The sequence below is a fragment of the Salmo trutta genome, chromosome 4 (assembly GCF_901001165.1).
Source record: "Salmo trutta chromosome 4, fSalTru1.1, whole genome shotgun sequence".
Classification (NCBI taxonomy): domain Eukaryota; kingdom Metazoa; phylum Chordata; class Actinopteri; order Salmoniformes; family Salmonidae; genus Salmo; species Salmo trutta.
This window is the reverse complement of record NC_042960.1, coordinates 4,897,352-5,041,530: the sequence shown is the minus strand read 5'-3', so window position 1 is coordinate 5,041,530 and position 144,179 is coordinate 4,897,352. Positions and strand designations below refer to the sequence as shown.

At 44.0% G+C, this 144,179-nt stretch overlaps 4 protein-coding genes, 1 long non-coding RNA gene and 1 pseudogene across 8 annotated transcripts; 3 read left to right on the top strand and 3 right to left on the bottom strand.

The window, feature by feature from the left end:
- Positions 1-19,933, bottom strand: part of LOC115191583 (glutathione S-transferase C-terminal domain-containing protein-like) — a 62,608-nt pseudogene extending 42,675 nt beyond the window's left edge.
- Positions 19,934-20,128: 195 nt separating this feature from the next.
- Positions 20,129-24,400, top strand: LOC115191714 (integrator complex subunit 12). 3 transcript variants are annotated; one of them, XM_029749566.1, is made up of 7 exons: positions 20,129-20,292; positions 20,715-20,885; positions 21,382-21,540; positions 22,046-22,242; positions 22,440-22,599; positions 22,979-23,131; positions 23,455-24,400. In XM_029749566.1, the coding sequence occupies exons 2-7, from the start codon at positions 20,727-20,729 to the stop codon at positions 24,067-24,069; spliced, it is 1,443 nt and encodes a 480-aa protein (XP_029605426.1). In that variant the 5' UTR covers positions 20,129-20,292; positions 20,715-20,726; the 3' UTR covers positions 24,070-24,400. The 3 variants fall into 3 exon arrangements, with proteins under 3 accessions (XP_029605426.1, XP_029605425.1, XP_029605424.1); XM_029749565.1 differs by having other exon boundaries at positions 20,139-20,885; positions 22,979-23,125; XM_029749564.1 differs by having other exon boundaries at positions 20,140-20,885.
- A 102-nt stretch (positions 24,401-24,502) lies between these two features.
- On the bottom strand, positions 24,503-45,041 carry LOC115191713 (rho guanine nucleotide exchange factor 38). The gene is made up of 18 exons (XM_029749563.1): positions 44,943-45,041; positions 44,531-44,593; positions 44,096-44,200; positions 43,506-43,781; positions 36,872-37,062; positions 36,386-36,503; positions 35,937-36,084; positions 35,799-35,816; positions 35,092-35,291; positions 34,599-34,735; positions 34,179-34,283; positions 33,221-33,343; positions 30,726-30,926; positions 30,216-30,395; positions 29,827-29,961; positions 28,951-29,152; positions 26,809-27,128; positions 24,503-25,306 (listed from the first exon to the last, which is right to left on the bottom strand). The coding sequence occupies exons 4-18, from the start codon at positions 43,741-43,743 to the stop codon at positions 25,124-25,126; spliced, it is 2,499 nt and encodes an 832-aa protein (XP_029605423.1). The 5' UTR covers positions 43,744-43,781; positions 44,096-44,200; positions 44,531-44,593; positions 44,943-45,041; the 3' UTR covers positions 24,503-25,123.
- Positions 45,042-53,542: 8,501 nt separating this feature from the next.
- Positions 53,543-61,859, top strand: LOC115191712 (inorganic pyrophosphatase). Its single transcript, XM_029749561.1, has 12 exons — positions 53,543-53,796; positions 56,543-56,607; positions 57,295-57,339; positions 57,457-57,510; positions 58,108-58,227; positions 59,086-59,172; positions 59,704-59,830; positions 60,326-60,453; positions 60,676-60,761; positions 61,011-61,080; positions 61,221-61,260; positions 61,420-61,859. Exons 1-12 carry the CDS (start codon positions 53,622-53,624, stop codon positions 61,446-61,448), a joined length of 1,026 nt encoding a protein of 341 aa, XP_029605421.1. The 5' UTR covers positions 53,543-53,621; the 3' UTR covers positions 61,449-61,859.
- A 3,022-nt stretch (positions 61,860-64,881) lies between these two features.
- On the bottom strand, positions 64,882-124,788 carry LOC115191710 (methylcytosine dioxygenase TET2). The gene is made up of 10 exons (XM_029749560.1): positions 124,460-124,788; positions 79,599-82,751; positions 79,411-79,501; positions 76,519-76,612; positions 75,706-75,914; positions 70,000-70,150; positions 69,791-69,880; positions 69,184-69,321; positions 68,617-68,974; positions 64,882-68,105 (listed from the first exon to the last, which is right to left on the bottom strand). The coding sequence occupies exons 2-10, from the start codon at positions 82,705-82,707 to the stop codon at positions 66,691-66,693; spliced, it is 5,655 nt and encodes a 1,884-aa protein (XP_029605420.1). The 5' UTR covers positions 82,708-82,751; positions 124,460-124,788; the 3' UTR covers positions 64,882-66,690.
- LOC115191711 (uncharacterized) lies at positions 124,780-141,821 on the top strand. Of its 2 annotated transcripts, XR_003877761.1 has the most exons (3): positions 124,814-124,899; positions 126,239-126,373; positions 141,331-141,814. It is a non-coding gene; the product is annotated as an uncharacterized LOC115191711 (long non-coding RNA). The 2 variants fall into 2 exon arrangements; XR_003877762.1 differs by lacking the exon at positions 126,239-126,373 and having other exon boundaries at positions 124,780-124,899; positions 141,331-141,821.
- Positions 141,822-144,179: the final 2,358 nt, after the last annotated feature.

Genomic DNA, 144,179 nt, shown 5'->3' with positions numbered 1-144,179 from the left:
CTCAGGCTGGCTGCCTTAGACCAACTGCATAACAGCATAATGTACAGAAGAGTGTATGTCTACCCATCGCAAAGATTGGCTGAGAATTGTACATTTCTATCTTAATGTGCATTGGGCAAGATTTAATGGTGGTGGAAAATGTCTGTGAAAACAAGCGATAATACAGTATATCCAGAAGGGGTATAATCTACACATACAGTCTGTTGGTGGTTGCTGCTAACATCTCCGTCAAACTGACAGCATCTCAGCCCATTCTAAATATGGACTTTTCAAAGAAACGTATTCATTCTATATCAACTGTCAGACAGTCTTCCTTCAGAGAATTCCCATATGTGACTACCTAGACAGCACTAACTCCTACCTATTTATGCTGTATAGGTGTTATGATCAAAACAGAGACGAATATGATATTGCCTCGGAATATCCATAACAAGCATCCAACCGCAGCAGCAATCAAGAGTTCATTTCTGGATGGTCTATACCAATACACTGCCTTTGATGTGTCTTCCTGCAACACACACAACAGGAGGTCCTAATAGCCATACCGTATGACTAGCTTGGTAGCTCATATCACAAGTGTATCAGGTGTGCATCCCAGATGTGAAAACACTCATCGGGTCCTTCACATATTCTCTCAGCATGTATTGGACTAGATGGGAAAGCGTGGGCTAAGACAAGTCTACTGTTCTGGAGCTCAAATGACAAAACAGAGGATGTTTTTCTTTGCGTGGGTGGAAGGCAATTTTGCTGAGATTAAACATTTTGGTGGAAAATTGAGTCAAATACGGTCCCATCTCAGGTCCAGCTGTTAGAGACTTGGGACTGTTTATATATAACCTATGGGCTAAAAACTGTAGCGATCAGCTCAAGAGTGGTACTGTTAGGTTCGTTCCACATTGGAGTCCATTTTGGGTAGTGTGTAGAGGTCGGCCGATTATGATTTTTTTTTTTTTTTTCACCGCCGATACCGATACCGATTATTGGATGACCAAAAACCACCGATACCGATTAAAATCGGACGATTTTTATGTATATAAACTCAGCAAAAAAAGAAAAGTCCCTTTTTCAGGACCCGGTCTTTCAAAGATAATTCGTAAAAATCTAAATAACTTCAAAGATCTTCAATGTAAAGAGTTTAAACATTGTTTCCCATGCTTGTTCAATGACCCATAAACAATTAATGAACATGCACCTGTGGAACGGTCATTAAGACACTAACAGCTTACAGACAGTAGGCAATTAAGGTCACAGTTGTGAAAACTTAGGACACTAAAGAAGACTTTCTACAGACTCTGAAAAACACCAAAAGAAAGATGCCCAGGGTCCCTGCTCATCTGCGTGAACGTGCCTTAGGCATGCTGCAAGGAGGCATGAGGACTGCAGATGTAGCCAGGGCAATAAATTGCAATGTCCGTACAGTGAGACGCTTAAGACAACGCTACAGAGAGACAGGATGGACAGCTGATCGTCCTCGCAGTGGCACACCACGTGTAACAAGGACGTGTTACAGGATCGGTACATCTGAAATTCACACCTGCGGGACAGGTACAGGATGGCAACAACTGCCCGAGTTACACCAGGAACGCACAATCCCTCCATCGATGCTCAGACTGTCCGCAATAGGCTGAGAGAGGCTGGACTGAGGGCTTGTAGGCCTGTTGTAAGGCAGGTCCTCACCAGACATCACCGGCAACGTCGCTGGACCAGACAAGACTGGCAAAAAGTGCTCTTCACTGACGAGTCGTGGTTTTGTCTCACCAGGGGTGATGGTTGGATTTGCGTTTATCGTCAAAGGAATGACCGTTACTCCGAGGCCTGTACTCTGGAGCGGGATCGATTTGGAGATGGAGGGCCCGTCATGGTCTGGGGCGGTGTGTCACAGACTGAGCTTGTTGTCATTGCAGGCAATCTCAACACTGTGCGTTATAGGGAAGACATCCCCCTCCCTCATGTGGTACCCTTCCTGCAGGCTCATCCTGACATGTCAATGGCACCAGTCATACTGCTCATTCTGTGTGTGATTTCCTGCAAGACATGAACGTCAGTGCTCTGTCATGGCCAGCGAAGAGCCCGGATCTCAATCCCATTGAGCACGTCTGAGACCTAACGGATCGGAGGGTGAGGGCTAAGGCCATTCCCCCCGAAAGGTCCGGAAAATTGCAGGTGCCTTGGTGGAAGAGTGGGGTAACATCTCACAGCAAGAACTGGCAAATCTGGTGCAGCCTGCTGCTGCCTACCACCGCTCAGTCAGACTGCTCTATCAAATCATATACTTAATTATAATAAACACACAGAAATACGAGCCTTTGGTCATTAATATGGTCAAATCCGGAAACTATCATTTTGAAAACAAAACGTTTATTCTTCCAGTGAGATATGGAACCGTACCGTATTTTATCGAACGGGTGGCAACCCTAAGTCTAAATATTGCTGTTACATTGCACAACCTTCAATGTTATGTCATAATTATGTACAATTCTGGCAAATGAATTACGGTCTTGGTTAGGAAGAAATGGTCTTCACAGTTTTCAACGAGACAGCCGGCCCAAACTGCTGCATATAGCCTGATTCTGCTTGCACTGAACGCAAGAGAAGTGACACAATTTCCCTAGTTAATATTGCCTGCTAATATGCAGGTTTAAAAAACTATACTTCTGTGTATTGATTTGAAGGAAGGCATTGATGTTCATGGTTAGGTACATTTGTGCAACGAATGTGCTTTTGTTAAATCATCACCCGTTTGGCAAAGTTGAAGTGGGCTGTGATTCGATGGTAAATTAACAGGCACCGCTTTGATTATATGCAACGCAGGACAAGCTAGTTAACCTAGTAATATCATCAACCATGTGTAGTTAACTAGTGATTGTGAAGATTGATTGTTTTTTATGAGATAAGTTTAATGCTAGCTAGTAACTTACCTTGGCTCCTTGCAACCACAGGTCCTTCTGATGCTGCACTCCCGTAACATGTGGTCAGCCTGCCACGAGGTCTCCTCGTGGATTGCAATATAATCGGACGATTACCGATTGTTATGAAAACTTGAAATCGATCGACCTCTAGTAGTGTGTCACCTAATTTTAACATTCTGTCATAAAGAGCACATTTTAAACTTGTTAAAAAAAAACTTGTTTTCCCATTTCAAGAGGTTAAATTAAATAAAGTGCTTATATTAGGTGCTTATTAGGTGTCAAATAAAGTAACAGGGAATAGTTTTAATTAAAAGGGAATAGTTTCACCATATTTAAATTAGTTCAGTTCACGTAACAGAATTGACCTTTTACAGTTTTGATTTGTATTCTTTATGAATCACATGAACCAAACAAGGTAACAGTAAACATGTTGTCCCCAACGAATGATGCAGCTGTGTGGGACAATAATAATCTTCAGAAATGACTGTCAAAGCAACACAATAACTAGGGCTTTACAATGATGATGAAAACTTGGGAGACTTTTTGTGGTTAAGTGGGTTCAAACCTTCCTTCAAGACACAGTGTGCGCACAGAGGGACGTTCGTGCGGTTGTCAAAGCAACCGCACCACACTTAACATCTGTACTTACACCTTCACTAAGCCAACACCCCTGCCCTGACAACACTGTGGCCTCCACTTACACCTTCACTAAGCCTACACCCCCACAAGACTCCAGCAACAATGATCCTAACATTAATGAACAGAGTTAATCTCCTTGTACCAAAACAAGAGCTCGTAATGAGAATGTTATAGGCATGACAGCTATGTGCCTCCCTCCATCCCTCTCCCTCCCTCCTCCTCCGTTCCTCCATGCGTGGCTGCAGGGACGGCACCTCCTCCGTTCCTCCATGCGTGGCTGCAGGGACGGCACCTCCTCCGTTCCTCCATGCGTGGCTCCAGGGACGGCACCTCCTCCGTTCCTCCATGCGTGGCACCTCCTCCGTTCCTCCATGCGTAGCTGCAGGGACGGCACCTCCTCTGTTCCTCCGGCCCAGACGGCATCCCTAGCCGCGTCCTCAGAGCTTGCACAGACCAGCTGGCTGGAATGTTTACGGACATATTCAATCTCTCCCTATCCCAGTCTGCTGTTCCCACTTGCTTCAAGATGTCCACCATTGTTCCTGTACCCAGGAAAGCAAAGATAACTGAACTAAATGACTAGCACCCCGTGGCACTCACTTCTATCATCATGAAGTGCTTTGTGAGGCTAGTTAAGGATCGTATCACCTCTACCTTACCTGACACCATAGACCCACTTCAACTTGCTTAATGCCCCAATAGATCCACATCTGGATACGAGGTATTCCCATGTAAAAATGCTGTTCATTGAGTATAGCTCAGCCATCAACACCCTCATCATTAACTTCTTTGAGATCTGGGGGCAGTATTGAGTAGCTTGGATGAATAAGGTGCCCAGAGTAAACTGCCTGCTACTCAGGCCCAAAAGCTAGAATATGCATATTATTAGTAGATTTGGATAGAAAACACTGATGTCTGTGAGTATAACAGAACTCATATGGCAGGCAAAAACCTGAGAAAACATCCAACCAGGAAGTAGGAAATCTGAGGTTGGAGTTTTTTCAAGTGATCCAATATACAGTGTCTGTGGGGTCATATTTCAACAGTCTTTAGAACGTTGCTCCATGCTTCTACTGTGAATGGGGAGAGAATAAGAGCTGTTTGAACCAGGTGTCTGGCAAAATGCAATGAGCTAAGTTACGTGCGCGGCCGTGTTCGTGAGCTGCGTTCCTTTTCATTTCTAAAGACAAAGGAATTGTCCGGTTGGAATATTATTGAAGATTTATGATAAAAACATCCTAAAGATTGATTCTATACATTGTTTGACATGTTTCTACAAACTGTAATGCAACTTTTTGGACTTTTCGTCTGGACTTAGTGAATGCGCCTTGTGCATTTGGAATAGTGAACTGAACGCGCAAACAAAAAGGACGGATATGGGCATAAATATGGGCTTCATCGAAACAAAACAAACATTTATTGTGGAACTGGGAATCCCTGGGAGTGCATTCCAATGAAGATCATCAAAGGTAAGTGAATATTTATAATGCTATTTCTGACTTTTGTTGACTCCACAACATGGCGGGTATCTGTATGGCTTGTTTTGGTGGCTGTATGGCTTTTTTGAAATCTGACACAGCGGTTGCATTAAGGAGAGGTGTATCTTTAATTCTATGTAAAACACTTGTATCTTATATCAATGTTTATGATGAGTATTTCTGTAAATTGATGTGGCTCCCTGCAAAATCACTGGATGTTTTGAAGGCAAAACATTACTGAGCATAACGTGCCAATGTAAACTGAGATTTTTGGATATAAATATGAACTTTATCGAACAAAACATACATGTATTGTGTAACATGAAGTCCTATGAGTGCCATCTGATGAAGATCATGAAAAGTTAGTGATTCATTTTATCTCTATTTCTGCTTTTTGTGACTCCTCTCTTTGGCTGTAAAATGGCTGTATGTTTTTTCGTGACTATGCGCTGACCTATCATAATCATATGGTATGCTTTCGCCGTAAAGCCTTTTTGAAATCAGACACTGTGGCTGGATTAACAAGACGTTTATCTTTAAAATGGTGTATAATACTTGTAAGTTTGAGGAATTTTAATTATGAGATTTCTGTTGTTTTGAATTTGGTGCCCTGCAATTTCACTGGCTGTTGTCGAGGTGGGACGCTAGCGTCCCACATATCCCAGAGAGGTTTAAGGGGTCTGAACCCCACTCTGTGCAACTGGGTCCTGGACTTCCTGACGGGCCGCCCCCAGGTAATGAAGGTAGGAAACAACATCTCCACTTCGCTGATCCTCAACACAGGGGCCCCACAAGGGTGCGTACTCAGCCCCATCCTGTTCTCCCTGTTCACTCACGACTGTGTGGCAACACATGCCTTCAACTCAATCATCAAGTTTGCAGACGACACAACAGTAGTCGGCCTGATTACCAACATTGACGAGACAGTCTACAGGAAGGACATGAAGGCAGAGTGGTGCCAGGAAAATAACCTCTCCCTCAACAAAACAAAGGAGCTGATCGTTGACTTGAGGAAACAGCAGAGGGAGCACACCCCTATCTACATCGACGGGACCGCAGTGGAGAAGGTGAAAAGCTTCAAGTTCCTCGGCGTACACATCACTGAAAATCTGAAATGGTCCACAACAGCGCCTCTACAACCTCAGGAGGCTGAAGAAATTTGGCTTGACCCCTAAGTCCCTAAGGCACAAACTGTTACAGATGCACAATTGAGAGCATCCTGTCGCGCATAACACCGCCTGGTACGGCAACTGCACCACCCGCAACCGCAGGGCTCTCCAGAGGGTGGTGCGGTCTGCCTAATGCATCACCGGGGGCACACTGCCTGCCCTCCAGGACACCTACAGCACCCATTGTCACAGGAAAGCCAAAAAGATCATCAAGGACATCAACCACCCGAGCCACAGCCTGTTCACCCTTCTATCATCCAGAAGGTGAGGTCAGTGCAGGTGCATCAAAGCTGGGACCGAGAGACTGAAAAACAGCTTCTATCTCAAGGCCATCAGACTGTTAAATAGCCATCACTAGCCGGCAACCACCCGGTTACTCACCTTGCACCTTAGGGGAAGCTGCCCTATAGACATGGAATCTTTAATAATGTTTACATACTGTTTTACTCATTTCATATGTATATACTGTATTAGAAAATGGGTGGTTCAAGCCCTGAATGCTGATTGGCTGATAGACATGGTATATCAGACAGTATACCACAGGTACAACAAAACATTTGGTAACCAGTTTATAATAGCAATAAGGCACCTCGGGGGCTTGTGGTAAATGGCCAATATACCACAACTAAGGGCTGTGTCCAGACACTCCGCGTTGCGCCGTGCATAAGAACAGCCCTTATCTGTAGTATATTGATCATATACCACACCCCCTCGGGCCTTATTGCTTAATTCTAGTCTATGCCACTCCGACATTGTTCGTCCTAATATTTATATATTTCTTAATTCCATTATTTTACTTTTAGTTGTGTGTGTATTGTTTGATACTACTGCACTGTTGGAGCTAGGAACACAAGCATTTCACTACACCCGACATCTGCTAAATATGTTTATGTGATCAATAACATTTGATTTGATGCATGGCTGCAGTGACGGCACCTCCCTGCTCATTTGTCTGCTGTCTCCTTGTGAGGTGGTGGTAGAAGGATGGGTGTGTTTGGCGAGGCGCTGACAGACGTTAAAGGCTCAGTCACTACAGGGCCATGACAAATTGTCTGTCTGTCTCATCTCCACTCTGACTAATTACCCTGACTCAGGAACACAGAGGGAACCTACCTACCTACACTACAGCCAGCAGCAGCAGTCACACAGATCTCTTTAGAGCCTCTGTTCATCTACCAGAGTACCCAACAACATCAAGTTTCTCTATGACTCACCCACTCAGAACGGTCACACTGCCCACACTACTTATCTCTGTTTAGCAGTGTATAGGAGCAGAGAGAGAGAGCAAGACACCGAGAGAGAGAGAGAGAGAGAGACACACCAAGAGAGAGAGAGAGACACCAAGAGAGAGAGAGAGAGAGAGAGACACCAAGAGAGAGAGAGAGACAAACCAAGAGAGTGACAGAGAGAGAGACACACCAAGAGAGACACACCAAGAGAGAGAGAGACACACCAAGAGAGAGAGAGAGAGAGAGAGACACACACCAAGAGAGAGAGAGAGAGAGAGAGAGAGACACACACCAAGAGAGAGAGAGAGAGAGACACACACACACCGAGAGAGAGAGAGAGAGAGACACACACCAAGAGAGAGAGAGAGAGAGATACACACACCAGAGAGAGAGAGAGACACACACCAAGAGAGAGAGAGAGAGAGAGACACACACCAAGAGAGAGAGAGAGACACACACCAAGAGAGAGAGAGAGAGAGAGAGAGACACACACCAAGAGAGAGAGAGAGAGAGAGACACAACACACAACCACACACACACACACAAGAGAGAGAGAGAGAGAGAGACACACACACACAACACACACACCAGAGAGAGAGAGAGAGAGAGAGACACACCAAGAGAGAGAGAGAGAGAGACACACCAAGAGAGAGAGAGAGAGAGACACACCAAGAGAGAGAGAGAGAGAGACACACCAAGAGAGAGAGAGAGAGACACACACAAGAGAGAGAGAGAGAGAGACACACCAAGAGAGAGAGAGAGAGAGACACACCAAGAGAGAGAGAGACACACACACACAGAGAGCGAGAGAGAGACACACCAAGAGAGAGCGAGAGAGACACACCAAGAGAGAGCGAGAGAGAGACACACCAAGAGAGAGCGAGAGAGAGACACACCAAGAGAGCGAGAGAGACACACACCAAGAGAGAGAGAGAGACACACACCCAAGAGAGAGAGAGAGACACACACCAAGAGAGAGAGAGAGAGACACACACCAAGAGAGAGAGAGAGAGACACAACAAGAGAGAGAGAGAGAGAGACACAACAAGAGAGAGAGAGAGACACAACAAGAGAGAGAGAGAGAGAGACACACCAAGAGAGAGAGAGAGAGACACACCAAGAGAGAGAGAGAGAGACACACCAAGAGAGAGAGAGAGAGAGACACACCAAGAGAGAGAGAGAGACACACCAAGAGAGAGAGAGAGACACACCAAGAGAGAGAGAGAGAGAGACACACCAAGAGAGAGAGAGAGACACACCAAGAGAGAGAGAGAGAGACACACCAAGAGAGAGAGAGAGAGACACACCAAGAGAGAGAGAGAGACACACACCAAGAGAGAGAGAGACACACACCAAGAGAGAGAGAGACACACACCAAGAGAGAGAGAGAGACACACACCAAGAGAGAGAGAGAGACACACACCAAGAGAGAGAGAGAGACACACACCGAGAGAGAGAGAGACACACACCAAGAGAGAGAGAGAGACACACACCAAGAGAGAGAGAGAGACACACCAAGAGAGAGAGAGAGACACACCAAGAGAGAGAGACAGACACACCAAGAGAGAGAGACAGACACACCAAGAGAGAGAGACACAACAAGAGAGAGAGACACAACAAGAGAGAGAGAGAGACACACACACACACACACACACACACACACAGAGAGATAGAGAGAGACACACACACACTGAGAGAGGGAGAGAGACACACACACACACACACACGAGAGACACACACACACACCGAGAGATAGAGAGAGACACACACACCGAGAGAGAGAGCGACACACACCGAGAGAGAGAATGTGGGTATGCTTGAGTGTCAATTTAGCAAATGTCTGGACTGGAGTGTATATAAAGAGATAGCATGTCAGGGTGATAAGGAATGCATGACTGGAAAGGGAAGTACAAATGGAATATTGCCAATGTCTGGACAGTTATGTGAGAGGTTGGAGGTAACTAAAATAACTAAATCATCCAGAGCCGGTTGATTTCAGGTTCAAGTTTGTGTTAAACATGAGAACATGTTTTGTTCTCGATACTGTCTGCTGAATTCATTGGAAAGAAACCGGAGGACGGTTGTCGGAATACCTCCCGTATCCGCCCACTGGCCGGAACCACACAGACAACGAAAAAGGAAGGAAAATTCTTAGAACAGACAACACTGACCAAATCAACATGTACCTTCACACCCACACAACATCCTTGTTTGAAATCCAAGATTCAGTTAGACAGAAAGCACAGGAACAACCTGAGAGAACAATCCTGCCATTTTATCACAGACAACAGTTTGGGGCATCTCAATAGTTTGAAGTTGCTCCTTTGTCTTCTCTCCTTCACACAAGTAAAGGACATGATGCCACTGTAGTGTATTGAAATGAGTTCAGTGTAAGGTGGGATGCATTTCCTCACTCTATTACCCACTGAACTGAACATCATGTGTGTGTGTGTGTGTGTGTGTGTGTTCTTGCTATCTGTACACACACATTCCTCTATAATGACCTTGATGTACTCCAGCTGCTTTAATACACGTTAAGATGAGCCGTAAGCATGACACACGTGAATGTACACACACACACACACACACACACACACGCAATGGAACCCCTTCACACGGCTCTAGAATAACACTAGCATCTATCATCCTCATTAAGGCACACACACATCTCATTTATTAGCCTTCTCAGGGTATAATAAACACATTAATAAGGAAAGTGCTCGCTCGCCCCTTCCACCTCCAAGGAGAGACTCATTTCTCCGCTTGACTCGCAACACCTGGGACTGCAATCAACCCTGCTTCCACCGCCCGTCCGTCAGACACGGCTGCCACGGCAACAGAGCCGCCACTGTGTTCCCGACGACGGCTCTACGGGCCGAGGAGTGTGTCCCTGTCCCGGTGACAGGCCTGTTTCTCACTTAGCCCCAACCACACAGAGAATACATCACAGCAACACACCGCTTCAGAACTCATTAGGCTGGGCTCCTTGGAGAACGCATTACGTCTCGAAAGGCTCGGCCGGTCACAGACACTTCCACTGATTGTGTGTGTTTTTGTTTGAAAGGGGGCGACTCGTCGATGGAACTCACCAAGCCAAAGTAGTAGTGATGTTTTATGCAAACATTTATGCAGCATGTACCCGGGATGCTACCACACATATCAGTGGTGTTTGATATGGCTTTCTGGCTCAGTAAGGGTGATTGGATGAGGAAAGGGAAGGAGAAAAGGATGGAGATGGATGAACGAAGGGAGACAGGAAAGGAGAGAGGGAAGAGGGGAGAGGGATGGAGAGGAGAGAGGGATGAAAGTAGTACCTTCAGTGGGGTTGACGGCCTCTGGTAAGCTGTCCCAGGGGAGGGTCCAGGAGGGGCAAGGATGAGGTGAGAAGACGGCCTCAATACCACTCTACTGCGGGAACACCCACACACGGACAGACACACCATCAAGGTTACCATAGAAACTTCTCTCTCAGAGCCTACAGGGTTTTTCCGGTCTCAACCAGCAGTAATGAAGTGGTTTACAGAGAGTAGGGAGCGCTCCTCCACCCTGACCGCCGTTAACCCTGTTCCAATCTGAAGAACCACCTGAGGACAAAGACCGCTTTTTCTTTCCTCTCTCGTTCTCTCCCTGTAGAGAAACACACTGTCTGTTAAGTTGGCCTTGTTACCCGGCTCATAGGGGGGATGGAGGTGTTCTCCAGAACTGAAGAGATTGATATTACAGGTAAAGAGCTACGGATGGGGACAAACACTGCATCTTTGAACACTGGCCTTTGGATACTGGATGAAAGCGTTATGAAAGCTTAGTTCACAAAGAACATTGCTCATCAAAAGTTAGCAAGATATTAGAAGTAGTACTACACAGAATGGCCTTTTATCTTTCATTGGTACAAAACAATGCCCTCTTTCTTCAGGCATAAAAAAGGGCAGTTGTTTTCTAAACGGCATATTAAATCACCAAGGACATTCTTCATCGAAATCAAAAGCTTTGAGCTAACCTTCCTTGGCAGTTGTTTTATTGTTATTTGTTTCCATATATTTTTCCATTAAAATAATGGACTTCATGGAAATAAGTAAGTATGAAAATAAGGGCATTTGCTGTATGCCTGAGGCAGTCATTCAGAGGGAAGATCACAAACTATAAAAATGACCTTGAAAAGGCTGCCCGTTTTGTGTCATTGTTGGGTAACAAAAATAAAATGGCCTCTTGAACCAGTTCCAAGCTGGTGCACTACAGCGTAGGAGACAGTAGGTACATACTGCAGAGACACATTTGGAAACTGTCACTCTTATTTCTCAGTGCACCTGGCAAGAAGCCTTTGGAAGCATGGCACACACACAGAGAGAGCTGGGGGAAAGAGGCTCTATGACTGACAGACATCACTGGGTGTGTCAATCTTCTCCCTCACTACAGTCAGTCAGTCAGTCAGTGAGTGAGTGAGTGAAATGGGAAGACAAGGTGAAGCAGCTCTGTATACAATTAAATTCTCAGCTTCACAGTAGGAGGTGATTCAGATTGTTTGTGTGGTGGACAGATGAGATGTAGTGCTGGCTTTGGTAAGCAGCAGTGAGGGATAGCACGTCACACTGTTGGAGCCTAGCCCTCTCTCTTTCTGTCTTTCTCTCTGTCTGTGACGCCCTGGGCTGGCCTCTACACACACAGGCCCCTTGGCTCCACCAAGGCCCCAGACCGTACAACAGCTGCACTCCAGTCCTGCTGGTGACGACCACACAAACACATGCACACACAAAGCCAACCAGCACCGAAATCCATCTGGGCAGGCGAGGGACGGCAGTATATGTGTGTGGGCAGTATGTGTGTGTGTGTATGTTCCTATGTCAGTGCATGTTCTAACTGTGTGCACCTGTGTCTACTCCGTAATCGACCAGGGTTGAATATCACATTCTAAGAGGGCAACTTATCAACATTTACGATTGGCTGATGCACTTCCTGCCGTAGTTGGATATCATATCTGTGTGGCCAGCAAGAAATCTCAGATTTATACTTGGGACCAGCCGTGCCAGAAAACAGTGAGGGTGTTCAGGGTTAGGAAGGTTTGAGCCAGCTGTGGAAGCAGTTTCCTGCCTTGACAGCTGTGTCGGTTTATGTCCCACTGAAACCGCTACTCCATAACGTGTTCCAGGCAGCCATTTGGAGTCCAGCGCTAACAGTACTAGTAATTACACCCTGAGTGGCTGTAGGCTATATTGAGAGTGTGGAGTAATTATGCTAGCGGGTGTGTACTCTGAGCAGTGGTGTTTTTTTCTGCAATTACTACAAGCAGGATAGTCTGGCTGTAAAATGTTATTATTTTTGTATTGGATTCAGTGTTTTTATTCAAATCAAAGTCTGAGGGGAAAGTGAAAGATGTGCACTATAGTGTAAAGTGGTGGCAGATATAAAAGTGGCCTATGGGAGGAAAATTTCGACTTCAATTTGATTACCTGTCAAACAATTACACAGCAAATCACTATTAAAATGCGGTTTACACTTGGTCTAATGACATGTCTGTAAAGAATTAAAATGCGACAAGTGTAGCTGGTCAAAACGACATTTAATGTATACTCATGTGGAATGTCTGTAGACCATCACTGTGACTCTCAGTTCCCTTGTTGCACAGACATGAAAAAAGTTCATGTCTCTGCGACAGTCGCAACGTCCGTTGTCGTGGTTACTGGGCTGCTACAGCAACAAATCCAAATGTGACAAGACGTTGCCGGAGTTCTAAAATTCACAGACAGAATGACCTACTTTTATTTCGTCACACTCACAACCATAAGCAATTTTACCATGCAGGTAATGACGATGTGTTGGGTTTATTTTCCTCAATGAATAAAAAGTAGCCCGCGTAAGTTCCGACGTCGTCAGCTATAACGTTACTCTGTTCATTTTTGTAACTGGCTAGCCAGCTAGCTATTTAGCAAACAAGCTCGCAACGAACCAAATCATTGTTTAGAAAGTACCTTTGAGTTGCCTGGCTGTCGTTTTGTGCTTATAATTTTTCATAACGACAACGTCAAGTTTGATGTTGGACGAAAATATAATGTTTATTTTGTCACAGCGATAACAGTCCACAAACATATCGATAGACCAACTGCAAACCAGCCTTTATAGTAACAGAACGCAACAGCAAGGCCGCAATAATCTGCGAGAAAGCCTTCAATTATAGGAAGCGGGACAATTTTACAACCAATTGGAGTGCATAAATCCTTTATCGTTCTAGCTCAGGGACACAGTCAGTAGGAAGAGGGAGTACTATATTGGAGAAGTTCTGTGTGTTTGCGCGCGCGGTGTGCCTAGAGGCATTCAAGAGAGAAAGGCGCTGCTGCTAGAGAGCATGCGAGTTTTTACCACTGACAGATTTCCTGAAACCTTCAATGTGCCTCATCTAATCCTCCCAGAAAGAGATGGTGGGAAGGCATGAGGGGAGAGTTGATAGAGAGAGAGAGGGAAAGAGATAGAGGGAGTGGGAGAGAGATTAAAATATATTCAATTATTTTGCGTTTAGTCATCGTGGGCCTGGGGCCTCCAACGAAGTGCACCTCCTTCGTTGTTGTCTCAAGGCTTTCCTGTTTCACTTGGCTGGGCTGTTGTGCTTTGACTATGGTTGGGGGGCGGGGCGGTAGTGAGGGCCTTGGGGGTGGAGAGGGCCATCCCACAGGCCTGGGCCGCCCTGGGGACCCCGGGGACTTCCTGGACCTGGAGGTACCAGCGCAGCAAGAGAGGCAGCTGGGACAGCGTGCTGGCGTTGTGGCTCTGGAGAGAGCTCTGTGGAGGAGGATGAGGGGAAAGTGAAGATGGGGGTCTGAGTCAGCTAAGTGATTCATCAGAAGTGTCATCTGCACTAAACCAAGAGCCCAGGTTCCAACAGGCTGATCCCCTCCACTCATCACCCCTCTGGAGATGGAGGAGAGAGACAGGCACTAAGAAAGGCAAGGGTTGGGAGAGAGAGAGAGATGGACAGCTGTAGAGGGGTGTGTGTGTGTTAGTTAATCTATCCTTGTGGGGACCTAAAATCCCCACAAGGATAGTAAAACAAGAAAATGTCTGCCTGTTGGGGACATTTCCCACATTCCCATGAGGACAAAGGCTATTTTAAGTTTAGGGATTAGGTTTAGGGTTACAATTGGAGGTCGACCGATTAATCGGAATGGCCGATTAATTAGGGCCGATTTCAAGTTTTCATAACAATCGGAAATTGGTATTTTTGGACGCCGATTTGGCTGATTTAAAAAAAATATTTAAAAAATCCCTTTATTTAACTAGGCAAGTCAGTTAAGAACACATTCTTATTTTCAATGACGGCCTAGGAACGGTGGGTTAACTGCCTTGTTCAGGGACAGATTTTTACCTTGTCAGCTCGGGGATTCAATCTTGCAACCTTACGGTTAACTAGTCCAACGCTCTAACCACCTGCTTTACATTGCACTCCACGAGGAGCCTGCCTGTTACGCGAATGCATTAAGAAGCCAAGGTAAGTTGCTAGCTAGCATTAAACTTATCTTATAAAAAACAATCAATCATAATCACTAGTTAACTACACATGGTTGATATTACTAGTTTATCTAGCCTGTCCTGCGTTGCATATAATCGCTTAGGTACACGTTGCTCCAACCATAAACATCAATGCCTTTCTTAAAATCAATACACAAGTATATATTTTTAAACCTGCATATTTAGTTAATATTGCCTGCTAACATGAATTTCTTTTAACTAGGGAAAATATGTCACTTCTCTTGCAACAGAGTCAGGGTATATGCAGCAGTTTGGGCCGCATGGCTCGTTGCGAACTGTGTAGACTATTTCTTCCTAACAAAGACAGCCGACTTCACCAAATGGGGGATGATTTAACAAAAGCGCATTTGCGAAAAAAGCACAATCGTTGCACGACTGTACCTAACCATAAACATCAATGCCTTTCTTAAAATCAATACACAGAAGTATATATTTTTAAACCTGCATATTTAGCTAAAAGAAATCCAGGTTAGCAGGCAATATTAACCAGGTGAAATTGTGTCATTATTCTGGCGTTCATTGCACGCAGAGTCAGGGTATATGCAACAGTTTGGGCCACCTGGCTCATTGCGAACTAATTTGCCAGAATTTTACGTAATTATGACATAACATTGAAGGTTGTGCAATGTAACAGGAATATTTGGACTTAGAGATGCCACCCGTTAGATAAAATACAGAACAATTCCGTATTTCACTGAAAGGAAAAACTTTTTGTTTTCGAGATGATAGTTTCCGGATTCGACCATATTAATGACCAAAGGCTCGTATTTCTGTGTGTTATTATGTTATAATTAAGTCTATGATTTGATAGAGCAGTCTGACTGAGCGGTGGTAGGCAGCAGCAGGCTCGTAAGCATTCATTCAAACAGCACTTTTGTGCGTTTTGCCAGCAGCTCTTCGCTGTGCTTTAAGCATTGCGCTGTTTATGACTTCAAGCCTATCAACTCCCAAGATTAGGCTGGTGTAACCGATGTGAAATGGCTAGCTAGTTAGCGGGGTGCGCACTAATAGCGTTTCAAACGTCACTCGCTCTGAGACTTGGAGTAGTTGTTCCCCTTGCTCTGCATGGGTAACGCTGCTTCGAGGGTGGCTGTTGTCGATGTGTTCCTGGTTCGAGCCCAGGTAAGAGCGAGGAGAGTGACGGAAGCTATACTGTTACACTGGCAATACTAAAGTGCCTATAAGAACATCCAATAGTCAAAGGTATATGAAATACAAATCATATAGAGAGAAATAGTCCTATAATTCCTATAATAACTACAACCTAAAACCTCTTACCTGGGAATATTGAAGACTTGTTAAAAGGAACCACCAGCTTTCGTATGTTCTCATGTTCTGAGCAAGGAATTTAAACGTTAGCTTTCTTACATGGCACATATTGCACTTTTACTTTCTTCTCCAACACTTTGTTTTTGCATTATTTAAACCAAATTGAACGTTTCATTATTTATTTGAGGCTAAATAGATTTTATTGATGTATTATATTAAATTAAAATAAGTGTTCATTCAGTATTGTTGTAATTGTCATTATTACAAATAAATAATAATAAAAAAATATCAATAAAAAAATTAACTGGCCGATTAATCGGTATTGGCCTTTTTTTGTCCTCCAATAATCGGTATCGGCGTTGAAAAATCATAATCGGTCGACCTCTAGTTACAATTAAGGTTAGGGTTAGAATTAGGGTAAGGGGCTAGTGGTTAGTGTTATGGTAAGGTTTAGGGGTTGGGGAAAATAGGATTTTGAATGGAAATTAATTGAAGGTTCCCACGAGGATAGAAGAACATAATGTGTGTGTGTGTGTGTTTCCAAGAGAGCGAGAATAGAGAAAGAGAGAAACAGACATTGAGCATTGAAAGAGGTGACAGTAGATAAAGCCAAGGGTCTTTTCTCTGGCTCTCTGTCCTGTGGATCTGTGGATAGACAGCAGTGGCTGTGTGGGAGAAGAGAGGAGACATGCTAGGCTGAGTGTGAAACTGGAAACCACTGGAGCACAGCTGACCCCTAAGAGCCTCATTGTGAGAACTTCACTTCATTCCAATCCCAGGCTATACAGCTATGAGAACAGGAGGAGAGATGGAAGAGAAGAGGAGAGGAGAGAGGTGTGCAGAGGAGACCCTGTTAACCCCTGGCTCCAAGGCATAATAGATCGATAACTAACACCCCGTGATGGCATCTCATAAAAACCCAAACCACCAAAACACTAAACAAAATATGGGAAATCTATAACTAAAATGTTCCCAGGAAAATTCAGCTAGGGGCAAATTAAAATAACTTTACGATGAACTACAGTAAGTGATTGGCAGCAAATCTTATCCTTTCAACACCACTCTCGAAGCCTAATTTCTCATATCCGAAATTAGGCTCTGTCTCCATGACAATGACATCATTTTAAAATCAGCACGTCGAACCAAGCATGATCCCAAAGCCGGTTCATTGAAATGCATATCAACCAACTACATTTAAAATAGACCTATTTGTCATTGTGGTGTTATCATCCACAGCCAGGTGGACCACCTTTGAGAATAGAATCTGTGCCCACACACACACACACACACACACACACACACACACACACACACAGTCTTAGCAAGGCACTATTCTGCCTGGTTTCCACTGTATAAAGCCTCTGTGGGTGTACAGGTACCACCTGATGAGACATTCAATGTAGAAGGGTGTCATGCATCATTTCAGAGGCCTTCATAATACGGTCGACCTGGCAACAGGTGTAAGTACTCAAATGAGGTAGCAGGTGATGACAGGGGACAATAGGGTAATATGCTACTGTTAAAATAAAATGTGCCACACACTCAGAGCTACCACTTGTCTAAAACTAGCATGGAGACTAAACAGGCCTGGGAAATGCAAGTTGCATAAAGGTTGAAGAAACACAATTGCAAGAGAAATGCTGGTAGTTTACATATTTAGTGACCAGCAGAAGGGAGGCTCGGTCCGTGGAATATAAATCAAGTGCATAAAGCAAGAACTCTGTAGCCTGAGTCCCAGATCTGTTTGTGCCGTTTTGCCAGTGACAGCAATGGAGTTGGAAAGACAGCACAAACAGATCTAGGACTCAGGCTCAGAGTTCTAGACTAACTTCCCTTCAAACATATAACTAACAGATAACCTCCAAGCCTTCCTTACCAGGTATTGATGGATACAAGGCAGCAACACAACATCAGTCAGAGTGAAGTACAGACCCTCAGCAAACACATGCTCCAGCTCTGTGGTCTTCACTTTCCTGATGTCAGAGCGCTCCCTATTGGTTGTGGATGGAACTGCACCACTATCCACATACAGCTTGGCCAGGGCTGCTCGGAGTTCTAGCCCGTCCGCGGACTGCGAATCCTGGGGCTGGGTGATGTCTGTCCCTTGGTCCTCCTGGAGGTCCTGAGAGATTTTCTTCTGGTTCTTCTTCTGCTGCTGGAGCTTCTGCCGGCGGATCTTGTCATCGTTGTGCACCTTGACGGGCTCGCCTAGTGTCTTTTGGAGGTTGAGGAGGGCAGGTGCAGGGATGGGTTAGTGGGCTGCCGGAGGTGGGCCTCCACAGCCGAGGGGATACTGAGCTCACACAGCCTGGTCCACTGGCTCACCTATAAGGGAGAGGAGGAACATGCATTCATTTTGACTAATATTTGTGGCATTGGTGTAATGTGGAGTTGTATCTTTATACAGCAGTACTGTGTGTCCAAGACAACTAGTAGACAAGTTTATCCCATCTTACTCACTAGCTCATAAAAAAAACCCTTTGGGAGAATATAAGATCAATTGGTTTTCCAATGGGAAAGCTCCTACGGATGTGTGACAATTTAATTATGCCTAAAAACAAAAAAGAAACAAAAACACTAATGTCATGTATACACAAACAGAATCATTCATAGTTTTGCCAATGGCACTGCATGCATATCATAATAATTGAGTGTTGCCCCTTACCTCAGCGCAGGCCTTCAGACAGGTCTTCTTGAACCCTAGCAGTGATGCTGCATCCTTCCTTCTGGGGTCTGCCTCACAGGTCCTGTCTACAATATGCCTGAGCACCACAGCCAGCCCGGCCCTGCAGTACCTCCCAGTCTCATCCAATACGGCGGGGAGACGGCAGGCCCTCACCAACACGGGCAAGTCCTTGACATGGACCATCGAGACAGCTAAAGACTTTGGTACCTGTTGAAGCAATATTGTTGTTGACATGTATTCATTCACCTTCACTATACTGTGTACTATAGTTGACTGAAACATGCTCCCAACTTCTTTGCCTGTCATTACTGTCTACAACGCAAAGCAAATCGACAATGACAAACCTGTGACTTCCAGGGTTGTGAGCTTTGTGTGTCAGGCTTGGCAGAGACGAGGAAGACTTCTGATGTGCACTCGCAATAAGACAGGAGGAAGAGCGAGATGGAGGTGTGTAGGGGAACAGAGGGCTGCTCGTTTTGGGAGGATAATTCCAGGTAGAGACACTGGTTGCTGCTCCTGATGTGGGTCTGTCTGCGTCATTGTGACAGGAGGTACTGAATAGGTTGAATATTGGTGTCAATCAAACCTGTAAACACGACAAATGGTATTGTGGCAACAAACGCTGACCAAAGTTAGCTGACCAAAGTTAGCTGACCAAAGTTAGCTGACCAAAGTTAGCTGACCAAAGTTAGCTGACCAAAGTTAGCTGACCAAAGTTAGCTGACCAAAGTTAGCTGACTAAAGTCAACTCCATACATCTCAAGATGTATGTCTATATCGTGAAGTAGAGTTTAGTCTGCTAAGACTTGCCTATGCTTGCCTATCCAACGTTAACTTACCTACTGTTAGCTAGGTAACGTTAGTAGCTGTCTAGCTAGATATACATTTAGCTAGTGCTCTACATAGACAGTTAGCCCACGCCTCGTTTCTGTTTAGGTTCTGACTACCAAGCAAACTATGATACATTGAAATTAGCTACTTACAGTTCATGAGAAGCTCACTGTGCACGTATGCACGTCACTTCCTCAAGTAAGTTTCCACGTGTAACAGTCAATACAGACCGACCTGATCAATGATACATACATTCAAATACATACCACAATTAAATGTAAACCTTGTATTACAAAATGATTTATCCACTATATTGTTATAGTGGCGTATTTTGAATACAGTCTAGATAATCAAAATATGCTACGGGTAATGGTCGAAGTCCGTGCAACAAATTAGCTTGCTTGTTTCTTCGGATGTATTTAGTGGATGGACAAGAATGCCGCTAGGAAATAAAGGCGTTTCAGCTACAGTAGCTCAAATGCCACTTGTTAAGTTACTGTAAATATTTACGTGTCATAATAACCACATTAGTGTGAGAAATACACGTTAAATATATTTGAGAGTAAGGTAAGGTAATCAAACATGACGAATCTCAACTAACCTTTGCTAGCTTGCTAGCTACTTGAGCTAGCTAGCAGGTTTCCCAACCAAGGCTAACGTTAGCTTAGCTACTTGGTATAGCTAGATAGCCAACTGGACACCTTGCTAGACAGCTTCAGAAGCTGACAGTCACGTACAAGTCAGAATTTCTTACCTAACATTACGTACATGCAAGTTAGTGTAGAAGCAGTTGACCTTTGTGTCAATTGTAACTAATTTGTTATGTTTTCTGTCTAGCTTTGCCATCCAACAATATCACTAAAGTTACTCACTAGCTGTCAGATGATCAATTAGCCAGTACTATATTTATCAACTGGATGAGGCCAAAAACAGGTTAGGGCTTATAGTCAAAGCATATGCCATATTCTACATATCCTTTATATCTACAGCTCAGTGTGATCATGGCTGCATCAGTGAGTCTGGAGTTGGACCCTGTCTTCCTAAAGGGACTGGGATACCTGCACTCAAAGAGCAAAGACTCTGTGGATAAACTCAGAGCTCTGCTGGACGAGTCTCTATCTGGCAGAGGGAGTGATTCCTCTTACCGCTCATCACTGAAGGTATGGTACTGTGGCTTAGTTGGTAGAGCATGGTGCTTGCAATGACAGGATTGTAGGATCGATTCCCAGGACAACCAATACATACAAAAATGTATGCACACATGACTAAGTGGCTTACGATAAAAGGGTCTGCTAAATGGCATATATTATTATTATTATTATCATACTATATCGCGTTCATTCACCTCTCTTCAGAACATGATGTTGTCATCATTTTACAGGCTGGCACGATTATATTCTAATGTCATCATAGGGGGTTTTGACAGTAGTTCAAAGGGAATCCATAGACATACATGATTGAGGCGTAAAATATGAAACCTTACCTAGGCACCTGTGTCTTGCTTTACCCGTGTCACTCGTTACCATTTCAGACATCCCTTCGCTGCCGCTTCTCTCTAGTTCTTTCAGTCACTCCCAACATTTGTATCCTGGAGAAGTAGCTCTGAAGCCTTGTGTTTAAAAAACAAACAAGTGTAGACCTTGTATCTATCAACAGGAGGTGGAGGTGACAAAGGTGTCGGTGTCCAAGATGAGCATAAATAAACAGGACTCTAAGTCCTCCTCCAGCTCCTCCTCTTCATCTAGCAGCAGCAGCAGCAAGTCCAGCAGCTCAGAGAAGAGCAAGAAGGAGGTGGAGAAGAGGCCTTCAGAAAAGGTACAAAATGGAATGGATGCTGTGCCTGAGTAGGGGATAGGGATTTATTCATGATCTAGGCTAGTTTGTTCCAGAACCAAACCAGTACTGCAAATCATGGAAAACACAACCACAAAAACCATGTGTAATCGTTCGTCATACATAATGTTATTAAATAGAATTTTAAGACGTTCATCCATGTTCCAGAAATTCCATTCCTTCTAGAACCAAACATGCGTACACAATTATCCACTGGACTTACATAATGTTATACATTGGACACATAATTGGAGTAATTTGTTCAGTGTGGCATATCTTTAGTTTGTTGAGATGACACAGAACGTAAACTGTCACGTAAAGGTCATACGTCAACATTTTAGTATGAAATCCCTATTTTTTGAGGTCGAAATAGAACATACCACCTACATATCAACTTTATAAACCTTCCTAACACCTTTATATAACCTTCCTAACACCTTCATAACACCTTTATTAACCCTTATAGCACCTTCCCGTTGTCTTCCAGGTGAGGGTAGAGTCAGGTGAAGGACCTGAACCGTCTAAGAAGCCTCGTCTGGAGCCCAAGCAGCAGGAGAACCGCTCGTCCCCTGTCACAGTCCAGCCCTTCAAAGACATACCTCTGCCTGACTTCTCCAACTTCGACGCGGAGACCAACGCTGACGACTTCGCCATGGAGATGGGCCTGGCCTGTGTGGTTTGCAGGTACGTACCCGGACGTTTTTGAATGTCACCTGGGTCGCAACTGAAAACAAAAAAGTCCATGTAGTCTTTGGTGCCTAATGAACACTACGTCTATAACTCTTTCAGTGATGAATGGCTGTATGTACTGTGTGTAATGTATTTTCATTGATAAATAAAATCAATCAATTAATCAATTAGTTTCATTTTGATGACCACAGGCAGATGACGGTGACGTCGGGCAACCAGCTAGTGGAGTGCCAGGAGTGCCACAACCTCTACCACCAGGACTGCCACAAGCCCCAGGTGACGGACAAGGACGTCAACGACCCGCGCCTGGTGTGGTACTGCGCCCGCTGCACCCGGCAGATGAAACGCATGGTAAGAGATAGATAGACGACAAAGTCATCCTGGCTGAGTCTGAAATGGCACCCTGTTTCTTACATAGTGCACTACTTTTGACCAAATCCCTATGTGCGCTTGTCAGAAGTAGTGCACAATATAGGGAATAGAGTGCCATTTTGGACGCAAACCATGTGAGCAATACTTATAACAAGGGGTGTATTCAGTGAGTTGAGACCTTCTGAACGTTGCAGATAGAAATGTAATGAACAGAGCTGAAACGATTCCTTACTCTACCTAACAGACAATCATTTATTTTCTACACAATACATTTCTATTTGAACGTTCTGTAATGTTTTACACTCCCAAAAGACTCCAGTTGAATGGGTCCTTATGCTGTTGTTGGTTTTCCTGCCAGGCCCAGAAGACCCAGAAGCCTTCACAGAAGCCGACACCAGCCGTTGTGTCAGCAGCCCCCGTGGTGAAGGACCCTCTGGTGAAGAAACCGGAACTCAAGGTCAAACCCGACACATCCAGCACCTTTCAGGCCTTCAAACGAACTGAGGTGAAGGTAAGCATTACAACACCAGAGCTGCATATTTGAACTACAAGTCATATTTAGGTTAAATTTAATTTTTCAGTAAGATATACCTTGTCTAATGCAATCTGATCATGTAATACCCAGACATTATACAACATTACATGGCATACAGTGCAATAGCCTTTTCAAAGATGGCGGACATTTAGGTTGAATGTAAAGACAAAATGTATATATGTTGTCATGCAAACTGACCATGTGTGTAATACGTGGACATTATACTAGGGGGAAAGGATCAGTCATTTTGATGTGCTTAGGAGTATTGCATCTCTAACGCTTGTTTCTTTCCCTCCTAGGCGTCTGCAGCAGTATCTGCCAACCCCTCCAGTAGCAGCGGCTCATTGCAGTCGGGCAGCGGCCTCACAGGGTGGGCCGCCTTCGGGGCCAAGACCTCCTCTGGCCCTGGCGCCAGCACCAAACCTGGCTCCTCAGGGCCAAGTGGAAGTAGCAAGACATCCTCTACCCCGCCTGGCCAGAAACCTGCCGGACTCTCTGGGCTGGCCAGCTCTAAGACGGGCGGAGGATTGGGCGGCAGTGGCTCCAAGATGGCGATCGGAGGAGGAAATGGAAATAATGGTGATGGTGGAAACGGCTCCAGCTCTGTGCCTCTGAAGCCTCCTCCACCTCTGACCCTGGGGAAGCAGACCCTAAACCGGTCCTCCAGTGGGGAGAACCAGGGGAGGGGGACAAGTCCTGGGTCCTCCCCCAGCGGGTCTCAGCCCAGCCTGGGAGGGAACGGCGGAGGGTCTGGGGGCAATGGAGCAGGGAATGGGAACGGTAACGGGTCGAAGGCGGCGGCTGAAGCGCCAGGGGGTGGCAAGGCGCCCACGTCCCAGGAGTCTCAGCTCAACGCCATGAAACGCCTGCAGATGGTGAAGAAGAAAGCGGCTCAGAAGAAGCTGAAGAAATGAATGGAATGAGAGGAGTAGTGAGGGAAGGAAAGAAAGAAAGAAAGAAAGAAAGAAAGAAAGAAAGAAAGAAAGAAAGAAAGAAAGAAAGAAAGAAAGAAAGAGAGAAAGAGAGAAGTGTGTAAGTAAGATGTTAGAGGTGGAAGTTATGAATGGGAGTGCCAGAGCATTGAATTAACTGTAACATGGATGTAACCTAATCCATTTGAATACTTGAATTTCATTGATGTATGAAATGCTGCTGGAGATACTGTTAGTGGCTATAATGTGCCTCTTCGTTCTGTCCAAACTCAGCCACGGCAAAATTTAATAAAATGTAGTATTTTTATGACAGTAGAATTGTCTTTTTTTTGTGAGGATAAATCTCAAAAGTCTGAAAAGGATATGAGATCATCAGCAAGCAGTCATCTAATGAACAAGCCGTTAATTGAACAGGTTCGTGCACCACTGATAAAGACTCTTTATTCATCACTGATGAGGGATCTAAAATATACACATTACATGGAGGAACTGTATAACTCTAAAATGCATTATCTCTTTCAAAATACATTTGCTTGACATATATTAGATAGAATAAATCACTATTTTCATTGGGACAACACACATTCACAATATAACTTCATCAACACTGCAGGTGGCAATACTAAGTGCTCAGCACAATGAGAGCTTCATTCTTTGTGCAAAATGCATATATGCAATAATCTTAACAGTCATGATCTTTTGATAATTACATTTTCTGGTCAATAATTAAAAAAAATTATAGACAGACAGATTACAGTAAAACCCTATCCCAAATCGACCCTACGTCTGGAGATTTGAGAGGATATGGTAATAAATCTACCTTGTCCTGATATGCTAGTTGGAATTTTCACCATGTTGCTACCATACAACTATCAAATGCTCTCAAATCTCCACAAGGCCATAGGGCCAGTCCTTGGGAGTCTCTATTAAAATTGCATTTTAGTCCAAGACTAGGCTTAATCTATGTCTGGGAAACCTGCCTGTAGGGGCTAGGAGTCCATTTGGGATTGGGCCTTATTAATCCCAATCTATTCCTTTATGCGTATGACATTTTGCCGAGGTAGTTGGCTGGGACGTAGCCCTTCTGTCCGTTGGCCTCGGCCAACCACCAGTCCTTGTTGCCTCCCAGGTCGCTGAACTTGAGGATCCTCACATGCTGGTTCTCCTGCATGGTCAGCTCCTGGTCACAGCGTGCCTGGAACCCGTACACAGCATAAAACTGGAGAAACAGACAGAACATTCACCATACAGCAGTTATTGTACCATGCATACAGTACACAGGAGGCTGATGAAGGTAGAACGGCTCATAATAACATCTGGAACAGAGCAGATGGAATGGAATCAAACGCCTGGAAACCATGTGTTTCATTTATTTGTTACCATTCCACTGATCCCGCTCCAGTCATTAGAATGAGCCAGTTCTCCCCAATTAAGGTACCACCAGTCTGTGTGATGTAGTGGAGAAATTTTGGGGTTTATGCCCCAACATACAGTTATTTGCAAAATTAATTTGCAATACAATCTGATGAAACTTTTAAATCCAAAACGTGTCAAGGTATTGGTTAATTGCGATAGCACAGCGTATTCCATTGGCACAATTTGCTGTACAGTCTCTACTGAATTCAGTGTGGTATTCACTGACACACTGACACCAGTCTGTGTCACTGTTAGTCCATACAAAAGAAGATACAGACCCCATCACAACTGTAGTCCCCAACCCAAACCCACCATCACCAATATCCATTTACAATCTATATTAACCGCCTCATATTCTGATGGAGGTCAAAAGCTTCCTCCCAGGTCGCAGCAAACCAAGACATAGTAAGAACAGAGCCAGCCCAGCGGCTGCTAAAGGGACTAATGTTGAGTGACAGCGCTGGTGTCGTATAAATGTTATTCACTCCATTGAATCTCTATGTGAGATGGGAGTGTGACCCTAAACCTATCAGAGCCAGACCTAACAGGCATAAACACACACCGCCCCAAGGCTTCCACCAGGCCTGACCGAGTGGGTTTTCAAATCATCTGCATTATAAACCAGCACACTTAACATTTAACTGCTCCATGCCATAACCACCCTCATATTTCATACCACGGCTCTGAGGAGGCCTTTACAGGCATCTCTATAAGCTAGTAAAGGTACATTGCTTGCTTAGTTAATTCCTTTTTGTATATTGTTATATTAGCTTGTGATCTATGTATTTCCTGTGCTTTGCTTTCAATGTAATCTTTATTGTTTGTAAATTACAATGTAGCCTGTATATCAAATAGTCAATTTTGATGTGTTGTTCAGCGAATGGAGTTTGCCATTCATTCTGTTGAGATAGTTGACATAACAATGTAAAGCCTACTGAAAGGCACACCTAAGCCCTCTGTTTACTCTGAGTCCTGACAACTGAACCAGGATCGGTGCTCCCATTTCATAATGCACCTGTCACGTGGACACATGTTATAGAAGTTTATAAATTGCCTGGCTGTGCTGATGACACAGTGGATTGCTCAGTCAGATGGAACAGAGTAAATAGGTATTTTAACGTCATAGCTTGTGAAATAGACACTGGCTGGAATGCGGATTTAACCAATCAGCATTCAGAATTAGAACCACCCATTGTATAAAGATATTTTATGCTACATAGTGCACCACTTTTGACCAGAGCCTGTATAAAGAGTAGGGTCCATAAGGGTTCAGAACGACCCTTCTTTAACCTAGTGTTACCCCACCTGCTGATTGTCTGGCTCTGTGTCCACATCCTGGCGGATGTCTGGCTCTGTGTCGCCCTGTAGGCTGGACGGGGTGGAGCATCTGTCAAGCGAGGTGCTGGAGGTGTTGTAGTGGCTGAAGTTAGGTATGCTGCTCCGGCTCCGTATGCTGTTGTTCCTCCCGCTGCCCGACACAAACAGGCTGAGGTTGTCAAAGTCCTCGTCCAGCACCACGATGGGCTGCTGGGGCTCTGTGATCCCCGTTCCCTGACCTGGTCGACCCTGATCCCTGTTGGGGTTGTACTGCTTCAGGAAGGATGAGTACACGTAGCCCTGGGTACCTGGGGGAGAAGGAGAACAGAGGGATGTTTGTGTCTGTCAGACATATCTGGGTTCAAATAGTACTTGAAATCTTCCAGGTGCGGTGATGAATGTGGGCTTGAGCCTGCCTGGAGTGCAAGATGGGCAGGGTTTTCACTTTAGGAACTATTCTATTGATTCACATAAAGTATTTGGAAGAAAAGGATATAGGCTGCTATTCAAATCAAATGTTATTTGTCACATGCTTCGTAAACAACAGGTGTAGACCAACAGTGAAATGCTTACTTACGGGTCAACAATGCAGAGTTAAAGATAAGGGAAAAAAGAAGTCTGTGAGAGAGCTAGGTGCAGGGAGGCTCAACAAATGCACAGGTGGTTGGGTTGCATGTGAATAGGGTTCTTTGTGAGACTGGATGTACTGTCGGTAAGTCACAGGGAGATCGGTGTCCTTGTCAACGAATGAAGGATGAAAGAAAGAATTGTGTGATTGCGCAGTCTATAAACTGCCTATAAAACGAAGGTTTCCTTAAACCGGGCGTATTGTTGCAATGGGAAATAGTAGTTTTGTTTACTGCATTGGTAGCATTAATATCGACCATATAATAAACAGCTTCTTATGAAGACTAGTAGTCCCAGTGGATAAAACAAATCTGTGAAGTAGTTTCAGAATGCAGTGGGTACCGAGAAAACAACACACACACACACACACACACACACACACACACACACACACACACACACACACACACACACACACACACACACACACACACACACACAAACCTTTCTACAACTCCTTGCAAAAACTTGGCTGATTTGAGCCTTGTTATTCTGGAGTACAGAGAAGCGCGGCAGGCTTCTCCTTTCTCCTCCTCAGCCTGTGTTTCTCAATGCCCCCAGGGAGAGGCTTTGTACTCTAAGTAACTCTGCTTACAGCGAAAGGCGGCTCGCCGCAAACAACTGGCAGGCGCTCAGTGCTAGATGACGTGCGGTGCGGAAAATACATGGTAACAAACTCTTTGAGTTGGCCTTGTTGTGAGGCAGCAACTCTCTAGAGAGTAAGAGAGATAGAGAGAGTCGGTGAGGTTAGTTTGTTCCAAGTATCACCGTGACATCACAGTCAGGGGCCTCTGGGAATTTCCCCAGCAGGCTAGCTGACTTGTCAGCTGTGGTAGGTTAGTAATCAGGAAGTGAGATGTGTATCTATCTACAAAACACGCCACAGGACAGAAGAGTTAGGAGTTTAGTTCCACAGTAGTGAGGGGGGATGTTTGTCTAGAGTTAGGTCATGTAGATCAGACCTGTAGGATGATGTACTACAGTACCCATAATGCAAAAGACACACCTGTACAACAGACATAAACTGAGAGCATTATGTCTACATTACATAGACCTTAACGGTTGAAGTAGTGAATGAAACATCCTCTATTTGGGAGGTCTATCACCGCTAGTTTAGATAAAAATGCTATTACAATTTTCTCATACAGAACAAACATTAGGGCTGTGACGATATCTGTAATATATTTGTTCCATGGCAAAAATGAAAACACTTAGTGCATCAAACTCTTTGGTTCTTTTAAAAACCCGCTGTATGTCAAATAAATAAATGTGACTGGATGACAGCATAATGTTTGTTTCCAACATTAGAGCTGATTTCTAAAGAAGTTCAATTCGCTTTGTGTTTTGTTTCCTTGCCACAATAGTAACGACTATCACCATACTGGTATCGTCCGGCCCTAACAAAAATGGCACACATCCAATAACTAAGCCACTGTAGCAACATGAGACAGGATGATCCACCAGCATCACATCACATAATCCAACCTATGATAATGAACTTACTGCCAGTGTCAACCAGCCAGCGGCCCCGGCTCCCCAGGGGGTCTGTGTCCTCCAGCAGGCCCACCAGCTCCCCCTCCAGCAGGCTGACATCCTGCTCCTGACACCCGTTACAGTTCCTCTTCAGCTGGTACAGCCTGTCAGCTGGATACTCGTCCAGCAGCCTGGCCCTGTTGCCCTCTGTCTGACGCTGGATCTCTGGGACCTGTGGAGGGGGAGAAGGGAGTTAGGGTGATATGAGCCGAGTCATCAGTGTCCCAATGGGGGAGTGGGGGAATGATCACTAACGAGCCCCCTTGGGTTGGTGGGGGTGGGTGGGGATGGGTCTCAGGAGGGGAAGGTGATTCGAAACCGATCCATGGGAGTCTTGCGCTGTTCAGATACAAGCACATGTAAGCGTACGCACGTACGCACACACACGTACACACAAACACACAGATTGTCTTGGGGGAGTAATAACTGGAGTAGCGCTGGGGTAGCCAAGCGCTCTATTTAATCCCAACCCAGAGAGCTCGGAGAGTCTGGTGGCTCCGATAACTTCTCCAACATTGTTCTTTAATTGACTTTTAATTGGTTAAATTAAACAAATAAGGGAGCCAATCCTGGAATAGGTGGTGAGGCTGTGGGGTAATGCTGCTTTTACCTAGAGCCTACTGGCATTACTACAGATAGCTGGCTCAGTGAGGATGCTCCAAGATGGGTTTGTGCTGTCTTACCAACTCCTATTGTCATTGGCATGACAACAGCTATACAGCACAAACAGATCTGGGACCAGGCTAGCCTTTAATTACCTTAGCTTATCACATACTGTAGTAATAATGGGGGATACATTGAGGCAAGTCCTTTCAGCTTTCAACCATGTTTTCTTTCCAAACTTACAGCTAAAAGTTTCTTTGTTTTCTCGAAGCTGACTTTGCGTTCTATTAGAGTCTGTGCGTTGTCCTTGACGACAGTCAGGTTGTTGAGCTCTTCCATGATGCTGTTTTGGACTTCACTGATGTTGGACAAAGGAGCCTGGACAAATAAAACATTTAATCATACTTTATCATACTTCAATGTGTGATATTTTGCATCAACTCACAACACACTGTGTCCACCACAAATCCTTTCCCTTTCGTACTACAAAATATATTGCTGTTCAATTAAAGTTGCCCCTCTATTTCACCACACAAAACTTCACATAAACCACCTATCGCCAAACACACCTCTGCTGTCCCACTCTCTCCCTCTCTCCCTCAATCTCCCTTATTCCCCCCTTCCGTCCTCACCGGTAGTTGCTGTATGGAGGGTGCGTGGTGGCAGGCCGTGTCCATCAGGCCTTTGAGCAGGGTCACCAGGCAGAGGACACAGTTGGACAAGATAGTATGGGCGGCCATGTTGAATCTCTGCAGCTCCTCCACCAGCTGAGCATTGAGGGCTGCATAGTCCCGCCGCGCAGCAACCTGGCCCTGTAGAAACAAACAGATTTAACATTTTAGAAAATACCTTTATAGCATTCTGAAATTGTTGTATTTATTTAACATTTATGATTTTTTTATTGTAACAGCTAAAATAATTCAGTTTTTAATGAGAACTGTTATAATGCTGAAAGACCAATAAACTAAACTCTCAATAGCAAAATATTTTCGGTTTTAATATTGTCTCTAAAATGCTATAATCCCTACCAAATTAGCTATTTGCGGCTTCAATATAACATTTAGGTATGTTCATTCTAATAGGTTAACGAAATTGTTGCTAGGTAACATGATCGCTGCAAATGGAATCCTTGTTGAACTCACCTGGTCCTCGGATACAGGTGATGAAGAGGTGGAAGAAGAAGAGGCAGAAGATGTGGAGGAGGAGGAGGAGGGAGAGCGCTCCAGGCGGCTGCAGTAGTCCAATAGTTTGTCGTAGCGTTTCTGGATGAGTTTCTGCGGGGCGGCGAACATGCCTTGGAGTGAGGTGAGGGGTGCCAGGACCAGATGTGCCGTCCTCTCTTTCTGGAGGGGTCATATAGGGAAGCAATGATGGAGAATGAGTGTTTTTCCATACATTACATGAATCTTGCCCTGGAGACAGCTCTGCAGAGTGGTCACTAGCTGACACAGCCACAAAGTCATCAAATCTGATTTGAAACCTAACCTTAACCCTAACCTTAACTACACTGCTAATCCTAATGCCTAACCCTAGCCTTGAAGACCAAAAAGCTATTTCTTTTTTTCATACATTTTTACATTATAGCCAATTCTGACTTTGCAGCTGACAAAGGGCAAGATTCATGACAATAAACATCAACCTGCTTTTTTGGTGTGAGATCACACAAACATACAAGGAATCGAAATACTGTAGGGCATTTATTTAGCATAGATTACAAAATAGAGGCCCTTGTCTCATTATATATGATTGTGGCTGTGGGAATCAATCAAATGAGGCACGAAATGGCCTACAAATTGGTCTGTCGCAAATAGTTCTGCCATCTGCACTTTAGTTTGTATAATCTCCTCTGAAAACATCTTGCCTTGCACAATTCGAGTAATGATGTGCCTATTTCGAATAGTAACAAAAGGCATCATAATGAAAGTCGTTGATACAAAAGAGCACCCTTATTCTCCACCCAGAGGGCAGGTGCGTTGCAGTTTCAGAGGCTAGTTGCTGTATGAGCTGTACTGAGCTATTAGCGCTGTTAGCTATTAGCGCTCATTAAAGTCTCTGTGGGCCCTCGAGTGGCTCCTCATCCTTCACTGAGAGCACCAAGTAACACAAAGAACTCTATTCAAAAGGCTCGTTATCTCGGAATGAGCAACAGAGCTATCCCCACAGAAAGGAGGGCAGACGGCAAAAGAGAGAGATGGGGGCTGGGGGGGAGACATTAAGCGGGAGAGAGAGACAGAGGAGTGTGAGGAGAGTGCAGTTTTAGAGGGGTAGAGGGAGAGATTAAATGTTTCACCAGGCGGGAGTGGAAGCCGAAAGGTTGACTGACAGATCACTCACTCACTCTGACGGAGGAGTGGAGAGAGAGAGAGGGAGCCGTGTAAGCGCAGGAGGGCACAGCTAGGGCAAGCAGGCCCCACAAGTGAACAGCGTCCACGGAAGAAAGGATAGACAGGCTGACAAGTAGGAGAGAGAAGAGAGGAGAAGAGCTGGTGGCCTGAGAGAGATGGAAGATGGAAGAAAGGAACAAATAGTTAAGTTGTCAAAAAGAAAACACAGCTCCTCGACAGGAAATAGTTTGTATTTACTGTGACAATACAAACTAGACAGCCCTTGCTGTCTCTGCCTTGCCGGTTCCCCTCTCTCCACTGGGATTCTCTGCCTCTAACCCTATTACAGGGGCTGAGTCACTGGCTTACTGGTGTTCTTCCATGCCGTCCATGGGAGGGGTGCGTCACTTGAGTGGGTTGAGTCACTGATGTGGTCTTCCTGTCTGGGTTGGCCCCCCTCCCCCCCTTGGGTTGTGCCGTGGCGGAGATCTTTGTGGGCTATACTCGACCTTGTCTTAGGACGGTAAGTTGGTGGTTGGAGACATCCCTCTAGTGGTGTGGGGGCTGTGCTTTGGCAAAGTGGGCGGGGTTATATCCTGCCTGTTTGGCCCTGTCCGGGGGTATCATCGGATGGGGCCACAGTGTCTTCTGATCCCTCCTGTCTCAGCCTCCAGTATTTATGCTGCAGTAGTTTATGTGTCGGGGGGCTAGGGTCAGTCTGTTACATCTGGAGTATTTCTCTTGTCTTATCCGGTGTCATGTGTGAATTTAAAAATGCTCTCTCTAATTCTCTCTTTCTCTCTTTCTTTCTTTCTCTCGGAGGACCTGAGCCCTAGGACCATGCCTCAGGACTACCTGGCATGATGACTCCTTGCTGTTCCCAGTCCACCTGGCCGTGCTGCTGCTCCAGTTTCAACTGTTCTGCCTGCGGCTATGGAACCCTGACCTGTTCACCGGACCTGCTTGTTGCACCCTCGACAACTACTATGATTATTATTAGTTGACCATGCTGGTCATTTATGAACATTTTAACATCTTGACCATGTTCTGTTATAATATCCACCCGGCACAGCCAGAAGAGGACTGGCCACCCCTCATAGCCTGGTTCCTCTCTAGGTTTCTTCCTAGGTTTTTGGCCTTTCTAGGGAGTTATTTCCTAGGGAGTTTTTCCTAGCCACCGTGCTTCTTTCACATGCATTGCTTGCTGTTTGGGGTTTTAGGCTGGGTTTCTGTACAGCACTTTGAGATATCAGCTGATGTACGAAGGGCTATATAAATAAATTTGATTTGATTTGATTTAGAGTCAAACTTACAAAGTGCTTGTATGGGTTGTTGCCGTTCTTCAGGTGCTGAGTTTCGTTTGTGTCTAATTTGTCTGGATCCTTCATGATGTCCTCCAGGTCTGCAGCATTCTGGACCGCGACACCTATCATCTCCTACACAACGTGTAAAAGACACAGTCACTATTGCTTTCCATGGGTATTACTCCTGTATGTCAATATTATTCACTGGAACATTGAGATTGTCTACACCACCTTATTTCTTCTGAATATTAGGACATTTTCAATCCATCCATCCATCCATCAATCATTCCATCAATCCATCAATCCATCAATCAATCCATCCATCCATCCATCAATCAATTAATCTATCCTCTATCCATGAATCCATCCAGCCATCAATCCATCCATCAATCAATCAATTAATCCATCCATCATCCATCAATCAATCCATCCATCATCCATCAATTCATCCATCAAGCCATCCATTAATCCATCCATCAATCAATCCATCAATCAATCAATCCATCCATCCATCCATCCATCAATCAACCATCAATCCATCCTCTATCCATCAATCCATCAATCAATCCATCAATCCACCCATCCATCAATCCATCAATCCATCCATCAATCCATCTATCAATCCATCAATCCCTTCATCAATCCATCCATCAACCAATCAATTAATCCATCCATCATCCATCAATCAATCCATCCATCATCCATCAATTCATCCATCAAGCCATCCATTAATCCATCCATCAATCAATCCATCAATCAATCAATCCATCCATCCATCCATCCATCAATCAACCATCAATCCATCCTCTATCCATCAATCCATCAATCAATCCATCAATCCACCCATCCATCAATCCATCAATCCATCCATCAATCCATCCATCCATCCATCCATCCATCCATCCATCCATCCATCAATAATCCATCCATCCATCCATCCATCATTCAAAGGCTGGTACATGATTACCTGTATGTGTATCAGGTAACAGTGGACGTTCTTGACTAGTTGTCTCACTGCTTTCTCCAGACTCCTGAACAGCTTCTCCTCCTTGTCGAACACCTCATCTCTCACCTAGAGAAGAGGGAGAGAGAGAGAGACAGAGAGAGAGAGAGAGAGAGACAGAGAGAGAGAGGGAAGGAGTTACCATTTAACCACTCACTTGGTTTACTCAGTGGTTCAGATAATATTGACCTTTCCAGCTCCTTAGACTAGTATTTACTTTTTAATAAAGGCAGTTTGTTCTATTGATAACCTCAAGACAAAAATAGGTTTTACACAAATGTCCCCAAGTTGTGGTTATGTCATTAACACATGAAGTGTATTTACTCACATTCATATTCTAGAACTTAGTGTAGAGTGGGAGAGGTGTAGCGGGGGGTTATTTACCTGTGGCTCCACACCTGTGAGGATCTTGAGGTATCCTGTGAGCCTGTCAGACTTCTTCCTGATAGAGTGGATGCTGAACTTGTTCAGTTTACCCATGAGTGTCCCTCCATCCTCCTCGGTCCTCTTGTACTTCATCACTACAGTATGACAGAGAATCATATGTAACGGACAAGACCAAGTTGGAGCCACACTGTACAATTAGGAATTAGAATACTAATGTTAAAAATAACTGAATAGGATCTATGGTTGAAGCACTAAAGGGGTCCTGACATTTAGTAATGGGATGTATAGCATGGTAATAACTGCCATAAAGTATAATACAATAATTGCTTCCAATCTTAACTACAATGTTCTGTGTTCTATAAAATGTTCAATGTAACAATGATTTATGTCAGTTGTACACATTTCTCAGACAGTGTATTTAGAGCGTGTGTAGGTGGTATCTACATCCCACATTTCTCCATCTCAGACTATAGCATATTTAGAGCTGTACCGATGTCCTTCCTCCTCTTGAACTCGTTGATGTTGACGTTGATGATCTTGGCGGCGGTCAGGGCCTCCTGGAGGGGCCTGTTGTCAGGGTGGTCGCTGGGCGTGGCCTGCCACAGCTCCCCGAGCAGCAGAGGGTACTTCATGACCCGCTGGACCGGCTTGATGAGCAGAGAACCCATGTCCAGCAGGTTGGGTTTACCCCTGAAGACCACCACACAGCTTGATGTTAATAATAATGTGACTACACTAGAGGCAAATTCAGCCGATTTTTAACAGAAATTGCCGCGGAAAATGTCAAAAATCCCAGCAGATTTGTTTGGGTTACACATTATTACACAGTTAATAACACATGCTAGAACAGTTAACATGTCAGAGCATGGCACGCGCAACGTCAAGATTGTCAGTTCGATTCCCGGGGCCACCCATACATTAAATGTATGCATCCAATGACTAAGTGGCTTTGGATAAAAGCGTCTACTAAATGACATATATTATTATTAGGATTACACTGACAATAACACAGGATGATACAGTTAGTTACACATAATTAGTCTGTCAATTACATTATACATGTAATAACATTGTTATACTTAATACTCATTTAAACCACTGAAAATCAATATGGATAGGAGGTACATTTTGATATTATAGTGTAAATTATTCCAAAATATTCTTACAGGAACGATGATACAAATCTGGTGTACTTACTCTTGGTCGTATATCTGCCTGCAACGAGACACAAAGTCATTGGTTTAATAAAAGTAGTTATGGCCAACAGTATAAATGCCTCTTTGGGAGGAAATGCTTAGTTGATGAATGAGAGGGAAGTATCAAGCAGCGACTCACTTCAGTGATAACACACAGGTGATGAAATGTTGCTTTATTCCTTCCTCTTTCTCGTAGGACTTGAGTAAAGAGTTAGCGTCGTCGTGGTGATAGCAGTAGATTTTATAGACGTCCTCCAGCGCTGCTTTGGCCTGAATGAACACTTCCCCTACGGTGGGAAAACAAAACGTGATACATTTGAATTAACCAGTATTAAATCAGTCAACCTGAGTGGCTTATTTAGAAATGTGCCATATTATAATGGCAGTATGGTCAAAATAAGGGTCATGTTCATTAGGTCACTCAATGGAAAACGTTTTTTTAAAGTTTTGAAAACGAGAATTTTCCTTTCTTACTGGACCAGGTAAGTCCATGTAGTCCCTCCCTGTTCAAAACATTTTATTCACTAAGTTTCCCTGATGAACACGACTCAGGTGACTGAGGTTAAACAGAGGTCAGAGGTCACCTACCTATGACTAGTGCCTCAGGGTCTGGCTCAGCTGTGGCCTCCTGCAGCCGGTGGAGCAGCGCGGCCGACACCTCACACACTGTCTCCATGTTAGTAAACAGACGATCCACGTCCACCACCTGGAGACACACACAGAGAGAGACCTTTTAGACACATAGCCAGTCATATGTATACTTCAAAGTTCTGTAACAACCCTGTAGCCTATGTTAGCCTGGCATGATCTCCCCCAAGTGTAGATATCCCTATTGGGGCAGTGGCTAGCTTGGGAAGAGCACACGCCTGATATTCGCTACACTGGTGTCAGAAGTGGGTTGTGTGCAGTTCAAACACCATGCACCATCTTTTGAAAATCACTCCATAAACCAACTCTGCCTGAATAACGAACAATACAACATTCACTACCAAGCAAGGTAACACAAGGTAACCACCCCTCTGTATCTCTGTAAGCAGATGATATCACCCACTGAGTACTCTACTTCCTCGTTACCTGTCTGTCTCTGAGGGGCTTGACCACCTCTCTGATGCAGAGCTCCAGGTCAGTGAGGAAGTCCCTCTCCGTCTGCACCAGCTCCTGGATGACCTTTGACCTGCGGCTCATCTTCCTCAGGCGGACCTCCGCGGGGTCGAGGGCCGGGGAGGCCAGGATCGATGACAGGGGGGACAAGGGCGCCATTTTCTCTTAAGACAGGCACAGGGATAAGTTTAGGATGTGTGTTGGATGGCAAGGTTTTCTTCTATGCAGAATATACCCACTGGGCACAGAAGTCAATTGAATGTCTAGTCTATGTTGCTTCAACGTAATTTCATTTAAATGACGTGGAAACAACGTTGATTCAACCAATGTGTGCCCATTGGATAGTCTCTGTCTGAACAGATAATGTACAAATATGACATAACACAATAACATGGTGAGATATGACATGATCATTGACACAATAAACGTGTTAACTACACATCCTATATCTACACATCAATTAAAATGTGAGATCTGTTTGAAAAGGGGCCGTATCAAACGATCTATTCCTGCATTCACTGGCAAAGTAAAGAGAGAGCACACATGTACAAAAGCCCTCTGCATGAAGTTGTATTTACATACATGGGCACGGTATACAATGCATGAGAAAACATCCATCTCTCCCAACACCATCGCCTGACTTCAACCCTCCCAACCCTCTGCCAGTCTTTCACGCTGATCTAATTGTTTTGACTGAACGCCAACCAGCCCCCATTAGCATGCCTGTCAGGTTCCTCTCCTCTTTTTTCATCCTTTCTTTTTTCTCTCTTTTTTTATCGCCCTGCTCCCCCTAATCAGTCCCTAGCTGGCAGTGCTTTGCATGGCGGGTGAGGAGAGAGAGTGTGTGTGTGTGTGTGTGTGTGTGTGTGTGTGTGTGTGTGTGTGTGTGTGTGTGTGTGTGTGTGTGTGTGTGTGTGTGTGTGTGTGTGTGTGTGTGTGTGTGTGTGTGTGTGTGTGTGTGTGTGTGAAGGGGAGTGAAGCGCGTGTTCAGGGAAGGGAGGTGTTTCCTTTCCGCATCTGCTGCCTAATCGACCTCAACACACCACTTCCCCCTCTCCGGGAGAGAGAGAGATATAGAGGGAGGGAGAGAGAGAGATATAGAGGGAGGGAGAGAGAGAGATATAGAGAGAGGGAGAGAGAGAGAGATATAGAGAGAGGGAGAGAGAGATATATAGAGGGAGGGAGAGAGAGAGATTGAGAGGGAGGGAGAGAGAGATATAGAGGGAGGGAGAGAGATATAGAGAGAGGGAGAGAGAGAGAGATTGAGAGGGAGGGAGAGTGAGATATAGAGGGAGGGAGAGAGAGAGATTGAGAGGGAGGGAGAGAGAGAGATTGAGAGGGAGGGAGAGAGAGAGAGAGATTGAGAGGGAGGGAGAGAGAGAGATAAAGAGGCAGGGACAGAGAGAGATTGAGAGGGAGGGAGAGAGAGATTGAGAGGGAGGGAGAGAGAGAGATTGAGAGGGAGGGAGAGAGAGATATAGAGGGAGGGAGAGAGAGAGATTGAGAGGGAGGGAGAGAGAGAGATTGTGAGGGAGTGAAAGAGAGAGAGAAAGCGACAGAGAAAGAGACAGAGTGGAAGGAGGAAGAGAGAGCTGTGTCAGGTTACTGAACTAATTGTCTCGCTGATGTAATGCCACGGCGTGTGCAGGCATTCCATCTGCTCCAGCTGGGGGGATGCACCTGACACACACACACGCGCACACACACACGCACACGCCATCCCGCTACACAACCCAACCCCACCCCCAGCACACATCAAGACAGTCAACAAAAATCTGACACACAAACACCCACACACCACTCATACATGAATATGCGTACACATTACACACCCAGCACCCTCACAACACACCCCTCCCACCTCTTCCCCACTTCTCAGTCTCAGTGCATTCATGTCAACACACCCCTCCCACCTCTTCACCACTTCTCCACTTCTCAGGCTCAGTACATTCATGTCAACACACCCCTCCCACCTCTTCACCACTTCTCCACTTCTCAGTCTCAGTGCATTCATGTCAACACACCCCTCCCACCACTTCTCCACTTCTCAGGCTCAGTGCATTCATGTCAACACACCCCTGGCATTCACTTGTATACATGCAGTACTAAAATGGAACATTCAAAAGCTTTGACATTGGAGAGCTATTTGACCATTTTTCACAGAGAGGTGGAATGAGGATATGATGGTGTCACGTCCTTGGAAGGGCAGGAGAAAAGACAAATACCATGTCACGCCCTCTAAAGCTGCAAAAAGCTAAATGGACACCTTCACTCCTCCTGGCTATCAGGTTCCAATGGCCCCTCCTAAAAAATATAATACTTTATAATTCTCCCTAAAAGAATGGTGGTCAATTGCTATATTTTGGGGCGGCAGGTAGCTTAGTGGTTAGAGTGTTGGGCCAGTAACCGAAAGGTTGCTAGATCGAATCCCTGAGCTGACAGGGTAAAAATCTGTTTTTCTGCCCCTGAACAAGGCAGTTAACCCACTATTCATATGCCGTCATTGTAAATAAGAATTTGTTCATAATTGACTTGCCTAACTAAATAAAGTTTCAATAAAAAAATATCAAAAATTGTTGTAGCAATTAAAATGACTTGACATCACGTAAAAGAGAAGCATGTTAATAAATTAAAATAAAGTGTTCAAATTTAAATAAATGTGAATGAAACGTGTGTCGCATTACAACATAACGTCTGAAATACAGTATGATGGCTATTCAAGAGACTCTGCTGCAAGTGAAAAGAAAGTGCCGATTCAGTGGCAGGGCTGAGTACCTTCTAGCCTAGCTCCCTACCTGGGTAAGACCTGAGACCTTCTAGCCTAGCTCCCTGCCTGGGTAAGACCTGAGACCTTCTAGCCTAGCTCCCTGCCTGGGTAAGACCTGATACCTTCTAGCCTAGCTCCCTGCCTGGGTAAGACCTGATACCTTCTAGCCTAGCTCCCTACCTGGGTAAGACCTGAGACCTTCTAGCCTAGCTCCCTGCCTGGGTAAGACCTGAGACCTTCTAGCCTAGCTCCCTGCCTGGGTAAGACCTGAGACCTTCTAGCCTAGCTCCCTGCCTGGGTAAGACCTGAGACCTTCTAGCCTAGCTCCCTGCCTGGGTAAGACCTGAGACCTTCTAGCCTAGCTCCCTGCCTGGGTAAGACCTGATACCTTCTAGCCTAGCTCCCTGCCTGGGTAAGACCTGAGATCTTCTAGCCTAGCTCCCTGCCTGGGTAAGACCTGAGATCTTCTAGCCTAGCTCCCTGCCTGGGTAAGACCTGAGACCTTCTAGCCTAGCTCCCTACCTGGGTAAGACCTGAGACCTTCTAGCCTAGCTCCCTACCTGGGTAAGACCTGAGACCTTCTAGCCTAGCTCCCTACCTGGGTAAGACCTGAGATCTTCTAGCCTAGCTCCCTGCCTGGGTAAGACCTGAGATATTGAAATAAAACAGGTCCACAAAAGAGGACCAGCATGTTGTTAAATTAAGCACGTCCATCACAATATAGTCACATCATGGGTCAGTGTTTGATAGAGCCATAATGTAATGGTCTATGTGGTCCCATTGGCCACCATTATGCTACTGTATTATGCTGGTGTGGTTGCAGGTGCAGGAGTTCCCATGAAAGAGGACACGCCAGCCTTTTCACCAGGCTTGGCCATTGAAAACGATCTAACGTACGGAAGGCCTTGGAACACAAGGACTCTGACGGATCACATATCGCCACAAGGAACAATGACACATTAGATGCCCCCGGTCACCCCCCTGCAGAATACAATAGGATTGAGAATGTCATTGAAGAAAGGACTGAGTTCAAGTACATTAGGGGAATAGAGGTGGAGCCTCATCGGAAGGACGAAAGGGCCAATGCTAACGGCTGAAGCAGTTATTAAACCAGTGGCTTTGGGTTTAGCTGGGGTTTGTATAGGATATCTCACTGAGTTGTGCTTGGCTCCAGTCATCTCTCCTAATGGCCCACAGGTGAGAGCTGGGCCTGAGGACAGTAGCTAGGTTGATAGGGGCTCTTTGTCCCCGGTAGTACGGACACACTATCTGATGCAATAACAAGACACAAAAGGCCCTTGTTGAGGCCAATTCACACACACACACACACACACACACACACACACACACACATGCAAGTACGCACGCACACACAACACAACACACACACACGCACACACACACAACACACACATACACACACAAAGACACACACACACGTGTCATGCATACCAATTGACCAGTTTGTCTTATGAATACTTAGATACTTAGTAGTGGATAACTGTTCACAGCTTTCAATAACTCACTATAAACGGAGGAGGTGAATTACCGTATGACACTAGCCAGTGTGCAATATCATATCAGGGTGGTAACGCTTTGTGACTGACCATAACTTCTGGTTGCTATGGACCTTGAGGCCAGGCTTGATCAACCTGTTTCACAGCAGACGGAATGATAGACGAGAACTCAGTGTTCAGGAACAACTTGTACACTTCCCCATGTAGACGGTGACGCCACCATTATGTCAATATTTGCAATGTACCTGTACACTTATACTCAGGGCAGCTTGTTTAGCGTGATGGAGAAACCCTTTAAAGTGGGCGGTGGCAGTGACGATCAGTTTACTGAAAACAATCAGCTGTTTGAGAACTGAGTTGTGACGCTGGTCCTTGGGCACAAGTCAAGAAAACAGAAAGTGGTGATAGGCAACGAGTGCCTGTGTTTCAGGTAAACAGTGGATGTGCTGACAGGACAAGGAGTGTCCTACATCACACTCTGTTCACTACTTTTGACCAGATCCCTATGGGCGCTGGTCAAAATTAGTCCACTATAGAGTGAATAGGATGTCTCGGTGTTTCAGGTCAACAGTAGGTGTGCTGATAGGTTAAGCGTGTCCTATTCAGCACGTCATTATAGTACAAAAGGGTTTAAATGGCTTTTTTGCTTGGTTAGATGGGAGATTGACGGTATTGTTTAATTGTGTAAACTAATGCCCCTAATTGACATTAGCAAGAGTCTGGGTGACCATTGTTCCCTTGTTGAGGAATCCTACAGAACTAGTGGCACAAGAATCTCTACATAGTAAACCTCTTATTTTCTGTAAGGCAGCCAGTGACTACTTGGCTGGTTGGCATTTATTAGGATGACTCATGTACTGGAGGCAGCTCTGCAGGGTAATCACTAGCTGGCACAGCCACAAAGTCGTAAAATTGTATTTTAAACCTACCCCTAACCACACTGCTAACGTTATGATTAACCCTAACCTTAAAATAAGTTTTTAAAAATGTCAAGAATTTTTACAATATATAGTCAATTTTTCAGCCCTGCCTCCAGGACAAGATTCATCCCAATAAACGTCAACCTGCGCCTGAAGGTCTACATTCCAAGAGCGTGACAACACCTGATATAATGCAGTAGAGGAAGGACAGGTGAGGTGAGTTTTTGCTGATGAGACACACTGACTGTCTGGGAAAAGTGAGAGAGGCTAAAAGGACACTGCTTACCTGCAAAATGACAAACGAAAAAGAACCCTGACCTTAACCCTGACCTTAACCCATAACCCTGCACTTAACCCATAACCCTGACCTTAACCCTGACCTTAAACCCATAACCCTGACCTTAACCCTGACCTTAACCCATAACCCTGACCTCAACCCTGACCTTAACCCATAACCCTGAACTTAACCCATAACCCTGACCTTAACCCTGACCTTAACCTAATTTGAACCAATTCTGAAATGAAATATTGGTTTGCAGGTCAGGAGTGTATCTGTATAGCCTTTTTCGGGAAAAGTTATGTCAGTCATTATGACGACCAGTAATGATACTTTAGTTCAATTTTGAACCCAAATTGTGTTAAAATAAAAACAATGTTATGATAAATGTATAAGAATTTGACTTTAGAGAAAGTCAAGGCTGACCATGCCGTGACAGCCACCTAGACATTGTTCAGGCTGTAGTAGCACAGTAGTAACACTGGTGTTGACACGTGTCCATATATCTGGATGTTCACACTTCCCTTTTAAAGTCCCAGAGACCACACACTGGTTTAATAATGAAATGCTTCAGTCAGTGATAGAAGCCCTGTTGTAGTTCACTCATAATAGGTTGACTTATCTGGTTTAATACTGGGCCTGTAGCTACAGTATAGCCCCTCCTCCGTGCTGTAAGGCTACTGTGGCTCGGTTGGAGCACGGTTTGCATACGTGACCTCATCCCTGCGGGAATAGCTTGGTGCTCCCTCAGTCACATAACAACACAACAGGTGCTCGGCAGAAGCATCCATAGCTACAGTGCCCTTCGTCTATCTGGCTTTCACCCTCGAGTAACACGTGGTCCTCTGGAATCTATGACACTACGGTTGATTTGCTGAACTTCTATAAATACTTCCCTGTTGAAAGTTAACAGACATGCTGTTGACGTCTTACTGATAGTCTATTGATAGTTTGTTGAGTATCCATCTACAGATGGAATATCCAAGTAAAGTGTCACCTTTTCTTTTACAAAGCACTTAGGAGCAGAACTTATTATCGTTCAAGTCAACAGGAAGCTATGAGATGTTAAAACCTGAGCTATAGCTAACCTAGTTGCCATAGTTATGACCTCAGGGGATCCAATTACCTTTAAGTTTGGCACTGTACTCCGTTTTGTCCGACTGACTCCTCCGCACCAGTGTCCCAAGGTTGATGTCACCTTTAATGTCGGCAGCGGTGTCATCGTTGGCCACCACGATGGTGTCCGTCTTCCTCCTCTCCAAGTGCATGTAGCGCAGGAAATTAGGCCTGGTTCTCCTCTTGATCACTTTCTCTTTTTCCTTCTCTTTCTCACTGCCATTGTTGGCCTCCTTGTTGGGATCCATGTCGACCAAGAAGCCCTCTTCTTCTCCCCCCGTGCTCTCTGTCCAGCCAGGGAGAAAGAGAGAGGGAGAGAGGGACGGATGAAGAGAGAGCCTGAGAAGTGCAACAGGTGTACTGTAGTGCACTACTGCCAACGCCACACAGGTACTGTGGCCCCTCCCTCTCCCAGGCACCTGCCCTGCCGTACCTGTCACAGGAGAGCTCTGTGGCCCCTCCCTCTCCCAGGTACCTGCCTTGCCGTACCTGTCAGAGGAGAGCTCTGTGGCCCCTCCCTCTCCCAGGCTATTACCCTGCCATACCTGTCACAGGAGAGCTCTGTGGCCCCTCCCCCTCCCAGGCTCCTGCCTGCCATACCTGTCACAGGAGAGCTCTGTGGTCATGCCCCCTCCACTTCTGTACTTCATGGCCCTGCACCCTCCACTGCTGTGCAATGCAACGTCCCCGGGAACACCTGCATCTCTAGAGAGAGAGATAGAGGGATAAGAAGGGAGCAGTGGAGGAGAGAGGGACTATGACCACTACACTAACAAATGTACTATTTTGGTTTTACTAAAGAGAAGGGTCTCAAGGGACAACATGCAAAGCAAAACAATGCATGGAAAACTCTAGGTATTACATTGGTTACAGTATGCGTCAAGACAATGAGCCAGCATTTGTACATTTTATTTGTAATGTAAATGATGGTTATTGTTTTTTTCCATTTGAAGAACCTGGGGTCTATATCTAAAGGTGTTTACTATTCAGAATACACACAACAAAAATACATCAAATATATAACCAATAGATAACCTTTATTTCTGAGAGCTCAAGGAATCCCACATCCATGTTCATGAGATCATTATTTCCCACCAACTGTAAAATTAAATGCATGAATTCAACAAGTGGGTTGCTGTGGGAAAAAAGTCTGTTCAAATGTCAAATAAGTGACTCATTGCAGCAGATGCTGCACTTTAGGCAGATAAATATTGAAGGATAAAAACAGAATGCACAGAATCCACATGTTCACAAACATACAGCATATTCTTCATAATAGAGAAATGTTGATGCTAACGCTTAAAGTTTGTCCAGGAGGGCTACAAGCTATAACTAGGGCCCAGAGGTTTTCCTGGTGATTTCACTTGGTCAGGGAAAAAAAACCTGGTCCTAATCATACTGTATATTAACAATGGTGAAAAGTTGTCAGAAAAAGTTACTTGCTTACCTTTATAGGTCAAATCTCTTCTAAACTACAGCAAAGTAAATAGGGGATTAAAACGAGAGCACAAAGCACCAGGTCAAAGTGCACAGTGAGGAGGGTTTTAAAGTGTGTATGCTCATCTGCGTACAGCATTCGACCTGTGTTGACCATTCCTAATCGGCTGGGCTATCCAATACGTTAGCTTATGTAGTTAAGACAACCTACAGCAAACATTGAAAGCGATCAACAGTCATGAAGCACTGATTGCGCTTGAGAGAAAGAGAGAGGGGCATAATAGTGTAGTTTAAACATCATGTACTCTATACAGTATGTCCAGTAAATGAATGGGCCAATTTGAAAAACCAATGTTATTGAACCTACAAATGATTTGATCACAGTAACACAATAATACACACGGTTCTTACTCTGCTGATAAAACTGCCATACAAAAGTTTCAAGGTCACATGCACGAGTACAGTGAAGTGCCATTCTTGCAAACTCAAAACCCTACAACGCAACAATGCATTATCTTTCATACTTCAGCCAGATCTGGTTCAACAGGTATGTTGGCCATACAACAATAAGCTACTACAATGATTTCTAGACAGGTAGTGCATTCCATGGTGAGAGGACAATGAATGGAGGCATCATTTCCCTCCCCACTGAAGCACAGGGCAATAAAGGCTCATATTGTGTTTCCAGCTCACTGTGTAGTGTGTTGTAGGACACCTGTTAGTCCTCCATTAGACTGTGTTGCTCCCTGTAAAACATCTCGTCGACTCCAATGATACTCAACTCCAACTCCATCTTCTTGACAATTTAGGTACAGCGTAGAGACTGTTTGTACCTCTGAATAAAATTTCTCTCATACATGTGTCGTCCCCCCCAAAAGAATATATGCAGCTTTTACAAAAGTGAAACAACAAAGGCACATGCATGATATTTAATCACTTGGCTTATTTTTTTTTATCAAGGTCAACACAGTGACATACACTAAAGTTACAAAATGCACTGTATCATCGACTCAGAGTATTCAAATACACATAGTTGTAACGGTTGTCGTCGGGAATGGAGGACCAAAATGCAGCAGGAATGTGGATACTCATCTTGTTATTTATTTTTAAATAAAAACACCAAAATACAACAAAAACGAACAAACAACAAAACAGTCTTGTCAGACACACAAACAAACAACAAAACAGTCTTGTCAGACACACAAACAAACAAACAACAAAACAAGAAACAATCTCCCACAACACCAAACCAAACAATTACCCATATATAGGACTTTCAATCAGAGGCAACGAGAAAGCACCTGCCTCCAATTGAGAGTCCAACCCCCCATTAACCTACACATAGAAATACCACAAACCAGAAAGAACATAGAAAAGGAAAACATAGAACATAGACCAAAACCCGGAAATAATAAATCAAACACCCTACTACATAAATCACCACCCCGAACCACATAAACAAAATACCCTCTGCCACGTCCTGACCAAACTACAATAACAAATAACCCTTATACTGGTCAGGACGTGACAATAGTAAACATTACACATCAGGTTGAATGACGTCATCCTGATTTTTTTTTATTCCAGAATAATACTTTCCCCTTGTGTGCCAAGCCTGTTCAGTCTGCTGAAGTTCATATGCCCTGGGGGAGCTTGTGGAAGTTAGGTAACCATGGGTGTGGACTGAGGTTCCGGCTTGGCATGAGGCTGCTATGCTGCTCAAAGATAGACTGGCTACAATGACTTCACACATGAGAGAAAGGGATTGTCAAGAAGTGACAATCAAACTCAAGATAAAACACACAACAGATGCGGTAAAGAGGGCAATGGAACTCGACCAGAACAATGGAAATACCATGGAAACGTGTGGGGGAAAGATCCCACATCTCCTCATTGCCCCCCAGCAAAATTAGCCTACATTTAGGCTATTGTTTACATGTGTATTTCACACTATATTGAGGTACAAATCAGAGTATAATACTTGTATGGATGTCAACCCCAATACATGTTCATGTCATCGTCACCAATGAACTGAATTACAGTTAAAAATGACTTTGAGTACCACCACCGATTTCTCTATGCTAGCTATGCTACCAGCTTATACGAGCAGGAGTTAGCATTTAGCAGTCATTTCTTCTAAACTTGAAAAGGGACTACTTCTAAATGTTCAACATGGTCTCAGAGTATTTTGTATTATTCTGTACGTAAATCCGAGATACTCCATTTAGTATGACATGTTACGTTTCGTATGGTATGTTCCGAATTATAAACTGGGTGGTTCGAGCACTGAATGCTGATTGGCTGACAGCTGTGGTATATCAGATCGTATACCACGGGTATGACAAAACATGTATTTTTACTGCTCTAATTACATTGGTAACCAGTTTATAATATCAATAAGGCACCTCAGAGGTTTGCGTTGTGCCTAAGAACAGCCATTAGCCGTGGTATATTGGCCGTATACCATACCTCCTTGTGCCTTATTGCTTAATTGTAATTTGCACAATATGTTACAAATTTGCAAAACATACAATGTGTTACAAATTAGCAAAACATATGGGCTCCCGAGTGGCACAGTGGTCTAAGGCACTGCATCTCAGTGCTAGAGGTGTCACTACAGACCCTGGTTCAATTCCAGGCTGTATCACTACCAGCCGTGATTGGGAGTCCCATAGGACGGCGCACAATTGGCCCAGTGCTGTTAGGGTTTGGCTGGGGTAGGCTGTCATTGTAAATATGAATTTGTTCTTAACTGACTTGCCTAGATAAAGAAAAGTTACATTTTTTTTTTTTTTTTAAGTATATGTTATAAATTCAAATTTGTTGTGGCTAACGTTAGCTAGGTGGCTAGCCCTAACAATAGCTAGCTCTAAGGATTAGGAGTTAAGGTTAAGGGTTAGCTAAAAGGGTCAGGGTTAGGGGAAGGGTTAGCTAACATGCTAAGTAGTTGCAAAGTAGCTAAAAAGTAGTAAGTAGTTGCAAAGTTGATAATTAGCTAAAATGTTAAAGTTGTCCGTGATAATATTCGAACATGCAACCTTCGGGTTGCTAGATGTTTGTGGTATACAGCCACATTGTGGGCCTGTTAAAATACATCAATCATGAGTCATTGGACAAATATCCACTTTGTTAAATCATATTTGTTGAATGTGCGTATCACGGTTGTCTAAAGGAGCTGACCAAAGTGCAGCGTGGTTGTAGTTCCACATTTGATTAAATCCGTGAAACTTTGCAAAACATAAATAACTGAATATGAAAAAACAACAAACCGTGACGCAGAGAGAAACAAACACTACTCAAAAGATAATAACCCACAAAAACCCAGGAAGAAAAACACCTACTTAAATATGATCTCCAATTAGAGACAATGAGGACCAGCTGCCTCCAACTGGAGATCAACCCCAAAAAACAACAACATAGAAATAGAAAAACTAGAACTTAAACATAGAAATACAAAACATAGAAAAACACAAAACACCCCCTGTCACGCCCTGACCTACTCTACCATAGAAAATAACCTCTTACTATGGTCATGACGTGACAGTACCCCCCCTCCCAAAGGTGCAGACTGAATGCTACCAAACAAAACATAAACAAAAACAAAACGGAGGGTTGGGTGGGTGGGTAACTCCTATCTATGGCGGCTCAAATGCAGTCAACATAACCTTAACCTCTAGCAGAGGAGGCGGCTCCGGTTCGGGGCGTAATCCCCGCTCCACCCGCTGATCCTTCTGCTTTATTACCACCTGACCGTGGATCGTTGTCGAAAGAACCGGACTGTAGATCATTGCTGGAGATTCTGGGCTGCAGGCCGCTACTGAAGACTCCGGGCTGCAGGCCGCCGCTGAAGACTCCGGGCTGCAGGCCGTCGCTGAAGACTCCGGGCTGGGGAGCGTCGCTGGAGGCTCCGGGCTGGGGACCGTCGCTGAAGATTCTGGACTGGGGAGCGTCGCTGGAGGCTCCGGACTGGGGAGCGTCGCTGGAGGCTCCGGACTGGAGAGCGTCGCTGGAGGCTCCGGACTGGGGAGCGTCGCTGAAGACTCCGGACTGGGGAGCGTCGCTGAAGACTCCGGACTGGGGAGCGTCGTTCCACATTTTATTAAATCTGTGAAACTTTGCAAAACATAAATAACTGAATATGACAAAACAACAAACCATGACGCAGAGAGAAACAAACACTACTCAAAAGATAATAACCCACAAAACCCCAGGTAGAAAAACCCCTACTTAAATATGATCTCCAATTAGAGACAACGAGGACCAGCTGCCTCCAATTGGAGATCAACCCAAAAAACAACAACATAGAAATAGAAAAACTAGAACTTAAACATAGAAATACAAAACATAGAAAAACACTAAACATACCCTGTCACGCCCTGACCTACTCTACCATAGAAAATAACCTCTTACTATGGTCACGACGTGACAGTGCGCCAATCCGGCGTCCTTCTATCCCCCACGGTCTGCGTTCCAATTACCTCTTTACCGCATCTATGTCTCAAGTGACTCCCTCCAACTGGTTACTGAAGGCCTACATACGGGTCAAAGTCAATCAATTCATCTATGTTTGTCGTGATTAAAGTACAGCGCCTTCAGAAAGTATTCGCACGCCTTGATTTTTTCCAAATTTTGTTGTGCCTGAATTTAAAATGGTTTAATGTAGATTTTTTTTATCACTGGCCTACACACAATACCCCATAATGTCAAAGTGGAATTGTGTTTGTAGAAATTTGTACAAATTAATTACAAATTAGAAGCTGAAATGTCTTGAGTCAATAAGTATTCAACCCCTTTGTTATGGCAAGCCTAAATACTTTCAGGAATGTGCTGAACAAGTCACATAAGTTGCATGGACTGTGTGCAATAATAGTGCGATTTTTGAATGACTACCTCATCTTTGCACTTCACACATACAGTGCCTTCAGAAAGTATTCAGATCCCTTGACTTTTTCCACATTTTGTTAGGTTACAGCTTTAATCTAAAATTGATTAAATTGTTTTTTTCCCCCCTCATCAATCTGCACACAATACCCCATAATGACAAAACAAAAACAGGATTTTTGTTTGCTAATTTATTACAAATAAAAAACTGAAATATCACATTTACATAAGTATTCAGACCCTTTACTCAGTACTTTGCTGAAGCACCTTTGGCAGCACTTACAGCCTTGAGTCTTCTTGGGTATGACGCTACAGGCTTGGCACACCTGTATTTGGGGAGTTTCTCCCATTCTTCTCTGCAGATCCTCTCAAACTCTGTCAGGTTAGATGGGGAGCATTGCTGCACAGCTATTTTCAGGTCTCTCCAGAGATGTTCGATCGGGTTCAAGTCCGGGCTCTGGCTGGGACACTCAAGGACTTTCAGAGACTTGTCCTAAAGCCCCTCCTGCGTTGTCTTGGCTGTGTGCTTAGGGTCATTATCCTGTTGGACAGTGAACCTTCGCCTCAGTCTGAGGTCCTGAGCACTCTAGAGCAAGTTTTCATCAAGAATCTCTCTGTACTTTTCTCTGTTCATCTTTGCCTCTATCCTGACTAGTCTCCCAGTCCCTGCCCCTGAAAAACATACCCACAGCATGATGCTGCCACCACCATGCTTCACCGTAGGGATGGTGCCAGTTTTCCTCTAGAAGTGTCACTTGGCATTCAGGCCAAAGAGTTCAATCTTGGTTTCATTTGATCAGAGTACCTTGTTTCTCATGGTCTGAGAGTCTTTTGGTGCCTTTTGGCAAACTCCAACTGGGCTATCAAGTGCCTTTTACTAAAGAGTGGTTTCCATCTGGCCACTACCATAAAGGCCTGATTAGTAAAGTGCTGCAGAGATGGTTGTCCTTCTGGAAGCTTCACCCATCTCCACAGAGGAACTCTAGAGCTCTGTCAGGGTGACCATCGGGTTCTTGGTCACCTCCCTGACCAAGGTCCTTCTCCCCTGATTGCTCAGTTTGGCCGGGAGGCTAGGTCTGGGTGGTTCCAAACTTTTTCCATTTAAGAATGATGGAGGCCACTGTTCTTGGGGACCTTCAATGCTGCATACATTTTTTGGTAACCTTCCCCAGACCCTTCCCTCGACACAATCCTGTGTCGGAGCTCTACGGACAATTCCTTTGACCTCATGGCTTGGTTTTTGCTCTGACATGCACTGTCAACTGTGGGACCTTACATAGAGAGGTGTGTGCCTTTCTAAATCATGTCCAATCAATTGAATTTATCACAGGTGGACTCCAATCAGTTGTAGAAACATCTTAAGGATGATCAATGGAAACAGGATGCACCTGAGCTCAATTTCAAGTCTCATAGCAAAGGGTCTAAATACTTACGTAAATAAGGTATTTATGTTTATTTTTTATAAATTATAATAACCTATTTTCACTTTCTCATTTCTCGGGTATTGTGTGCCGATTGCTGAGGTTTTAAAAAATATATATATTTTAGAATGAGGCTGTAACGTAACAAAATGTGGAAAAAGTCAAGGGGTCTGAATACTTTCCAAAGGCACCGTACAATTATCTGTAAGGTCCATCAGTCGAGCAGTGAATTTCAAACACAGATTCATCCAAAAAGACCAAGGAGGTTTTCCAATTCCTTGCAGAGAAAGGCACCTATTGGTAAATGGGTAAAAATAAAAAAGCAGACATTGAATATCCCTTTGAGCATAAAGACTTAAAAAAAACAAAAAAAACAATTAGGAACTCAGTCTGGCTTCCAACTTACTCTTGAAATGTTAATAGTAGAATGCACTAGTAGAATCTTCTTGTTACAATTTGTAAGTCGCTCTGGATAAGAGCGTCTGCTAAATGACTTAAATGTAAAAAATGTAAATGTTACAGTATGTCAGTCATTGCATACATTAGAGAGATATTTATAACTTGTCAGAAATGTCCAGATCAACTAGCCCATGTCAGCTAACATTTTTTAGCTACTGTAGGTTTTTTTTATCCCAAAGATTTTGTTGTAATGTTTGAGTCACTGAAATATCACATGAATACACATTAGACATGGCAAAATGTATAGAATTGTAAGAAAATGTTCTTTAATACTGCAAAATGTTCTCTGTACCTCATGACAAAATGTGTAGAACAGCAGGGAATAAGCTTTAAAACCTGCAAAGAAATGTCCATATCTGTTTATGTATGTGTGTGATTGTGTTTGTGTACATCAATAGTCTATTTATGAACATGGATACACTTTGAGATTTCAAACCAAGGACGGGTGCAGTTTAGCCTACCACCCGCTGGTGTTTATAGCCCTGATGTGTGCATCTTTTGTTTGAACAACCTGCGAGGCAATATGACAATAAAAGAAGACTGAGGGGAGGGAGAAACGCTGAAATGGCTGGTGTGGGTGTTTGTTTATCGAAGAACGCTAGCTGGGCACAAAAACAGCAGATAAGGACTTTGGTCTCTGTGGCTTCGCCAGCTTAATTACTAGCTTCCAGAACCATTACACCATTCAGGATGTGCTAGAGATGAGAAACACAAAAGCTAGGGCGCTACAAAGCCAGATAGGGCCGTTACCATAGTGGCCATAAGGAGGGCCCCATCGCTTGAAGGAGGTTCATAAACTAGTGGGCAGATTAGACAGCTAGAAGATTGGCTGCTGAGGATTTGAACGGTCTGGAGTTGTCAGTGTCACAGCTTTAAGGAAAACTGGACATTAGCCTACAATATAGCCTAAGAAACTACCATTGTGGAATGAAATGGTATGAATGTGTTATTTAAGCAATAAGGCACGAGGGGGTGTGGTATATGGCCAATATACCACAGCTAAGGCTGTTGTTACGCACAACGCAATGCAGAGTGCCTGAATACAGCTCTTAGCCGTGGTATATTGGCCATATAGCACAAACACCCGAGGTGCCTTATTGCTATTGTGGCTTTCAGCGAATCAGCATTCAGGGCTCGAACCACCCACTTAATAATGTGTAATTATGAAAAAACAAATGTTTTGCAACAGAATAGGCGTAATGAAGACCCCATGTCTGTAATTGTATTTTTTATTGTACTTAAAAAAAAAAATCTAGCCCATATATTTTTTATTAATATCAGTCTGTGACCTTTTCCAAGATGGCGGTGAACAGGGCCAACCCGCATAACGTTTTCATGCTATGCAGGAACAATTTAGTGAGCTCACCATCTACTCTGACATTGACCTCAAGAAGCCCCCCCAAGGTCAGAGTTCAGCACCTCTCAAAGGTCATGTAGTGTGTTATAAATAGTCATATTTTTTGTTGTTGAAGAGATCTTTGTAATCAAAGAAAAATAAGGTAATACCACCAATCATCAATGGTTTGTCAATAGCTGCACATATCACTTGAGGATGAGAAAGTGATTGCATGAGTATTTGGGCCCAATTAGTGCCCATGTCTGTAATGTTGAACAGGGGTTGCCTTGGCTGCACTGTATTCACTATTACAAACAAAAATGTGATTCAACACATCAACAGACCAGACCACGTCGACCAACACAGTCAGTAACACAAGACAAGTCTACATTCTCCCATTGATGGATGTTAGCCATTTTCTTTTGGCAAAGGTCTCCTGCGTCTTCCATGTTCTCCTTCCCTTGAGGAATGACCTTGGCTGAAGATAGGGGGCGGTAAACGATAAGGTAGGAACACATTCAGGAGCAACGCAGCACCGACGTGGGGAAATACTCAACGGGAAGCAGGAACTAAATGAAAAGAAGCCGCTATAATGCGTTTGCTTCTGCGCTCTTCGCTATGGTACACATCGGCATTTCTTGGTTCGCATACTGCCTTTAAAAGCGAGCTTGTCACACAAGAAATTACCTCACATCTGATAAAAACGATGCATTATCAAACCGAAGAGCGAGGACGACCGAACTCCTCTGACTACAGGATATATTTTAGTAAGTCATTAGCCAACCACCATGCAAGACACGGTAGCTCTTTCCTTCACCGATTACCAAAACGTGGCCGTTAGTTAGGGTAAATGGTACGGTATTAGCTAAGGATACATATTCACAGCTGGTTTGGGAACTTACAATTATGGCCGCGCGGTATGGTTGCATTCTACACATTTCAAGTGTGAGATGTGTTTTGACTGAAAAACATCCATAATAATAGGTCTAACATGTTGTTGGATTAAAAACGCTATATTTAAATATGATTAGCTGCAACACTTTCAATTTACAGAGCTCTTGAATTTTGAAAGGACATGTTTTGGTGACTACAATGTTGCCGTACCCTTTAACCTTTGTCACGTGTTCTGTCATTGGTGAAGACTTGTTACTATTCGCCACAAAGTAATCCGTTTTCGCTTTTTATACGGTCTGGCTGGTAGGCTGTCACATTACAGTACAGGACTGATATATAATTAAGTCAAATTTGAAATACTATTTTCTTTCTATGGGTATATATGGGTTGTTAAAATTTGTTCCAGTGTGACATTAACAATGGCAGGTTTAAAGACGGGTCCCCGTTGAACGTTTTAATTGCAGAAGACATTGATGGGGTATTCGGTTTTACATTTACTTTGTGGACCTCGGTCCATATACAGTCACCCGCCTGACAGTTATAACCATTGAGGGGGTAGGGCATGTTGTCTTTAGTGTGAACTCCTTCACCCGTGTACTATGGGATGATAAGAAATGCACTCATTTACAGAGAGCGAGCGAGTCTGGCCATACCTATTGGTTTAAAATGTTTACATTATTGTTATCTGGATGATGTAGAAAATTGGGTAACGTCGGGCAAATGCCCTTTGCCTAAGGGATTTAACCCCATAGGTGGTGATTTAATGGCAGCTATGCATTTTGCTTGTTAGAACACATTGCCCTAATCCAGGTCAATGGGTTGGGGTTAACCCGGGTTTTGATGGGTGCCAGATTAGTTACTTAAAGGGGCAATTCTGCCATTTTCAACATCTCCATCACCGAACTCGTTTCTACATGTGAAAACAGCGTGTTACTATGACCTGTGCTTAAAAAGATAGGAAGAAAGGTCCTAAAACAATGCTTCTCTGTGACATCACAGGGTAGGATTTAAAAGTAAAAAAGTGATTTTCCAATAGAGGATATTTTATTTCTCCTCACATCACCGCAAATATTAACTTTTGATCGTGTCATCGGTAGAACTAACTTTCTATATTTGTTTCCTACAAAACATAGAAATGCTCAGTTTTCACACGTTGACACTGGTATTGTGCCGGAGATAATGAAAATGTGGTTGAAAAGGGGTGGAGTTAACCTTTTTGAAGCGTTAAAGTGGAACACTATTGCATTGCAGTGCTACATTTGACTGTGTAGGGAGCTTACATTTTCTGTACCTACCAGTGGAAGGTCCCGTCCTCAGTGAATTTCAATAAAAATAGTGAAACATTAAAGTTATCAATTTTTAGATACTATACTAAATACATTCACATGTCACCAAATAATTGACTTTAAAACACAGTTCTGCAATAAAGGTCTACAGTAGCCTCAGCAGCACTCTGTAGGGTAGCACCATGGTGTAGCCAGAGGACAGCTAGTTCACATCCTCCTCTGGGTACATTGGGTACATCCTCCAGTGTAACTGCTAAACTGCTTTCTGACTGTACAGTGTACTGCATGATTGTAGCTAGCAGGTTTACGCGTTAGTTCTAGTCGCTATGTTGACTGTGACATGACAAGGATGTAGGCTGTGTGTAGCGGTTATAGTGGTCATGATATGAAGGTTTAGCTTGGAAAGATTATTTTGCCTGGTCACAGACAGCTGATGTGTTGTGCACTAAAGTCCATAAGCGAAGGGAAAAGATGAGAGGAGGAGAGCGTGTAGATAGTTGCGAGAAGGAATTATATACAAACAAACAGCAATGGGATCATGCTGTTTTTATGTGGGTGTTATGAAAGTGAACTGTTTCTGTGTGATCGGGTGTATTCATTACGCTGATTCTGTTGAGAAACATTTCTTAAACGGAAGCAAACGGAACGGGGATAAAAAAATAACTGAATTTGTCCAATAAAAATTCACATTTGTGACTGTTGGACTAATGATTACTCCCTAGATCAGCTAGATGCAGGCAAGAGTGTGCAAGGCAGTATTGAATGTGTCACTGTCTGTCACCTTGATTACTCAAAATGATCTGCGTTGTAAACTTTTGTTCATTGGCTAGGTTGTAGCAGCCTCATGATGGTCACAGGGAAAGTTTGAGTCATGTATAGCCTAAACTTATCGATGTTACATTGAGTTGGGTGAATCCAATATGCTGTAATAGAAAAGGCCATGTTCATAAAAAAAATTATCATCCTCAAAAAATGTCAGGCTCCCGAGTGGCGCAGCGGTCTAAGATACTGCATCTCAGTGCAAGAGGCGTCACTACAGACCCTGGTTCGATTCGTGATTGATAGTCCTATAGGGCGGTGCACAATTGGCCCAGCGTTGTTAGGGTTTGGCCGGGGTAGGCCATCATTGTAAATAAGAATTTGTTATTAACTGACTTGCCTAGATAAAGAAAAATCCTCCCTCATCTTAAACGGCACCGACCGCCACTGGCACCTAGTAACACTATAAATGTTGCATCAAGCACTTGCGGTATATCAACAGTTCCAGAAAGGTTTGAGAATGAATACAGTACGTCAGTCAATTTACTTTGCATGCGCTTCTGTTTTCTTCTAGAAACCTCTGACGGGAAATACATCTCTCCCTTTCATGATATTCCACTTATCGCCGATGGAGATCAGGTATGCTCTCGATGGTGCTACACATTTTGTTCAATCTGAGTCTATTCTTACTTGGTTGTTGTAGCTTTTATGAAACCGGTCTATGTGATGCAAGGGACAATGTTTCCATATTTCCTTTTTGCATGTGGAAATTATAATGGGTGTGAGTATGGAACCTTTTAGGCAGGCATTTTCAAACAGAAGCCACATACATTGCCATTGATTTTTGGTGCGTTCAAGTGCTAAGACCACGTGTCAAACTCATTCCAAGCAGGGCTGAGTGTCAGCGGGTTTTTGCTCCACCCTTGTACTTGATTGATGAATTAAGGTCACTGATTTAGTAAGGAACTCCCCTCATCTGGTTGTCTAGGTCTTAACTGAAAGCTAAAAACAGAAACCCGCAGACACTCGGTCCTCCTTGGAATGAGTTTGACACCCCTGGCTTAGACAGAAAATCTCTGAAAAAGCATGATTTTATCTGACAAGGAAATATGTTTATTGAATATGTAAAGGTTACACATACTTCTCAGCGGGTTTGTCAATAGTAAGGTGGCCTGCAAATGTCTAGCCATTTTGTAGCACCTCACTTGCTGGGGATTTTTCCTGTCAGTCTACTATTAGTGTCTGGAACCTCGTATGTGATGTCAGATATTGTGTAGGTCTACCAAATATGTCTTTATTATTAATGTCATTTGTGTCTTACTGAAGGAAAAGGATGTGCCATCTAAAAAACTGAAGAAGAATGACAATGAGGTATTTGCTCATGCTGACATCTCTACTACAAACAAAGCAAAACAATTGAATCTCTTTAATGAATGCTGAACGCCTTGATTATATTATCTTTGATATAGTTCATATTTTGTTTTACAGGTTCTGTATAACATGGTTGTGGAGGTACCTCGATGGTCCAATGCCAAAATGGAGGCAAGTATTGTTTTGGGAGCCTGTCAATGTTACTTTAAGTATTCATCTAATACTATGGTGTGTCCATATACAAGAGAATTTGAGACAACCACCGGCATAAAGAAAGGCGGTCGACTTTTGTCCGAGGTTTGTCGTCCCTCGTTGGCCGAGCTCTATTTTGACTGATCCAAACATCGTTGAGAGCTTTCTGACGTGCTAGCACACTGGTCTTTGACTAGAAACAGCCAGACAATAGATGAATAATGCATCTGTCTTAAAAAGAAAGGTCCTATAAATATCATCTTCCCTTCATTTATAATGATGTCCTTGCACCAGGCATCTTGTTAATGATATTTAAGCACTTCAGGCAGAGGGAGAGAGAGCTGGAGCTGTGTGAACTTTGGAAGTTGATGGAAAGGTCATCTCAAGGTCTCCAGCAGTGGCAGCTGATGGAATAGTAGAGGACAATGAAAGTGCAAACTGGGTTTGTGGGTACTATTTATTTTATGAGGATTTTAAAATGGATGCCCTTCTGATGTCACTGTCTCTCTTAAGCTGGTAAACTGCTGACCCGAGTTTAGACTGTCATCGTGTGTTAATTATGCATCTTTCTTTTAGATTGCAACCAAGGAACCACTGAACCCGATCAAGCAGGATGTGAAGAAGGGCAAACTCCGATACGTGGCCAACGTGTTTCCTCATAAAGGTTACATCTGGAACTACGGGGCGCTCCCACAGGTGAGACCTCTGTCACCTCTGAGTTGATCATCCCGCTGTTGCGTTACGGTGTTCTCTTGTTACGGAGTTGATCATCCTTCTGTTGCGTTACAGTGTTCTCTTGTTACGGAGTTGATCATCCTTCTGTTGCGTTACGGTGTTATATTGTTACGGAGTTGATCATCCTTCTGTTGCGTTACAGTGTTATATTGTTACGGAGTTGATCATCCTTCTGTTGCGTTACAGTGTTATATTGTTACGGAGTTGATCATCCTTCTGTTGCGTTACGGTGTTATATTGTTACGGAGTTGATCATCCTTCTGTTGCGTTACAGTGTTCTCTTGTTACGGAGTTGATCATCCTTCTGTCGTGTTACGTATTTCACCATCCCTCTGTTTTCTTCCGGAGTTGAACAAAATCAACAACTGGAGAGATTCTAAATGGACGTCTATCCCATTGTTAACCCTATTCGCTAGTCCTTCAGCGGAAAACACTAGAACGTCTCAGTGGAAACTCGACTGCCAGTAATGCATTTCTTCTTTCATCCTCCGGCAGTATTGATTTGGCCAAAGTAATTGACTAATACAGGCGGATACATGGAAAACACTTCACAATTCGTAAAATGGATCTTGTTGGGGAAATCCACAGCGTGTGGCCCTGAGCGTTTTCATATACGAGTGCATTAAGCAGCCTGCCCGCGGACATCATTGATTTGCCCATTACTTATTATTATTGTCTGCTGCCCTCCCCACTGGCTGAGAAAGATGCACTGTGGTCGTCTCGACAAATTTGACAGTTCATCTCACAAAACTACGGTATACAAACAAAGTGTTTACAGGGCTAATGTTGTTAGCGCTGTCTCTTCTCGTGTTGAAACAGACATGGGAAGACCCGAACCACACGGACAAGGACACCAAGTGCTGCGGTGACAATGACCCCATAGACGTCTGTGAAATCGGCACGCTGGTAAGACTGTCTAGACTTTGGCTAAATCATATCCAAGAATAATAACATTACTTGTATGTATGTATGTATGTATGTATGAAAGTTAATTTAGTCAGTTAATAGTTAATTTACAAACAATATGTGTCTAGACCATATTATAATTGAGCAATAAGGCCTGACGAGGTGTGGTATATGGCCAGTATACCATGGCTAAGGGCGGTCCTTACGCACGACGCAACGCACAGTGCCTGTATACATCCCTTAGCCATGATATATTGGCCATATACAACAAACCCCCGAGGTGTCTTATTGCTATTATAAACTGGTTACCAACATAATAAGAGCAGTAAAAATAAATGTTTTGTCATACCCATGGTATAAAGTCTGAAATACCACAGCTGTCAGCCAATCAGTATTCAGAGCTTAAACCACCCAGTTTATAATATGTATATAAAGTAGAACGTATAATGTAATACATGTTAATAAAGAACATGTCATATATATTGTACTTTTATCTGAGGAGTTGTCTGTCTTCTTACCTGTGTCCTGCAGGTGTGTTCCCCAGGTCAGGTGATCCAGGTGAAAGTGCTGGGGGTCCTGGCCATGATCGACGAGGGAGAGACGGACTGGAAGCTGATAGCCATCAACGCTGACGACCCAGAGGCCTCCAGCCTTAACAGTCAGTCTTAGGAACTTGTCATTGTTGTAGTAGACATTTTCAACACGTCGCACACATATTAGTCTCCGTTTACACAGGCAGCCCAATTCAATCAAATAGTGATAAAAAGATTTGGTCTTTTGACCAATCAGTTTTGAAAACGATCTGATGTGTAAAGATTGGATCTGACTAGTCAAAATACCAATTAGTGGAAAAATGATCAGAATTGGCCTGCCTGTGTAAACCCAGCCTTAGACACATTATCCGTAGCACAGTATCCATTGACCTAGTGTGTTTGATCCCAGTATTTTACATTTTTGTAATTTAGCAGACGCTGTTATCCAGAGTGACTTATCCAGACGTTGTTATCCAGAGTGCACACATTTGTCATATACTGGTCCCCTATGGGAATCGAACCCACAACCCTGGCATTGCAAGCCCCATGCTCTACCAACTGAGCCACACAGGACCAGCATATGTTTAGAATCACAGTGTGCTCTCTTGTATTCTCCTCAGGTATCGAGGATGTCCGCAAAAGCAGATCAGGTCATTTGGAGGCCACGGTCGACTGGTTTAAAAAATACAAGGTGCCAGACGGCAAGCCCGAAAACCAGTTTGCGTTCAATGGACAGTTCAAAGACAAGGTACATAGAGTTTCTCCATTAGGGCCACATACTATATATTAAAGCGTAATAGCTGGTATATATCGTACTATTTTCCTGAAAGTGTTCCAGTCCAGTGCCATGGTAGTTACTTTAATAGGAGGGACTCTGATGGTGCAGTCCCTTCCCCAGGGATAGCAAATGATTAGTTTCTTTCTATTGTCCTTTGTCTCCCTCCCTCCCTCCATTCCTCCTCCTCTTTAGGACTTTGCTGTGGAGGTCATTAAGTCCACTCACGAGCACTGGAGGGCACTGGTGCAGAAGCAGACTAATGGTGGCGAGATAGATTGGTGAGGAGCGTGTGTGTGTGTTATCCCAGCAGGGTGTGTTAGCCCACCAGGGTGTGTGTGTGTGTGTGTGTGTGTTTTTTTGTGTGTGTGTGTGTGTGTTTCAGATTCATCCTACGTTACACATAATACACTGCTCATGTGGTCGGTAAGCTAACAGCCCCCCAGCACCCCTTATGAAATTACAATAAGCCTGCATTATGTGTTGTTGATTTTTCTAGATAATGACCTAAGTTTCTTCTTTAACAACAGTAAAAACGTCTCTGTCTGCGAGAGCCCCTTCAAATTCACTGGGGAGGACGCCTGCAATGTGGTAAAATCGGTGAGAATATCAATTCAGCTCTGTGTGTGTTGTAACTACAACTAAGCTTTGTGTTTTCAAGCAATGTCGTCAGGAACATTCTTAGTATCGCGTTTGGATCTGATGGTCTTGTGACATCATATCCTGTGCTTCCTCCTTAGGCTCCTGCTGGTGGCGAGGCACTTCCTGTATCTGCAGAAGGTATTTTTCAAGTGACTGACTTGCTTGACAATGAGACCCATTTTAGCCACATGATTGAATTGACAAGAAATAAGAAATGCATATATTCATATTATATATGTGTATATATTACATTCCCTTTTTTAATGTCACATTGATATCCACTATTGTCTGTTACAGTGGACAAGTGGCATTTCCTTTCCAAGTGATTCTGGAGTGAAGTCCTGCGACGTAAAAAGCTGAGAACTTTTGTCCAATATTCAAATGAAGCACTTCAAGTACTGTATTTTTTCTATTTTTACTGCAAATGTTTTAGTATTCAGCTGATTTGGTTATTCCCATCTAAATTTGTAAACGATTATCATGTTTTATTGCATTATGTTTGAGACTGATGTTCTTGTACAGACAGACAGGCCTATTGTATTTTATTTAAAAGTGCCAAAATGCATTTCAGTAATGGGTTGTATGCTATTGAAATAAGAACGCGTTATTTGATATTCATAATTTCTCAATTCGAAAACTACATTTGCACCGTTTTCTTTGTAAGGTATCCAATGGTTCGATCCACTGGTTCGATCCACCTTCTTTTGATAAATAAAAGCATCCAGGTGTGAGACGAATGGTGTGCCTTTGATTGACATTAACAACATTTCCACACACAAACATCCAGACCAAAATAAATATTTGAACCACTCAAATTCAAATGACAACTAGATGTGAAACTTAAAAACGTGCTTTAAATAAATATAAATTTTATTAAAAACACCCACATCTCAGCAATATCAGGAATGATATCATAAACAGCTTTCAAATAAACTGCATTCAGTACATTACAATACTTACAGCATTATAACGTTCTTAATTCCATTTTTAGCATACCAACCTTAAAGGGTAACAAGGGAAGCAGTAATAAAAAAAGACGGAGGCAGAAAATAACAAAACGTTTTAAAAACTTTAGTGTCTCGAACTGCAAAATACCAACACGTGTACATTAAACTGCTAGCTTAACATAAGAGCTGTGCACTCTCGTGCGTTAGTCAAGCTCAAAGTCATTCAAGTAATGTTGAATCACACTCCAACACTCTGAAGCTTTTCAAGTATGGCTATGCTCATCACCCGCTATGTCTCAGACACTCCTTTTCACAACCACAACCTGCTACTGTCGCTGGGTCCTGTACACTGAAATTCAACATTAAAATGATCTATTCTTTTTTTTCACAGAAACTGCAATCCTTTACAAAAACTATTAAGTGACTTGAGCTAACAGGAACCTTAGAGCTGTAAACATTGCTGTTTTTTGACAGTGAGTGTGGCAATCTACAAAACCCAGGAACATTATCTAACTGAGCGTCCTGTGAACCTGGAAAAGACTAAAAGATAGATTTGAAAGAAGATTGCTGATAGAAACATGGGCCATGGGTACATTTGACAAAATTACAATAAACCTACACCTTTTAACATATTACAATAGTAGGTTGTTATTAAAAATCAACAATTGTATTTCCGTAATACAAAACACATGGTATGTACAATGTGGCATAATTTATTTTAAACACATTTACAATAATCTACTGATTTTCTTATCTTAAATAAAATGTTTTGTAATATTTTATTACATTGTTTTTTTTCTGAAAAAAGAAAGGAAGTGCTTTGGGAAAACGATAGTATAAATGTTAGAGTGGGGGGTTGTCACTCAGAAATAACCGTTGACTCCTCATATCATTAAAATCAAATGGAGAGAAAGATAATCGTAATATAATTGTTTAGTGGTTATAAATACATTTCACTATTAAACTATACACAGGCACACAAATGTGCGTCATCATCTAGCATCATAACTGCCCTGGTCTTGCCTCACAGTAAAAGCGAACGTATCGCTCTTTACCTTGTCAATGCCATACTTTCCCTTTAGTCAATTCAGTGCATATTATGTGTTCAAATTTACTTCAAAAGTATACCACCAATCTACTAGCTAAAGCATAAGTACAACAAAAAAAAACGCAGGTCGTCAATTCCATATTTTTGCTGATAAAGTTTAGTTTTGTGTTTTCTAAGTGTGTATTTATGAGGGGAAAAAGAAACCCACACACTGCTCTTGCTAGTATCACCGCTCTTTATTAAGCTTTACGTATCAGCCTCAAGGCCTTCATCAGATGGCTCTGACTAAAGCTCTGACAAGCCTTGAGGCTGATACATGAACCTTAATAAAGAGCGGTGATACTAGCAAGAGCAGTGTGTGGGTTTCTTCTTTTTTCTCATCTCAACTGTTACCGTGCACTTGCAACAAAGATAGCTCAGATGTGCGAGTGCCTTTTTAAGGGTGTGTGTATACAGTACCAGTCAAAAGTTTGGACACACCTACTCATTCAAGGGTTTTTCTTTATTTTTGACTATTTTCTACATTGTAGAATAATAGTGAAGATATCAAAACGATGAAATAACACATGGAATCACGTAGTAACCAAAAAAGTGTAAAACAAATCAATATATTTTAGATTCTTCAAAGTAGCCACCCTTTGCCTTGATGACAGCTTTGCACACTCTTGGCATTCTCTCAACCAGCTTCACCTGGAATGCTTTTCCAACAGTCTTGAAGGAGTTCCCACATATGCTGAGCCATTGTTGGCTGCTTTTCCTTCACTCTGTGGTCCAACTCATCCCAAACCATCTCAATTGGGTTGAGGTCGGATGATTGTGGAGGCCAGATCATCTGATGCAGCACTCCATCACTCTCCTTGGTCAAATAGCCCTTACACAGCCTAGAGGTGTGTTGGGTCATTTTCCTGTTGAAAAACAAATGATAGTCCCACTAAGCCCAACCCAGATGGGATGGCGTATCACTGCCGAATGCTGTAGTAGCCATGCTGGTTAAGTGTGCCTTGAATTCTAAGAAAATCACAGACAGTGTCACCAGCAAAGCACCCCCACATCACACATCCTCCTCCATGCTTCATGGTGGGAACCACACATGCAGAGATCATCCATTCACCTACTCTTCATCTCACAAAGACACGGCGGTTGGAACCCAAACAGTCAAATCTGGACTCATCAGACCAAAGGACAAATTTCCACTGGTCTAATGTCCATTGCTCATGTTTCTTGGCCCAAGCAAGTCTCTTATTATTATTAGTGTCCATTAGTAGTGTTTCTTTGCAGCAATTTGACCATGAAGGCCTGATTCACGCAGTCTCCTCTGAACGGTTGATGTTGAGATGTGTCTGTTACCTGAACTCTGTGAAGCATTTATTTGGGCTGCAATTTCTGAGGCCGGTAACTCTAATGAACTTATCCTCTGCAGCAGAGGTAACTCTGGGTCTTCCTTTCCTGTGGCGGTCCTCATGAGAGCCAGTTTCATCATAGCGCTTGATGGTTTTTGCGACTGCGCTTGAAGAAACTTTCCGGATTGACTGACCTTCATGTCTTAAAGTAATGATGGACTGTCATTTTTCTTTGCTTATTTGAGCTGTTCTTGTCATAATATGGAAATTCCATAAATTAACTTTTAACAAGGCACACCTGTTAATTGAAATGCATTCCAGGTGACTTCCTCATGAAGCTGGTTGAGAGAATGCCAAGAGTGTGCAAAGCTGTCATCAAGGCAAAGGGTGGCTATATAAAATATATTTAGATTTTTTTTCACACTTTTTTTGGTTGAATGAGTAGTTGTGTCCAAACTTTTGACTGGTACTGTAAGTAATTCATTGGGATTCAAGATGGAGGCAAATCGCTGAATGAGAGGAAAACTAGATGAATGTACAGAAATGAGTTGAAATATCCCTGATTTTGCTATTATATCAAAGCTTAAAGTTCAAGTAATTCTTCCTAGTAGATCGAGCATGAAGAAAGCAGTAAGCAATGAACTCAGCCTTGGTGGTGGCCTGAAGTCTGTTATTGTAGTTAACTTTTTTTGAAAGTGACAAAGGAAGGAGAAGGAAATGTCTTTGTATCATGCTCCTGTAATATTGCCAAACTAGTTCTGAGGTATATGGCAAGTAGGTACTTTAACTGTACATCATTCATTAGCCTTCTCAACGCCCCTAGGGTCTCACATTATATGTTCGCATAGCAAGTTGAGTAGCACCATATGTAATTAAAATCAGTTCAAACCCAAAGAAATATAACTTTTCTTTACAACACTAAAATCCTAAAGCGTTAAAAAAAGAGTAATTAATTTACTGTACAAATCTAATCTTTTATCATACAACTAGATTACAGTTATTTAAAGATCAACCACAGCAAGCCAGCTGCCTTTGAAACCGGGATACTGACATATGAGCTAACCCTGTTTCATGTCCTACACCAAAGGAAGGTAAGGAACATGTTCACAAAACACAACAGTCGCATGACAACACGTAATATAGCCACAATTCAGTTTTTTTCTGTGAACCTGTGGTCAAGAACTCTGAAACAGTTGCTGACAAAGTAAATAACCCTTGAGAGAATATGCGAGAATCACATTTTTTGTTGTTGAAACATTACCGTCTAAAAATGCACCTTTTTAGAATGTCTCGATTTACAATGTAAAGGACATGATAACAATTGTGAAACTGAAAGCACCAGAAAGTAAAATGTAAAATTAGATTGGCATGATATTCTTACTGTTTTACAGGTAGGCTACAGTAATTTAAATCAAGTTTTTGTGATAAATCTATCAATTTCATGTCTAGAAAATAATTCCTTTGTCGTAACTGTAGACGTTTTTGCAACAATCATCTGATCTGAAGGTATTATCAAAATATTTTACCTTCAATATCAAAAGTGCTTTTTTTTCCGCTGATGATATTTTGTCGATTTCGTACAGTATTTTCAGTTTCATCCATTTTCACACAAATCATCTGGAGAAACGCGTTTATCTATGCACACTGATTTGGTTCAAACATGAAGACATTTGAACAAAACTGTAACATAAAGACACGCTCCACTTTTAGCACCGTTATTGTGGTGTGTCCACAAAGTTCAGTGGTTTTTTTACAGTATGTCAAGATTATATATAAAAAAATAATGTTTAAACGCTTAATTAGAAAATGAAAGCCACCAAAAAAAACATTGTTTCCAGTAAATATAGAAGTCCTGATGTATTGGACCTGCAAAGCACCCGAGAAATGTTAACAGTGTGTATCTTGTAAAAGTAACCAGATAATAAATACTTCCTTAGTAGAGGGGGGTCAACCAACCAATCGGTAAGGTCCGAACTTTCAAGAGGTGACAAACCTGATGTACTCTATAACGTGGTACGACTTTAAATTGATCAAGTTCCTTCTCCACCCACGCTGTGTGTTCTTCTGACACTGTTGCTTACCGTAGGGAGAGAGAGGATGCTCTGTGTTTTGAGGCTAGTGGTGCTTCAGCTTGAGGTTTTAAGATAGCACCGTCAGTATAGCACCATGAGTTTTAATTCTCAGTGTTATTCCTCATGAGGGAACCCTACAGAACAGTATGAATATCTCTTGTCTAGATGAAGCGGCTGTACGGCCCTGTGACCTTGGTAAAAGCGTAGGGCGACGTGTTGACGTAGGTGTTTGTGGTGCACGACATGGACCTCTCCATGAGGGTCTGGATGAAGCGCTTATACGGAGGCTCTCCTTGCTGCTCCGACAGCTCCGGGTGCTCCCTCTTCGCTCCCTTCTTAGTGCTCTTGCTGGGCGTCACTGTGATGCCCTCGGCCCCGTTCCTCTCGGCGTCCTCATCCTTCTCCCGTTGCTTCTCGGCCATCTTGGCCTCCCACAGTGCCAGGCCGTGCTTCGCCTCGTTCATGTTCTTGTGCTGGTAAAACACCAGGGAGATGCGAGCGGGGTGGTTGCGTTTGGGGTTTTTTAGCGGCGTGGTGGCATGCATCTCCCGTTTGGCACACTCGATGAGGATGGAGCCGTGGCTGGGTGCCACAGCCACCCCGCCGATCTCTGGATCCAGGAAGTTGTGCTCGTTGTCGGACCACATGGCCGGCTTCTCCTTGGGTGTGGTGGGCGTTGGCGGGCCCGACCTGGGCTCCTGCTTGATCATGGGGGAACCCCCGTGGAGGTGTTCGTTGGGGAGCCCTGGGAACCCTGGTTGTGTGGGTGTCATGCACGGGCTTTGGAGACCCATCTCGGTCTTGACTTGCATACAGAAGGGGTCCTGGGGGCCGCCCGGGGGGAACATTTTGGTGCTCTGGGAGAGGTAGGGGTTAGGGTAACCACCAAACTGATTGCCTTTGCTTACTGCTGCTGCATAGTCCAGCCCTGGGTGGTGGGCTGAGGGCGGCCTGGAGAGGGCATCCAGGTATTGGGCGTCGGGGGCACCGCTCGGACCGTACGAGGGGGGACCGTAGGGGCTCATGGGGTGGATGCCGGACCTCATGCTGCTACAGTTGCTGTAACCATTGATCTGTAAACCGGGCTCACCATACCGCGGAGGGTAGTTGACCCCATAGCGTTGGTGCGCACCATACTGCTGCTGCATGTCGGGGTAAAGCGCTCCTGGCCTCTGTTGCCGGTACATGTCCAGGTGCTTTGGGTTCGAGGTGTAGTAAGGGTGGTAATTGTCTAAGGGCGTACCTCCGTTACACTGGTAACCCGGGTAGGGGCTACCTGGAGTCATGGGGCTGGAATAAGAGCTTGGTGGATTTGACCCATTCATGTAAGAGGTGGGTAAGTGCAAAGGGGAGGGGTAAGAGCTTGCTGAGGCTGGTGGCTGGGGGTACATGCTACCTGGCTTGGAAGTGCTTTGAAAAGGGCCGGGGTGGTTGGGGAAGCGGGCGTAGGGGCTGGCTGGATGGGGGGAGCCAGGGAAGGCGTGAAGGGCGTTCTGGTGCTGCTGTTGCTGGAGTTGGGCGCCTGGCGGCTGACCTGGTGGCTGGGGGGTCGTTCCCATGGTGCCTGGATTTAGACCTAGGAGAAGAGAGCGATGGAAACACATCTTAGAAACAGGCAGCATAACTAGGGCCTGCTGTTTTGGCTGATCATGTCACATGACCTAGATTTTTATCTTTATTTTAAATATTTTCCAGAAATTAGAATTACACCAAAAATGCAAGTAATTGTCTGAGGATGGTGCTGCACCATCTGACATAAAATGGGACAGTTTGATGAAAAAGCTTTAAATGAAAAGTTAAAATCCAAGTAATGTGACAAAACACAGGGCCCTAAGCATAACTTATAAAATGCTAAGAAATAGTGTAGACTGACTGTGTACGATATCACCAGTCATTATACAAGATGATGCCAAGGACGCATGTTGATCGATCTATAAAGATTCAATCTTTTAGAGGCTGATGGAATGCTAGAAAGTGCGTAGGAGAACAACAGTATCGTTTGTGTCTTCTATTCTAAAATATCACTAGTCCTCCTACATTAGCGTCTTTTGTCTGAACCCTACTACACGGTGTACATCTCCACCCACCTGTCCCAGGAGTGCTCTGAGCTATGCTCTCATAAGTGCTACTAGATTTCAGCTTGGCCTGTAGGGCTTTCTCCGCCTTCGAAGGCGTGTCCGGTCCCCCGGCGTTCTTGTTTGCGGCAGCCCGCTTGGCGTCCAGCTTCTTCTGCCGGCAGGACTTGGCGGGCTCGGAGAGCATGCGGATCTGGCGGCGGAAGGCATTGAGCACCTGGATGGCGCCCGTCTTGATCTTCTCCTGCTGGCCCTCTGCACTGCCAAATTCGTCCGTTGGCGAGGCCTTGTAAAGGGGCAGCACATGGAGCTGCTCGTCCTCCGGAATCTTCCCGATCTGGCGGTTGTCCTCCTTGGTTAGCGTGCACACCTGGGATAGATGGTGGATTGGAAGAGACAAGCTTGAGTGCTCTGTTTGCTTTTTACAAATGTTTTGACTAGTGTTATTTTATTTACATCTGAATATCCACTGGGAAGAGGCATCTCCTGTTTACTGCAGTATTATTTTTGTATTTCTTTTTTTTTTATAGCAAATTTAAACATTTGATACTGTATTAGCATATTTAGATGTTGGCTTACCACAGTGCTGCCCCCCTGCATGTTGTGGAGGTCTCTGTGAGCATGAGCACAGAAGTCCATACAAGCGGTGACCCCGGAGAAAGGTCGCCCCTCCCCCTTTCCCAGACGGCAGTCTGGCGCCCTTTGCTCATGTTCCACCTGTGGATGAACAATATGGGAGTTAGTCACTGTCTGCAGACAGGCGAGTCACTATACTAGTGTAGATAAGTGGTTCTATCTGGCGTTAAGAGAATGTGGGTTACTGGGTTAAGTACCAGTATGTCACAGAAATACTAGGGTTGTGTTCAGTTAAATGTTTTGAAAAATGGAGGCACAACTTGAACTTGTCCAATGAACACAGATTTTCGTCTGCGGTTCCAAAACATTTTGCTACGGCATGCCCCACTGAACACGACCCTCAGTGCAAAGAGAAGACATGGATTCCCATAGGGTTTATGTTACGAACATAAAAATCAGTCTCACTAAATGGAACTTATCACTGTTCAAGCTAATAAATAATTTAATTTAAAGCCTCCTGTTGGGGATATAGCCCCTTTAAATTAACCATGGGTAGGATTTTTTTTAAAGCTTGTGTTGAGTTACATGGAGGCTGCCCAGAAATCCTTACCTGGTTTTGATAGGCATCCGGTGCCAGGGTTTTGTATGTGGGGGCCATTAGGGTTGCCAGATTCTGAAGGTTTTGCTCCAGCCTTTCTTCCTGATAGAGAAGCAAAACACATTATTTCAGTGTAGCTTTGTTTTGATGACTGGCAATGCATAATTAGAGTAACACTAAATAAATATGTTTATTAATACAGTATGTACTGTATGTTTCACCTCTTTCGGGTCGTCCCCAGTTAGCTTGAATTTGCGTGGGATTTTGCTCCTTGCAAACTTGCAGCCGTTGTAGTACATGCTCCAGGAACAGCCGAAGGAGAAGGAAGCGCCACAGGCCTCTGGGTCCAGCCCCTGGCACGCACACGTCCTCCTAAACAACAAGGATGAGAGGAATAACTCCGTTATATAATTATACTTAACAAAAATATAAAAATAACATGCAACAATTGAAACAATCTTACTGAGTTATAGTTCATATAAAGAAATCAGTCAATTGAAATAAATTCATAAACCCTAATCTATGGATTTCACATGACTGGGCACGGGTGCAGCCATGGGTGGGCCTGGGAGGGCATAGGCCCAGCCAATCAGAATGTTTTTCCCCACAAAAGGGCTTTATTACAGACAGAAATGCTCCTCAGTTTTATCAGCTGCCCTGCTGGCCTCAGATGATAGTGCAGGTGAAGAAGTCGGATGTGGAGGTATGGTTATACGTGGTCTGCGGGTTGTAAGGCCAGTTGGACATGCTGCCAAATTCTGCAAATGACGTTGGAGGCAGCTTATGGTCGAGAAATCAACATTCAATTCTCTGGCAACAGCTCTGGTGGACATTCCTGCAGTCAGCATGGCAATTGCACACTCCCTCAAAACTTGAGACATCTGTGGCATTGTGTCGTGTGACAAAACTGCACATTTTAGAGTGGCCTTTTATTGTCCCCAGAACAAGGTGCACCTGTGTAAAGATAATGCTGTTTATTCAGCTTCTTGATATGCCACACCTGATGGATGAATTATCTTCGCAAAGGAGAAATGCTCACTAACGGGGACATAAAGAAATTTGTGCAATTATTTCTGAGAAATACGATTTTTGTGCATATGGAACATTTCTGGGATCTTTTATTTCAGCTCATGACACCAACACTTTACATTAACATTTTTGTTCAGTATATTTGGTGGGAACTTATATTTGTCCTATTTCACACAGTATTGAAAATGTGTTTTTTTGCATATGCAAATTTTCCCTGAGACATCCTAAGAGAGTGATGTCATGGCCAAGGTCTGCCATTATCAACCACGATCTTAGATCTTAAGCTGAAGTGCCTTGCTTAAAGGCACATCAACAGATTCTTCTCCTTGTCGTCTCTGGGATTCCAACCAGCGACGTTACGGTTATTGGCCCAACGCTCTAACCAATAGGCCATGCTATTATACAAAAATATAAACGCTACATGTAAAGTGTTTATGTTTCATGTTTCATGAGCTGAAATAAAAAATCCCAGAAATGTTCCATATGCAGAAAAAGCTTATTTCTCTAATATGTTGTGTACAATTTTTTTTTTAAATCTCTGTTAGTGAGCATTTCCCATTTGCCAAGATAATTCATCCACCTGACAGGTGTGGCATATCAAGAAGCTGATTAAACAGCATGATAATTACACAGGTGCACCTTGTACTGGGGGAAATAAAAGGCCAATCTAAAATGTGCAGTTTTGTCACACAACACAATGCCACAGATGTCTCAAGTTGAGGGAGCGTGCAATTGGCATGCTGACTGCAGGAATGTCAAACAGAGCTAATTCCACAGAATTTAATGTTCATTTCTCTTGAATGTTGATTTCTCTACCATAAGCCGCCTCCAACGTCGTTTTAAAGATTTTGGCAGTACGTCTAACCGTCCTCACAGCCGCAAAACACGTGTAACCAAGCCAGCTCAGGACCTCCACATCCGGCTTCTTCCCCTGCGGGATCATCTGAGGGTGGGGGGGGAGTATCTCTGTCTGGTTCTGGCTCCCCAGTGGGTGGGCCTATGATCCATAGATCCATAGATTAAGGAATTTATTTCAATTGACTGATGTTTTTCTATGAACTGTAACTCAGTAAAATCTTCGATATTGTTGCATATTGCATTTATACCGCTGGCACGCACATGTCCTCCTTAACAAGGACGAGAGGAACAACTCCTTTATATCAGGCACATGTACTCCTAACCAACAAGGATGAGAGGAACAACTCCTTTTTATCAGCACATGTACTCCTTAACAACAAGAACGAGAGGAACAACTCCTTTATATCAGCACATGTACTCCTTAACAACAAGGACAAGAGAAACAACTCCTTTATATCAGGCACATGTACTCCTTAACAACAAGGACAAGAGAAACAACTCCTTTATATCAGGCACATGTACTACTTAACAACAAGGACAAGAGAAACAACTCCTTTATATCAGGCACATGTACTCCTTAACAACAAGGATGAGAGGAACAACTCCTTTATATCAGGCACATGTACTCCTAACCAACAAGGACAAGAGGAACAACTCCTTTATATCAGGCACATGTACTACTTAACAACAAGGACAAGAGAAACAACTCCTTTATATCAGGCACATGTACTCCTTAACAACAAGGATAAGAGGAACAACTCATTGAATGCTATTCATAAAACTCCATGCTAGATTTACCAAGTGCTCCCTCCTAGAAGTACATTTGTCAAAACCCTTAATCAACACCTACTATTTATTGTCATAGGCTTGGTTTAAATCCTGTGTATAAATATTTCATAATCAAACACATTGCTGTGAATTTATACATTTCCAAATACCAGGTGGTACGGTTACCATTCCACATTTTTTTTATTACGTACAGTTGAATTCGGAAGTTTACATACACCTTAGCCAAATACATTTAAACTCAGTTTTTCACAATTCCTGACATTTAATCCAATTAAAAATTCCATGTCTTACGTCAGTTAGGATCACTATTTTATTTTAAGAATGTGAAATGTCAGAATATTAGTAGAGAAAATTATTTATTTCAGCTTTTATTTCTTTCATCACATTCCCAGTGGGTCAGAAGTTTACATACACTCAATTAGTATTTGGTAGCATTGCCTTTAAATTGTTTAACTTTGGGCCAAACGTTTTGGGTAGCCTTCCACAAGCTTCCCACAATAAGTTGGGTACATTTTGGCCCATTCCTCCTGACAGAGCTGGTGTACCTGAGTCAGGTTTGTAGGCCTCCTTGCTCGCATACGCTTTTTCAGTTCTGCCCACAAATTTTCTATAGGATTGAGGTCAGGGCTTTGTGATGGCCACTCCAATACCTTGACTTTGTTGTCCTTAAGCCATTTTGCCACAACTTTGGAAGTATGCTTGGGGCATTGTCCATTTGGAAGACCCATTTGCGACCAAGCTTTAACTTCCTGACTGATGTCTTGAGATGTTGCTTCAATTTATCCACATCATTTTTCTTCACCATGATGCCATCCATTTTGTGAAGTGCACCTGTCCCTCCTGCAGCAAAGCACCCCACCAGATGATGCTGCCACTCCCGTTCTTCACGGTTGGGATGGTGTTCATCAGCTTGCAAGCCTCCCCCTTTTTCCTCCAAACATTATGATGGTCATTATGGCCAAACAGTTCTATTTTTGTTTCATCAGACCAGAGGACATTTCTCCAAAAAGTACGATCTTTGTCCCCACGTGCAGTTGCAAACCGTAGTCTGGCTTTATTTTTATTTTTTTTTCTGAGGTCTTGGCTGATTTCTTTTGATTTTCCCATGATGTCAAGCAAAGAGGCACTGAGTTTGAAGGTAGGCCTTGAAATACATCCACAGGTACACCTCCAATTTACTCAAATGATGTCAATAAGCCTATCAGAAGCTTCTAAAGCCATGACACAATTTTCTGCAATTTTCCAAGATGTTTAAAGGCACAGTCAACTTAGTGTATGTAAACTTCTGAGCCACTGGAATTGTGATACAGTGAATTCTAAGTGAAATAATCTGTCTGTAAACAATTGTTGGAAAAATTACTTGTGTCATGCACAAAGTAGATGTCCTAACCGACTTGCCAAAACTATAGTTTGTTAACAAGACATTTGTGGAGTGGTTGAAAAACTAGTTTTAAAATGACTCCAACCTAAGTGTATGTAAACTTCCCACTTCAACTGTATACTCCCAATATCTTAAGTCAAATATAATTGTAATAGCGAATACGTAAGTATGGATAATTGAGATTTATATAGGAGCTAATCATCGCTTCCCAGTGGGAAAGTGTAGTTTCGAGCACACAAAGAAACTCCTATAACTTTTACTTATGAGTCAGCCTAGCAGTGAAAAATTACATTGGAAACCTGCAGTTAAGCCTGTCCACCTTATGTCCCATGCCTATGTGAACAACATGGTAAAAGGAAAATAGCATGTCGATTTTGGCTAGCAGGGGGTGCATTCATAGTATACTATCGGCAGTTGTTTGATGACACGGTGAATGACATTACATCAAACCGTAACACCATTACACATGCGCTCCTGTAGAGTGCAGACATTACACCTGCTGTTTGAGAGGTTGAGACAGATGCTGTCAGTAGAATAGTTAATGCAGTCATTGTGTGCATTGACTAGAACAAGCTGTTCTACATGACAGTGTAGCCACAAACACAACGCTTTGGAGAACTAAATTAGTTAGCTATGTTATACATGGAATAGCCTGGTCCCAGATCTGTTTGTGCTGTCTTGGCAACTCCTGTGAATGGTCCTTGTCATGCCAACAAATAACCATAGGAGTTAGCAAGACAGCACAAACAGATCGGAGACCAGGCTAGACACAGAGGGATAAAGCATTAGAATGTCTAACTGACTGAGTGTAGGATGATTCTGGTGGACCAGCTTTGGGCAAACTTTGTCACAAACAACGCTATGACATGGTAAGTGGGATCACTTCCTCTCATCACGGGTTGGGTTGAATAGCCTTCAACTATCAATAATTCACCTCCAGGTAACTCATCCCAGATAGGGTTCAGGGTATTGTAAAGTGAAGCTACCCAGGAGACAACAGAAGGGAGTGTGTGAATGAGCTGTTCTGTTCATTGGTATCAGGACCGGGACAAGCTGGCCTTTAATATTATGGTGTATCAACTGATCAAATGCCTAGCTAGTGTGTGTCATGTCTGGTTGTCAGTTAGTTTGTTTTCAGGTATTATATTCAATTTGAAGTTGTACACTGAACAAAAAGATAAACGCAACATGCAACAATATCTAAGATTTTACAGTTACAGTTCGTATAAGGAAATCAGTAAATTGAAATAAATTAATTGAAATAATAAATTAAACTATGGATTTGACATGACTGGGAATACAGATATGCATCTGTTGGTCACAGATAGGCCTACTTTAATTTTAAACTGGTTGTACATTTGAATTAAAAACGTATTCACCTGAGGCGGTCTTTCCTGTTTTGTGTGTACTATTTTGCAGTGTACTGTATTTGCATAGCAATGAGTAGCACAATGTGGTTGCAGTCCCCCTCAGTAATGTCTTGGATTATTGCACGTTGTCCGTGTCAAATAAATAATATGACTAAAATTAGAAAAGGTGAAGAAAATGTGTGCGCTTGGTTCAGCTGTCTAAACAAATGTATGGTATGATTAGAAGCAGGGGCGCAATTTTGGTTTTAGAAGTGGGCGGTACATCATTTAAATTTTTAATTTTTTGCCAGATGGATAAACTCTCCAAACAGCGTACCCGACCACTCGGAGGCCTCCGCATGGTCCTAAAACACACCATTGCCTCGTTTAGGATCACATTCCAATGCTACAACTTGGGGGGGGGACAAAAATGCAATTTCAGAATGTGGGGGGGGACACCCGTCCCCAGTGAAAATGCGCCCCTGATTAGAAATTACGATTTTAGAGGCAAAGGCCCTTACTCTTCGTTGATGGCACATCGTCGCTGGGTGAGGGCTCCATGTCTCGTCAGCGTGTCGCTGAGCTCCATGTAGAGCTGATCTGCCATGGTGGTGGGGATGCCGTCCCAGATCAGGATGATCACCACGATGCACGCCGCCTCGCACTTGTGGCGCTCCCGCTCACGCACCAGCACCAGGAGCTTCTCATCCACGCTGCCGCGCCGGATCACCTGGAACCCACCAATGTTTTGATTTATTTTATTTGATTGTAAATCTCATTGAGATGAAGTGCCTTTTTCCCAGAGGCATCTGGTCTGAGATCACAGCGAGATAGTACAGTAAAGTTTCCCTTCAAATTACAATATGGTGCGTTTTTCACAATTGACAATTTTGCTCTAAATACCAATCCTCGATTCTAATTTCAGCTATCCCAATTGGGTGGCAGGTAGCCTAGCGTTTAGAGCGTTGGCCCAGTAACTGAAAGGTCGCTGGTTCGAAAACCCTAGCCTACAACGTGAACAATCTGTCGATGTGCCCTTGATGAAGGAAAGGAACATCTTAGTAAGATGCCACCACCACCCATGACTTCAACTCTATTCTTAAACCAATACTGTCTGATCAGTGATCACCAAAGTATGGAAGGTACACATTACAGCAGCCCCAATTCAGAGTGAATCCTCCATATATTTAGATTTTAGTACCCTAATTTGCTCCAGAGGCGCTGTACTACTATGGCTGACCTTGTAAAACAACACATTTCCTGCACCTATCCGGTGTGTGATAATAATAAAAAAATGAATTTCTGAGATATTGTCATACTTCATTCACACTTACCCATTTAGCAATGGGGCATCCCTGTGTACTCTTCCCTTCTTTGCCTGTGTACACCACTTTTTCAATCCTGATGGCACTGCCAGTTAGCCCAGACCTTCAAAAGCAAGAATGATTGTTAGAGTAGATGCATGTGATATAGTAACAGAAGAGTGTACGGCAATAAAATTAGAATATGAATAACGTTTGTTAAGTGTGGGTGTAAATATGGGGTTCAGAAGTGTACAACGTTACAGAGCGTTCTGATTGTAACGTCTCCACATTAAATGTGATATATATGATATACAGTGGGGGGAAAAAAGTATTTGATCCCCTGCTGATTTTGTACGTTTGCCCACTTACAAAGAAATGATCAGTCTATAATGTTAATGGTAGGTTTATTTGAACAAAATAACAACAAAAAAATCCAGAAAAACACATGTCAAAAATGTTATAAAATTATTAGCATTTTAATGAGGGAAACAAGTATTTGACCCCTCTGCAAAACATGACTTAGTACTTGGTGGCAAAACCCTTGTTGGCAATCACAGAGGTCAGACGTTTCTTGTAGTTGGCCACCAGGTTTGCACACATCTCAGGAGGGATTTTGTCCCACTCCTCTTTGCAGATCTTCTCCAAGTCATTAAGGTTTCGAGGCTGACGTTTGACAACTCGAACCTTCAGCTCCCTCCACAGATTTTCTATGGGATTAAGGTCTGGAGACTGGCTAGGCCACTCCAGGACCTTAATGTGCTTCTTCTTGAGCCACTCCTTTGTTGCCTTGGCCGTGTGTTTTGGGTCATTGTCATGCTGGAATACCCATCCACGACCCATTTTCAATGCCCTGGCTGAGGGAAGGAGGTTCTCACCCAAGATTTGATGGTACATGGCCCCGTCAAATGATGCGGTGAAGTTGTCCTGTCCCATTAGCAGAAAAACACCCCCAAAGCATAATGTTTCCCCATCAATGTTTGACGGTGGAAATGGTGTTCTTGGGGTTATAGGCAGCATTCCTCCTCCTCCAAACACGGCGAGTTGAGTTGATGCCAAAGAGCTCCATTATGGTCTCATCTGACCACATCACTTTCACCAGTTGTCCTCTGAATCATTCAGATGTTCATTGGCAAACTTCAGACATGTATATGTATTCTTGAGCAGGGGGACCTTGCGGGTGCTGCAGGATTTCAGTCCTTCACGGCGTAATGTGTTACCAATTGTTTTCTTGGTGACTATGGTCCCAGCTGCCTTGAGATCATTGACAAGATCCTCCCGTGTAGTTCTGGGCTGATTCCTCACCGTTCTCATGATCATTGCAATCCCACGAGGTGAGATCTTGCATGGAGCCCCAGGCCGAGTGATATTGACAGTTCTTTTGTGTTTCTTCCATTTGCGAATTATCGCACCAAATGTTGTCACCTTCTCACCAAGCTGCTTGGCGATGGTCTTGTAGCCCATTCCAGCCTTGTGTAGGTCTACAATCTTGTCCCTGACATCCTTGGAGAGCTCTTTGGTCTTGGCCATGGTGGAGAGTTTGGAATCTGATTGATTGCTTCTGTGGACAGGTGTCTTTTTTACAGGTAACAAGCTGCGGTTAGGAGCACTCCCTTTAAGAGTGTGCTCTTAATCTCAGCTCGTTACCTGTATAAAAGACACCTGGAAGCCAGAAATCTTTCTGATTGAGAGGGGGTCAAATACTTATTTCCCTCATTAAAATGCGAATCAATTTATAACGTTTTTGACATGCGTTTTTCTGGATATTTTTGTTGTTATTCTGTCTCTCACTGTTCAAATAAACCTACCATTAAAATTATAGACTGATCCTTTCTTTATCAGTGGACAAACGTACAAAATCAGCAGGGGATCAAATACTTTTTCCCCCCACTGTATGCAATGATATATATATATATATATATATATATATATATATATACATACATACACTTGATGACTGACAGGGGACTCTGTGTTGAAACCACAGTTCCTCCATCTTGGCACTTTCCCATCATTGTAAATAATATTTTGGAAGCTTTAGAAATGCATTTATTAATGTCTACATTTTGTTTTTGCCACGTTTATTCTATTACAGACACCTTAATGCATACTTTTAAATTATATGATGTCGCCTAAACATACAAATAAAATAAAAAACATTTCCTTAAATTACAATTTTTAGAGATCACTAATGTTACTGTCCCCACTACAACAACAAAATACATGTAATTTTGTCCTTAAAACACTGTAGAATTCCATTCATTCTGAACACAGCCTGCTCCTACTGGGGAGTACCAATATGGCATCAAAGCCTCTCAATAGCATCAGCAATCCAGGGCTTATATACATCACTGGATATAGGCCATTAAGCAGACACTGTTATCCAAAGCAGCATACATGCATACATTACGTACAGGTGGTCTCAGGAATCGAACCCATTATCCTGGCGTTGCAAGAACCATGCTCTACCAACTGAGCTACAGAGGACCACAGTCACACAGCTACAGAGGATCACAAATGTAAAAGGAATGGAACAAATACAGACTTGATGCATGTATTCCCAGGTTAAATACTAATGGAATGTCTACGTGTCATATCCATGTCATGATTTATATGCCACCATGTTGAATTCTGGTGAGTGGTAAAATCAGGAACCTGTCACTCTGAGTATGGAGGTCATGTGACCAGAAAGTGATCCCAAAAAGGCTCTGGTGTGAGAAAGCTTGAGTTGAAATGTTTGTTTGAAACCATGAAAAGTTCAGTAATTGTGCACAGAAATACCTGTTCCTATGGTTTATTTGCGTGTGAGAAAGCAACGGTTTAAATGTTTGTTTGAAACATTGAAAAGCTATACATTCAGTAATTGTGCATAGAAAAACCTGTTCCTTTGTATTATGTGGGATGACGTGGGATAAAACAACCCACCTTGTCTCCATGATCTCACGGATGGCCTTGATATTCGGAGCGGAGCCCAGGTGAGTGTAATACGGCCCTTCGTCCTTCTCACTGATTGACTCTGTATCAAAACAAAGAAAGAGACAACCCCCATACCCAAATTAGACATCAACCAACAAATAATCTGCGTGTAAAGACAGACATGAAATGTGACTCACCCATGCAGTGGCAGGAAGGGATATCATACTGGGTCTTGATAGGAGTATCCAATAGGTTTTTAATGGGAGTATCCAAGAGTTTCATGGGGGAATTCATAAAACTCTGGAGCAGGGGTTCCTGCTTGGGGGTGAAGTCTAGGTGGGGTCTTTTCAGCCCATTGGAGCCAGGGCGCCCCATCCCCATGTCCTCCATCCCACCCAACCCACCGTTCAGGTCCGCGTGGGTCGAGAGCACCGTCACAGCGCCAGACTGCTCCACCTTGACCTTGTTGGGTGACCTGATGACGAGGGACTTCCTGTCGAAGACTGGCGAAAGCTGATACTGTCTGAGAGTCTGCTCCATGGTGGCTAGGATGCTCCGCTGGGAGCTGCTCTGGCTCTGCTCGCCGCAGCATGACGTCTGGGGCTGTGGATTGTACTCCTGCTTGACCTGGATGCCCCCCGCTACCATACCCATCTCCCGGCCCTGCTGTTGATGCTGCATCAAGGGTGGCGGTCCAGGCCCTTGGTGGTGAGGGTGTTCGAACCGCGGCCCATTCACCATCTTGATGGGCCGGACGCTGCGCTTGTAGTCTACAGGGGTCTGTGGATGAGTGTGACCCAGAGACCCACGCTCAGACTGCCTCTGTAGAAGATGCATCCTCAGGGCCGCGTGCCTCTGGAAGTCCCCCTGGGGGCCCCCATGTCCCAGGGGTGGAGGCCCCCCCCTCTGGAACTGGGCGCAAGACTCCTGCTGATTCTGCTCCATTTTAGGATACATCTGCTGTTGCTGTGCAGACACCTGCTGGTTTAAAGCACCGTGTGGTAAGTGAGGTAGCGGTTGTGGGGAGGTCTGGGTAAGGGGGAAGTCCATGTGGTTGGGGTGTGGTTGTCGGAGGTGGGGCGGTGGCTGCTGCTGGTGGGAGTATTGCTTGGGTCCGGGGCTTGGAGTGTACTGCCTCTGCTGTTGTTGTTGGTGCTGCTGTTGTTGTTGCTGCTTCATCTCCAGCTCCATCTCCATCTCCATGGTATTACTGCTGCTGTGTCTCCATGACGCCTGCTGGGACTGCTGTGCGTCGTTGGGCTGAGAGGGGTCTACAGGATTGTACCCAGGGTTGTTTCTCATCATAGACTGTATCTGCTGCTGGTGCCCAGGCTGGGGTTGACCACCCTGACCTCTGTAGCCTCCAGCAGGGGATTTCAGCTTCTTCTCTAGCCTGATGTAGTCCTCCAGCTTGAGTTTGTTCAGCAGCTGTTGACCGTCCATCGTGCCCTGATTGGGGTCCTGCAACTGGGGTGCGTTGACCGACTGCTGTCCGTCGTACTGAGACGGATGGGACAGCGGGCGCTGCTGTTGATGTTGTGGATGTTGTGGCGGCTGCAAAAAGCTAGGTGATAGTATTTCCTCTAGATCTGGGTCGCCTTCGCATAAGTGCTCTGGCTGCATGGGGGCTCGAAAACAATTCTCCCCTTGCTGCTGCTGTTGAGGAGGAGGAAGATTACACTGCTGCTGGTGCATGTGTTGTGTATGTGGCTGCGGTTGAGGAGGAAGATTACACTGTTGTTGGTGCATGTGAGAAGGGCCTTTAGAGTCGGCCTGCTGCTGCCACTCTGGGGCAGTGTTGTGTTGGGCAGGAGGCGCTTGGTGAGGTGACTGGGCCGGCCGCGGCTGCTGTTGCTGGTAGGCCCCTCCGGTGGGTCCTACGTCGAAGCTTTGTCCCCCCGTCTGGAACCTCCGTGCTGAGTCGGGCTCCAACCTCTGGCCCCGGGAGTTTAGATCTATCCAGCCCATCTGGGAATTAGGGCAACCGGGATCCGCTCCTCCTCTCTGCTGCTGCTGGGTCGTGTCTTTCATCATCCCGTTTTGATGGGAGTGTTGGGGTCCGGGCTCGCTACCACCGGGCAGGGAAGCTGGGCCCATGGAGCCCTGGGGGCCCGTAGAGTCAGCTCCACAGGGGTTCCCGGTCTGCTGTTGCTGCTGCTGCATCCCATACTGTTGCTGCCGGCGCCTCCCCTCACTCTGCCCCATGCCTGGGCTGGCGAAAGGGCCGGGGCTGAACACAATGTCCTCTTCTGTCTGCAGCGGAGTGCTCTGCTCTAGAGGGGTCAGGAAAGAGTTCTGATGGTTAAACTCCTGGTTAGGTTTCCTGTAAATGCCCTCTGTGTTGTTCTGATGTTGCGAGCCGTCAGCGGGCTGCTGTTGCTGGTGCTCTCCTCTGTAACTGTTAGAATACCCATTCACCATATACGGGGCAGCTGAGTTGTTATATCCATTGCTGCCTTGCCCTTTAGGGGCTGCTACCCCAGTTTGCTGCTGTTTCTCAGAGGCAGGCATCTGGGCTGAAATGGGAGGGAACCCTGAGGTAAGAGAGGTAGGTGACTGCGTCGTGGCTTGTTCGGGCAGTTCAGGGAGTTCGTTGGTGAGTGAGCTAATGTCGTCGACCAACCCCACCTCCGGTTGAAACTCCTGCGCGCCCGTCTGTGCTGCGATGGACACTTGTTCTGGGTAATACTGAGACAGAGTTTTCTCTAGAAGGTTACCAGGTGTGCCTTTAATGGAATTGGGGCTCACTGTAGCACCGTTAGCTATTTGCTTGTTCCTCGATAGTGAGAAAATATCCCCTCCATTTGAGAAAGTATTACAGTTTCTCTTATCCAGTCTTGTCCCATCGCAGTCAAACTCCCCAGGCTTTGTCAACTCTGGGAAATCGTCCATGATGTCCCCACCATCCTTTTTGTCCCACATCTCCTCTCCATCCCCTCCATTAATCTCCAAATCCGATCTGAGTTTCTTGGCCTGGTGAAGGCCCAGTAAGGACTGGTCACAGAGCACATGCTTCAGATCCCCGCCATTGATCATGTTATAAGAGCCTTGGTTGAACAGTCCCTGCACTCTGGCAGGACTGCTACAGTTCTCCCTGTGTCTCTTCATTGGGTTGACAACCCCTGCCACGGCCTTGTTGTAAAGGTTCCAGTTTCCGTCCCCGTTGATCTGCTGATGGGCTCCTTCCGGCGACTGGGTGCCATTTTGGAGCTTGGCGGTGATCAGGTTGTCTGGTTGAGTGGCGGCGCAGAGTTGTGCTAGTATCAGACTTTCTTCCGTCTCCTGGCTGGCCTTTTCTGTTTCCATCTGGCCTGCTCTGAGTCCATCCACAGGGCTGCCCTCTGTGCGTCCTGCAGGAGAGACGGAGAGAGAGAGGTATTACTAACCATGAAATACAGAAACAACAGACAGCGATAAGGTATGATTACACATTTAAACAATAATGTGAATGGTGCACATAGCACTGATCTTGAATTAAGGTGGAAATTGGTATTATATGATGATAGACAATTTTTATACAACCATCCTATGATTCGTCAAATGTCATCACTAGTTTCCACTTTCCCATAACATCATATTTGTTTGAAACGAAAGGGAAAAAACACACATTCTCTCCTAAATTGAATGGAATTGGATTTATTTATAAACACTGAGGACAAAACACATGTGGGCGGCGATCCTTTGCACGGGGGCGGAAGATAGCCTAGTGGTTAGAGCGTTGGGCCAGTAACCAAAAGGTTGCTGGATCGAATCCCTGAGCTGACAAGGTAAAAATCTGTTGTTCTGCCCCTGAACAAGGCAGTTAACCCACTGTTCCTAGGCTGTCATTGTAAATAAGAATTTGTTCTAAACTAACTTGCCTAGTTAAATAAAGTGGCGGGAAACAGTAATTGAGTCTGAAATCATCGCCAGCCTGGGTTACAGAGTTGAGTCAAAGGAGTAATATGTTTACACTTGGCTCTGAGTGGATTTCAGTTATGCGATATGAAGGAAGAGTCACAGAATTAGATTATCCTCAACTGGGTGGCAAGCAGGGAGAGAAATAAGAATGCTGGGGGAAGGTTATCCCAGGACAACGTGCCGGGTCAACATGGAGTGACACACACAGTGTGGGAACCAGCGCAGTTGAACATTTTTTACTTATGGAAGAAGGAGGTCAGACTTTCTGTAATACTGTCCTGTGAGTTTCCGCCTTTATGAAATCAGAGATGGTGAAATACAATCAGCTCCATTTCCTTTAGTCAACCGAGCTAAATGTAAAAAAACCACGAGGCCAGATGCATAATATTCCCAGTCTACATCCATCATGCTGTACCTGATGGGAGAAACGCCAGTGAAGTTGAGAAATATATCTTCTGAATGTGCTGCTCTTTTTAGACACATATGAACCCAGTGCCACTCAGATTCTCACGAATCCATTGGCAGCCAGAGCAGTATGAATGCTTCTCTGAGACAGACTCTCTCAGGCAAAACATTATTGGGTAGACAAAACATGATCAAATTATGCACATTCACCCCCCTCTCCCAACCCCCACACCCTCAACCCCCCCCCCCCCCACCCCCGATGCAACGAGACATTAGAAACTGTCTCGATATAGAGAGACAGCTCCAGGAAGGAAGGGGTCTCGATAAAGAAAGAAAAGCCAGAGGCAGCTTGCAGCATTCTTTGCGTGCGCAGCATATTCAAAACACAGCACACAGCTCCGAACCTGAGCAGCTGTCTTTGGGGCTCAGCTTGGCGAGTGAGGCTTCACTCCACAGCTAGAAGCAGCCGAACATGTTTACAGAAGAGCGGAGGGAGCGAGAGAGGAGACATACCAACGGCTCCTCTACTCCTCCACCATGCCTCTTTCTTCTCAGGCAGATGCTGCTTGTATCAAACAAAGGGGTGCATGTGTCTGATCACATGGCTAGACGCTGACCTCATTCCATGAACTGCTACATGCTGGGAGTTTATGCTATAGAATGCCTTGTAATACGTGCTGGAGGATAAGATGACACTACCCTTTTCTTGAAGGAGAGGATGGGGAATAGGTTTTGTTCCATTTTTTTGCTGGGGACTGGTACCTTTTTTTCATTCAATATGGAAGAAAAAATGTATATTTGTTAAAAGAGATTGAATGGGATCTTAAGCATTTACACATTTGTAACGTATTGTACGAATTGGAATTCATAACATATCATACAAAATGGATGACGTTGTGCACAATTTTCAGGCACCCGTTTTGGCTCATGAGTGCTAATTTAAAAACTACTGGCTGAAATTATACAAAACCTCTGTATCATCACTTTAAAGGAATATTAAATATATTTGTTACAGGTATAGTAAATATGTATATACACTGAATAAAAATATAAATGCAACATGTAAAGTGTTGGTCCATCTTTCATGAGCTGAAATAAAAGATCCCAGAAATGTTCTATACACACAAAAAGCTTATTTCACTAAAATGTTGTGCACAAATTTGATTACATCCCTGTTAGGAGAATTTCTCCTTTGCCAAGATAATCCATCCACCTAACAGGTGTGGCATATCACAAAGCTGATTAAACATCATGATTATTACACAGGTGCACCTTGTGCTGGGGACAATAAAAAGCCCCTCTAAAATGACATTTACACTTACGTAATTTAGCAGACGCTCTTATCCAGAGCGACTTACAAATTGGTGCATTCACCTTATGATATCCAGTGGGATAAAATGTGCAGTTTTGTCCCACAACACAATGCCACATGAACAATTGGCATGCTGACTGCAGGAATGTCCATCAGAGCTGTTGCAAGAGAATTTAATGTTGATTTCTCTACCATAAGCCATCGCCAACATTGTTTTCGAGAATTTGGCAGTACGTCCAACCGGTCTCACAACCTCAGACCATGTGTATGGCGTCGTGTGGGCAAGCAGTTTGCTGATGTCAATGTTGTGAACAGGCATGAGCTATGGACAACATACAAAATTGCGTTTTATCGATAGCAATTTGAATTCACGGAAATACCATAATGAGATCCTGAGGCCCATTTGTTTAAGGTATCTGTGACCAACAGATGCATATCTGTATTACCACTCATGTGAAATCAATATATTATTTATTTAACTAGGCAAGTCAGTTAAGAACAAATTCTTATTTACAACGACGGCCTAGGAACAGATTAACTGCATTGTTCAGGGGCAGAACAACCGATTTTTAACTTGTCCGCTCAGGGATTCAATCTAGCAACGTTTCTGCTACTAGTCTAACGCTCTAACCACTAGGCTACCTGCCTCCGCTAGATTAAGGCCTAATGAATTTATTTCAATTGACTGGTTTCCTCATATGAACTATAACTCAGTAAAATCTTTGAAATTGTTGCACATTGGTGTTATGTTTTAGTTCAGTATATATTTATTACATCAATGCTGAGTTCCACATTTTTCAAACTGTTGAAACATGACTGAGGCTGCATCATGTAACAACGATATTCTTCTTCTGTAATGTTGATGTTTGAGACAGGCGGGGAAAGGAGGCTGGTAATATTACAGATGGTAGATGGGAAAAGAGCTTGCGAGGCGTCGGCTGTTTAGCACTGCTATTCCTCACCTTCTGCCCCATTGTAATTTACAGGTAACTGCCAAAACGAAGGAAACACTTGAGTAAATGAGCCCCATTAAGACAGTATGTTGGCGTTTCCTTTATTTTGGCAGTTACCTGTACGAGGGGTGGTTGAGGCCAACTATCTTATAGGAAACTTGGCTTTATCCCCTCCATATTGTCATGTCAGTAAGGCCATTCTCTGGATAATATAACCCTGGTTCCACAGAGGTGTGAGTCCCTGGTAGCCAAGACAGACAGTCTACTCTGTCCTATACTGTAGTTAGGAACTTTATCATATGGGATTAGAGGTATAGAGTTAATGCACAACTCCTAGAGGACACCTAGAGGGACGATTGGGCAGTCGCAGATATTGAATTACATTATGGATTTGATTGAGTGTACGCTTATCAAATCCATGACCTTTGGTTTGGCCGTTGTGACAGACAGTCAACTTAGTTCACACTCGGGGCTGTCTATTGTTCACAAGGTCAAGCAATGACATCACGGTGGAGTCACGATCGGATAACACTGGATAGGCAGGAAATAAGATGCCTGATTCTCATATTGTAACATGAGTCGGCCCCTGCAGTGCTCACACGCCACATCTCGCCCCCTTTGAGTCATTCTGGTCTGTTGTGACTTGACAACAATGCTGACTTGTCCTGCCCATTGCACCGCAATATCACCATCTTAGTAAACATCAACACAGCCAAGTCTTTGTCAAATTTTCAGCAGGCAAATTATGCTGATGTAGCATAATTACAGTATGTCCTTGTGTGAAAATATTTCAGAGAAGGGTTTCAGAGCTACTGCACACCAACGGGCCTATCGTAGCTAGGTGAGAAGCCAGTTAAAGGCTGTTGAGGGTTGTATTGCATTGTGATGCAGGGAGGCATCTCTCTCCAAGAAGAGAGAGTGAAAGAGCAATACTGTGAACCTTCACTCGTCTCCTCCCCCTCCTCCCCCCCCTCCCCCAGGGAAGCAAATATAGATTCCAGCGATGGCATTGATTTCTGTCTGCCACACGCCATTATTAATGCATGTAACATCCGCAGCATCTGTGAAATAATTACAACGCGCCAGGGCCAGAATCCAGCCACAGTCTAATCCATCATAATTATGAGCAACTCCTCTGCAGATGTCTCAAGGAGGAGCCGGCCACGGCTCAAAAAGGAAGGGACTTTTCGCTAACATATCACTGAAAGAAAGAGAGTTTCGGTGGTTAGTTTGAAGTGGTGGGCTTCTAATGTTTGTCGACAGCGCCATTAAGCCCGGAGAGCGTTGTCATCCCGCCATTGAGATTTATGCTGTATCGCATTAGTGGAAACCAAGACTGTTCTCAGGACAGGTCTGCTGCTTTTGACTAGCAGAAGTGACTTTTCATAGCAAGTTAGGAGAATTAACGTGGCAGGTTAGGGCAATTAAGGTTAGGAAAAGGGTTAGGGCAACCAAGACTGTTGTCAGGGCAGGTCTGCTGCTTTTGACTAGAGCGTTGTCATCCCGCCGCTGAGATTTATGGGCCGTGGAAGACGAGGGGTGGTCGTGCATGGTGTGGTGGCACAGGGCTGTATCTCAATAGTCTAAGATGGCTTCCTTTTCTCATCTCCTTTCTCTTCATCATTGATGATTGGAGGCCCGGGCCGTGCCTCCATAGTCTAACATTGAGACAGGGCATTGAAATGACAACTTCCTCAGATCTCTGTTCTCTTAGGGACCACACACACCGCACGGAATGATAATCTGCTGTTTGTCTGCAGTTTGTTCGGCGCGGTGTGTTTCAGGGACCACCCGCTGGTGTACGTCTGACTGCTGACATTTCTGTCCTGTTCTACATGTAGAATCAGTTTGCAAATTACGGCTGGCATTATATTCAGAGGTGCTAAGTACTCTTGGCTGGCAAATGCTACCGGTATGACGTGACTTTTTAAAGCTCTCAAAACTCATGTCAGCAAAAATGTGTGTTTGAGGGCCACTAAATCATGTCCTTTCATGCATGGAGCTCAGTGCGGGGGCCTCTAGAACGAAACCGCCAAACCGCCATGGTCCGATAAGAAAAACATGGTCCCCAACCTTTGAGAAACATAATTGGATCCAGCTTTAGAATCCCACTCTCTCCCTCCCTTAAAGCGCGTTCAGCTCTATATGGAGCCGAGGACTGGTGTAGAAAAAAAGAGGGAGATATAATAATAAATAGCAGTGGTCGCGTGGTATGTTTCATTTGGCACAGTGTGTCTGTGTGTGTTTGTGCACGTGCACACCAAGTCAGTGGGGTTGATGATCTGGAGGCCATTACAGTTGCTTATGATCATGCAAGAGAAGCTGTCACCTTCAAACTGCACACTTAGACACACACTCTCTCGCACTCTCACTCTCTCTCTCTCTCACCTTCCAAGCCTGAACTTCATTAGGGCAAGAGAAGACTAAAAACAACAGTGAGAAAAAGTTGTGTGTGCATACTGTATGTCTGTGTACCACAAATCTACTAATGCACATATTGATGTATGGAGAGCTATTTATCTGCCCAGAATAAAGGGTTGACTCATAGTAGATACGGTGTGCTGGCTACAGCTCAGTACAGACTAGGTTGAGGTCGAGAGGAGAAAGGGATAGGAGTGTATGTAGAAAAAGCTCACATGTAACCGATTCAGCTCCACATGTGCTGTATTCCATGTGTCTGGCAGGGCAGGGAGTGCATGGGGTACAGTTCAGTTTGTATGAGTTTCTGAGAGGGAAGAATTTAAATGGGGCACCTGCTGGGGCAGACTGACAGGAAAAAATGTAATTCATCATACCCAAAGTTTAGATGGAAAGTTATTTCGACTTCTATGTCGAGGGTCATAAGGTTCACACTGTAGTGTGCTTCCAGCACTTCCAATTTTTTACCCTTTAGTGAGAAAAAAAAAGTTTTATTATCACATACACAGGATAGGTGCAGGATAGGTGCATACACAGGATAGGTGTTACTCGTCCACTAACTTGAGGCAATCAGATCAAGCTATTATGGCTCATGTTTGCCCCCTCCAGCTATGCAGTTGTATTGTCTGTTGGGAAACAACAATAAACTCAGAGGAAACTGGTCAAACTCAGGGCAGGCTGGCGGTGCATTAACAATGTCCCCCCCGAGACTGTGTGTCATCCCTCCAGGACATTACCACCTCAGCACCAGACCCCCAGTGTTAGAGTGATAAATCACACACTAACGAGCCAGCCTGCCAGGACGAAATAGGGTGCTGCTCTCCCTGTCACTCTCCCTGTCACTCTCCCTGTCACAACAGAGGTGACAGACCAACTGGAGGAGGAGTGAGAGGTAGGGCAATGGGAATTCTCAGGTTAACATCCAATCCACTCTGGTGGTGTCTCTCGTGACGTGAACATGCCCCCAAGTTCTGATGTTGAATTTGTCTCACGTGACATGAAAATGCCCCGAGCTGAGCTCTGAGTTTGAGTATAAAGTTGTTGTTGTGAGTAAGATGTCTATTGTCTACTCTAAGACTGAGTATGTCTCAGGATCAGGTCGACAATGAAAATAAAATGATAACGGAGAGGGGTGGAACGTTCTATACATTATAGCTATTCGTGAAACAGTCCCTTTTGCGAGTTACAATTACTTAATTTCCAAAACCGTTTCTAGTAAACTATCAATAAACAATCAATAGCTGTCAAGACTTGAGTAAGTATGCCTTGGACAAGTAAGCTTGTCACATCCTGACCATAGAGAGCTCTTATTTTCTATGGTAGAGTAGGTCAGGGCGTGACTGGGGGGGTTTATTCTAGTTTTATTTTTCAATGTTGTTTCGTTCTAGTTTCTGTTTTTCTATGTTGTTTTTTTTGGATGATCCCCAATTAGAGGCAGCTGGTCATCATTGTCTCTAATTGGGGATCATATTTAAGTAGTTGTTTTTCCCACCTTTGTTTGTGGAAGATTATTTTGAGTTAGTGCATGTTGCACCTCTGTCGTCAGGGTTTGTTGTTTATTGTTTATTGTATGTCTTGCATAGTTTCACATTATAATAAAATATGTGGAACGATATTCACGCTGCGCCTTGGTCCGTTCCTACACACAACCGTGACAGAATCTCACACCACCAGAGGACCAAGCAGCGTGGTAAAGAGGAATGGACCTGGGAGGAAATCTTGGACGGGAAAGGACCCTGGAGGCAGGAAGGGGAGTATCGCCGTCCAAAGGAGGAGATAGAGGCAGCGAGAGCAGAACGGCGACGCTACGAGGAATTAGCACGGCAACAATGGAAGCCCGAGAGGCAGCTCCAAAAATGTTTTTTGGGGGGCACATGGAGTGGTCGGCAGAGCCGAGGGGTGAACCAGAGCCAGTCAGGGAGTCAAGTGAGGAACTCGACGAAAGATTCCGGAGAGAGGTGTTGGCGTTGAGAGCGCTGCAGAGCGGGCGTGCTTACCCTGAGGAGCGTGTAACCAGTCAGGCACCGTGTTATGAGGTGATGCGCACTGTATCTCCAGTGTGCATTCATAGCCCGGTGCGCACTGTGCCTGCACCCTGCATTTGCCGGGCTAAAGTGAGAATTCAGCCAGGACGGGTTGTGCCGGCTCAGCGCTCCTGGTCTCCAGTACGCCTCCTTGGTCCAGGATATCATGCGCCAGCTCTACGCACTGTGTCGCCAGTGCGCATTCACAGCCCAGTTCGTCCTGTGCCAGCGCCTCGCATTTGCCGGGCTAAAGCGAGCGTTCAGCCAGGATGGGTTGTGCCAGATCTACGCTCCAGACCTCCAGTCCGCCTCCACGGTCCAATATATCCTGCACCGGTTCTACGCACCAGGTCTTCAGTGCGCCTCCACAGCCCAGTCCTATGCCTCCTCCTCGCACTCTCCCTGGAGTGTGTGTCCTCAGTCAGGTACATCCTGTGCCTTCTCCTCGCACTCGCCCTGAAGTGCGTGTCACCAGTTTGGTGACACCTGTCCCGGCTCCACGCATTAGGCCTCCAGTGCGCCTGCCCAGTCTGGTGCATCCTGTGTCTACTCTCCGCACTCGCCCTGAGGTGTGTTTTACCAGTCTGGCGCCACCTGTACCAGCCCCACGCATCAGGCCTCCAGTGCACCTTCCCGTTCCAGAGCTTCTGGCGACAGTTCCCAGTCCAGAGCTTCCGGCGACAGTTCCCAGTCCAGAGCTTCCGGCGACAGTTCCCAGTCCAGAGCTTCCGGCGACAGTTCCCAGTCCAGAGCTTCCGGCGACGTTTCACAGTCCGGAACCTCCAACGACGGCCCGGAGCCTCCTGAGACGGCCCGCGGCCCGGAGCCTCCTGAGACGGCCCACGACCCGGAGCCTCCTGAGACGGTCCGCGGTCCGGAGTCTCCAGTGATGATCTGCTGTTCAGAGCCTCCACAAGTGCTGGCGGGTTTGCAGGATGAGAGGGTTCTTCGTCCTGTACCAGAGCCACCTCCTATGCTGGTGGATCCGCAGGATGAGAGGGTTCTTCGTCCCGCACCAGAACCGCCTCCGATGTGGGAGGATCCGCGGGATGAGAAGGTTCTTCGTCCTGCACCAGAACCGCCACCAACACTAGACACCCCCCTAACTCTCCCTTTTGGTTTCAGCTTTTGCGGCCGGAGTCCGCACCTTTGGCGGGGGTACTGTCATGTCCTGGGCGTGACTGGGGGGGTTTATTCTAGTTTTATTTTTCTATGTTGTTTGGTTATAGTTTCTGTTTTTCGATGTGTTTTTTTTTGGATGATCCCCAATTAGAGGCAGCTGGTCATCGTTGTCTCTAATTGGGGATCATATTTAAGTAGTTGTTTTTCCCACCTTTGTTTGTGGGAGATTATTTTGAGTTAGTACATGTTGCACCTCTGTCGTCACGGTTTGTTGTTTTATATGTAAAATATGTGGAACGATATTCACGCTGCGCCTTGGTCCGTTCCTACACACAATCGTGACAAAGCTTGACAAAACAGGAATATAAGCAGAATATGACACGCATCTATATCCTGAATGAAACAATATACCAGGGTTCCTCAACTGGCGGTCTGTGGGCCGAATCTGGCCTGCAGGTGATTTTATTTGGTCCCACAATTTTTCTGAGCAAATTTATTTAATTATTTTTGTTGGACATAAAAGACTGTAAAACACCAGCAAATCGTCTCCACGTGATTTTAATTTTGGAAATCTGTTCACAAGGATTCTCACACATAATAGAGAGACACGTGGTCGTATACAAATGTAAGCAAGGTTTGAAATTATTATGTTTTAGTCAAATATTATATCTGTTTGGGTTTCTTGCGGTCAATTAGCAGTCTACGAATTATTTGCAATTATGTTCTGGCTCCCTGACCCTCCGCTCAAGATAAATCGTCCCACGGCTGTATGTAGTTGATGATCCCTGGTATTGACCATCTATTCTAGAGTGCATGTCCTTAGTTATGATGCTGGAAACACATGGTGAAGATCAGCCATTAATAAAGCTGAACTAACTAATGTAGTTCCACTCAGACTGAGGATCTATTAGGACCCTTAAAGATGACGAGTCTTCCAGCAAGCTGCTGATGTGTGTGTGTGTGTGTGTGTGTGTGTGTGTGTGTGTGTGTGTGTGTGTGCGCGTGTGTATTGCTGAGCTAATCCCTTTCAGACAGCTGTACCGTGCTACGGGCGTCCCCTCTCACCCTCCGCCATCATAATCAGAAGTGACAACGTCCCTTTGTCCAACATGGGGGAACCCTCTTTGTTAGATAACTTCACATATGGGCTCCAAAATACTTCAACATACACAGACTGAGAATTAATGAATGCCTAATAGATATTGTCTTTTCACGAACCCAAAAGGCAAGACTTAGACAAAAAATATGGTCCACTTGACAAAAAAAAGGTATGGCCCCAATATAAACTACTGTCCCATGTGACTTTGTTTTGTTTAGTCTCCCTCTCCCACTCCCTCTATGGAGTTTGTGTGTAAATCAGTAACTAAGTCAGAGGTAAAGCACTATCAGCGATCTGCTCCCAGCCCATGGCGCCCAGCCTCCCACTGGGCCAAGTCAGTGTGCGGCTCCGCTCCGGATCCTCGGGGACTCCGCTCCAAAGTTTAGTGTTTGCCGAGCAGAGCTGAGCTGCTTGTCACAGTTGGATACTCCCACACTGACAACACAAAAAAACTCTCTCTGAGAACACAGATAACAAAGCCAGAGATCCCAGCTGAGTGCTGTACAAGCGCACATGCACACACACACTGAGAAAAATGTCCAATGTTGACTGTGCCTGGCTCCAAAACAATAGGGACAGATTGACTGCATTCTGTGTACTGCTAATTAAAAGGAATGATTCACAGTCTTCCTATTTTAACTCAGGAGTCTTCTGCATAATATGAGAAACCAGTGTCCACAACAAACATACGTTTCTATTGGGATCCATTGTGTTACAGGGCTTCACTGAAGATGCCTGATAGAACTTCCCATTACTGATGCGTTTGATCTATTTTAAGTTTCCCTCTCCAGTTCCTAATGCCCACCAGGGAAAAGCTAGGCTTTTTATTTATTAAATGACTCCCTTGCTTTAAAGGTAGACTCAGCAATATGATGTTGATGCAGAAAGCAAACAGAGTTAGTGGGTCGATTTCAGCAAAATCTAAGAGCGTTAAAGGGCGAGGCTCAACTTCTCCACTGTTTTGGTCCCGTGGCAACCACACAGTAACAGCCTGAAGCGAACCAGTGCACCGTGCACCACAGATACTGTGTGTGACTGTGTGAGAGCGAACCATTGCATCTCGCTCATCTCAATATCTGCGGTGCCGCTCGTGGCAACATCATTCCGCTGAGTCTACCTTTAAAACGGAATTCAAATTGAGCTCGGTCCCTTTGTCCCTCCAATGGTGCGTGTGCCCTTTGTTTTAATATTGTTGCTTGCGTGCTGGGCTTTCTAGCGTACCTGTAGATTTCGAGTTCTTACGCTAATTCTAGTTAGCATTGGCTCGGAAAACAACCAGAATCTTGTCAGAATTGCCAGAATCTTGCAGTATCCCTTTAAGCCTGAGGGTAAGGAGTTAGATACTGGCAACAGTCGGTTATTGCTGCTAGACAATGTAGACAGTGTGCGCACCGGTGTCACTTAATAAGGACACTGGCAAAGGGGCGAGCGTGCAACTGTCACGAACAAGACATTTTAAGCACTAAATGTAAGGATTATGTGACTTTATCCGACAGGAGAAGATTACAGATGTTGTACTATTCATGTACGAGCCATACATTGACACGTGGAGTCCAAAGCGTGGGTTTAATAGAAAATACTGACATTGTTTTCAAGGTCCCATTTCAATCTCTTTAAATGAATGAATGGCTCTGGGGGGGAGGGGGGGGGGCTACTGTAACAGGCCTACTGACAGTTTGTTTTGTCATGGTCAACATATGACTTAAAGCGACATTCAGCAGTTGAAACAATTACAAAAAGTGTCCTCCCCGCTCCTGTTTCGGTAAAAAGCTGAAGGATGGGACTGGAGAAATGTAACCACACTCAAATTTGTAGACAGAGCTATGTATGCAAGGACTGACCGTCCAAAATGATAGTTTTAACCATATTATAGGGCTATATAGTGTTTGTTTACGTTTATTTAGTTTACAAACATTGGATTAAAAAAGCTTATATTTTGGGTTCTGATCGGGTAAACAGTTGAACTAAGTTTAAGGCATTTCTAAGTTAAATTCTATAAGAATCGATGGGTATATATAATGAATTTATATATCCACAAATGTAGCAACTGCAGTTTCCCCCTTTAACAGAAGTGTCGGTTTCCCTTAGCAGCCTATTCAATGAACAGAGGGATTCATTTTGGAATGAACTGACACAAAAACTCTCCAAAATACGCTTGGCAGACATTTATCTGGAACCTAATGCTCTTTCGTTATGTCATAATCTCAACATTTCCCTCCAAGAAATAATCCATGTCTCTTTCAACTAGAGTTAAGTGCAGCAAAGTGCATTGCAGTGGACTCACACTGTGTTTTTGTTGTTTCAGAGAGAGAGGGAGCAGCAGCAGTAGGAGAGGTGCGTTAGCAGACAGGGTCTATTGGCAGCTGACTTGGCAGCCGTACGTGACATTCACGGATAATGACAGCCGCTAGAAGGACCATGTCTCAGTTGGTCTCAGGTTCAGACTTGGGCAATAGCGGGGGTCAGAGACGGACTCAACATACAGACTCAACATGTAGGGCAATTCTGGCAAATGCCAGAGGGGCTGGTCCATCTTTAGCCCAGTGGGCCTGTCTAAAGTCGGGTTTTAGCATGGAAATATCATTATTTTTCGCTAATAATGGGGGCCTTGAGGAAAGAATGGGCCGGTGTGTTATACACTGGTGGGGTATAAGGACATGCTCGGTGTCTGTGTATATAGTGTCTCAAAGTGCTGATCCAGGAACAGTTTAGCCTTTTAGATCATCATTTATATTATTATATGGACTGATCCTAGATTAGCACTCCTTCTCTGAAAGGCATTGTGAGTACAGACCCAGAGCTGGAGATATTCAAGAAGGACTCGTAAATCTCTCAAGCACCTTTTTCTTTCTCCCAGAATGGTCCCAAAAATACGCCATTATCTCAAGTGTATGTTTCCCCTCTTCGCCAATAGCTGCTTAACTATGTTCCTGTCTGGCGATACGAATGGGGAGCACGCTTCCATAGAGGCTGTACATCTTGGGGAAACGTTTGAGTCACTGCCAACCTTGTTAAACTGGATTACAAATCCAGCACTTCCAAAGAAACTTTTCTTAGTGTTTTATTGTCTTGTGTTTTTACTATTTCCACTTGATTTCCTCGTTTAAATGTGCCAAACACCTACATAGTGAAATGTTATGAAAGGCCATGTGATTAAAAACACATTGGGGTGAACAAATGTGGCGTGTTTGTCTGTCTGCCCAGTTTTTGATTTTCTGTTTTCCTTCAGTCAATGTAGTGATTGAGGTTTAAGATACATTTGTTGTACAGTATAGGTTGAGGGGGACATTTAAAAAGACTAAAGAATTAACACATGCCATTTTGGACCATAGATGTTGATTTTGTAACCCAGATGTTTCAAGCGTTCAAGTCTCTGCATGCATGGTTTCTCTCTCTCTTTCTTTCTCTCTGTCTCGTTCCCTCTTTCTTTCGTTCTTCACCCTAATGCTTAATCATTATTTGGGGGGGGGGGGGGGGGGGGGGGAGTCACAAGGTAGACCACTGACCAGCCCAGGGCACTTTTGAAACAGCCTGCCAACAACTCAGTCACTATAGGACCTTTGTTAACTCATTAGTACTACAGCCCTGTCTGGTTCAAACTTCACTGGACTGTATGTTTATCAAATACTTTAGCTAGTTCACATATTTACATGAACAACATGGTCTCTATGCACCATTACCCCAATGGGGTCCAATTAGAAGTTGTCTCAATATTTAGAGTGGGACTGACCTCTCACCTCATACTGAACCCAAGCAACACACACACACACACACACACACACACACACACACACACACACACAAATGCATGCACACACACTTTTCACAATTTACTGTAGATCTGACAGTCTAATGTTGAAATGTACTCTTTGTCTAATGCAAGCATTTCATCTTTTCACAAAGAGATGTTCTGTTACTTCACCAGTACACCACTGTGAATAACAGCCTGGCTCTACTGTATCTGTCTTCCCTCTGGTCTAGCCAGGCAGCGCTGGACTGGTTTCAAGCTGCACACTAGCTGTACGACGTGAGTGACACCAAATCATTGGCTTCCCGTCCGAGCTGTAATTGGGTCAGATGACTGGCATGCTACAGCGGTTTAAATCCCTCACATAAATATAGACTGGAAGACTCGCTTGCTATGCGGAGCTCCCCACACGACCCCCCCCCTTTCTCGCTACATTACTCCAGAGTCCAACTAGCTCTTCCTCATGCAAACAACCAAGTGAGTAATCAGGAGTCCTCGTATGTTGATTACTTTACATTAAGTTGCTGTAATGTAAAGTAACAACTTACAATAAATTGATGTAATGTAAAGTAACACTTTACAATAAGTTGCTGTAATGCAAAGTAACACTTTACAATAAGCTCTTATAGCTAAGTAGTAACACTGCAGAAACAGCATAGTTATTTGTTAGTGTTACGAATACTACAACTGTTACAGCAGCGTAATGTCAAGTGTACTGATTTGATTCGGTCCATGGAGTAGTGCCTCAATGGTAATCCGCTCTGGATCCCTGAACCTAAACACTGTAATATGGTGTTGGTAATAAGAGAACTCATGGTTCATTGTACGGCAAAGCCCAACTATGCCTTTAAACAAATAAAAAATGACAAGTAAGCATTTCATTGTATCCTTACGAATAAACATTGAGTTGATTTTGATTTGGATCAGATTTGGATCAGCACTCTGAGACACTTTATAAAATACAGGACCTGGACGATTAATGGAAAAATGTGCTACTTCTTTGCAAGTTTTATTCTGACATCTAAGTTGCAAAATAATACCAGGCTCTGAAGTACTAGATTCTTTGTCATGAAATATGAACTATTTTATTTTTTACTGGGACTCTTTTACGGCCTCCTGGAATACACACATTATATTGACTCCTGTGGCAACAATATTGAACGAATGAACACATTTTAAGTGCAATACTAGAGAAAAAGCCACGAATACAAAATACAAGTGAACACAAATACTATGTAATAAAGGACGTAATAGAAGACGTTATATATTGAGAAAAAAATGAATATACTATGTCAACTAACGGTATACAGTGCCTTGAAAGTATTCACACATCTTGACTTTTTCCACGTTTTGTTGTTACATCCTGATTTTAAAATGGATTCAATTGCGATTTATTTATTTTTGTCACTGGCCTACACACATTACCCCAAAATGTCAGTGGAATGATGCTTTTTGACATTTTTACAAATTAACAAAAAATGAAAAGATGAGTCTTGAGTCAAGTATTCAACCCCTTTGTTATGGCAAGCCTAAATAAAGTGCCTTCAGAAAGTATTCACAAAAATGTGTTGTTACAGCCTGAATAAAAATGTAATTGAATTGAGACTTTGTGTCATTTATCTACACACAATACCCCATAAGGTCAAAGTGTTTGTAGGGAATTTGAGAAATGTATTTTAAAAAATTAACTGAAATGTTTTGAGTCAATAACTATTCAACTCCTTTGTTATGGCAAGCCTAAATATGTTCAGGAGTAAAAATGTGCTTAACAAATCGCATAATAAGTTGCATGGACTCATTCCATTTTCAATAACAGTGGTTAACATGATTTTTGAATGACTACCCCATCTCTGTACCCCACACATACAATTCTCTGTAAGGTTCCTCAATTGAGTAGTGAATTTAAAGAACAGATTCAACTACAAAGAGCAGGGAGGTTTTTTAATGCCTTGCAAAGATTCTGAATATCTCTTTGAGCATGGTGAAGTTATTAATTACACTTTGGATGATGTATCAATACACCCAGTCACTACAAAGATAAAGGCGTACTTTCTAACTCAGTTGCCGGAGAGCAAGGAAACTGCTCAGGGATTTCACTATGAGGCCAATGCTCAATGGTCATCGTTTCAGAGTTTAATGGTTATGATATGATAACTGAGGATGGACCAACAAAACTGTGGTTACTCCACAATACTAACCTAAGTGACAAAGTGGAAAGAAGGAAATATTCCAAAACATGCATTCTGTTTGCAACAAGGCACTAAAGTAATATTGCAAAAAGTTTGGCAAAGGAATTAACTTTTTTTCCTGAATACAAAGTGTTATGTTTGGGGCAAACACAACACGTCACTGAGTACCACTCTTCATATTTTCAAGCATGGTTGTGGCTGCATCATGTTATGAGTGTGCTTGTCATCGGCAAGGACTAGGGAGTTTTTTAGGATAAAAATAAACGGAATACAGCTATAAGCACAGTCAAAATCCAAGTGGAAAACCTGGTTAAGTCTGCTTTCCAACAGACACTGGGAGACAAAAGTACCTTTCAGCAGGACAATAACCTAAAACACAAATCTAAACTGGAGTTGCTTACCAAGGCTACATTGAATGTTCCTGAGCGGCCTAGTTACAGTTTTGACTTAAACTGGCTTGAAAATCTATGGCAATACTTGAAAATGGCTGGCTAGCAATGATCAGCAATCAACTTGACAGAGCTTGAAGAATTTTCAAAAGAATAAAGGGCAAATATTGTACAATCCAGGTGTGCAAAGCGCTTAAACTTACCCAAAAAGACTCTGTAATCGCTGCCTAAAGTGCTTCCACAAAGTATTGACTCGGGGATATTTCTGTATTTCATCCTTAAAAAACATGTTTTCACTTTGTCATTATTGGGTATTGTGTGTAGATCAGTGAAAAAAACAAAAAATGTAATCCAATTTGAATTCCGGCTGTAACATCGAAATGTGGAATAAGTCAAGGAGTATGAATACTTTCTGATGGCACTGTAATCAAGTAAATAGTGACCTGCTGAGCAGCAAGGTAGAGTAGCAAAAATGAATGGTATTACATAATAGCAGCTGTGTGTGTGTGTGTGTGTGTGTGTGTGTGTGTGTGTGTGTGTGTGTGTGTGTGTGTGTGTGTGTGTGTGTGTGTGTTGAAGTGGGTGTGCAGAGAGTCAGTGCTAGTAGGCTTAAGGTGCAGGTGGTTGGTAGGTAGGTGGGAAGCCAGGGGTTAGTTGTTCAGCAGTCTTATGGCCTAGAGGCAGACACTGTCTCTGTCTCTGAACCTGTTGGTCTGAACCCTGATGCTCCGATACCGCCTGCCAGGATAAGTTTGACCTTTAAGATCATAATGACTAAAATAACACGGACAGGGGGACCGATCTGAGATCAGCTCTACGGAGATGAATATGGACCCAGTGTGCTGGAGGTGTTGGGGGACAGATGTTCATTCACACATGGCCATCTCACTGTGTGACCGATAAACCACCTCACACTTGGGATTTGTGTCACGTGCTCATCGCAGAATCCCATAATGCACCTCAGTTGGTCACCCATGCCTCCTCTCTCTCTCTCAACATGTGACGCTCTCGACGCAACTCTGGCTGGCTCTTCCAACAAAAGGCTTCTGTGTCTGCAGCACTCCGCAGTTAGTCTGCCCCCCCCAAAAAAAAATAACATTTGCATGCTGCATGGAATATTGTAATGTTCTTTCTTCTCCAAATGCCTGCAACTCATTGAATCTGAAATAAAAAATGTTAGGCAGCGTTTCAGGGCATTCACTGGAAGATCTGCAAGTACAGTATATAAGTACAAGTCTCTTTTGTCTCTCTCTCTGTCTCTCTCTCTCCTCTCTCTCTCTCTCTCTCTCTCTCTCTCTCCTACTCTCTGTCTGAGGCAGAATAATGCAGACTCACTGCTGGTATACCAGACCTACCTGTTGGAGGCTCCCATTGTGTCCTCAGTGTTTGGGATCGGTGCCTGGATGACACAGTATACTTCTGCATGAATGAAATGAGAGCGTTGTACTGAGGGGGATGTTATAGCGGAGGATGTTGACGCAAATTCCATCAGCGACGTCAAATCAGATCAAAGCAGCCAGTTTGGCTGGTTAAGATGAAATCAGACCACAGATTGCTTAGATCAGTCTAACGGTCTACAAGCACAAACTTCATGCTCAGGACACTGCTTCTTCCTGACTGTAGAATGCTGAAAAAGCTCAACTTACTTACTTGAAGTAGGCAGCATAATCCCTTCACCTCCACTACGACATGTTCATGTTCAAGGATCTGTTGCCTGGTGACATCCACTGCTCTATTGGTCGCTCCATACATTCAGTATGAAACTGCCATCGTAGAAGTCTCTAACCAATCAGCTTATCAAAGCCAATGACGTGATTCATGATCCGTGTAGGCAGGCTCTGGCCCAACCCATCGCTTTCTGGGACCAATGAGAATGTCCAATGACTCTTTATGGAGAGGAAATGGTAGTGGACATGGATGGCTAGTCAGTCTAAACGATCTGACTTTAATATGCAAAAATATAAATGATGAATGTATATTCTTGGTATACATTTTCCACAAACCCCATAGAAATCGAACCAAAAATTATGGAGTGGATAGTCTATTCAATAACAGTATATCCACTCTCTGTGGCTGCATTTCCCCTTCAATTCACAACCATTTCAACTGATTGCTGCCCGCACCTGCCCGCCCGTCCAGCATCACTACTCTGGACGGTTCTGACTTAGAATATGTGGACAACTACAAATACCTAGGTGTCTGGTTAGACTGTAAACTCTCCTTCCAAACTCACATTAAGCATCTCCAATCCAAAATTACATCTAGAATTGGCTTCCTATTTCGCAACAAAGCATCCTTCACTCATGCTGCCAAACACACCCTCGTAAAACTGACTATCCTACCGATCCTTGACTTCGGCGATGTCATTTACAAAATAGCTTCCAACACTCTACTCAGCAAATTGGATGCAGTCTATCACAGTGCCATCCGTTTTGTCACCAAAGCCCCATATACAACCCACCACTGCGACCTGTATGCTCTCGTTGGCTGGTCCTCGCTTCATATTCGTTGCCAAACCCACTGGCTCCAGGTCATCTATAAGTCTTTGCTAGGTAAAGCCCCGCCTTATCTCAGCTCACTGGTCACCATAGCAGCACCCACCCATAGCACGTGCTCCAGCAGGTATATTTCACTGGTCACCCCCAAAGCCAATTCCTCATATGGCCGCCTTTCGTTCCAGTTCTCTGCTGCCAATGACTGGAACGAATTGCAAAAATCACAGAAGCTGGAGACTCATATCTCCCTTACTAACTTTAAGCACCAGCTGTCAGAGCAGCTCACAGATCACTGCACCTGTACATAGCCAGTCTGTAAATAGCCCATCCAACTACCTCATCGCCATACTGTTATTTTTATTTTTTTCTCCTTTGCACCCCAGTATCACTACTTGCACATTCATCTTCTGCACATCTATCACTCCAGTGTTTAATTGCTAAATTGTAATTACTTCGCCACTACGGCCTATTTATTGCCTTACCTCCCTAATCTTACCTCATTTGCACACACTGTATATAGACTTTTCTATTGTGTAATTGACTGTACATTTGTTTATTCCATGTGTAACTCTGTGTTGTTGTTTGTGTCGCACTGCTTTGCTTTATCTTGGCCAGGTCACAGTTGTAAATGAGAACTTGTTCTCAACTAGCACTACCTGGTTAAATAAAGATGAAATAAAAATAATACAAATTCACTTAGCACGTTTACAAGGAGGAACTCCTCCAATACATTTGGATATGAATTGAAATACATTTGAAAATATTTCTAAGGAAAAGCTGCTAAGCTAAGCTGCTGTGTCTGTGTCTTTACCCGGTGTCCCCTGTCTTTAGATCAGGTGTCCCAGCGACCAGAGGCCGTTGCTGATTCCTATCTGTTGTTGGGTAATTGTCTCTGCTCTCCCCCTCTCAACGTTTCACCTTTTCTGATGTTACAGAGGGGACATCAACATATGAATAGAGGAGAAAGGGAAAGTTCCTCACTGGAACTAATTGGTGTTTGTCTCAAGTCACTCAATAATGTTGTAAAATGATTTTATATAAAATGTTTGCAACACATATGCATTACTTAGTTGCTATTAAAACAAGGAATGTCCATGTGGGCATCTAGCTCCTTCCTTAAACCTGCAGAAATAAAATTGTCAAACTACACTATATATACAAAAGTATGTGTACACCCCTTCAAATTAGTGGATTAGGCTATTTCAGCCACACCCGTTGCTGACAGGTGTATAACATCGAGCACACATACATGCAATCTCCATAGACAAACATTGGCAGTAGAATGGCCTTACTGAAGACTTTCAACGTGGCACCGTCATAGGATCCCACCTTTCCAACAAGTCAGTTAATCAAATTTCTGCCCTGCTAGAGCTGCCCTGGTCAACTGTAAGTGCTGTTATTTTGAAGTGGAAACGCAGCAAAGTGGTAGGCCACACAAGCTTGTGGCCTTCCCTGTAGCTCAGTAGGTAGGGCATGGTGTTTGCAACGCATGGTGTTTGCAATGCCAGGGTTGTGGGTTCAATTCCCACGGGGGGCCAGCACAGAAAGAAAAAAAATGTATGAAATGTATGCATTCACTACCATAAGTCGCTCTGGATAAGAGCGTCTGCTAAATGACTAAAATGTAAATGTAAGCTCACAGAATGGGACTGCTGAGTGCATAAAAAATGTCTGTTCTAGGTTGCAACACTCACTACCGAGTTCCAAACTGCCTCTGGAAGCAATGTCAGCACAATAACTGTTTGTCGGGAGCTTCATGAAATGGGTTTCCATGACCGAGCAGCCGCACACCAGCCTAACATCACCATGTGCAATGCCAGTCATTGACTGGAGTGGTGTAAAGCTCTGCACCATTGAACTCTGGACCAGTGGAAACACTTTCTCTGGAGTGATGAATCACACCTCACCGGCTGGCAGTCCCATGGACAAATCTGGGTTTGGTGGATGCCAGGAGAATGCTACCTGCCCGAATGCATAGTGCCAATTTTAAAGTTTGGTCTGGGGCTGTTTTTCATGGTTCCGGCTAGACCCATTAGTTCCAGTGAAGGGAAATCTTATCGCTACAGTATACAATAACATTCTAGATGATTCAGTGCTTCCAACTTCGTGGCAAAAGTTTGTGCAAAGCCCTTTCCTGTTTCAGCTTGACAAAGCCCCCGTGCACAAAGCAAGGTCCATACAGAAATGGTTTATCGAGATCGATGTGGAGGAACTTGACTGGCCTGCCCAGAGCTCTGACCTCAATCCCATCGAACACCTTTGGGATGAATTGGAACGCTGACTGTGAGCTAGGCCTAATCGCCCAACATCAGTGACCGACCTCACTAATACTCTAGAGGCTGAAGCAAGTCCCCGCAGCAATGTTCCAACATCTAGTGGAAAGCCTTCCCAGAAGAGTGGAGGCTGTTAGAGCAGCAAAGGTGGGGACCAACTCCATATTAATGCCCGTGATTTTGGAATGAGATGTTCAACAAGCAGGTGTCCACATACTTTTGGTTATGTAGTGTAAATCCTGCAAAATTCTGCAAAATGTATGTATTAGTTGCCTTACACAAAAAAATGAATGGCCTTAAAATGTTTATTGATATAAAGCTCTCAAACTCTCAAACTCTGGACCTCGAAGCCAGTTCCACTGCTTTTTTTCCATTGTTCCCCTATAATCAGGGACTGATTTAAACATGGTACACCAGGTGTGTGCAACAGAAAACCAGCAGGTTCCGGACTTCGTAGGGTAAGAGTTGAATTAAACCAGTTTAATGAGACGGTTGATACTCTTGCAGTACATTTGGATCAGAGTACAGATGTAGGATCTTAATTAGACCTATATTGTCACAACAAAATAATCCTGCAACAGCAGGATTTGAATGTTTAGTCCGTAATGTTTCTTGATCGTTGGTTTGGCTATTTTGTTAGGCTACATGAAAAGTGAAATACTGTTAATAAATCAAATCAAATTGTATTTGTCACATGGTTAGTAAACAACAGGTGTAGACTAACAGTGAAATTATTACTTACGGGTTCTTTGCCAAAAATAAAACATAGAAATAGTGACGCAAGGAATAAATACACAGTGAATAACAGATATCAAGTTGTGTTAATGTGTTGTTGTTTTTCAGTGAATTTATGTAAATCACAAAGCTAATCTACATTTCCTGCGGTACAGGGAAATTCTCAGCAACAAAAGATGAATCCAATTAAAGCATGTATCAGTAGTTTAAACAATAACAAAAAGTTGTCCTCACCCATTTCGGTAAAAAGTTGAGGGATGGGGCTGGAGAAATGTATCCAATCTCAAATTCATAGACTGAGCTATGGATGCAAGTACTGACCATCCATGATATACAAACTATAATTTTATCCATGTTTTCAGGCTATATAGTGTTTGTTTACGTTTTACTTTGTTGCGAGTTAACCAAGCTTATACTTTGGGTTCTGATCGGATACGACAGTTGAACTAAAGCTCATGAAGCATTTCTAAGTTATATTCTTCAAGAATCAATGGGTACATATTATTAAAGTCCCAAAATGTAGCAACTGCAGTTTTCCCCTTTTAACAGATGTTGATTTCCCTTAGTAGACGATTCATTGTACAGAGTGATTCATTTAGGCAGTGTATAAGTTCAAATGGATGTAGCATCTGCTGATTGCCCCTTTTAAGATCCAACATCTGTAGCTAGCTATCCACATGGCTGACTCTATCCGTTATAAGATGGATATCATTTACATTATACACAGGGCATGGATATTACATTAACAGATCAAATTGTTTTCCAGTGGAGAAGTTCCATGTCTGAAGTTTAATCAAAAGGGCTACATTGCTGGCAAAGTTATCACATTTATTTGGGGAAATAACAGTAGTGTGGTATTTTATACAATGAGTATAATAGTTTCTATTATTTTCTGGAAACCGAATATCTCTAAACTTAAGCAGTTCTCTCTAGCTTTCTCTCTCTCGTGTCTCTGGTATGAGGTGGGTTAGTTTTGACATTCTCCTCTATAATAGTGTGGTTTCCCTGTCTGAGGTGAAAGAGTCTAGAAACGTGATAACGAGAAGCTCAAACGTGTACATTGTAGTGTACAGTCTAGCTCGTCAGCTCTAGCTCCTGTCTCTGGTTTGGTTTGAGGTGGGTGAGATTTAAACATTCTCCTCTGCAACAGAACAGCTTCCTGTTGGTGCCTGCAGTCCAGGCCTAATCACCAGATTATGACATGATAAAGGCAGGGTGTGTCACATGACTTGCCTCTGGAGCCCTAGAGCACTGAACTCCCTCTCTCTGTGTCTCTCCCTCTCTCTGTTGTCACTCAGTGATCAACTGGCTGTGGAATCCATTTCTGTTTCTGCAGACTGGGCAATCTCATCTAGTGGATGCATTTCCCAATGCAAATAAGAATACAAACTAGGCACATTTTCATGCACCTTTTAAAAATCCTCAGACATTTTAGGAGTTTGTTATACATACAGTAATATTCATTAGAATTAAAGAGACACATCATGACATCTTCAAACTAGGTGTCACGTTCTTGAAAATGAGCAGACCAAGGCGCAGCGTGCATTGAGTTCCACATCTTTTTAATACAAAGTGAAACTAGAAGCAGAACCACAAATTTACAAAGAACGTGAAGACGTAGTGCCCAAACACACTAACACAAACACAAACAATATCCCACAAACACAGGTGGGGAAATGGCTACCTATATATGATCCCCAATCAGAGGCAACGTTAAACAGCTGCCTCTAATTGGGAACCATATTAGCACCAACATAGAAATAAACATACTAGATCACCCCCTAGTCACACCCTGACCTACTATACCATAGAGAACCAAGGGCTCTCTATGGCCAAGGCATGACACTAGGCTAAACTGTAACCTAGTTTAAAGGCAGCCTGTTTGTATGTAATACCACTGCATTTACCACAGTACTTTGTCTCAAATGACATCAACATACACGGTAATACCCTTCCTAAAATGTTTTCTTTGGATCTATATTAATAGATGACCTCAAACACACCTCACCCACTGCTGTTTGTAATTTCATCCCAGAAACCCCCAACCCCCTAAAAGAGGAGCCCTAGCCTGGTCCTGCCTCTGCACCATACACCCCCAACCCCCTAAATGAGGGGCCTGAGCCTGGTCCTGCCTCTGCAAAGTACACCCCCAACCTCCTAAAAGAGTGGCCCTAGCCTGGTCCTGCATCTGCAAAGTACACCCCCAACTTCCTAAATGAGGGGCCCTAGCCTGGTCCTGCCTCTGCAAAGTACTCCCCCAACCTCCTAAAAGAGGTGCCCGAGCCTGGTTCTGCCTCCGCACAATTCACATAGTCTAATTGTTGGCAGATGTGGCACTCTGTTTCTCTGTGGTACCGATTCACATTGAGGTATTTGTGCTCCTCTCTCTCTCTGTAGTGTACAGTGGGAGTTAATGGACGGTCTCTGTTACCTCCACAACTGTGCTTTGACATCTATTCATCAGCGTTTCGTCCACATAATGTGTTTCAAATTTGACTTCAGTGTTGCGTTCAGTGAATGAATAGCGATCATTTGAATATCTGTAGAGACAGAGCACTACAACGAGACATCGGAAGTCCGACTTCGTCAGACTCAGTAAGGTCAGTTCGGTTTCAGTTCGATTATTAAAAAAGTATCACTGTTTTCGATTTCGGTTTCGATTACTTGAGTTGAATGCTGTAACAACACAGAATAAAACAATTAATAAAAGTCCAATGATGGTAGTGACTGCCCATTACTGCTTATTAACTATAATTTATTCACATTACTTTACTTCAATAAAATATTTCAGTTGTATATATTACATTTGTTTTATTTGATGACTATTTCATTCCAAGTCATCTCATCTCGATAGAGCTGCTGCCTATGCTGTCTGACAAAATTACTATTTTAGTAGTTCTTCAAAGTCAATAAGGCATTATGACTGCTGAATACCAACTATTAATCTCTTTGATCATGCATTTTCAGGTAGAGATACCTCACAATCAACTGCTGCTCTCTACATCCCCTCACGATAGTACACTCTTGTCTCTTCTGTAGCAGGTGTAAAATATACACAGACCGGACAAGTAGATGCACAATGGATTATGGTCAATGTAGTTAATTACCACGTTTTATGTGCTAAACTATGTGGAATATTGGCATGTTGGAAACTGCAACTCCCTTTTATATCGCACAGTTCAGGCTGGATCTGATTTATCTCTAGAGAAACTGTGCAATGTGCGCCACTGAACTCACAGGAAAAAAAGAACGAAATGGAATTCAAATAATTGAACCGATATTGGTCAATTAGTTGTTTAAAAAACAAAAAATAACAGAAATTGCAGTTAATCGATCTATACTGATGCCTCATTCGGATTGAAATGAAAAGTCTCTATAGCTACTTTTTCATCAAATACCTGGTTATACTGGTTACGTCCCAAATTGCACCCTATTCCCTATATAGGGCACTACTTTTGACCAGAGCCCTATGGTGCGCTACATAAGGAATAAGGTTCCATTCGGGACGCAAACACTGACACAGATGTCAGTGATAACCTGTCTGACTGGCTTTTTCTCTGGTTGTGGGTTGGGTCCATCCTTTCCCATCCACTTCTGCCTTGATCTCACACAACTCGCTCAGCAGGAAGTGTGACTGGGTCATTTGCAAGCCCTGCACACACAAACTGCCACAAGTCATTATACAACAACCACACTATTAGCTGTGTGGTGTGCTTACAGTTAGATCTGCTCCCCTAGCATTAGCCTTGTTCATTCTGTGGCAATATACCTTTAGAGATTATCCAAACATTCAACTATGCTATCTTGCCTTGTACTGTTGTCTTCCTATCAGGGAAAAGTGGTGTGTTTCATTTGGATTGACTCTTGCTGAGTGGCTTACTTACTGACGTCAGAGGTTCTTACTGCTGATCGCAGCAACAAAACCCAAGCCTTTGATTTGATCCTGAAACACAGTTAGCGTTTTCTGTTAATACTGCAACCAATGTTAGTGGTACCATCTCTGTGCTGGTTTTCAATGGCGTCAATATGCATTGACTGCATGGCCCTGTCCTCCCATATCCAGGTCCACAGAGGTCAGTGCTGATAGGTTGGGGTTGATCATTAGCCCAGCCTGGACTGCAAATGTGTAACCTTGGGGTTTACCCCTCTGAACCAACTGACCCTGGATCATGGAAGACTCAGTCAGCCTGGACTGGCCCTGGCTCTGCACGGCTTAGACACTGTAGCATGTGTTATTGACCTGTGCACACCAAGCTGCTACACAGATAAAGCCCTGTGTCCTTCTTTGTGTGTGTGTGTGTGTGTGTGTGTGTGTGTGTGCGTGTGTGTGTGTGTGTGTGCGCGCCCGCGTGTATGAAACCAAACGCACAGCAACCCAAACACACGCAACTGTGTAAACCGGCAACATGCTTCACAACCCACCCAACCTCACACAGCACACTCTCCAACCCCTCTGCCTCCCTCTACACCAACCATCCACCATTCCCTTTGTCTCTGCGCCACAGTCAATATAACTGACTAAACTTGATGAACTGTTGTGCGCCGCAAAGTTAATTTCTTTCAGAGTGCACGGTAGCCATGGCGACCACCTTATTAGTGCGCTAAAGCAATCTGCTCTAAACATTAACTGGAGCGCGACTGAGTGGACAAAAGCTGCACTGGCAGGGAGTACATGTGCTTTACGCATTGATCCTACTCAGAGGGGATCGATAGAAAGCCACATTTGTGGTTGTTGCTGCTATGGTAGTGTTCGGCCATTTTGATTTTCTGTTTTCTCAAAACCAGACTTCTTTTAGTTACTTTTTTTGAGATATACTACATTTCAAAAGCTGCTTTCTCCCAGTGCTGCAGTGAAACTCCATATTTAGATGGTGGTTTAGTATTACCTTGCTGACTGTATGCTGCCTTGCACTGTAGCACTTTTGGTGCCGCTTTTGGGAGCAAATTGCTGTTAATGATTTAAATAAAAATGGAATTGAATACCTTATATGATTGATCTGTTACACTTGACTGAAAGCATCTTTACCCGCTGACCCAAGACTCATCTATCATGAAGCGAAAAATGTATGTCATTTTCAGGCCAACTTTTGAGGGATCCCAATGTTTCTATTCTGCAAGCCCCCAGATCTGGCAGTATACTTAGCTCACCTCACTGGAACATTTATTTAGCAAATGCTTTGTTTCTGTTTGAACGATCCAAATCCAACCCAGGGTGCCTTTAAACAGGAAGGGGAGGAGCCTTTAAACAGGAAGGGGATGTGCCTTTAAACAGGAAAGGGGGGGTGCCTTTAAACAGGAAGGGGAAGTGAACAGTAAACAGGGTGCAGGGAAACATATGAAAAGGAAATCATAACATTAGATACACATGGCAGTGGAAGAATCCAAAAGCCAAAACGCCTTCTCAACAGATCTTATCATTAAATAAAATTGGGCTGATCTGTATGAAAGACACATGAGAACTGGGGGCCTATCTAAAATATGTAGTAGTTGCACACAAAACAACAACAACAAATAGGCCAGTCATTTTACATCTCTTCTCTTGGTAACATTTAACATTAAGTTGCGCTTGTGTAGTAATAACAATGTGTTACACAGTAATACAGTAATATCTTTTAAATTATAGGCATTATGTTAGGTTACATCCAAAGCATAAATGCCGTGTGTGCCCCAGGACTTAAGTGAATGAGAAATATCCACCGTTTGAGCTCATCTGGCAAAATATTGATATCCTTCCACCGCATTGGTTTCCAAGCAGCCTGACCTAAACGACTGTTGCTATGGTCCCTCTTTTCCCTCCACTCAGCTGACAGGAGGCACGTGACTCCCTCTCCTTATATGGAAGCAGCAGGATCACAAATCACTCTGAGTGAGGGATGCGTTCTACGAATTAAGGTTCCCAGAGAAGGACATTGAGTCACCACTAATCAAGTGGCAGATTCATTTATTTTTCCTACCGTGCCATTTCTCTTACACCCTTATATAGTTTTTTATGTTGCTCTCATTCATTTAAATGACTCATAGAGCTATATGAATCATTAATCATGTTGCACTACCATCAGGCCGTTTAGTAGGTTACTGTGCATAGCTGTACATATAGACTGTTATTCCTTTCACTGTGAATGTCTTCCCTGGCCTGTAGGCCTATAGTCAAACACTTCTGGAAGACTAAGCAAAGGACTGTGGTGTGGTGTAGATAAGGGTCCATTATTCAATCAGTAGAGCAGGGGAGGACACAACAGTTCACTCCACCAAGGGAATCAAAAAATAAAGATGGCCTCCCGCCACTGCTAAAACCTCCTAAACCTGCTGAACCAGACTTTTTCCGCAATTCGCAATGTAAATACGTACGTCTGCATGAAAAACAAACAGCCTTGACATTGAGAGGGGGAAGGGATTGAAAGGAGAAGCACCAGCTGCCGCACCGGTCACATTCCACTGAGGAAACCTCATATCTGAGGCTGGGCTAGGCTGCTCGCTATGAGCCTTCAGAAGAAGTTAGTGATGTCACTCAATGCAAAGTATGGCCTTGAGTAAGGGTTATGCTCTTGAATGACATTCAGGACCAGCTGTCTTTGTGTGCTCCATGCTGCTCCCTGTGTAGACAACAGGGGAGCCAGTTGGAGCCCTGGTAACCTTTTCAATGACAGCTCCCGGAGTTGGAGGGAGAAGCCACTTTACCTGACAGCCATTTTAGTAGGGCGTGTGAAATGCCAGCGACCTCACGATACGATATAATCACAATACTTAGGTGCCGATACGAGATTTATTGCGATTCTCACAATTCTATATGCATTGCAATTTTGATACTGCAGAAAGACAATAGAGAGCATGAGCAAATTAGTTTTTAATCAGTCAGGGAAATAAAAGTGCTAAAAAAAACATTTGGTAACTTTTTAAAAAGAAGATAGAGAACAAGCTATAGGATGAAAAATACCAGCGTTGTAGCACAGGTACAGCCGACTACCTCTAGCTAACTCTATGTACAGTAGCATTTTATAGATTTTTTAAAACCGATTCTTGGAGTCAAATATAATAATAATAATAATAATAATATTCAGTACATTTTAGATGAAGGCAAACAGTCTCAGAAGAAGCAGTTGTTTATATGCGGTCCCTGTGTGGATTCCTCAATCATGGGGAGAGGATTGGGTTCCTCTTCAGATCATGCGACTCACTAATGAAGGCATTAGTTATGGAGATACATTTTCAGATCTTAACCTTTAAAAAAAAAAAATCACAGATCCGAATGCAGATTGTGCAGCTCGGTGCTTTGACAGTAAAATGCTTTCATCCTTCTCTATTGGCCTTAAAAGGAACACTTTGATTATCCAATTACACCACTACTTTCTGGTTTCAGATCTCTAGATATCTGATTCTCCCTTGTGTCCTTAGAGTATACTATTTAAGTTACTGGCATTGATTGACCTCCTTCACACTATGGATGGGTTCTGACCCATAACCCTTAGCTTCTCACTCTAACTCTGCTGGTTTGTGGTTGGGTTGTTCTTAGAGTAACTACTAGCCAAGCATCTTGATGACGTGTGTGTGTGTGTGTGTGTGTGTGTGTGTGTGTGTGTGTGTGTACTGCCGCTCTCCACACACTCACAACCACGTGTTATAAACCATCAGACAACTAGTAGTCAACCAGACTGTATCAGACAGCTAGTAGTCAACCAGACTGTATCAGACAGCTAGTAGTCAACCAGACTGTATCAGACAGCTAGTAGTCAACCAGACTGTATCAGACAGCTAGTAGTCAACCAGACTGTATCAGACAGCTAGTAGCCAACCAGACTGTATCAGACAGCTAGTAGCCAACCAGACTGTATCAGACAGCTAGTAGCCGACCAGACTGTATCAGACAGCTAGTAGCCGACCAGACTGTATCAGACAGCTAGTAGCCGACCAGACTGTATCAGACAGCTAGTAGCCGACCAGACTGTATCAGACAGCTAGTAGTCCACCAGACTGTATCAGACAGCTAGTAGTCGACCAGACTGTATCAGACAGCTAGTAGTCGACCAGACTGTATCAGACAGCTAGTAGTCGACCAGACTGTATCAGACAGCTAGTAGTCGACCAGACTGTATCAGACAGCTAGTAGTCGACCAGACTGTATCAGACAGCTAGTAGTCAACCAGACTGTATCAGACAGCTAGTAGTCAACCAGACTGTATCAGACAGCTAGTAGCCAACCAGACTGTATCAGACAGCTAGTAGTCGACCAGACTGTATCAGACAGCTAGTAGTCGACCAGACTGTATCAGACAGCTAGTAGTCGACCAGACTGTATCAGACAGCTAGTAGTCAACCAGACTGTATCAGACAGCTAGTAGTCAACCAGACTGTATCAGACAGCTAGTAGTCAACCAGACTGTATCAGACAGCTAGTAGTCAACCAGACTGTATCAGACAGCTAGTAGTCGACCAGACTGTATCAGACAGCTAGTAGTCAACCAGACTGTATCAGACAGCTATTAGTCGACCAGACTGTATCAGACAGCTAGTAGTCGACCAGACTGTATCAGACAGCTAGTAGTCAACCAGACTGTATCAGACAGCTAGTAGTCAACCAGACTGTATCAGACAGCTAGTAGTCAACCAGACTGTATCAGACAGCTAGTAGTCAACCAGACTGTATCAGACAGCTAGTAGTCAACCAGACTGTATCAGACAGCTAGTAGTCAACCAGACTGTATCAGACAGCTAGTAGCCAACCAGACTGTATCAGACAGCTAGTAGCCAACCAGACTGTATGAGACAGCTAGTAGCCAACCAGACTGTATCAGACAGCTAGTAGTCGACCAGACTGTATCAGACAGCTAGTAGCCTACCAGACTGTATCAGACAGCTAGTAGTCGACCAGACTGTATCAGACAGCTAGTAGTCTATCAGACAGCTAGTAGTCAACCAGACTGTATCAGACAGCTAGTAGTCAACCAGACTATATCAGACAGCTAGTAGTCAACCAGACTGTATCAGACAGCTAGTAGTCAACCAGACTGTATCAGACAGCTGGTAGTCAACCAGACTGTATCAGACAGCTAGTAGTCAACCAGACTGTATCAGACAGCTAGTAGTCAACCAGACTGTATCAGACAGCTAGTAGTCAACCAGACTGTATCAGACAGCTAGTAGTCAACCAGACTGTATCAGACAGCTAGTAGTCGACCAGACTGTATCAGACAGCTAGTAGTCGACCAGACTGTATCAGACAGCTAGTAGTCGACCAGACTGTATCAGACAGCTAGTAGTCGACCAGACTGTATCAGACAGCTAGTAGTCGACCAGACTGTATCAGACAGCTAGTAGTCGACCAGACTGTATCAGACAGCTAGTAGTCGACCAGACTGTATCAGACAGCTAGTAGTCGACCAGACTGTATCAGACAGCTAGTAGTCGACCAGACTGTATCAGACAGCTAGTAGTCAACCAGACTGTATCAGACAGCTAGTAGTCAACCAGACTGTATCAGACAGCTAGTAGTCAACCAGACTGTATCAGACAGCTAGTAGTCAACCAGACTGTATCAGACAGCTAGTAGTCAACCAGACTGTTTCAGACAGCTAGTAGTCAACCAGACTGTTTCAGACAGCTAGTAGTCAACCAGACTGTATCAGACAGCTAGTAGTCAACCAGACTATATCAGACAGCTAGTAGTCAACCAGACTGTATCAGACAGCTGGTAGTCAACCAGACTGCATCAGACAGCTAGTAGTCAACCAGACTGCATCAGACAGCTAGTAGTCAACCAGACTGCATCAGACAGCTAGTAGTCAACCAGACTGCATCAGACAGCTAGTAGTCAACCAGACTGTATCAGACAGCTAGTAGTCAACCAGACTGTATCAGACAGCTAGTAGTCGACCAGACTGTATCAGACAGCTAGTAGTCGACCAGACTGTATCAGACAGCTAGTAGTCGACCAGACTTTATCAGACAGCTAGTAGTCGACCAGACTGTATCAGACAGCTAGTAGTCGACCAGACTGTATCAGACAGCTAGTAGTCAACCAGACTGTATCAGACAGCTAGTAGTCAACCAGACTGTATCAGACAGCTAGTAGTCAACCAGACTGTATCAGACAGCTAGTAGTCAACCAGACTGTTTCAGACAGCTAGTAGTCAACCAGACTATATCAGACAGCTAGTAGTCAACCAGACTGTATCAGACAGCTGGTAGTCAACCAGACTGTATCAGACAGCTAGTAGTCAGCCAGACTGTATCAGACAGCTAGTAGTCAACCAGACTGTATCAGACAGCTAGTAGTCAACCAGACTGTATCAGACAGCTAGTAGTCAACCAGACTGTATCAGACAGCTAGTAGTCAACCAGACTGTATCAGACAGCTAGTAGTCAACCAGACTGTATCAGACAGCTAGTAGTCAACCAGACTGTATCAGACAGCTAGTAGTCAACCAGACTGTATCAGACAGCTAGTAGTCAACCAGACTGTATCAGACAGCTAGTAGTCAACCAGACTGTATCAGACAGCTAGTAGTCAACCAGACTGTATCAGACAGCTAGTAGTCAACCAGACTGCATCAGACAGCTAGTAGTCGACCAGACTGCATCAGACAGCTAGTAGTCAACCAGACTGTATCAGACAGCTAGTATTCAACCAGACTGTATCAGACAGCTAGTAGTCAACCAGACTGTATCAGACAGCTAGTAGTCAACCAGACTGTATCAGACAGCTAGTAGTCAACCAGACTGTATCAGACAGCTAGTAGTCAACCAGACTGTATCAGACAGCTAGTAGTCAACCAGACTGTATCAGACAGCTAGTAGTCAACCAGACTGTATCAGACAGCTAGTAGTCAACCAGACTGTTTCAGACAGCTAGTAGTCAACCAGACTGTATCAGACAGCTAGTAGTCAACCAGACTATATCAGACAGCTAGTAGTCAACCAGACTGTATCAGACAGCTGGTAGTCAACCAGACTGTATCAGACAGCTAGTAGTCAACCAGACTGCATCAGACAGCTAGTAGTCAACCAGACTGTATCAGACAGCTAGTAGTCAACCAGACTGTATCAGACAGCTAGTAGTCGACCAGACTGTATCAGACAGCTAGTAGTCAACCAGACTGTATCAGACAGCTAGTAGTCGACCAGACTGTATCAGACAGCTAGTAGTCAACCAGACTGTATCAGACAGCTAGTAGTCGACCAGACTGTATCAGACAGCTAGTAGTCGACCAGACTGTATCAGACAGCTAGTAGTCAACCAGACTGTATCAGACAGCTAGTAGTCAACCAGACTGTATCAGACAGCTAGTAGTCAACCAGACTGTATCAGACAGCTAGTAGTCAACCAGACTGTATCAGACAGCTAGTAGTCAACCAGACTGTATCAGACAGCTAGTAGTCAACCAGACTGTATCAGACAGCTAGTAGTCAACCAGACTGTATCAGACAGCTAGTAGTCAACCAGACTGTATCAGACAGCTAGTAGTCAACCAGACTGTTTCAGACAGCTAGTAGTCAACCAGACTGTATCAGACAGCTAGTAGTCAACCAGACTATATCAGACAGCTAGTAGTCAACCAGACTGTATCAGACAGCTGGTAGTCAACCAGACTGTATCAGACAGCTAGTAGTCAACCAGACTGTATCAGACAGCTAGTAGTCAACCAGACTGTATCAGACAGCTAGTAGTCAACCAGACTGTATCAGACAGCTAGTAGTCAACCAGACTGTATCAGACAGCTAGTAGTCAACCAGACTGTATCAGACAGCTAGTAGTCAACCAGACTGTATCAGACAGCTAGTAGTCAACCAGACTGTATCAGACAGCTAGTAGTCAACCAGACTGTATCACCACCACAACACCCCTGCCGAGTTACAATGGATCAATCTTACACACACACACATATGCACACGTACACACACACACACACACACACACACACACACACACACACACACACACACACACACACACACACACACACACACACACACACACACACACACACACACACTCACACACACACACACACACACACACACTAACATGTTTGATCGGGTCTTTAATGAAAAATTCCCCTGGCGCTGTTTTATATCTGTATTGGATTTAGACACTGTAGTGTAGTGTTCAGTTGTTTTATCTAACCCTGAACTCTCTGAACTTTGCTACCCTGACAGAACTCTACCCAGCTTGGCTATATTTGAAGTTGTAAGGCAATGCTAGGGCAACTCCACTCACTCAGTCACGTGGTGGTTTTGACTTACTCTACATTCTTGACAAAGGGAAAATTAACTCGTTTTCCATTTGCACAGCTGGTAACAGTAAATATCCCCCCAGATTTTAGAAAACCACATTTGCTATTGAATTGACACCTCTTCAAATAGTCTGCCTCATCAAAAGGCAACATAGAGGAAACCAACACGAAAGATTCTCGGAAGGGGAGATATTAAAGTGAAACAAATCTAAACGCCTTCAGAGGTGTGTGTTTGATACTCCAATATTCCGCTTTTTGGGGTTTCATTTCTGCCATGACTTCAGCCACAGTAAACCTCTTTCCTTTATTCATCTGAGAAAGGCTCAACCAGTAAAAGTTACAACCAGTGAGTAATTACAAGAAAAGCACCTAGTCATTCCATGCGCTGAGCAAACTGAATACCCGTTTCTCATTACTTTTGTTTGATCTTTGGACTGAATATTGCAACACGGTATGAAAACAGATAGCATGCTTCTAGTTACTAGCTTGGAGCCAGCCGTACTAGCGTGTAGGCTTATTTAGGCGTTCACGTGCTCTGGAGTCTCTGCTGTCAGCGTGGCGGGAGCTCAGAGAGACGCTGACGCTGTCTTTAGCGTTGCCATGTTCTGCTTTCCAGACACTACCTTGGCCAGCGTCAATCTTCGTCTCTCGCTCACTCGCTTCACCTCTCCGCCTCCCCCCTTCCTTTCGCTTGTGGTGGTGTCGGGGACCGATGGCAGCGTTCAAATATCTTGAGAGCGGAGAGGAGTGGCCGAGTGGCGGGAACGGGGAAGAGATGCTGCTCGCTCTCGGAGCTGTTACGTAACGAGGTCTACTCTGGAATGCCTGGATGGTGTTTGTAAACAGTGGTGGCCATGTGCTCACACTCACGTGGAGACCGGAAAGGGAGTTCTGTCCTAGTCGTGCCCTCACCGGCAGGTCTCCTCACCCCTGAGGTAAACCCCAACCGGCTGACATCGATACACACTTCAAGGGCCAAAAGAACACTCCCTCCGGTCGGCCCGTGCCACTTAGTCTCATCGAGACAGCCTTATCACTCTGAACCGTAGCCATAATTAAAACACAGACAGACGAATGGAAGGGCCAAGGCCTTTTCGAGAGAGAGAGAGAGAGAGTTACAACACTGTATATAGACATGAGTGTAATGTTTACTGTACATTTTTATTGTTTTTTCACTTTTGTTTATTATCTACTTCACTTGCTTTGGAAATGTTAACATGTGTTTCCCATGCCAATAAAGCCCTTAAATGAGAGAGAGAGAGAGAGAGAGAGAGAGAGAGAGAGAGAGAGAGAGAGAGAGAGAGAGAGAGAGAGAGAGAGAGAGAGAGAGAGAGAGAGAGAGAGAGGTGTTCTGTTGTGGGTAGAGATACAAGATGTTGCTTAATCACAGGAAGAAGATAATTGTGTAATTCTAGCGATGAGTAACAACCAGGGCAGGGCCAAAAAGAAAAACTGTGGTTTCTATACCAACAGTCAAATGCCAAACGAGGACTGAAATGCTGGGTGATCTTTTGGGAAATGAAACTCTTTCATAATATTGTTTAGAAATACACATTATAGAGGCTGAAAAGCTAGAAGTGACTCATTTGAACACAACCTAAAAGCCTTGTGATGAGACAATCTACAGAGGTTCTAATGTAAATCATAAAGTAGACTATCTGGACAACATGCACGTTGAAAGTAAAGGCCATGCACATTGAATGACCTTCTAAAGAAATTGCATCCAATACACTCATGTAATAAGGCATTAATAACTGTTACGGATACAGGTATCCTGAGTGTGTATCCTGTATGTGTATTTCTTTTCTCTCCTTCTCCTCCTCACAGGTGACAATCATCACTCCCCAATCAGTCACTAATCAGCCACAAACAGAAGACACCTGCTCCTCTTCCCTCACCCAATCACAGCCCCTTTCCCTTGGTTTAAAAACCCAGTCAGTTGTTTTCTCCCCAGACCAATCTTTGTGTTCATTCTCTCTCTCTCTCTGTGTCTCAAGCTCTCACTATATCTCTCTCTTTCTGTATTGATCTCTCTTTTGAATTGCAACTACATGTCACTTTGTCCACCCCACCTGTGAGTATTGTTTTGTTGTTTGACTGTTTGTTTGTTTGGTGGGAAAAGGGGGTACCAAGACAAGTCGCCCATGGGCATACATTACCCGTAGGAATACTTTGTCTAAGTACCCTAGTTAGAACTGGGCGGACCACCCACTGTATTTTTGGTTAGTTAGCTAGCTGTTATTGAAGTAGGCTAGACTAGTTTAGGGGTGTTTTTGGATTATTGTTTCTTTGCTTGGGTCCAGCTCAGCCCCTTTTCTCACACCCCATTACCGTGTGTTTATAAATAAACCATTAGAGTTTGACGGTAGATTGTAGTGGTCTGTGGTTATTTGTTCTCACGGTTACTTTTTCACTATTATAATTTGCATGATTTATGTTACGGGTCTCGTTGCCATCCCCCCTAGACTGCTGGGCCAAAGAGTATTTGTAACAATAACCAATTGCAAGTTTTACCACGGTTCTTCAACTATCGAGGCTGGGAGCAGCAGAGAGCTAAATCAATATCTCCAGAGGTCAATATGAGACACAGTATGTCGCCATTTTGTCTGAGGAGGAGGAACGTGATCAACAGAGCCAGGTTGGTAGCTACACAGAGGCAATGCATTTCAAAATGTATCTTAACCTGTTCCACTGTGTCATCTCTGCAGCAGGGTTACCGTGGCCTTTGGGGTCGAAATGTGATGCGTGGGCTGCGGTTGGAGGTCAGAGGTAAAACCCAGCCCATTGTGAATGGACAGCATTGTTGCAGAAACCATGGAGACTGAAACCACTGGACATTCTTACCCCCAAAGCTTGATATTGTCTTTCTCCCTTAGATAACATAAAGGGGAAGAAGCAAGGGGAGTAGTCCAACCATACCCAGTTTTATCAGTGGGTGTGGATTGATGAGAACAGCCATGCCCCCCCCCTCTGGCCACCATGTACAGTGAGGGAAAAAAGTATTTGATCCCCTGTTGATTTTGTACGTTTGCCCACTGACAAAGAAATGATCAGTCTATAAGTTTAATGGTAGGTTTATTTGAACAGTGAGAGACAGAATAACAACAAAAAAATCCAGAAAAACGCATGTCAAAAATGTTATAAATTGATTCGCATTTTAATGAGGGAAATAAGTACTTGACCCCCTCTCAATCAGAAAGATTTCTGGCTCCCAGGTGTCTTTTATACATGTAATGAGCTGAGATTAGGAGCACACTCTTAAAGGGAGTGCTCCTAATCTCAGCTTGTTGCCTGTATAAAAGACACCTGTCCACAGAAGCAATCAATCAATCAGATTCCAAACTCTCCACCATGGCCAAGACCAAAGAGCTCTCCAAGGATGTCAGGGACAAGATTGTAGACCTACACAAGGCTGGAATGGGATACAAGACCATCGCCAAGCAGCTTGGTGAGAAGGTGACAACATTTGATGTGATTATTTGCAAATGGAAGAAACACAAAAGAACTGTCAATCTCCCTCGGCCTGGGGCTCCATGCAAGATCTCACCTCGTGGAGTTGCAATGATCATGACAACGGTGAGGAATCAGCCCAGAACTACACGGGAGGATCTTGTCAATGATCTCAAGGCAGCTGGGACCATAGTCACCAAGAAAACAATTGGTAACACACTACGCCGTGAAAGACTGAAATCCTGCAGCGCCTGCAAGGTCCCCCTGCTCAAGAAAGCACATATACATGCCTGTCTGAAGTTTGCCAATGAACATCTGAATGATTCAGAGGACAACTGGGTGAAAGTGTTGTGGTCAGATGAGACCAAAATGGAGCTCTTTGGCATCAACTCAACTCGCTGTGTTTGGAGGAGGAGGAATGCTGCCTACGACCCCAAGAACACCATCCCCACCGTCAAACATGGCGGTGGAAACATTATGCTTTGGGGGTGTTTTTCTGCTAAGGGGACAGGACAACTTCACTGCATCAAAGGGACGATGGATGGGGCCATGTACCATCAAATCTTGGGTGAGAACCTCCTTCCCTCAGCCATGGCATTGAAAATGGGTCGTGGATGGGTATTCCAGCATGACAATGACCCAAAACACACAGCCAAGGCAACAAAGGAGTGGCTCAAGAAGAAGCACATTAGGGTCCTGGAGTGGCTTAGCCAGTCTCCAGACCTTAATCCCATAGAAAATCTGTGGAGGGAGCTGAAGGTTTGAGTTGCCAAACGTCAGCCTCGAAACCTTAATGACTTGGAGAAGATCTGCAAAGAGGAGTGGGACAAAATCTCTCCTGAGATGTGTGCAAACCTGGTGGCCAACTACAAGAAACGTCTGACCTCTGTGATTGCCAACAAGGGTTTTGCCACCAAGTACTAAGTCATGTTTTGCAGAGGGGGTCAAATACTTATTTCCCTCATTAAAATGCAAATCATTTTATAACATTTTTGACATGTGTTTTTCTGGATTCTTTTGTTGTTCTGTCTCTCACTGTTCAAATAAACCTACCATTAAAATTATAGACTGATCATTTCTTTGTCAGTGAGCAAATGTACAAAATCAGCAGGGGATCAAATACTTTTTTCCCTCACTGTATTGACATTCTCCCTACTACAATCTGTGGTGCAGATATGGTGCCTTTTTCCAATGCTGATGTAACATCACATGTGGTGCTAATGGAAACAGCACAAAGGGAAAATGGAGATAGTGTGTTCAAGACAATATCTTGGCTTGCCAAGTGACTCCTGTCTTGTGTAAAGACCTCCTTCTTTGCTAAAATTAAACAATCTAGTCCTTGCTTTGGGCACAATATTTTACCCATAAATGAAGTATCAACTCTGACTTTTTATCTGTACTTATGATAGCACACTTATCTCTTGATAGAAGTTGAGAAACAAACTTTTGTATAGCAATCTTGCTGTCTGGTACCATCTAATATATCCATTGAAATAAAAATGTCTTCCTCGACTAACATTCTGCAGTATCAATGATGTAAGCAGTGCAATGTGCATTGCATTCAGTCTACTTACTGAGAAATGCAGTCAACAACTCAAGGAAGACACACAACTCAAAGACGAAGTCCCTGCATCCTCCAATATTGGCTTGCAGCTGTTTGATCCACTACAAAATAAAGCTAGTCTTAACCTTTAGCTTAAGATAAGCATACAGCTCCAATATGAATCAAGTAGAATTATTTTCACTCAAGGCCTATTTCTCTACATTATCTTATATGGGTCAAATGAGCCTCAAATGGCACAATTAATTTCAAAACATAAAAAAACAGTATACTACCTCATCCAGTCAAAACAAACTTCATGAGAAATATGGAGTACTACGGTGCACTCCCCTAGTTACGTTAGGAGATAGGTTGACGCTGCGCAGTCATTGACCATGCTTACCAAATCAAAACAGAGCCGGAGCCACATTGCCATTGTTGCATGGAAGGCTTTTGATGCCTTCTTCAAAATATAATTAAAATGTAAATATGTAAATATTGCTCTCTGTTCTCTGATATCACAGAGGAACATTTTAGTTTGCCAATAGTTCTGTGGTAAAGATATATATATTTTTGAAATTCTCTGTTTACTTTATATGGTGGAGTGATTGACTAAAATGCAGATGAAGATTTGCCTTAATCAACAGTTCAAATAGCTAGATTAGCTTTGAGGTTTGTCCTCGAGGCCCCTTTGACAAGCAACTGACATTTTTTGCATAACATAACTGCAGTTCCCTCCAATACGTTTCACCCCGTTAGGCTAGCTTTAGCCTACTACATTTACCCTGGCATTCCAAGCTATCACAGGTGATATTAGTTTGTAGCACTTGGCTGAGATTCCTTCATTGTTCTAGCATTAGCATATGCTAGCCTCTGCACCCTTGGCTGTGGTGTTTATTTACAACAGCTCATTAGTAGCCACTTGTTGTGCTGTGCACCCCCTGGGCAGGCATGCCTTACTCACAAACTACTACTGCTAGCTGCTATTGTGGGATGACCCCTGATTGAAAGTGCATGCAGGGCCAGAGCAATACACAAGCCCAAATACACAAATAAGGGCAAAAGATAGCAGGCCTTTATCTGTGTAATATTCTAGTAGGTCATTATGATGCTAATCCTAAATGTGGCCTGTTAGCAACTTCAGCAAAGATAACAGAAAAACAACACGCTCCATTAGCAACTAATTTGTTCAAGGGAGGAGAGGTGTTGGGCTAATAAAACCAGTCATCCTGGTTAGTGTAGCTTGGATGTGTGTAGGAATCCCTATTATTCGTTAGTACTCTATCTGACAGCTAGCATAGCATAGCTATGTACTGATGTGCATAGCTAATGATTAGCATAGCTAATGATGATGTGCCTTGTTTTGTTTTCTTTTCAATTAAAGTCAATTTATGTAAAATAAATACATTACAAAATACGGCAAATTGTAACAAAAACAAATGTCAACAACATCGAATCCTTTCTGTTCATCAGTAAAACATAAATGCAAATTGAGATCGAGTAAATGCTAGAAACACCTCCATTACTGCCTTTGTATTGACAACAATCTGTTTATTAAAGGTGCTGTCTGCTGCCTCCTTGCATGGCAGTGCATGTGGTTTGCCCAGACACATTATCTCAGACTCTCACAAAAGACAACATATATCATTTTATGTGTTAAATGATGAATATGTTAAACAGTAGGAAAACTGTTTGCATAATGCAAAGCTAACATGTCCTAATATGTTATATTATATTATAGTTGTTGTTGTTCAATTGCTGGATTCTTAACATTTTCATGGTGACTTCATGGTGTAACAGAGTCAACTTCTGGGAGACATATTTGTTGGGGTCTAGTTGGGAAAAAATATATATTTCGGAAAAGACCTACTTCCAGGATTCCAATTCTTGTGTCCTTCAGCTAATGGTGTGGTCGTATTGAGTTTCAATTTCCTTTAAAGCTTCTGACCTCATCATCCCTCTGCTATCCACCACAATTCTCTTCTCTCTTTTCCACTCCTTGGACTGCGCTGGCCTGCCTTTGTGTCTGCTTGTCATTCACCGGTGAATGCAATGAAAGCTGATTCACAGGATGCACAAAGCCAGAAGCTAGCTACTCTCCTCCGCTCCCAGCTCTCTTTCCCAGGCACTATAGTCTTAGTGATGGACTGGAGGCATAGTGCTGTTCTAAATTAGACCCAACATAGCAGAAAATAATCAACACAAGAACACAACCGTGAGACTACAAAGAAAAAAGGACAGAAACTGACTGCATGAATGATTTCTGGTTAAAGAGTCCTTCTCTATGATAGATTTGCAGAAGAAAATGATACATATTTTCCCTGTAAAACAAAGCACTCAAATAAAACATCAAAATAAGGACAATGGCCATTTTAGAGATTAGATATTTTTCAACTGGGAGCTAGCTGCTTCTCTGTTGCACTGAACATCAGAGGGATTTGCCTTGTTCATAATGCCTCAAGAAAAGTACTGAACAAGGTCTCCATTTTCTACACTAGACACATTCCTAAGGCTACTTGAGTGTCCACTGACCAACATTAGAGGGAAAAACTGATATCTCTATTTCAACTAGCAAAAAAAGAAAAAAGAAAATTGTCAGCCATGTTGGAAGGAGCAGCTTTATCTAATATCCCCCACCTTATTAATTTAGCTAGCTCATGCTTTTGCTGAGGGAACATTAGCATGCCTTGTACTAAGCCACAGAGCCACCGAAAAGACCAACAAAAGGTTAAAAGGAGAAGGACAACGAGTGCAAAAAACAAACGGAGCTGAGTCTCACCTCTTTTTACGTCCCTCCACTTTGTAGAAATTCCAACAAACCGTCTGGATCTCCTCTTTAACAAATCCTAAAGGGCCGCCATCTTGCTTCCTTCTGTTCTTCTATGAAACAGACTATCCTCCAACATCAATATTCATGGGGCCAGTCTCTGACGTCAACGTCGACTCTTATCATCAGGAGGAGAAGCCCGGTCGGTCGGTGGTGTGTCCCTGTTGGCCACTCCGAGTGCCACACATATGTAACTGGCAGAGAAGCAGCCAGCCAGCACGCCGTGTGGACAAGTTGTGTGTGTGTGTGTGTGTGTGTGTGTGTGTGTGTGTGTGTGTGTGTGTGTGTGTGTGTGTGTGTGTTTGTGTTCGGTGTGTATGTGTGTATGTCAGCGGTAGAGTCTTGCCTTGCCTTGCTGGCAAAGCTGAAGTAATGAGAAAACCTCTCTCCTGGTGAGTCTCTCCACCACACAAAGGGCCTGGGCTTTCTTTCCCCCCTTTTTTCCCTTCTTCTCCTTCAGCCGCACACAATAGTGCACACTATGACTACGGCTGGCCCCAAGCACCGGACTGGATCTGCACAGTGACAGGACATGGGTTCCGCTCCGTCGTCCAATCCCTTTAAACTGACTACAAACTCTCTGGGCTTATCTGTCTGTCTGAGAAACAGAGGATTGGAGAGTAGCAAGGAGGCACACTCCCCCCTTCCTTTAGTCAGACAGGAAGAGTGTGTGTGTGTGTGTGTGTGTGTGTGTGTGTGTGTGTGTGTGTGTGTGTGTGTGTGTGACACTCAAGGAAACTCATGCCGAGCTCTAGGGGGATCTTTCCCCCACCCCTCTCTCCGTCTTGACTTCCTGGTTCTTCTTTCGGTTTCGTCAGTTTCTCTCAAGCTGTCATAGGTCGCAGGAGTTCCCCCATTGCCTCCCCCATGGCTTATTTATGACTCCTTGGAGACTTGCTTCTTCCACTCAGTCTCTCAAGACAGTAAGCTTCGTCTTCAGAGTACGCGAGTCGAGCCCTGCCCTCATTTCCAATGGTTATTCTGGGTTTTGTTTTGGCACGCCTTGGCTGTCAGGCAAGCTCATTTTTGGAGCAGGCGTAAGACAACACTAACCTTTGAAAGGATCCATACAGGCAGCAGAATCCTTTTCTTTATGTGTCTGCCAAGAGCCCCACCTCCTGTTGACATTGGCCACGTGGGCTAGTGGAGAGGGAGACGGCGGGAGAGGGAAAGGGTGGGAGAGGGAGACGGCGGGAGAGGGAGACGGCGGGAGAGGGAGACGGCGGGAGAGAGGGACGGACAGAGAGAGAGCGAGAGGGACGGAGAGACAGAGAGACAACGAGAGAGGGGAGAGAGCGGGAGAGAGAGAGAGGGAGAGAGAAAGAGGGAGAGGGTGTGTGAGAGCGGGAATGTTTAAAAATACAAATTCAGCACTGTGAGGTATTTGAGAAACGAGGACGAACCTAGCATGGCTGTCAGGACGTTTAATTAGCTGCTACTGTTTAACACACCACCCAGCCGAGGGCTTTGTTTTGAGTTTCCCTGACAGTTATGTAGTAGCTGCCACTGTTTCCATGGGCTACTACGCCTACCCTCTGTCAACATAATAACTGTGTTGGATTGTTGCCATCATGATATAACCCAGAAATTAGGAAGTCGGCAAACTTGCATCTTGCATTAATGAAAAATCGCAGTTCTAGGATTTCATTTAGAACTATTCACTAGGTTTGTGCTGAAATACTGTTGGTGAAGTGTGTGCAAATGGGCTTTGTATCTCTCTTTTGCCATTAGGCCTATTTGCTTCATTGTTTTGCAAGAAGAAGAGGCAATGGCACTACATAAGATCAAGACCAGCCTACTTAGTACATGACTAAGTGTATGTCTATGTATGCTGATGATTAAACACTGTACACGTCAGTTACCACAGTAAGTGAAATCAATGCAACACTTAAAAAGAGCTGCAGTCAGTTTCAGAATGGGTGGCAGGAAATAAGCTGGTCCTAAATATTTCAAAAACTAAAAGCATTGTATTTGGGACAAATCATTCACTAAACCCTAAACCTCAACTAAATAATGTTTAAATTGAGCAAGTTGAGGAGACTAAACTGCTTGGTGTAACCCTGGATTGTAAACTGTCATGGACAAAACATATTGATGCAACGGTAGCTAAGATGGGGAGAGGTCTGTTCGTAATAAAGCGATGCTCTGCTTTCTTGACATCTATATCAACAAGACAAGCCATACAGGCCCTAGTTTTGTCACACCTGGACTCCTGTCCATTAATGTGGTCAAGTGCCACAAAGAGGAACATAGGCACATTACAATTGGCTCAGAACAGAGCAGCATGGCCCTTAGATGAACATGGAGAGCCAGCATTGATAATATGCATGTCAATCAGTGGAGGCTCCTCAAAGGAGGAAGGGGAGGACCACCCTCAGTGAATTATTATTATTTTTTAAATAGTGAAACATTTTTTTTAAAGTTATAATTTTTAGATAAAACTATACTAAATACAATCACGTCACCAAATAATTGATTAAAACATACTGTTTTGCAATGAAGGTCAACAGTAGCCTCAACAGCACTCTGCAGGGTAGCACCAATGTGTAGCCGGAGGACAGTTAGTTTCTGGGTACATTGACATCAATACAAAACCTAGGACGCTCCTGGTTCTCACCCCCTTCCATAGACTTACAGAGTAATTATGACAACTTCCAGAGGACGTCATCGAACCTATCAGAGCTCTTGTAGCATGCACTGACATGGTGTCCACCCAATCAAAGGATCAGAGAATGAATATAGAACTGAAAGCATAAGCTACAACTAGCTAGCACTGCAGTGGTGAAAAGTTAACTCAAAGAGAGAGAAACACAATAGTTGGAATAGTTTGGAACAAATTCATTTCTTTAAAAGATTAAGGAGAAGCAAGAGAGAGAGTGAGAGAGAGCTATATTTAGTTGTATTTTTTTCACCTACTGTACACTTAATTAGTTAGTGAATGCAGCTAGCTAGTTTAGCCGACTCAAACATCCGGATTAAACAGAGAGGGATGCTATGTTAGCTAGCTGGCTATGGCTATCCAACGCTGGAACTCAAGGTAAGCCTTTGGTTATATTAATTTATTGCCACTGCGGCCTGTCGGTTTAACTGCTTGCTGCTGACTGTACACTGTACTGCATGATTGTAGTGGGTTTACTAATGCGTTAGTTCTAGTAGCCATGTTGACTATGACGTTAATATGGTGACACCGATGTAGGCTGTGTGTGTAGGCTGTGTGTAGCAGTTAGTGGTTATGATATGAAGGTTTTGCTGTCTGTCACCTTGATTACTCACATTTCTCTTGACCTGTGCACATACGTTGTAAACTTTCATTCATAGGCTAGCTTGTAGCAACCTCATGATGGGTACAGGGAACATTAGAGTATCATGTAGTAGCCTAAACCTATCGATGTTACATTGATCTTGGTGAATGGAATATGAATGACAGTAATCCAATATGCTGTAATAGAAATAAAGCCATTCTCATTAAAAAAACGTCCTCCCTCATCTTAAATGGCACCGACCACCACTGAAGTCAATCTCTCCTGGCTGAGTGGAGGAGAGATTGACTGCATCACTGCTTGTCTTTGTGAGAGGTATTGATTGACATGTTAAAAAAACAAAGCTGTCTATTTAAATGACTAGCACACTGCTCAGACACCCATACATACCCATGCCACCAGGGGTCTCTTCGCAGTCCACAAATCCAGAACAGACTCTGGGTACCGCACAGTACTAGACAGAGCCGTGACTACATGGAACTCTCTTCCACATCAAGTAACTCAGTCAAACAGTAAAATCAGATTTAAAAAAAACAGATAAACCTACACCTTACGGAACAGCGCGGACTGTGAAGAGACATCATTCGCTAACACGCACTCTACACACACATACATTTGAATATTGTTATTTTGCTTTATTATTGATTTTGTATTGTAGTTATGTTATGGTAGAGTAGTATGTAATAATGTCTTGTGTTATGCATTGTTTTATTGTATGTAATTGTTATTGGACCGCAGGAAGAGTAGCTGGTGCCTTGGCAGCAGCTACTGGGGATCCTTAATAAATACAAATACAAAAATGCAAAGTACAATAGAAAACCGAATTGGAAACAACAAAAAAAATACTAGAAATCCACACAATTGAATTCCCATATGAGTGCCTTGAAGTCATTCCAAATACCTTCCAGGGCCCACTCTTTAGCCAACCACATATTAGAGAGCCATCGGTCCTTCCCTCTATAGCTCTCTGTTTAATTCTCCCTTCTTTGTCCCTGTGCTGATTTTAACAGGTGGTTATTGTCTGAAAATAATCTGCCTTTGGCTCCAATCCAGGTTTATTAAAGAGAGAGACTCCACCCCTTCTTCCATCGGCCCTGACTGCTTGCCTGCCGGTCTGCCTTGTAGTCTCTAGCTGGCATTTGTTGACTCAATAGTTTCAGGGCTTGGAGCAGGAAAGGAGATTTGTTTTTACACAGCGTGGGGGAGGGGCATGGGGCAAGGGTCGGGGGGGGGGTCAGCATAGCTGCGGCTCAGATATGTTAGGGCTAGGGGTGAGACTGGGACTGGTGCTTTGCTTGCAGCCTGAGCTGCCTTGCTGAAGGAGGATTCCACATACCTCAACTGGTTCAGTGTGGAGGTGGTGCTGGAATGTGTATCTAGACAACCTACTTGTCCTCTAGTGTTGTCATGATAGGATCCAGTTGCTTCACATGATTTCAATTAAGAGTAGACCTGTCCACTCTGCACCTTTCTGCTTTTTTTTCCCCAGAGAGAGCAACTGTTGATCAAATATTGATGACATTGTAATAAAATCAATTCTAAGTAGTTATTCCTTTTAATCTTACCAGGAATCCAGCATTGACATGTGCTTTAATTTGGTAGTGAGTGAATATTGAATAGATGGTGTATGTTGAGTAGTGTGATGGATTCTGCAGTGGGAGGGGGAGAAGGAGAGGGAATGTTTTGTGCCTGTCTTTGTAGCTTGTCTTTCTTTTCAGAGACTGAGGTCATCTTACTGAGACAATCCTATTATCCCGCGTCAAGCATTAAATGCCTTTCATATTGTTCTCCTTGGTCACCGACTTCCATATTTATCTAGGCTGTTGTATTTTTTTTAAATGATTTTGGGCTAAATCCTTGATGCTTTTTCAAACCTGCCTAATAGATGGGTAGGTTGACAATGTAACTGAAATGATGCGCGCGCGCATCGTAGAGGCAAAAGGCTGTGTGGTGTTATCATTCTGAACGGTCAGATAGCTAGCAACAATGACAACAACGTGGGGAACTGTGGTGGCTTGTTTCAGCTAGTTGTATCTTCTTCTTGATACCATGTCTTGTTTTGTGGTGTTCTGACTTACATTTGTATATACAGTGCAATTGGAAAGTATTCAGATATTGTTTTCCACAAAAATAAAAAACAGAAATACCTTATTTACGTAAGTCTTCAGACCCTTTGCTATGAGACTCAAAATTGAGCTCAGGTGCATCCTGTTTCCATTGGTCATCCTTGAGATGTTTCGACAACTTGATTGGAGGAAACCTGGCACCATCCCTACGGTGAAGCATGGTGGTGGCAGGATCAAGGGAAATATGAACGGAGCAAAGTACAGAGAGGTCCTTGATGAAAACCTGGTCCAGAGCGCTCAGGACCTCAGACTGGGGCAAAGCTTCACCTTCCAACAGGACAACTACCCTAAGCACATAGACAAGACAACGCAGGAGTGGCTTTGGGACAAGTCTCTAAATGTCCTTGAGTGGCCAAGCCAGAGCCAGGACTTGAGCCAGATCAAACATCTCTGGAAAGACCTGAAAATAGCTGTGCAGCAACTGTCCCCATTCAACCTGACAGAGCTTGAGAGGATCTGCAGAGAAGAATGGGAGAAACTCCCCAAATACAGGAGTGCCAAGCTTGTAGCATCATACGCAAGAAGACTCAAGGCTGTAATCGCTGCCAAATGTGCTTCAACAAAGCACTGAGTAAGGGTCTGAATACTTATGTAAATGTGATATTACAATTTTTTTATTTCTAAAAACCCCTTTTTGCTTTGTCATTATGGGGTAATGTGTATAGATTGATGAGATTATCATATTTTTTTAATCCATTTTAGAATAAGGATGTAACATAACAAAATGTGGAAAAAGTCAACGGGTCTGAATACTTTCCGAATGCACTGTGTATATATGGTGTATATATGGTGTATATATGGTGTAGTATGTGGACACCCATTCAAATGAGTGAATTTGGTTATTTCAGCCACACCCGCTGCTGACAGGTGTATAAAATCGAGCACACAGCCCCACGATCCCCATAGACAGACATTGGCAGTAGAATGTCCATACTGAAGAGCTCAGTCACTTTCAACGTGGCACTGTCATATGATGCCACCTTTCCAACATGTCAGTTCGTCAAATTTCTGCCCTGTTGGAGCTGTCCCGGTCAACTGTAAGTGAAGTGGAAACGTCCAGGAGCAACGGCTCAGCCGCAAACTGGTAGGCAACGCAAGCTCACAGAACGGGACCGCCGAGTGCTGAAGCGCGTAACGAGTAAAAATCGTCTGTCTCCGGTTGCAACACTCACTACCAAATTCCAAACTGCCTCTGGAAGCAAAGTGAACACAATAACTGTTCGTGGGGAACTTCATGAAATGGTTCCTGCCGCCATTGGACTCTGGAGCAGTGGAAACGCATTCTCTGGAGTGATGAATCACGCTTCACTGTCTGACAGTCAGACGGACTAATCTGGGTTTGGCAGTTGCCAGGAGCACGCAACCTGTCATAATGCATTGTGCCAACTGTAAAACTTGGTGGAGGAGGTATAATGGTCTAGGGCTTAGTTCCAGTGAAGGGAAATATTAATGCTACAAAGTACAATGACATTCTAGATGATTCTGTGCATCCAACTTTGTGGCAAAAGTTTAGGGAAGGCCCTTCCTGTTTCAGCATGACAATGCCTAAGGCACTGCATCTCAGTGCAAGTGGCGTCAATACAGTCTCTGGTTCGAATCCAGGCTGTATCACATCCGGCCGTGATCGGGAGTCACATAGGGCCGTGCACAATTGGCCCAGCATCTTCCGGGTTTGGACGGGTTTGGCCGGGGTAGGCCGTCATTGCAAATAAAAATCATTCTTAACTGACTTGCCTAGTTAAATAAAGGTTCAATAAAAAATAAATAATATGTCCCTGTGCACAAAGCGAGGTCCATACAGAAATGGTTTGTCAAGATCGGTGTGGAAGAACTTAACTGACATGCACAGAGCCCTGACCTCAACTCCTTCGAACACCTTTGGGATGAATTGGAATGCCGAATGGGAGAAAGGCCTAATTGCCCAACATCAGTGACTGACCTCACTAATGCTCTTATGGTTGAATAGAAGCAAATCCCAGCAGCAATGTTCCAACATCGAGTGGAAAGCCTTCCCATAAGAGTGGAGGCTGTGCCCATAAATGCCCATATTAATGCCCATGATTTTGGAATGAGATGTTCGACGAGCAGGTGTCCACATACTTTTTGTCATGTAGTGTATGTCCTATGCTAATATGGCAAATATTCACTAGCTAGCGAACCAACAACTGGAACTGAAGGTATCAACTCTACATTTGGGCTGATCTGTGACCTGCTAGCACCTCCCCTGGTCAGAGGGGAATGTGGCAATCTCGCTGAGTTTATAAAGTGAAAAATCAGAGTTGCAGCATTATTCTGTCACCGTGGAATTTCCCCATACACACGCACAACAGACAGGGAATAAACATGGGAAGGATTTGGTTCTGTAATACAGGAGATGAACAGTCATGAATAGGCTGTACACAATTAGCATAGCATGAGCAAGAATCCAATGCAATAGCAATGCAAGAGCAATGATACCATTTGTAAGGACTGTAGAAATATAGATGCCTGTATTAAGACTGTATAGATCAAGGTAACAATTATATAAGATAACAATTATCAGTAACTGCTACCAACAGTAAATTGTAAACGCACACAAGCACAAGTTACAATAACAATATTAATTAACTTATGCACGCACTCCATCAGACAAGTCCACTCAGAGGAGAAGTGAGGAGACAGTGGCCTGCACAGTCAGAGGGGCTGTCCTGCCCCCTAACAACATGACTAGCAACCAATCAGGTGCAGGTCACACAGGTCAGAGAAAGTTTGAGTGGCCAGTTCATGGTACTCCGTTTGACCCCCTCAAATTCTGGACCTCAAAACCAGTTTCACTGCTTTTTTGTTGTTTAATTCTTCCCCTCTAATCAGGATGTGATTTAGACCTGGGACACCAGGTGGGTGTAATTAAAGATCAGGTAGGACAGACTCTGGCAGGCTCCGGACCTCGTAGGGTAAGATTTGATTACCCCTGCCTTAGACTCAGGTTGTGTGGAATGGGGAGTGGAAAATGTTTTTGAGAGACAAGTGCTCATTGTGCACATGTATTTATACTGAACAAAAATATAAATGCAACATGCAACAATTTCAAAGATTTTACTGAGTTACAGTTAGTTACAGTTCATATAAGGAAATCAGTCAAATTAAATAAATTCACTATGCCCTAATCTATGGATTTCACATGACTGGGAATATAGATCTGTATCTGTTGGCCACAGATACCTTTTTAAAAAAGGTAGCGGTGTTGATCAGAAAACCAGTCAGTATGTGGTGTGACCACCATTTGCCTCATGCAGAGTGACACATCTCCTTTGCATAGAGTTGATCAGGCTGTTGATTGTGGCCTGTGGAATGTTGTCCCACTCCTCTTCAATGGCTGTGCGAAGTTGCTGGATATTAGTGGGAACTGGAACACGCTGCCATACATGTCGATCCAGAGCATCCCAAACATGCTAAATGGGTGACATGTCTGGTGAGTGTGCAGGCCATGGAAGAACTGGGACATTTTCAGCTTCCAGGAATTGTGTACAGATTCTTGCGACATGGGGCTGTGCATTATCATGCTGAAAAAAATAGGTTATGGCGTCGGATGAATGGCACGTCAATGTGCCTCAGGGTCTCGTCACAGTATCGCTTTGTGTTCAAATTGCCATCGCTAACATGCAATATTGTTCGTTGTCCATAGATTATGCCTGCTCATACCATAACCCCACCACTGCCATGGGGCACTCTGTTCACAACATTGACATCAGCAAAACAACGCCATACACGTGGTCAGCGGTTGTGAGGCCGGTTAGACGTACTGACCTAATTCTCTAAAACGACTTTGGAGGCTTATGGTAGAGACATGAACATTTAATTCCTTGGCAACAGCTCTGGTGGACATTCCTGCAGTCAGCATGCCAATTGCCCGCTCCCTCAAAACTTGAGACATCTGTGGCATTGTGTTGTGGGACAAAACTGCACATTCTAGAGTGGCCTTTAATTGTCCCCAGAACAAGGTGCACCTGTGTAATGATCATGCTGTTTAATAAGCTTCTTGATATACGACACATGTCAGGTGGTTGGATTATCTTGGCAAAGGATAAATGCTCACTAACAGGGATGTAAACAAATTTGTGGACAACATTTGAGAGAAATAAGCTTTTTGTGCATGTGGAACATTTCTGGGATCTTTTATTTCAGCTCATGAAACATGGAACCAACACTTTACATGTTGTGTTTATATTTTTGTTAAGTGTATGTTTTCAAGAAACATTTGGAGAGGAAATATATTAAACAAAAGCTGTCTGTTTTTCCCCAAAGTTGCACACGCCTTGCATCGGTTTGCTGCCATAAAAAACACCTGTCTATATAGCCTATAATCTATGTAGGCCTACTGTTTGAGGCTTGTTGTGTGTTGTCATCGCTGAGGCCAGAAAGAGCTAGCTGCATGATGTGCTCATTCCCTCAACTACTACAGTAAACATTAGAATACCTTACTGCTACAGTAAATGCATCGTAAACATCAGATTACCCTACTGCCAATCCCCTTTACCTCCCTCTTTCCTCCTTTTTGGAAGTGGGGAAACCTCTCACCTCATCCCCTCATCCGTAAACAGGGAGGAGTAAAGTGAATGACCCCGTGCCGCCGGGGGGCAATCAGGATATGGACACACTTGTCAATTTGAGAGAATTCACACCTCAATTTGACTGTGTGGGTATTAGGGGGAGATGGGCGAGTGGGATTAGAACTAACATTTTTCTAAAGTGGAAATGGTGGAGGGGATAGAACAGGGTGGAGGGGTGGAGGGTGGAGGGGATAGAACAGGTTGGACGGGGTGGAGGGGTGGAGGGGATGGAAGAGGTTGGACGGGGTGGAGGGGTGGAGGGGTGGAGGGGATAGAACAGGTTGGATGGGGTGGAGGGGTGGAGGGGACAGAACAGGTTGGACGGGGTGGAGGGGATGGAAGAGGTTGGACGGGGTGGAGGGGTGGAGGGGATAGAACAGGTTGGACGGGGTGGAGGGGTGGAGGGGATAGAACAGGTTGGATGGGGTGGAGGGGTGTAGGGGATGGAAGAGGTTGGACGGGGTGGAGGGGTGAAGGGGATGGAAGAGTTTGGATGTGGTGGAGGGGATAGAACAGGTTGGATGGGGTGGAGGGGATAGAACAGGTTGGATGGGGTGGAGGGGATAGAACAGGTTGGATGGGGTGGAGGGGATAGAACAGGTTGGATGTGGTGGAGGGGATAGAACAGGTTGGATGGGGTGGAGGGGATAGAACAGGTTGGATGGGGTGGAGGGGATAGAACAGGTTGGACGGGGTGGAGGGGTGTAGGGGATAGAAGAGGTTGGACGGGGTGGAGGGGATAGAACAGGTTGGATGGGGTGGAGGGGATAGAACAGGTTGGATGGGGTGGAGGGGATAGAACAGGTTGGACGGGGTGGAGGGGTGAAGGGGATGGAAGAGTTTGGATGTGGTGGAGGGGATAGAACAGGTTGGATGTGGTGGAGGGGATAGAACAGGTTGGATGGGGTGGAGGGGATAGAACAGGTTGGATGGGGTGGAGGGGATAGAACAGGTTGGACGGGGTGGAGGGGTGTAGGGGATAGAAGAGGTTGGACGGGGTGGAGGGGTGAAGGGGATGGAAGAGGTTGGATGTGGTGGAGGGGATAGAACAGGTTGGATGGGGTGGAGGAGATAGAACAGGTTGGACGGGGTGGAGGGGTGGAGGGGATGGAAGAGGTTGGAGGGGGTGGAGGGGTGGAGGGGATAGAACAGGTTGGACCGGGTGGAGGGGTGGAGGGGATGGAAGAGGTTGGACGGGGTGGAGGGGTGGAGGGGATGGAGGGGATAGAACAGGTTGGACCGGGTGGAGGGGTGGAGGGGATGGAAGAGGTTGGACCGGGTGGAGGGGTGGAGGGGATGGAAGAGGTTGGACGGGGTGGAGGGGATAGAACAGGTTGGATGGGGTGGAGGGGTGGAGGGGATAGAACAGGTTGGATGGGGTGGAGGGGTGGAGGGGATGGAGGGGATAGAACAGGTTGGATGGGGTGGAGGGGTGGAGGGGACAGAACAGGTTGGACGGGGTGGAGGGGTGGAGGGGATGGAAGAGGTTGGACGGGGTGGAGGGGTGGAGGGGTGGAGGGGATAGAACAGGTTGGATGGGGTGGAGGGGTGGAGGGGTGGAGGGGACAGAACAGGTTGGACGGGATGGAAGAGGTTGGACGGGGTGGAGGGGTGGAGGGGATAGAACAGGTTGGACGGGGTGGAGGGGTGGAGGGGATGGAAGAGGTTGGACGGGGTGGAGGGGTGGAGGGGATGGAAGAGTTTGGATGTGGTGGAGGGGATAGAACAGGTTGGATGGGGTGGAGGGGTGAAGGGGATGGAAGAAGTTGGATGTGGTGGAGGGGATAGAACAGGTTGGATGGGGTGGAGGGGATAGAACAGGTTGGACGGGGTGGAGGGGTGGAGGGGATGGAAGAGGTTGGAGGGGGTGGAGGGGTGGAGGGGATGGAAGTGTTTGGATGTGGTGGAGGGGATAGAACAGGTTGGATGGGGTGGAGGGGATAGAACAGGTTGGATGGGGTGGAGGGGTGGAGGGGATAGAACAGGTTGGATGGGGTGGAGGGGTGGAGGGGATAGAACAGGTTGGATGGGGTGGAGGGGATGGAAGAGGTTGGACGGGGTGGAGGGGTGGAGGGGATGGAAGAGGTTGGATGGGGTGGAGGGGTGGAGGGGATAAAACAGGTTGGACGTGGTGGAGGGGTGAAGGGGTCAGCACTCAGAGCTCAGTGGTCCTGCTGATTTTTATACCACCGCTTAGCAAAACAAAGGTGCGCACGTGCGCACACGCACACACACACACACACACGCACACGCACACGCACACACACACGCACACACACACATACAGGCCCTCTACAGAGGGGGCTGGATACTGGGGTTAAAGGGAGTTAGAGACCTGCGTCACTATGATGTCACGCACTCCGGTCATGTATGACATAACACCCTGAATGGAGTCAGGAGTTTTTGTGGCTTTTATGTTGTTGAATTGGGTTAGGGAATATTATTATGTTGATCATTTGATTGTTGTGAGTAAAGAAAAGCTAAGGTTTGTTAAATACACTTAACAAAACCTCATTCGTTGATGTTGGTTAGTATGAAGTTATTCTCACAGTCTACCTCTTTGTTGTGTGTGGATCATGTGAATTGAACCATGTTTGTAAATAGCTGGAAATGGCCTGTACCACAATGACTTAAATACGTCCTCCAGTGATTTTTGAAATTTTCCTGTTGAAAAGCAATATCTCAAGTATAAATACATTAAAGGGCACACACTTAAGGGTAAGACAACTGTAAACTCCAAGGAGGCCATTACAAGGAGTTGATCTGTGAGGGACAATTCCTTGAACCAGCAAGACAGGGGGTTAGGGTGTCTCTAGAGGTGCTACTTGGCCTCAGAGGTGCTGTCATTGCCTCCGAAGCTGACAGCTCTCAGAGGCCATCAGTGGAAGTTCACACAATCACCTGGAGTGTTTACACACACACACACACACACACACACACACACACACACACACACACACACACACACACACACACACTTCCCCAACTTCAGGCTCCCCCTGAGCCAATACACAACTGACCGATTGCTGCATGCCCTCTAACAACATGTCACCTACTGTCCCATCCTCCCTCCGGTACTCCCTCCCTTCCTCCCTCCAGTTATCTTAAAAGACCAGGGAGAGTCGTTAGTGTGTATCTCGCATGGCCTAATTGCTTAATTCACAATAAGGGGTGTAAGGAGCTGGGGTGGGGGGTTAGGTTAAGATTAAACTAGGAGGAGGAAAGGGGGTGAGGACTTCAGATAGCCTAAGGAACTGCAGTTCAGGATTATCTAGCATTCTGAGCACTGAGTTTTAATTGTAATTTTTTTAAACTTTTATTTAACTAGGCAAGTCACTTAAGAACAAATTCTTATTTACAATGACGGCCTACCCAGAGCTGAATCTTACTGAGCTATTTTGGAGCTATATTTCTGATCTTTCCCTAGCACTGTTGATCAAATGAACCTGGGCCACTTTTCCATTTTGAGTATGTTTTTCATCAAGAAATCGGCTAGTGGCCATTCTCGTTTTGTTGTTGTTTTTCCACCTTTTGTCCTCGTCTATCTACACCAGCTGCTGTCTGCGGTGTGTGTCATCTAATAATTGACAGAGTTCCCTATTCGGCACAGCAGGGTTGGGATGAGGCCGATCAGGAATGTTCCTGTGGCAACCTGCTGCTTCCAAGTAGGGTTTTAGAGCCTGTTCCCGCATTGATGCCTCCATACAAAAACATCCTGTGGCGTTCTGCATTAGCATCGAACAGCCCCCGTGATATGTAACTTTTCAGGGAAGTTAGAAACCAATATACACAGGCAGTTAGAAAAGCCAAGGCTAGCTTTTTCAAGCAGAAATTTGCTTCCTGCAACACAAACTCAAAAAAGTTCTGGGACACTGTAAAGTCCTTGGAGAATAAGAGCACCTCCTCCCAGCTGCCCACTGCACTGAGGATAGGAAACTCTGTCACCACCGATAAATCCACTATAATTGATCATTTCAATAAGCATTTTTCTGCGGCTGGCCATGCTTTCCACCTGGCTACCCCTACTCCGGTCAACAGCACTGTACCCCCCACAGCAACTCGCCCAAACCTCCCCCACTTCTCCTTCTCCCAAATCCAGTCAGCTGATGTTCTGAAAGAGCTGCAAAATCTGGACCCCTACAAATCAGCCGGGCTAGACAATCTGGACCCTTTCTTTCTAAAATAATCTGCCGAAATTGTTGCAACCCCTATTACTAGCCTGTTCAACCTCTCTTTCGTGTCGTCTGAGATTCCCAAAGATTGGAAAGCAGCTGCAGTCATCCCCCTCTTCAAAGGGGGGGACACTCTTGACCCAAACTGCTACAGACCTATATCTATCCTACCCTGCCTTTCTAAAGTCTTCGAAAGCCAAGTCAACAAATAGATTACCGGCCATTTCAAATCCCACCGCACCTTATCCTCTGTGCAATCTGGTTTCAGAGCTGGTCATGGGTGCACCTCAGCCACGCTCAAGGTCCTAAACAATATCTTAACCGCCATCGATAAGAAACAATACTGTGCTGCCATATTCATTGACCTGGCCAAGGCTTTCGACTCTGTCAATCAGCACATCCTCATCGGCAGACTCAATAGCCTTGGTTTCTCAAATGATTGCCTCGCCTGGTTCACCAACTACTTCTCCGATAGAGTTCAGTGTGTCAAATCGGAGGGCCTGTTGTCCGAGCCTCTGGCAGTCTCTATGGGGGTGCCACGGGGTTCAATTCTTGGGCTGACTCTTTTCTCTGTATACATCAATGATGTCGCTCTTGCTGCTGGTGAGTCTCTGATCCACCTCTACGCAGACGACACCATTCTGTATACTTCTGGCCCTTCTTTGGACACTGTGTTAACTACCCTCCAGACGAGCTTCAATGCCATACAACTCTCCTTCCGTGGCCTCCAACTGCTTTTAAATACAAGTAAAACTAAATGCATGCTCTTCAACCAATCGCTGCCTGCACCTGCCCGCCCGTCCAGCATCACTACTCTGGACGGTTCTGACTTAGAATATGTGGACAACTACAAATACCTAGGTGTCTGGTTAGACTGTAAACTCTCCTTCCAGACTCACATCAAACATCTCCAATCCAATGTTAAATCTAGAATTGGCTTCCTATTTCGCAACATAGCATCTTTCACTCATGCTGCCAAACATACCCTCGTAAAACTGACCATCCTACCGATCCTCGACTTCGGCGATGTCATTTACAAAATAGCCTCCAATACCCTACTCAATAAATTGGATGCAGTCTATCACAGTGCTATCCGTTTTGTCACCAAAGCCCCATATGCTACCCACCATTGTGACCTGTACGCTCTCGTTGGCTGGCCCTCGCTTCATACTCGTCGCCAAACCCACTGTCTCCAGGTCATCTACAAGACCCTGATAGGTAAAGTTCCCCCTTATCTCAGCTTGCTTGTCACCATAGCAGCACCCACCTGTAGCACGCGCTCCAGCAGGTTTAACTCTCTGGTCACCCCCAAAGCCAATTCCTCCTTCGGCCGCTTCTCCTTCCAGTTCTCTGCTGCCAATGATTGGCACAAACTACAAAAATCTCTAAAACTGGAAACACTTATTTCCCTCACTTGCTTTAAGCACCAGCTGTCAGAGCAGCTCACAGATTACTGTACCTGTACATAGCCCATCTATAATTTAGCCCAAACAAATTCCTCTTCCCCTACTGTATTTATTTATTTTGCTCCTTTGCACCCCATTATTTCTACTTTGCACTTTCTTCCACTGCAAATCTACCATTCCAGTGTTTTACTTGCTATATTGTATTTACTTCGCCACCATGGCCTTTTTTTGCCTTTACCTCCCTTATCTTACCTCATTTGTTCACATTGTATATAGACTTATTTTTCTACTGTATTATTGACTGTATGTTTGTTTTACTCCGTGTGTAACTCTGTGTTGTTGTATGTGTCGAACTGCTTTGCTTTATCTTGGCCCGGTCGCGATTGTAAATGAGAACGTGTTCTCAACTTGCCTACCTGGTTAAATAAAGGTGAAATAAAACTAAATAAATAAATAAATACATCCCACTCAATCCCTTCACAAAAGCCCCAAGCCAAATTATCCAGAAGCAGGCTGTTTTTCAGGGTTAAGGAGCACCACATTCAGGCAGCGGTTGAGCAAGCCCCCTATGGTCTCATGTAGCTCAGTTGGTAGAGAATGGCGCCAGGGTAATGGGTTCGATTCCCACGGGGAATTAGTATGAAAAAAATATGTAAATCTATGCACTCACTACTGTAAGTCACTCTGGATAAGAGCATCTGGTAAATGACTAAAATGTCATATGTAACTGGCTGTAGATTACTGAAGTTAGTGGTTCTCATACCTGGGTCTTGGAGGGATGGTTGGTTGTAGGCTGGTTGCCTGGCTGTGTGGACCTCTTCTGGGATTCCTTGCAGATGGGCATGGGGGGATCCATTCCTTAGCTTCTAGCCCCGATCCCATCCAAATGCACCTGCAAGCTGGGTAGAGTGAGAGGGGTTTAGTCAGTCAATACTGGGTATAAGTGGGTCCCTAGTGGGCACCTGCAGTCAGTTAGCTCATTAGTCCAGCCGCACTGTTTCCACTCCTACTATGGCTGAAATTACAGTGTGAGGGGCACTTCCTGGTCCCACTGTCCAGATGCCACACTACTGGTATGCTGATTATAATTGAATGTTATTTGTCTTTGTTTAGCCAGTCACTGTATTAGTTAATCAACGCACATTCCACTTTTGTTGGTCAACTCTAGTCTAGATTATCAGGGAAGCTAGCTAGGTATACATGTAGCCAATCAATTTAAGCTTGGACAGTTCTGCCCTGAAGAGAAACCTGATCCTGTCTTTTTTTTCAGAATACTGCAGATAATTCCCAGAATGCTCTTCAGGATAGCTTGTTACCATGGGAATTTCCAAGGGTCCCAGGAGTTAATGAGGACCATATGTTGACATGTCATGTCAAACAGCACTATGGGAACGGTATCCATGCCAATCACTGGGGACAAGATGGTCATGTGAAATGGAGGGATGGACGCCCCCTACTGGCTGAACAAGATAATGAACGCCTTCAGTCCATCAAAGTAAAATGCCTGAGCTGTGGTTTATAATCTACGAAATGGTGAAACAACGGTGAAACCGTTTAGATTCCCAGGCTGTGGTTTCTGCATGGTTTCCTAGTGTAATATTCATTATATCAAGCAATCCACTATCCAAGATGTTCCTTCCCACTATGCATGTCAACATAGTGGACTTGTGATTCTATTAAACAGTCATATTCACCAATAATTTCAACTCAGACCTGCTGTTTCCAGATGACAATAAATAACAATAACAATGACCTGACAAACGTTTGTGTGTTTGAGGTCGATTGAGGTAATAGAGTTATGTTATGTTTTTGAGATATTTTCCTGGAAAAAATGTTTCTTTTGATATATATATATATATATATATATATATATATATATATATATATATATATATATATATATATATATAGTTATGCATCCAATTTCACACAGGAAATGTAAAAATAGACATTTCCCCATGGCTGTCGGACAAATTTCCCATTTAGATCCCTGAAATTCTAAATCTGTACCTCAAATACAACATTACTGTTTGATGTGAATGGAAAATATTTTGTTTTGTTGTCTAATGGTATTCCCAACCCTCCTGACACCACACATGCACATGAGAGAGAGTACGGGTTCAACCAAAAAGACTGAAAACAGAGCCAGATTTAGTCATGGTCAGGGTATTGCTCCAATGTTGGCTATGTACTGTATATAATAGTAATAATAATATTAATAATAATTAGGGGTGCTTATATAGTCCTGTTTCACTATATGTACAAGTGGGTAACCTGTACAGGTGTGAAGTGTGAAATGGAAATGTCTTTTTGCATATCTCACTCCCCCTGAGATACCTTTGGAGAGTGGGATCACAGCCAGGGGATCAGCCACGAATGACGATGACCCTGGAGAAATTAGGGTTAAGTGGCTTGCTCAAGAACAGAACGCCAGATCTGTTGAGTCTCTCTACAGCAGGGATCATCAACTAGATTCAGCCGTGGGCTGATTTTTTTCTTGAGCGGATGGTCAGGGGGCCGGAACATAATTACAAGAAATGTGTAGACTGCAAATTGACCTCTAGGCCCAAACAGATATAATATTTGACCAAAAAAATTACATTTCAAACCTTACTCACATATGCATACGATCACATATATTTGGTATTGTATTAGGATCCCCATTAGCTGTTGTGATAGCAGCAGCTACTCTTCCTGGGGTCCACACATCATGAAACATGAAATAATACAGAACATTCATTGACAAGAACAGCTCAAGGACAGAACTACATACATTTAAAACTTCACATGTACGGTACATACATACAAAATATCTAGGTCAAATATCTCTCTATTATGGGTGGGAATACTTTGAAACACATTTACAAAATTAAAATCACTTAGAGCTGATTTGCTGGTGTTTTTACAGTCTTTTATGTTCAACAATTAAATAATAAAAAATATAAACTTTGGAGAGCCAAATAAAATCCCCTGCGGGCCAAATTCAGCCTGCGGGCCGGCAGGTGGGGAATCCTGCTCTACAGTATCTGCGAGTGTAAATCTCAGCCGACTAGAGAGAGAGAGGGAAACAGTGTGTCCCTGTGCTGCAGTAGTCAGACAGCTGGCCCTGGACATCTGTCTTTGCCCCAACACTAATTCAACATCTCCTCACGGCAGCCCTGTGTAGCCTACATGGTCCCCATACCGACCAAACAACAACCTAATTCAACATTACCATCCAGCTGATCAGGGGAGGGAGGCTGCGCAAACACACACACACACACACACACACACACACACACACACACACACACGCACACGCACACGCACACGCACACGCACACACACACAGACGCCAACAACTGTCCCTACAGCAGGCAGTCCTAAACCCACCACTGTCACACGTCTGTAACACGCCCATCACTACAGTTTTTTTCAATTGCTAACATGCATTAGTCAAAACTGAAGTCACATTGTCAAAACGCTTCACACAGTCAGCGAAATAGAAGTGTATGTGGACCAAACTGTGAATCATTTTTCATTGCTTTCACACACAATGCATCAATGACCACATTCTCCGAAATCCATGAACTCTTTTCTCATTCATACTCCAGTTTCCAAAACTGTTAACACATTCAAAACAGAATGATGGCAAATGTCGTGCATTTCTGCAGTAACCAGATTGAAACATATAGAAAATCTCAGCAGAATATTTAATAATTCCAAACACACCTGATTGCAGTTTCAGCTGAAAGCCTACCCAAGTGTCCTGTTTTTAGTCTCATTACCAAACAGACAAAAGAGAACGGCTTCAGAATGATTTAGTTTGGAAACATGGATGAAGGAAGACAGGTTGGTGGGGAAAGAAGAGTGGCAGGGAGAGGGAAAATGCGTGGAGGACAAAGGAGAGGAAGACCAAGAGCGGTGGTCTCTGATGAGATAAGGGCCACAATTATTGACCATGTTGTAAACCATGTTGTAAACCCTGGTCTCTCTTTGAGAGGCCGGTTGAAGGGTGCAACCAAATCTGCAGCGTTCAACAGTTGCATCAATAGTATGAATTTCCCTGTGAGATGTGCATCCTTCAATGATAATTGAACTACATATTACAATACAATACAGTATGCTCACATTTTTACA

Bases quoted from the DNA above. Each gene is read 5' to 3' on its own strand.
- LOC115191713 (XM_029749563.1), bottom strand. From the start codon at position 43,743: ATGGATCCCAACAAGGAGGCCAACAATGGCAGTGAGAAAGAGAAGGAA. The intron at 37,063-43,505 runs GTAATTGGATCC...GCCTGTCTTAAG, and splicing joins GTACAGTGCCAAACTTAAAG to AGAAAATGGCGCCCTTGTCC. The intron at 29,153-29,826 runs GTAAGTTTGGAA...CCCCCTCCACAG, and splicing joins AAACAAAGAAACTTTTAGCT to GTCCCAGAGATCCAGCGTCA.
- LOC115191714 (XM_029749564.1), top strand. From the start codon at position 20,682: ATGCCATATTCTACATATCCTTTATATCTACAGCTCAGTGTGATCATG. The intron at 21,541-22,045 runs GTACAAAATGGA...GTTGTCTTCCAG, and splicing joins AGAAGAGGCCTTCAGAAAAG to GTGAGGGTAGAGTCAGGTGA. The intron at 22,600-22,978 runs GTAAGAGATAGA...TTTTCCTGCCAG, and splicing joins CCCGGCAGATGAAACGCATG to GCCCAGAAGACCCAGAAGCC.
- LOC115191712 (XM_029749561.1), top strand. From the start codon at position 53,622: ATGCGTTTGCTTCTGCGCTCTTCGCTATGGTACACATCGGCATTTCTT. The intron at 58,228-59,085 runs GTGAGACCTCTG...GTGTTGAAACAG, and splicing joins ACTACGGGGCGCTCCCACAG to ACATGGGAAGACCCGAACCA. The intron at 59,831-60,325 runs GTCAGTCTTAGG...TATTCTCCTCAG, and splicing joins AGAGGCCTCCAGCCTTAACA to GTATCGAGGATGTCCGCAAA.
- LOC115191710 (XM_029749560.1), bottom strand. From the start codon at position 82,707: ATGGAAACAGAAAAGGCCAGCCAGGAGACGGAAGAAAGTCTGATACTA. The intron at 76,613-79,410 runs GTGGGTTGTTTT...TTGCTTTTGAAG, and splicing joins CGTGAGATCATGGAGACAAG to GTCTGGGCTAACTGGCAGTG. The intron at 68,975-69,183 runs GTAAGCCAACAT...CATCTATCCCAG, and splicing joins TGCAGGGGGGCAGCACTGTG to GTGTGCACGCTAACCAAGGA.